The sequence below is a fragment of the Coloeus monedula genome (assembly GCF_965178545.1).
Source record: "Coloeus monedula genome assembly, chromosome: 4".
Taxonomy (NCBI): domain Eukaryota; kingdom Metazoa; phylum Chordata; class Aves; order Passeriformes; family Corvidae; genus Coloeus; species Coloeus monedula.
In genome coordinates this window covers 26,171,518-26,304,727 of record NC_138784.1, presented here as the reverse complement: position 1 = coordinate 26,304,727, position 133,210 = coordinate 26,171,518, and the positions used below count along the sequence as shown (strand labels likewise).

The following is a 133,210-nucleotide window of genomic DNA, read 5'->3' as shown; positions in this document are numbered from 1 at the left end:
CCATGGCACTGAGTGCTACGTTCAGTCTTTTCTTAAACACCCCCAGGGACGGAGACTCCACCATCTCCCCGAGCAGCTCCCAATGCCTAATTGCCCTTTCAGTGAGTAAATTCTTCCTAATCTGGGGGCGCTCTGTACTGCCCAGCCCGGAGAGAGGCAGAGCTGCCTCAGGCTCCCGTCGGCGTTACAAAACGTAAACAAAAACCCCAACCCCCCACGCTTTTATGCCAGAGGCTAAATAAGCCCACAAGCCCCGCGCTCTGTGCCAGACCCCCGCCTGTGCCGGGGATGGCGCAGGGCACGGTACGAGGGCTTGCAGTGCCCTGACAGCACACCGCCCCTCAGAGGGGCTGTCGCAGGCGCAGGTGACACTGGCGCGGTCCTTCTCCAGCCCTCTCGGCCCCTGAGCCGTCCCAGAGGTTACGGACCCGCCACGAGTTTTCCTCGAATCTCTGAGGGCTCATCTGTGAGGAAATGCCCCATCCCGGCATTTCCCTTCGGTGCATTTGGACTCCGTCGGGCCGCACACCATTACAGGATAGGAGTGGAAGGGAAATGCAGGCACGTGCATGTTTTTAACGGAAAATCGGGGGGTGTTGATCCAAAACCGGACATTTGCGAGGAGGACTTCCCTTGCCACTCACCCTCAGGGCTGAGCTCTCTGCAGCACATGTAAGAGCCGAAGCAGGTATTTGGGAAGAGGCTAGACTAAACACAGAATCAATACTGCAGCCTTCAAGAGGAGCCTACAGGCAGGAGGAGATTCACAGCCTTGTAAGTTATCCACCAGCTCCCTTACATACTCCCACTCTTCAGTTTCCCTTGTTTGGGCTTTATTTCAAGCAAGATTGTTGTTGTCTCCCCCAGCACAAAAGGGGAAACACAAACCTCTCCAAAAATGCTTAAAGACTGGATTTGCCTTCCTGAAAAGTCTTGAGGCCATAGGCAGTGCACTAAGAGAGGTGGAGGGAGCCTTGCAAGGACAAATAAGCCTCAGGTAAATAATCTGTAGAGCAGAAAGTCCCAGAACTAAAGCTGTGAGGGCTAACAGCATTACTTAAGAGTGGTACCTTAAAAACTATGTTAGTGGTTCTCACAGGTTTTTTGCCTTCTATTGTTTCTAAATTTCCCAAAATATTGCAGTTATAGAAGTTTTGTATTACCTCATTTTTTTTTTTTTCAGATTGACTGTTTCCCTTGTTTGTGAAGCACTTTTTTAACACAGCTGAGAGTAATTTAAACTTTTTTTTTTCTTTTTTTTTTTCTTTTTTTGGTCTCCTTAGAATTAAAAGTTGATGGAAATAAGTCTATATAAGGTTTTCAGACCATCTGGAGGCCCACAGTTCAATAAGGAATTAGTGCTGGATTTATAAAGACACTGAGGTACACTGAGGTGCACATAAACACCTAAATGCCTTTCAAGTCAGGCCCTTACTAAACAACAAGTTTGGAGCAAAGAAAATGTTTCAAATAAGAGTTTTGTGACATTTGTTCCTATCTACAGACTAGATCCTACCACGCAGTTCAACTGAAATTGTGCTGACAAACAAAATTTTTGTTTGTTTTTAATTTTTTTTTGGTGCAGCTTAGCCTCTGATCTGGCTACCTGTCTATCTACCCTTGAAAAGGGTTCAGGGAAGCATACCTGAACTGTGCGAAACTTAAACTCTTAGGTAAATGCTACCAAACCAGCATGTAGCTTCTGAGTATTAATTATAGATATAAGTGATTAACTGATATTTTAGTAAAGACATAGGTCTGCCTTGCACACTTCCTACCCAGTAGAATATCTTAGTTCTTTAGACATTAGAAAGTCATATTCTGTTGGCTTTCCATATTAGAGATTTAAATGCAAGCTGAAGTATAGGGAAAATAAGTAGAAAAAGAATGGCATTTGTGGGATTTTTCTCAAAAAGAAGGCATCAAAAATAAGAGAAGGAGGAAAAAAAAGAAGTCAGGAAAATAGAGGTATGATAAATCAAATATATTTATAAACAATGACAAAAAAACCTTAAATATCTGTTAAGTTTTCTGAAATCACTGCAGTTTCTTAAATGAACCTTAGTTCATGCACACAACCCATGACAGATAACATTACTGGAAAGCAATAATAGAACACAAAGCATACTAAGAAGCAAATACATAAACCTATACAAATAAAACCAGGAGGTTATTATACCGTTAAAAGTAAAATACACCTATTTATCCAACAACTTCTCCTCTTTGCTTCAGTTTCCCCATTCTGACAGCAAGGATAGTAATATTTATCACTTGAAAATATTACCTAGAAGAATTGATTAGCTCATCATTGTCAGTAATTACAGTAGTCATTATGTACTTCAAGATAACTGGATGAAAGTACCATAAGTCCAGTTAAAATGAGAATCTGCTCGGGAAAGCAATGAGAGAGGAATGCAGAGCCTTGAACTTTTATCGTGGGATCTTGTTTGGCCTTAGCTGGTAAGTTACTGAAATTTGTAAGCATGCCCAGCTGCTTTGAGGGCTACAAAGAACAAGATAAGATCCCTTTGTACTGCAAAGGTCAACGTGATGCCCGGAGCTCAGCAGCCCAGCTTCAGTGAGATGAGCGGGCAGAAGAATAATCATATCCCTCGGCCCGGAGGGAGCCGGGACTGTGGCCTTCCCCTTCCAGCTGCTGGATGGAGAAGCGGTGTAAGATCTCAGTCACCCAGCCAGCCTCCCCCCCCCCCCCCCCCGCCTCTAATGCTGCTCAGGAAATCACTTATACCAAATAAAACTTCCCTTCTCCCCTTCAGCAGGATTTGCCCCACAGCCCTGTGGCCCTTTGAGTGTCTCCAAAAGATGTGGACTTGTGGAATGGGAAGCAGGACCCAGGGACAGGACACTCCCATTCTCTCAGTCCTATTTCTGCTTGTAGTTCCAGCTCTATTATCTTTTTCCCTGAGCTTTCCAGGGCTGCTGTTCATGTCTGGCAGGTAACTTCCCCTGTTCCCCAGCTACCTCCTGCCATCACAGTACTCTGCTCACGCCGCAGCTGGGGAGGGGAGGAGGAATGACCCCCTTCTCCGTACCAGCGAGGAGATCTATGCATGGAGGGTCCTTCCTGGCATAGGTCAGAGGGATGAGGAAATAATTTAAGGCTGCAATTTTTTGCAAGTAATGCCAGGGTGCAGCTATATTTCTGGAAAGCAAGAGCCAGCTGTGCCGGAGCAGAGAACATCGCTCAGCGCAGCGTCAACATTAAAACCCAGCAGCGTTTTGATATGAGACAAATTTTATTAAAACCATAAGAAGCAACCATCCAATAGTTGATTCTTTCTTGCTTTTAGCATATACATAAAAGAAAGGGCTGGCGTTCTGACAGAAAGCAAAATGCTTTCAGTCCTCAGCCTCAGAAACACAGGCTTCCTTGGTCACACAGTTTTCAATAGCTGCAAACACAGAGTTATGTTGCTAAATGCTAAGGGCTCAGCTGTTTACCAGAAGAATGTTTCCTCCCTGGAACACATGGTTTTGCTTAAAAGAAGTTCTCCCAAACCCCCCACTTTATTTAATTAGCAAATGCAACATTATAGTTCTAACAAACATGCCATGCGGTATTCCCTTACGAGAGCAAAATAAGAAAAGAAGACAAAAATTGACCTCTCAATTTAAGAGAGGGGCAGAAGTACACTCTGCCTAGGAAACATTGCAGCTTTGAGGTCTGGTGATCGAGAGCCAATCTCGTGCTTGAAACGTATATATTTTTGTGTGTCATTTCCATGTCCTGGTTCATGCTGAAAGCACAAATGTGGAATTGGAGCTAGAGGCTTGTGTGCTCTCCCACCTTTTACCAAGGGCTGGTCAAATCTCTGCCTCTCACTTCCCAGGCTTAGCTCTCTCCTCTGTAAGAGGGAGGTGATCCTACTCCCCCTTACAGAAAGCACGTTCAAATCATTAAATAAAAATGTAGTACTCTTGTAGCTTCTAAATGAAGTTACACTGAAATTAATGCATTTACATCAGCATTTGATTTATCCCAGAGTATTACCAGGATGCAAGCAAGAGCTTCTAGAGTGAAAGTATTATATTTTTAATTAAGGGCCCTTGAACTTGCCACGTGTTTTGAGCTTGTGGAGAGTGAAATGATGGCAAATTTCTGAACAACTCAGCTCAGCAAAATATTTACGATTATCTGCTAAAAATGATCGTTGTGAGACAGAGCTTAAGCTAACATGGGAAATCTGTGCTGAAAGAATTACAGATATTGTTGCCACCCAAAGGAAGCATACTGTTCACATTCCTCTTATTTCTTTTGACTCTTGTATCCAATGGAAAAGTTTTTGATAAGCTTTATTGCACTGTAGAGGGTATAAACAATGCACTTTGAAATCTGCTGAGCTTAAACCCGAAACTTATCTTTTCATTTGTTTCCTGAATTGTCCCACAGTCACAAATCCACACCACACATGTGTTTATAAAGAACAGAATACATTTATTACTGTCATGCAATCCCTTCCTTTCTTGTTGTTTTTTTTTCTCAGTATTTCTTAATTTATTATTTTTTACTTGCCACGGCGTTCTTCTATATGCTGAACTGCAATGTATTGTTTGATGTCTCCACTCAAAATGCAAAGAGAGGGAAAAAGTTTGGGGTTTTTTCTGCTTTAATAGATTCTATGTTTCAAGATTGAAAGTGATTCGTTCAAGGGGGTCAAGCAGGAATTTACTATGTGGCAGGGAAATTTAGTGAATCAAGAGGTTTTCAGTACAGAGGGTATTGGCCTTCTGACGGAACTAATGGGACCCTGTTGTTCACAGGATAATACACTTAGTAAACACAATCTGAGCTGGTTTTACAGCTGCCATGGAAGAAAAAAATTCCACAGGAAATATAGGTCTGGTTGTTTTTTTTTTTCTTTTTCTGTTTCTGCTTTTCTCCAAAAAGATCTTGTACTTTCTTGGCTTTTTGGCATGAGTTCTTTCCTTCTACACTCAAATAGAAGTCAATAATTAACCACAAACACCAAAATACAATTGATTCTAGTGCAACCACTCTGTGTAAAACAATAGGGTTAATCCTCAGTTCCCTACCTTCCTAATTTATATGAATTTATCACTTCTCTTCCCAGAAGTTTGCCTGTGAACCCTCACATTTCATTGCCTGTCAGTTTTTTTTCTTTTGGTCTCTTGTAGCAAGGGATGCTGACATCAGGCAACAGCAGACATTCTGTTCTCATTCCCTGCCTGTCCCGTAGGTGAGGCCTGGGAGCCTTGGAGAAAGGAGCATCAGCCCCTGATGGTGCAACACTACTAAAAGGCAGCAAGGGAGCAGCCAGAATGCAGAAGCTGTGGCAGCCCCCCAGCAACACACTTTTTCTCCTCGTGCTCCTGCATTGCCTCAAGCTATGGAAAGATCATTTTAGCAGAGCAGACCTGCTTTATGGGCTGATCTGTGATACTTATTCCAACCTCCTTTGCCATCTCAGATGCCTTCCCTTTGATCACAGGACAGACATGGAAAGGGGTGCCAGAGCATGCTCCAGATTCAGTGCATGGAGGTGGTCACAAACCACATCAGTGGGGTGTCAGGGAAAGGCCAGTCGCCCAGTCCAGCACGGGCACCATGATAAAGTTGCAACCACCTGGGAGTAAACTAAAACCTTTTGAGATGGCTGGAATGGTTCATTAAAAAACTTTCATACACCAGCAGGCCCCAAAGAGAAAGGAAAGTCATGGTTGACATATGATATTTAGTCAGCAAGGACTTGTTTATCATTCTTTAGAAGTGAAGAAACATTTTAAGTAGCTTTCAGGGGAAGGTAGAGAGCTTTTCTAGAGGTCAGAAAAGTAACAATTTCAAGGTTGATGTCACTCCTCTGTCCTCAGTGTTTCTGTGACCACAACTTTGTTGCTAATTAAGAATCGGCTTCAAGAAAGCAAAACACAAAGTATGAGGTACATAATCAGCATCACAAAAGGACAGAAACATTGGTTCTTTCACCATGTGGTAAATAAGTATTTTGTGCAGATGTTTGGGCCCCGTGTGAAGGGGCATGGTGCTGCCAGGCCAAGCACCAAGCCCAGGAGAAGCTTCTCTGGATGACCAGGACCCTGGGGTCCCCCAGACAGAGAAAATTCCTTTGTCTCAGCAGGAGGAAAAAGAGTTGTAACATCAACCACAAAAAAAATCCCATTTGCTGCTGCTGCCGCCCTGCATTGTGAGTGTTGGCTCCACGTTTGGGAACAGACAGAAGGGACTTTGCCTGGCCATGCTGGATGTGCTCCTAGCATGCCTGCTGCCTGCCTCCCCCAGGACGTCCTGGGGGTGATGTCCCAACCAGCTGCTCTGGCAAAAAGGACTGCTGGACAAGGGGAGATGCAAAACTTAGAACACCAGCGTGAGAAGCGTAGTGAAAAGTCTGGCATCTGGATGTGTCAGTCGTCTTGGCAGCTATGCAGAGTTTTTTCTTGTTTGCTCTGCTAGATGTAGGCATCTGAATTCCTGCTGAAAAGAAACAGGGGTGTTTGAAGCCTCTTGCGATTTTGCAATTTGCTGGTTCATATGTCTTCCTATCTGTGGCACTTACAGATATATGTATATCTAAATGTATATGTATATTTATATACCTCAGAGGTATTGGAATGAAATGTGTTTTGTTTTGAATATTCAAGCCATCCCAGCATAGATAGCTCCTGCAAGAAAATTCTTTAAGAATTATTTTCACCACAGTGAGCATCTTTCACAGAGGAGTCCATCAGCTTCCAGAAGGTGAGACATGTGAAAGATTTCCTGTTCCCATGCAAAGGAACCAAGCCAAGGACTAACAACAGTGGTCTGACTCTACAATACGAAGGGTGAGCGCGTCTGCGCTTGCACAGAAGTATCCCACATCAGTGCAGAATGGGCCTGTGGATTCCTCCATCCCTCCTGGGTATTTCAATTAAAAGCCGGGAAGGAAGTCCAAGAAAATGCCTAAAATGGCTTGAGTCCTTCCTCATGATCTGGAAATGGAAGTCTGCGGTGACTAACTCCAGCCCAGCCACCAAACCCCTCCCTCCCCGACTCTGCATTGCTCTGTTCATTCCCAGCTCCTCTCCTGCGTTTGCAAACAGTCAGCAGTGGAAACAGTGAAGCAGCCTGGCTTCGAATGCCAGCACCACACGAGTGGTATGTGACTGCAGCAGGGACTGTCACCAGCCCATCCTGGCCCCTAACCTAGGAAGAAGTGATTAAAATCTGACCGGGGTAAGGCTTGATTATAAACAGAGGAATGACTTTAAAAGAGGCTGCTGCCACACCTGCAAACAAAGCCCGATTAAATCCTTCCATTGACTTAAACTGGCTTCAGAAAAGGCCTCTAACAGCTTCTCCAGTTTAAACAAAAATTAAAATGCTTGTTTATCATTTTTAAGCCAGTTCAGATGATGTCTGCTGACTTTCTCACATAGCTAACAGCAATATCCGTAAAGAACAAAATTAGCTAACTGAGTGGTCAGGAAGGCTGCATCCCTTACCCACTCAGAGCTGGTAATATGAGCTTTTTTTTTTTTTCCCGCCCTCTCATTCTGTTTGGTTATGCATTTGACCTGAATTTGAAAGCATCAATCCTGAAAGAAGAGTTGCCTGGGCACGGGGAGCAGTGGGAGCTTATGCTCTCATGGTGGGTTACTCCATGGGCACCAGCCCAGTTCCTTCTCTGTTCACTCACATCGTGTGACAAGCGTGAAATCTCAGCTCTTCTGGTCAAATTTTAACCATCTAGGTGCAAATACCCAGTGATTTTGTGTGATTTCAGCTGTTCATTTCCTTCCACCACCCATCCACCTCACATAAAAGTCCATTGAGACTTGTTTTTTGTGTGGTGCCTATCCCACAGGAGTGTGTGATCTCTCCTGGTATCCAAGAACTATGACAATGCAAAAAATAAAGAACAGAAGGGGATGCTTGTCAGCCCAGTACTCTATTATTCAAAATCTTACGGTTCAAAATCTCGCCTTCTCTTTCAGTTTAATTCAGTAACAACTTTTTCCTGAAGGACTTTTAGGAGTCAGAGCTTTCTGGGCTCATGAGTGAAGCCTAAGGGAGGATAAATCATCCAGTGTGGGGCCCAGGATGCCCTGTCCACTCCTCTTTGGTTGTGCACCATGGAGAAAGACATCCTTGAAATGTTTGACTGCTTCTGAGATGAAGCCCTCCATGCCCTTCATTCAGCAATGCAACAAGATTTTTGGGAGACCAAACATGGCTGCAGATGAGTTTATTCACAAGGTGTATGAGGTGTTGGCTGGAGAGATGCAGAGCTGAGCTGCTAGCATATGCCCTGCCCGAATTTACTCCTGCCCTCAGGTTTGTGACCTCGGTGACTATTTAATAGTGTAAACCTACCTTGTATATTCCCTGCAGAGGTGATTAAAAAGGATGAATACATGAAGGAACACCTGAGCAAGGATATCACTAGATTAATTCATTATTTCTACTAAGCTAATTAAAGGCAGATCAATTAAATGATCACACTGAGATCATGATTAAGATCAAATCAATAAATCAGTAGATTCAAATGGTTGATCAACAGGTTGTATATCTATCAAAGTGACTTGTGAGGTTGCCACTGAAGGAATTACTTAGATTTTAATCTTGTCTAGGAAGATTTCAAGGAGGAGGCAGAGTCTTTTCAGGCTAAAACCCCAGCGAGCTTTCCAGCAGATGCAGTGACCCCCTGGGTGAAGGACATAGGCCTTTGAAAGATATAAGGATGTTGAAGGAGGTATCTCCCCTGCTTCGAAGGGGGATGTCCAGTCTTTGGATTTTTTGCCAAGCTGTATGACCCAGGTCATATGGTAATCTTGTGTACACTGTGTTTGGGGATGTAATGTGACAGGCATCACCACAGTAACTTTCCTTTAACACATCTTTCTTAAACCTTGATTTTACTTTTAAATGTATTAACATTTATTGTCTGTATATGCCCTGTTTCACAAGTGGCCCTGTTTTTCTCTACTGCCAAAGCAGAAGGGATGGTTAGGTAAGCCTCGCTACTTCAGAATAATCTTGTTTTCAGCTCCAAAGACTGCCACCTTAACTAATTTACTAGTTAATTTTAGTAGTCCTCCAAGGGTATTTTTCACACAAGCACACCTGGTCACCCATTCATACCAATGAAAAAACAAGAAGAGATGGAATTGATTCATTAAAACAAAGGTAAAAACAAGCAATGTAATTTCATCATTCCTTGGAGGGTTTAATTCATGTCCATATTTCTTCATTACGCCAAGCACAGCACTGAAGGCTTCCTCTGGGCACACAGCCTGGAGTCTGATGTGGCCCCAGAGCAGGCTGCAGCCTGCCCAGCCCAGTGAGAGCCTTCGCTCAAGTCTAGCTCATCTTCCTCTGCGTGCATTATCCAGAGCAAGGCAGAGTGGTGATGTTGGTGTTTTTATTTTGGGTAGTGGATGATACAAAAGAACCATGTTTCTTTCATCACCCTCATCATTTGTACAAGTATAACTTCTACTTCAATCAGCCTTGGGCTCACACTGTAGGGCTGTCAGGCTGTCAGGTGGTTTGGAGGGTATCTGTCATCCAGGTTCCTCACAAGCTGTGTCAGGAAGTCCCATCAACAAGTGACCTTTAATTTTGCCTGATCAGTTTTGATCATACCTTCATCTGTAATATAAAATACAGATGTGTAGGAGGAAGCCTTGCCAGTAAGGCTTAAGTTTATCTTGCAGCAGAGGTAAAGGGAGTATAACATGCTGCCGGTGGAAATCTCCCAACTTATAGAAATGTACCTGGTATCCTGCTCAGCACATTTTCTCCTTGGTACAGTTTCCTTGTGCTAGTTCCTCCTACAGTTAAAATATTGTGAATTTCTTAATGGAAAAGAATTGGGATGCTAACTTGGGGGAAATTTTTCCCTTACTCTCATGGCTTTTGACCTAAACCTACAAAACACTTACATTAATCACTATTTGACCATTAAAGTTTTCTCAGTGTTGACTCTACTTTGGGTCTATTCTCATCTCACAATGTCCAGTCCAAGCTAGGGTCAAAATGTATTTGAATTCCCAGCTCATGGAGGCCTCAGGCTTGCTGGTAACATGGTGGAAGGCTTTTCACATTTCTTTGTCACTGATGTGAATTATAGCATGTCTGAAGCAGTACGTGGGCCTTAAAAATAAAAAATTAAAATGTAAAATAAAAGATGCTCTGGTTCTCCTTTTGCAGACACAGCACTAATCAGGGGGCGAGCTCTGCACAGTGCTCTGGTAGAAAGTAATTTCCTGATTTAGGGTGATATGTAGCTAAGGATTTTGACTGATCTCATCTGTATGTATATTCAGTCTTTGTGAGATGCTATTAGTAAGCATAGCTGAAATTTGAATATCTTATTTTGTTTTAGAAAGTGTCTTTTGTATTATTTTTAGGGAGAGTTATCTGTGTTACTTGCAACATGACACAGCTTTGGGTCATCTGCGGACTTAAGCAACCTAATCTTTCTTCTTTCAGGCAAATAATTTACATGAAAGCCATGTACAGGCCTGTGCCAGGACAGATCCTGGCTCACCCTCACTTGGTACAGCCTTTCATTTGGAAAAGAAATCACATTTAAAGACCAGAATAGCACAGGGCTTTGCCACTTGCCCTCTACTAATTTTATCAAGTGTGTTTCTCTGCCTGCTTTAGCAGGACATTGCATGAGACTGGGCCACAGCCTGTCTGGACCCAAGTTGTTGCACCTCTGGAGCTTCTGCTGTTAGTGTGCTTTGGGAGGAAAGCTGGTTGGTGTGGTGTGGTTTGGTCTTGACTAATCCAAGTTGGCTGCTTCTCATCTCATTGTCATCTCCTGGATATTTACAAATAAATTATTTGTTCTAAAGAGTTACAGCTAGGCTGACTGGTCTGTGAGTCCCTTGGCTTCTCTTGTCTTCCCTTTTCTGTTCATAGGAACTCCTTTGGCCTTTTTAAACTTGGGGTGTCCTGGCATATCCATCACAAATTCCCCAAATTAACCACTACTGTGAGTTAGTGCTGGGTGAAATTGCTCCTGCACAATGAAATCATAAACATTGCCTCATCTGTGTGCTCTCTAACCACTGCTTTCTTTCAGGCTTGAATCTCATTCCCTTTCTTGGCTGCCTGTTCAGCAGCAATATATTCACTGTAGACTGATAATAAAAAAGTATTAAGGACTTTGACTTTATTGAAAGTATTTATCAATAGCTTTTGCTATTTATTGGGTAGCAGAGCAACTCTTTTCCTTACTCATCTTGTTTTTACCATACGAAATGAAGTCCTCTGTGAACTGTGCCCCATTCTGTAGTCAGGAGCCTTCAGTGCTCTTTTTTAAATCAGTGCATGACAGGGAAGATTTTTTTGAGCCAAGCTGGTTGATTTCTGGCCTCTGTTGGTTTTTAATTAGTTTATTTATTTGGAGTTCTTCAGGTCTCAGTCTCAAACAGAAATTTGGGCCGCCAAAGACACCGAGATCACCTCCCATCCCCACTGCTTGTGGTAAGACCAGACAACTCAATAGCTGTCCTAAGGCCATGTTTCTGAAGCTCTCTTTCCAAGATTCCAAAATCTCCACATCTGCTCAGTGATTCTTTTGGCAAGGGGGTCAGCAGGAAGGACTCTGTCTGCATAGCCTCCCACCTGTCTCCCTGAAGGGACATCCTCCCTGTGAAGGACAACTCCCAGCATCCCTTTTGGGATGCTCCTGCTTCTCCTGGGGTAGGGGATGTTGGTGATGCTCCTGAAGGCTGAGGCTCCCCTGCGTCCTTTTGGAAGCCCCGTCGCTATGGCGACTGTGTGCAGCTTTATGATCTGTTTGTTGTCCACCCCTCTCAATCAGAAATGCTTCTGGAGCTTTTATATTTTCAGTGATTTTCATTCAAATCACTAGTGGGTGGTTTTGAATTTAAAGGGGAAGTGACACACCGTGAGGAAAAACTTCCAGAAACCTTTGTGGTCTACTGTTGCACTCTTTCACTTTTTTAATGATTAAAAGAGACTTTTTCTCAATTTTATCTAAATTTTGTGTTATTTTCACACTGCTCTGAGCACATCAGAGAGAAAGAGAAAATTTTTCACTTCACCCCCTGTTTTGGATGCAAAACTCACCAAATTGCTCCCCAGGGTGGCTGTGGCACTGAGAGGAGCAGCAGAGCCGCCCACATGCTCCCCTGCCCCGATTCTTGGGGGACCAGCAGGAGCCAGGCAGGATGGACCAGAACCCTTAGGGCCTAAACGCAATTTTGCCCTGGAGCAGACCTGTGGTTAGCCCAGGGACATCTCCTTCTTAGTGCTCCCAACTCATCTAAGGGATGAATGAAAAGGAGGAGCGTGCACATGGTAAATGCACCCACCTTTGCTCACCTGCTTATTCATCACCAAGGAACATTTCAAACCCTGGTGATCACTCCTCCCAGATTACAACCTAAAGCTTTTACGTGCCAGGCCATAGCACTTCTGATTTGATGATTATTTTAACGAAGGATCACAACTTGCATTAGTGTCCTTCTTGGCCCTTCCCTCTCCAGGGCTTCTGCCTCTGTTTGTCAGAAAGAGGTTTTATTCCTTGACTTCTGCATATTCTTCTACCTGCTCTGACCCCTCTGCCACAGCAGTCCTAGGAGGTGAAGATCTGTTTAGCTTTGACAAGTGTTAGTACTTCTGCATTTGATATTAATATTTTAGGGAGTTATTTTCTTTCAAAGGAATTTAAATACCTCTCTTTACCTTTGTTGCATTTCAAAATTTCGCATCTTGTGCTGACATGGAAAGAGCTCTTTGGTTGGGAACTCATGGTTTGCTTTGAAGGTTTGAGATTATCAGTGAGGAAATCTTCTTTCTCAACATGTAGTTTAAAAAGAGCTACCAGGTGACTAAAGAAAAAAATGTATAGATATGAAATCAAGAGATTATTGGAGAGAAAAACTGAATGCTTTCAAATACAGAAAATAAGGACTATGGTTTTAGTTGTGTATTCATGTAGTTTGGTTACTAGTGTTCATTCATTCTGGATAGTCAAAATAAATTATTTTCTTTTTAGATATCCTAATATTTTTACTTACAGAGCATGACAGGATGCTCTTGGATTTGCTACTCTAAAACATAGCAGCATTCCTACATAAATATGCTTAAATGGCACAGGGTACCTCAAGAGCAGGTTTTGATAAACCTTTCACTTTTATGTACAGAACCAAAACATTGGGAATCTGTTTGGTTGAGTCCCTTTGGAAAGTAACTTTCTTTTTCATTTAGCCCTTGGTGTGGCAACAGGAAGAGGCCTAGGGCAAGGAATGGAGGAATGGTTTGCACCCAGCACTCCAGTAGCTGGGGAGCTCACTGGAATGCTCCTGTCCTCCCTGGGTGTGGGGAAAAGCCATGATGGGAGCAGAGGGTTGCAGGAGCTCATGCTCCCAAGTAGCTTTTTCTGAAGGATGCACTGGGGACAAAAAAGGGGTCTGTGGTGTTCACCATTTTTGGTCACAGCCAACACTTTGCAGGCAGCTTCCCTCCACGCTGCTGAGTTGCTGGCATCGCAGCCTGCTCCAAGCCCACCATATGCTTCAAGTGCAAATTGTGATCCTCTAGGGTAATACTTGATGGAGAGCTGGTGGCTGCCAAGGGAAGACTTTTCCCTATTTATACCAACAGATACCCACAGATCAGTATGGTCCTCCTCATACTGGATATGTGGATAACCCCCACCTGCAAATGGGAACATGGAAAAATGTCAGTCTTCTTGCCTTGCCACACATTTGAAACCAAGGCTAAGTACTGCCCTTCAGAGAGAAAACTTAAATGCTGAGATGGTGCAGAAACACTCAGACAGAGAGAAAACATTTTCTTAAGTGTTACAAATGTGGAAAAACTGTCTGAATGCCCAGGATAACTGTGAATGGTCTGAGGCGCTTCGGCTGATCACCTCCTGTACATCAGTGCTTGCACCCCAATGTGCATCAGCAAGTCAAAGGGGGATGGTGGGTGCTTTGAAAACTTGCAAGCACAGTCCAGTGTTTGGCCCAAGGTTTGCAGGGAGCAATGTGTGGAATTTGCCCTGGCTGAACAAGGTGGTGATGAAAAGTTGCCTCCCTGTTCTGGTAGCAGTGTGTTGACTTTCAGGAGGCTGCTCCTACAAGTGACCAGCACGCTCCATTTGGCCCAGGCATTATTAATAAGCCAGTCCAAGAGTTCAGGCTGGCTGTATGTGTCAGTGACAAAGTTATTAGCATCAGAGGAAATCCCAGCTTTTGTTAGGAAGAATGTAAACAACTGCTGTTCACAAAAGAGATGCTTCATTCAGCATCCAGGAAAGAAAAGAAAAAACTGGGGAAAAAACCCTTCCTAAGCTGTTGCTGCATGGCTGGCCTCCTCAGTGTTGTCCTGCTCCTGAGCAAAGGGCCTGAAGGCTGTTTAGGGACAAACAACAAGGAAAAAGCCAAAGTTTTTATACAGAAATCCACATGGAAAATGTCTGCTTACAAGCTTAGGTGTCACCTCACCCCAAAGCCAGCCCCTGCTCCCTTTTACTTGAACTTGGAACATCATTTCCATATGTTTATATATACTTATAGCAAAAGTTTTAAGTGGATGCAGCATTTTTTGAGCTCCCAAAGATTTGGGCTACCTGAAGTGCTATAAGTATGAAAAGTGTTGAACTCTTTGCAGTCCAGGGTCCCATACTGGAATTATCTCTCTGCTTAGGATCTCATGGCAGAGCTCGGTACATCAGCTCAGTATCCATCTTATATTTTGCTATAAAGAAAAGGAGGCTGAAAAAACCCTATTTTACTGTATTTTCATCTTAGGGAGTTGAAAAAATAGCAATTGAATTCAGGACAAAACAATCAATTATCACATCACTGAGAGCTTTTATTTCTTCTGAATAACCTGTCTCCATCTATAAAACCAACCAACTTTGCTGAAGGACCCAGTCTCAAACTGTTTCAGCTCAATCGCAAACCACCCTTTAATTGGACTGAGTCACAAGCTTACCCTGCAGCAGCCCCTCAAACAGCTGTTTTCTGGAGCTACAAGTAGGTCCCAGAGTGGTGTGAGCAGGATATCCAGGAGTGGATGGTTGATGGCTCTGAGTGGGACAGGCTCTGCAGCTGATACTAATCCCAGTTATCATGGCACAACGGGACAAAGAAGAGCCCTGGGCGTCCAGAAGGTGCTGTGCGGAGCAGAGGAGGACACATCTCCCATCCACACTGTTTGGCAGCACCTCTGCCAAGCAGGAAGTCATTTTCCGAACACTGCCAGTGGAGACCCGACAATGAGCATGTTCAGCCCCTTACTACCCCAAGAGGTGTGTTGTTTTGGGGTCCTTTATGCAATCAGGACAAAGCAGAGATGAGCTGGGATTCCGAGTTCCTCAGAAACACCCCATGGACATCTTAAACCCCAGGACCGGACAGCAGCCAGCAATGTGGGCAGCATATGAAGAGATTGCAGAGCTCACAGGGATTTTCAGCTCCCTCTCAAGCTCACCCCTATCCTGAAATCATGGTTTCTGTGCTTCTCGGAGTGAGGCTGACCCTACAGCCCCTTTTACTTCAGCTGGGAGTTTACTGCTGTTAGGGTTGTTGAATCCCTCTGCCGCTCCAGAGAACAAAGTATCCAAGAACAGCAGATCCTGCTCTCAGGAAATTGCACAGATTCAGGGCAACCCAGAGCTGGTTGAGAGATCTAAAAATTCCAAGCTAGAGGTTCCCTCTCCTGTTTTGCTGGTGCTGTCTAGTAAGTCCATGGTGATGTCCCACCATGCCAGACAGGCTCCAGCCTTCGTGCTGGAGATGAAGGGAGAGCAGAGTGCTTCTGACTATCTGTGTTGCTGCTGCTGCTACTGCTGCTGCTGGTGGATAAAACGTTGTGAGGAGATGGGAAAGGCCATGGGGAAGGTGGTGGGAGGGCTCTGGTGGTGGCACCTGCCTGAGGTTGCAGCAGCTCCAGGGTGATTCATCCTGAACCGGGAGTAATCGGCTGCTGAAATGCCGAGCCCTGAAACTGTTTCATCATATTTAGCATTTCCCGCTATATAACACGCAACTTTGCAAAGGGCTTTCTGCTTGGTGTGTGGCTGCAGCAAAGCCCTTAGTCACCTCCTGGTCCCAGCAGCCAAGCGTCAGTCCTGGGGAAGGGAGCAGGCAAAACAGATCTCGCAAGAACAGGCAAATTACTTTCGCTTTCTCAAGGGAAAAGCCTCAAACAAGCAAACAAAAAAAGAAGATAGTAAGAGGAAGTGAATACTTTAAACCAGCAGTATCTGAAGTGAGCTCCTTTATTATAGAAAAGCCAGAACAATCTATTGGCATGGTATGGCAGTTGAAAGTGCCTGAGTGATGGCTAGGAAATCTTTCTGTGCAAGAAGGTGCACACACTGTTGGCAAAGCAAGTGATCAGAATTTTGCTAACTGCTTGATGCAGTTTTATCTGACAAGGCTTCTCACTCAGAGCTGAGAAAATAAGTGTCCCCTCAGCAAGGCTCTGTGGGCCAGGGGACTGACACATCCAGGCTCCAACATGCTCTGAGAAGAAGATAATCCTATAGAAAAGGTCTACTGAGAGCATTCAGCATCATGAGTTTTAAGATGTTTGGTTGCATAAAATATTGGTGGATCCATTTTCCAAAACAGGCATTTTGATCACGGGCACCTGGAGAGCTTTATCAGAGTGTTTTGCTCCCTGCACTGCCACCTCAGTCACTGAACTGGAAAAATTCACCCCCAGAAACAAACAGGTAGAGATGGCAGTGATTGTAGCACTCCTGATGGGAGGCATGAAGCAGGTGTTCTCAAAGATTGTCAGGTCCTTCTATCCTGTAACCAGCCCCACAAAGGAGGCTGCAGCAGGAGCACCCCAAGCAAAATATGGCACAATTGCGGGGCTCACTGCTCTGTGCCGGCAGCCAGATGCATTCTGCAATCTTCTGTAGCTTCCAAATCGCCTCTAAAGGTGATCCAAAATCCCCCCTGCTGGCAATTCAGGGGTGAGGAGTCTCCCATCCTCAGTATGATGTCAAATGTCCCCTATCTTTGGTAGGATGTACTCGAGCTGTGGGACTCCTCCACCTCTGGCAGTAAGAGAGACCCCTGCCAAATCTTTCACCCCCGCAGCCAGATTTATAGGCCAGTGAAAGGCCACCCCAGCCATAAACCAGGGAGAAACCCTTGTAGAAATAACCCTTCTCATTAAGTCCTGGTTGAGATGCACAATGCAGTGCATCTGGTGCTTGAGCTACAGCTCCAGCATCTCCACAGACTTCAGCCAACATCTTCTAGGTGATGTTTTCAAATTTCCTCTCAGTATGATGAAAGACTGAAAGTTTAATTTATTAAAGAAATCATCTTAGCTCTGGAAGCTGAGATTTCATCACCTTGCCCAGGAGCTGGGACTTTGGCACAGATGGATAGTGTCTATCTGTTAATCCAGACCCAGAGAGAAGAAAGGAAGAAAAAGCTTGTTGTTTCATAGCAAACGAAAGAGAGAAATCATTTTGGAGGCCTGCTCATACCTGAGACTCAAAAAGCACTGATGCATTGAGGCCTTAAAGTGTATTTTTGCAGAGGTCAAGTGCATGTCCCCAGCATGGAATGAGCAGAATAAAAATTGGCATTGAATTCTGTGTGACTGAAACCTTGATTCAGAGTCACTGCAAGTGAAAACCCCAGAGAACATGAAATGCTGTTAGAGTTGTACTACAAGGCTTTGGATTTTTTTTCTCTACCCCTCTGGTGCCTGATGTTCCTGCAATTAATTTAGTCTATGTTTCTAACAGTGAGTGTGCAGAAGGAGGAGGAACAAATTGATTTTTGGTTTTCCTTGTATCAAAACAGTATGGCTTGCTAAAGGAAGAGCTTACATTTCAGCCCCAACATATATCTCACTTGCATTGTGGATAATCCTTGAAAGATACCCCAAAGAGTACATTTTGGGGAGGAAAAAAGATGTGCGCACAGGGGCGTGCAGGAGGACCTGTGCACTGCTGCTCACAGAAGACCAGGTGAGGACCGGGGCCATGTGCAGGGATGTTGGATGCTGGAACCAGCAGCGCTGCCCGGAGGCTACCCAGCGGGATGGGAAATGGCTTGAACAGCCAAGGATGAGGACATGAAGTCACTGACAAATTACTTGTGATCTTGCTGTGACTCACTACAGAAACTTCCCTACCTCAGCTCCTCTTCTTGAGACATCTTTACTGGTGACTGATTCGTGGCAGTCTGTTTTTTTTATACCCAACTTAGAAAGCCACCCAAACACACAAGCACTGAGTAATTACCATACATGTCTAGCACCTAAATAAATAAAAGTGCTTGCCCTGCGCTTTTCTGATCCAAAGCGCTGTAGACTCTGAGTAATCACTTCTAAACCTGTGTTACAGATGTTTGTGTTGCTTTCCCGGGCCTGCCAACAAGAAAGCTGAGGTGGAGGATGAGCCCGATGTCCTGGAAAAGCTGCAGAGTAAGACTGAGAGAGAGCGGGTGTGGCAGAGCTTTTCAGCTCCTCTTGCTGCACACAGCCTTTTCACAAAGGCAGAGCTGGGCCTCGTCCGTATTTCTCTTCCTGCTGCCTTTCTGAACACCATTCTGCACGCAAATGTGCCCATGGACTAAATACCTTGAAGCTCATACTTTCCAGGAGATGTACATTACCTTGTCTTCTTCAAGCTTCTGTATGGCTTATGCTGCAGCTGATCCCAAAGCACAAGTGAGGGGAAAAACAATGGTGGAAATTCAAGGAAAGAAGGAAGCCAGAGCAGCTCTGTCAGCTTTTATGTCTCCTCCTAAAGTCAGCGTGAACATACACGGACTGGAGGAAGCAAATGTAGCCATGTCTCTCGCTCACAGCAGTTTGGGATGGGGGTAAGAGGACCTATCACCCCAAACCCAAACCATTTTCCTGGATGAGCTGTTGGAGATCTTTGGTGCCGTTTCCTATAGCCACCTCCTGGCTCAGTAGAGCTGGTGGCACAGGGTCTCCTCCAGCAGTGCCTGCAAACGTATGGGAAGCAGGTGGAGGCATGGCTGGGGAAATGGGGAGGTGCACAGCAGGGTGGATGGACCAAGTGTCCAGAACAGAGAGAGAAAATTGAAATCCCACTGAGGGAACCATTCCTTCTCTTGGAAGGCACTTTGAAGGGCTGTTTTAAAAGATTTCTCCAGTGGACTGAGGAGGAAGAAGACATGCTCGAGGTACAAGCATATGTTGCTTTCAGGTATGTTCATGGGGCATTTAGGGACAGCTTGATCTACTTAAGATGCAAAAGATAGTCCAAGGTAGACTGAAAATTTGGAACAAAACTGAAGGACATTGTGCTGTTACAACCAGATAAACAGTCTGTTCCTCTTTCAAAGTTAAGCAGATTTTACTATAGTTATTTCTAGGCTATATCCTCCTGGTTTGTACTTCAGATGAAGTGCTGTCTCCAGAGAATGAAACCTCTCCATATCCACACGGCTCAGGGAAGCTGCTCAGGTCCAGCTGGGGAATGAAACCTGTCCCTGGAAAGAAGTTATCCATAGTCAGTGAAAATACTTGTCAAAATCATACAGAGAGCCTTTTAATTAAAAAAAAAAGTAAAACAAAGCAAACCAGAATCCAACCTGATTATGTTAGTCTTATGATGAGGAATTCAGCCTACTCTTACTCTACCTGCAGCTCTCCTTTTTCAATGGCTGGGAATGGAAATACATATTCAATGCTTGCCCTGGTTCCAGAACTGTATTCAGTCTAAAATGTAAAATCACTTTGGTTAAATGCTCTGTCCTTCTTCAGTCTCCAGCCTTTAAACTTTCACTCATCAGTGTAGTGCCAGTGTTCAGACCCTGGCTTTCATCTGGAGGCAGGGGTGTCAGTGTTTCATCCTCAGGGTGTCAGATGTTTGCAGTCAGATGTTGGACAAAACTCTGCTTTTCAGGGAGACTCTCACAAGCTGTTGGAGTTTTCTGAGCCTATTTTGTCCAAGTAAAAATATTTTAGATCCATAATAAGGAGTTTATTCCAGGTCTTTTTCTATTTTGTATGCAATATTTTAGTTATGGCTCTACTCTTGCCAGTACCATGGGCTGCTATTTTGTTGTTCCTGTGAATGAAGTAAATAGCTCTGCATTCCAGCTCATGATAATAACACAGCTATATTCCTAGTTAGTCTTGGCCAAGACAAGCTATTAAAATGAGTTTTGTTTTGTCATGTTTCATGTTCTGAATCAACTTCAGGAGGTGTGGATCTGATGGAAAGGCACTGAACAGGCAGGAAAAACACAAAGACGAACCTCTCACAGCCAGGATCTACTGGGACAAAAGCAATAATGTTCCTTGTCTCCTAATGCTGTGCAAAGGTGTGTGTGAAAAAAGGTTCACTTTTTAATGTGTTCGAAATACAGCCCCCTTTTTCTTTGCCACTTGTAACTCACGGTGAAATGCCTGTGCTGACCGTCCTCTGGCTTCTGCTGCAGGGAAGTGGGCAGTGGAAAATGCAGCACAGGGCTTTGTCAAGTGCTTCCCCGTTACTGGAGTAGTTTTGCTCAGTGGCTGTTCTGATAGAGTGAAAAAAGGGTTATTTCATATGACTTGAACTGTGCAGCCTGATACAATCATTAGGAAGCTTTGACTGTGTTATGAATAACTTGTGATGCTAGCACAGCTTTGTGCAGGCACCTCTGTGAAGCTCCTACCTTGGCAGCCACTGTCAACAGGCTCCCCTAACGTGGAGGCAGTCCGTGATGGCAGTCACTGGTGGGGATGGTGGGCTGAAGAGACCATCCTCGTGCTCACTGCGTGACGCTGCCGCCTTCTGCTTTGCTGTGCATGAGGAAGGCTCGAGCCCTTTCCTCTCCCCACGCTCATCACGCCATGTGCTCCTTGGCACAGGCTCATGGCTTTATTTGTGTAGGGTTGCATCCATGCCTGGATCCCATAGGACCTTGGTACAGATCCAACATCACTCATTGCCTGGGAAAACCTTTTTTTGAAAGGGACCAGAAAATTTCAGGGCAGTCAGGAGAGGAGCCTTCTCCTCAGCAAAATAACCCTCTGAGCAGCTGACAATTAGCTGCTGGAACAGCTCATGATTTCAGGTAGTGTTTGAAAGCCAGAGATTTATAATCCAGAGTCAATAAGCTCTATGGCAAATCAAATCTGTGATGAAAAAAACCCCTGTAATAAAAAGATTCAACACAGGAAGTCTGATAAATTGTTAATTTTACTTAGGATAATTACGGTATTTACATCTAGGTAGCACTGACAGTTCAAGGCTTTGATATACTCTAATGTGATTTATGGGCAGCAGAGAGGAGCTGGGTTGAGCTCATCATCCTCACCTCAGGCACATCTGCTTTGTGTGTGAAGCTCTCATGAGCACGTGCTGCCACAATAGATAGGACTGGCCACAGGTGCCTCCTGTCAGAAGCACCATCTGCATGGGCTGCTGCTCAGAGATGACCAGGGATTATTAAACACTAACGAATATACTACCGTTATAGACAGCTCAAAGAGCTTGACAATGCACTCAAGGGAAAGAGCCCAAACTGGTATTCTGATCTCAGAAGAGAAGCGGGAAAGGAGAAAGTAAATGAGCCTGCCTCATCTTCCAGGAGCTGCTTTTAGTGCTTCAGTAGATGGTTGATCAACAGTGGCCTTAAATCCAGGGCCACTGTCATCACCTGTAGCTCCATTCTGCCAATGCAACCTACAGCATAGGTGAGGAAACAGCCACAAGTAATGGCCAGGGTTCTAACAGTGATTTGTGGCATAAATGCTGCAGCTGCTTGTGATTTTGAGGATTTCTTGTGTCCCTCTCCTATGGATGCCATCCTGCCCCTTGGAGGTCTCCAGGTATAAGCAGGATGAGCCATGTCAGTGAGGTGGTGGAGGCAGTCACAGCCCAGGGCAGAAATATTGCGTGAGCACAATGGTTGCAGAAACAGTAAAAACAATTTTTGAGAGAGATGTGATATGTAATATGGGAGCAGAAGGAACATCTCTGTGTGCCGGTCTCAGATTTTAAAGATGGGTAGTGCCTGGACCAAAAAGAGACTGTGGTTTGGGTTTATCATCAGCTGACTACTGTCTGAAACGAAGCTGAATCTCATGGGTGACATCAGGGGACATGGGAACAAGGTATGGGAAATAGGTAAAAATCCCCTGAACCAAATCTAGCATGGACCTTTCTGCTTTCTGAGTTTTACCGTCCTGGGCGGTGTGTCCAATAGACTCATTGGGATTCATGTTTACCTGAAACATCTCAAGAAGATTCCACATGGATAAAATGAAATCTGTCCTAAAATGGCTCAAAAAGGAAGGGGTATCTCATTTTGCCTCCTACCTGGGAGCAACACTTCTTTGCCATCTTACTGCCCCACTGGAAAGGCACCAAGGGACACCAAAATATCCACTGTGAGGACAAGTTCGTGTTGCTTCTCAGACAAGCCCCTTTAGGGAGTCTTGGAAGGTTTCTGTAGAAACCAGAGGCTCAGGACAATCCTCACAGAGCTATTGTCTTTCTTTGTAGACTTTCATCTCTGAACATTACATAGATCCATGATTTAGGAGTATTTAAATGTTTGGTCTCCACTTAGCTAAGCAGGGACATGGATGGCCACTCACTTTGCGTAGAGCAGCAGGATGTGAGAGCCTTGGCACCTGGAGCCATCTCTCATTCCCAAAACTGAACGTGAGTAAAAGGGTGTTGTGACAAGCATAATGACTTGCACACTGAAACCATGCAAAAACTGAACTCATGTTTTACAGAAAAGGCTGCAGCTCTGGGATGAATTTTGGCAAACACACGCCCTTCAAAAATCCACAAAACTGACATTTGGTGAAGGGTGGGAGGGGGAGGAGTGCACAAAACATCCAAGCCCATGTTTTTCATTAAAAAATCATAATGTTTCATGTCTAAAATATCAAAATTAATCATTTCAATGCATCCAATACAACTGCCATGAAGAGACTGCTCCAACGGCACACCACTTCTCTCTGTGAGTGGACAGGAGATGAATGCCCTTTTTGATCTGCATTGAAAATGGTGTCTTCTAGGACATGGGAAAGGAAGCGGGATGAAAAGGATATTAAGTAGGCTGCATCTCGAGAGGAGAAAACCCCCTTTAATCCCCTTCCCAACTCATAAGCATCCATTTGAGATCCAGCACAGGAAGATGAAGAGGACAGGAGGGTAAGAACAGCACAACCAGAAAAAAGGATGTGTTCTCAAGGGCACCATCAGAACACTGGCACTTCACATTCCAATCTTGAGTTTTGATACCTACCATGCTGGTACCTCTGGTTCCTTTCCAGAGGAAACTGCTCTGCTGTGTTCCTGGTTTAGGTGTTGGAGCAGTGAGGTCAGGACTCACCTTTCATGCAAGAACCAAGAAATCAGGTGACTGAGCCATATTCACAATCATATGTACAGAAAAGGCAGCAAACAGGCAAACTCCAGGCTGCTGCAGTGGAGTGGGTAAATTCATCAGGGAAGCAGGCAGTGGTGCATCCCCGCACTCAGATCTGGCCTCTCCAAAATCAGTTGGTGCTAATTTCCAACAGATTTTCAAATCAAAACACAAATGCCTTTTTTTTTTTCTACAGCCAGGACCATTACTGGGTATGGCAGGATGCAAAGACCTGGCGAGCTACCCCTTCTGTGTCCAATGGAGAGAGGCTGGAAAGCTGCTAAAAAAGGGAAAGAACAGGCCAATGTGCTGTTGTTGTGAAGGAGTCAAGTAGCAGAGAGACAAAACAGAACTTCCAGCACCTTGTAGCTTGACTTCTGGGACTGAATGCAACATCAGCCCAGGTGAGCCCAAAATCATCCCACTAAACCCCTCCCTCAGGCTGCGGAGGAAGGGCACCACTGGTACCTTGGATCTCCATGGGAACCATATCAGAGAGAAGGGAGATGAAAGAGGAGAGCAGAGAATGGACCAGAGTGAGCAGTGGGGAATGGGGAGAGGGTGGTAGTGGGGTGAGTGGCATGTGGAAACCGTCCATGCGCCAAGGTGCCCTGCAAGGAGCAATAACAGGCTTACTGCAAAGCCTGATGCACTGGGGAGGAAAACTAAGCAATGTGTGGAGCCTGTGGTGGGAGAATGGTGTTTCCTCACAGCAGATTAAACTGGCAGTGATATTGGCAGAGGGAGCTTGTGAAAAAAAGCAAAAGCAGGCAAGAAGAGTTCGCTCTTCCCATAGGTCTTGTGGGACAACATAGTGAGCAAAGCAGGGAGACTAAGGATGCTTCTCTACACCCATCCTCCTCTTCCCCTCCAGCCCCCAGAGGAACCTACATTAGGAAAATACCCTCAGCAGTGTCACCTCCTCCTCTTTTTCTTCAGCCATGGCTTGGGGGTCTCCAGGCAGTGATGGCTGTCACCTAGGCTGGGATGAGCAACCTGGGGTGCCAGTGCCCACTTAGCCCACCCAAAGCCTCCTCTTACACGGCTGAGGGGTTCATCCCTTTGTTGGATGGCAAAGCAGCTGCCACAGGGCAGAAGCTTGGGAGTTCATGATGGTCCAGGAAAGGGCTGGAAGCATGCTGGCCAAGCAACACTTCACAGGCATCAGCTCTGCACCTTGCAAGTGACTCTCTGCTGTCCCATGACAGCACTACATTCCTGCTGCCCAAGTACCATGTGGGATCATTCCCACACTGACAAAGGGAAGAGCTTGTGTCCTTCACCAAGGGTAGGCCCCATTCTTCAGAACATCTCCTTGCCTGCCTGACAATGGGAGCAAGCACAGAGACTTAGTCTTGGTCTCTGCCTCTGCCCATCTCTGAGTTATCTTCCCCCACATTCTTGGCTGCTCCTTTTTAGTTCAAGGAATGAAACTCATGGCAGAGTCAGTCAGGGAAGTGGTGTTACTGCCAGTCTCTGCTCTGATGCCTTTGGAGGAGGCACTTTTCCAGATACAGTGCAGATCTTTCCAAGTGTGTGCTCCCTTCCTGGAAGCTCAGCTCTCTGCCTGCACAGGCTTTGCTGCAGCTCACACACCACCAGTGCTACTTTGGCTCATCTTCACATCAGCTCTGCTGATGTGGTCCCAGACCACTTGGGGATGCCATTAGCTTCTTTATTAGGAGATAGTGGGAGAGGGATGACAGCTGCAGGCCCCCTTCTTGCCTGCACACAGACAACTCCACACTCAAAGGTGTATTTTTCTCATGTGTGGCTGGGGTTTCACCATCCCACCTGACCACACAGAATTGGGAGCAGCTCCTGGGGCTCCCCTGCAAGGGGTATTTGCTCAGGGCTACCCAAAGCAATTGCAAAGCTTCCTCATCCCAGCCCAAACAGCTGCTTCTCCACAGATACTCCCTCCCCATCTGACTGAGGCAGGAGGACACGATCATGAAGTTCACTCCATAGTGTATCACTACAAGCCTGGCAAACTGGTTGAGGCTTCAGCCATTTTTCTCAGACATCAGCCATTTTTCAACCAGCAGATTCCTGCCAGCCTGGCATTTTTCTAATGTATGGTCTGTAGTGATTTTGACAGGAAAATTCGCATCTGTCCCCTCCTACTTTCATGCAGCCCAATATGCCGTGTCATCTTGGTGTCACATTGTCCTGATTCCGGCACTTTAATGCAAGACCACTGAGGGATTTGGTGCATGAGGCACAGCTGATGCCATGCAGCACCTGGAGCTCATTGTCTCCTTTGCAAAAGGCAGAGAAGGAAGTTACTGTCAGGTCATTTTGGCTGCTCTCTGCCATGGCCTGCTCAGTGATGCAGCCTGCTTCGGCTGACAGGCTTGTAGAAAGAATCAGAAATGTCAAAATTACCTTCTGTTCCACAGCAGGTCTACCAGTGATTTGTTTTTCTCTAAGGCGGGCAGCTGCAGGATACACTGCTCTCTGCAGTTTTAACTGTCATTCTCTCCTGATTTTATTTTCAAATCCACAGTTCAAATGCATTCTCCATTTATAGGATGGGCAAGTGGCACCGACATGGTCTTTTCTCCCCTGTGCACCTATCTTCCCCACAGGATACTTAGAAATGTGCTCTATTCCTCCTTCCTCCCCAAGAAGCTCTCTGTATTCTGCAAAAAGGGGAAGCTGTAGTCAAAAATGATTGTTGCTTCAGGAAAAAAGGCAGCAGAAATAAATGGGCTTTCTCCCACATCTAGCAGAGGTGGAGAGCTGAACAGTAAAAGTTAGGACACAGAGACACCAGCCTGAGCAAGCAAGCATTCCCTGGGGAAATGGGGCACTTTGTGCCCTTGGATAAAAGAGATCTCCTGTACCTTCACTTGGTGCTGCCTGTGCCATACATCTTCTCTCTGAGCTCACTCGCTGAAGCTTTCCCTTGTCTTCCCAAACACAATCCTAAATGCACTACAGAAAACAGGGCTGCCGGCAGCCTTGTGCCACAGCAACAGGCCGTCACCTTTGCTGCAGGGCCACTGCAACTGGCAGCAGCTGAAAAAGGATTTTCTTTCCTGGGCCTGTAAGCAATTGGTGCTTTGCACTCTGTATTTTTCCATTTGGGAAAACCAGGTTTGGGACAGACACTACAAAAGCAATCTGAAATCAAATTTAACAGAGTTTTATGCACTGCAGCAGCGCAGTTTCAAAGGGTGTTTAGGGGAGAGTGCCTGTAGCCAGCCATTTGGAGGGATACATTATAAAAAAAGGCAATAAAAAATACCAACTCCCCTTGTCTTTCTGCAGGCACAGCCTCAAGCAAATGCACACAAAGCCACAAAGGAGAGGAAAATGTGTCTGTCCCCAGCTAAAAAAAATATGCTCAGGACAATATGCACAGTCAAAAGGGGGATGAATCAGAACAACATAGCTGGACCCAAAACAAAGTTCTCAAGGATATAAATTGGTGAGCATCTGGCTCCCAGGTCCTGAAAAACCAACCACTGCAAGCAAAATGGACAATCAAAACCAGGGACATCTGACATTTCACTTATCTGGACAGGACGCTAAATAGGAGTTCAAATTTCAGAGAATGGCATTTAACCTGGATACCCTGTTGCCTGGATGAATACTTCGACCACTGTTGAGATCATCTTCCCCCTACTCTTCTATTCCATTCCGGCCTCCATCACCAAAACTACCTGGCAAATTCAGGATGAGCTTTCTACCAAGAAACATGGTAAATAAACTGTCTAGCTATAAATTCTCCTAGTCCTACTTGTTCCTATTCTCTTCTTAAGGGTGGAAAACAGTGAACCAGAACATTTCAGAGCAATGACACCAACTGATAAAATAATCCTGACATTTGCTTGCTGCAGATTAGAGAAAGCCCCAGCAATTACTGAAAATCCTGCAAGTTTTGGTTCTGTCAATGGCCATCTTTATCCCCTATCACTACAGTACACTAATGTTTAACATAAGCTATCATATCTCCCATCCTCAGTAACTAGCAAAAGAAATGACATCCAAAGATGGCATCATGAACAGCCAAGGACAGAAATCTACCATGTCTACCATCACTGACATAAAGAGGCAGCCTTTTGTAGCAGAAAGAATTTCTTGGACTGTTTCAGTTCCCAGCATCTGCTGAGGCTGTTGACATAGAGGGCAAAATTTGATGCAGTGAGCAGGATACCAGGCCATTTGGCAGAGGTGACACCAAACAGAACATTACGTAGTTTTCAAAGGCTGGTTAGACTTGAACTGGGAAAAATACCACTAGAAAGTCAACCAAGAATTGGTTTGCTTATATACTGCTTACTTTTAGCCTTCCAGCCAATCTAGCACATGAATTTCCCGAGTTTACTTTCATTCAACACATGAAAGTGCTTTATGAACACTGACAAAAAGTGACATCCTGGTTATGTTCCCCAGAGCTAAACAGCTGGAACTGGGAAGTTAGTGAAAACTTCCTCTGCAGGGGAGCTGGTCTAGTCAAACTCAAGAGCAGAAGTGAGAGAATAGTTTCTAATGATGACACAACCCCTAATTGTATAGATCATCATTTCAACTCAGCTGTAATAAAGCATGTCCACACAAAAAGCTATTTGCATAAACTACTCTTAGCCAGGCCAAGTCCTGCACCCACTGCACTACACAATGGAGCCTAATACCGACCTCAGTGAGCCAAAGGTGTGGTTCTCAGTTGTGTGGGAGTAGGACCAAACTCACAGTCAAAAGCCTGGCACAGCAAAAAAGAAGCACTGCCAAACTAAAGAATTAAGCTTAGCTTAAGTCCCTGGTCTGCAGATAATTCTCCTCCCTCATGCTCTGACTGCCCGCTCCTGAACACAAGACAAAAAACTTTGACTGGAAGCTCCAGCAAGACTTTATTCAATGGCATACAATAGCAAGAAATTAGCATGAAAGAAGAATTGTATACATTACTGACTTTCCAAGTCACTAAAACAAACCCATAGTGACAAGAGCAACTGAGTTCGATGACATAACAAGAAGCGTGTGACCATCTCTCTAGTGTCCATACCTGCAAATAGATAATATGTTAATGTTTTTTTAAAAATTACAATTCATAGTAGTGCTGGTTTGGGTGGATTTATTTTCATTCTACCACAGCATAATTAAGATGTAAATGGGATGAAGGTGAAATGTTGTTAAGGAAATCTTAGGATGTTCTCCACATTTCACTTCCCCTAAAACATCTACCCAGACACCAGTCAGAGGAGACTGACAATCCACAGCACCATGTGCAAGAGATCTCAGTACCAGTTATCTTTTGCCCTGAATCCCACTTCAAATATATCTGGCATGTAACAAAGCTTGTCACAGCCACGGAAGTAACACTGAGCATGCATCAGGAGATATTAATTCATGTCTCCGTTTCTCATCATGCTGCCCGTGCAATATGAAGTGATTAGCCAGGCAACATGGACTCAATTTTCATTGTGTGTTCAGGAAAACGATGGTATTTCATTTGTCACGTCAGTGATGATTTGCACACCTGACTCTGTACCAGAGCGCAAAGACAGTCCTCAACAGTTATAATACCTATTTTGCTTTGTTTCAGTCTGGATTCTGACTGGAACGAATTTATTTTTTCAAAAAGTTCAGAAAAGATTAACAGATAGATGGTGCAGAATGAAGTAAGTGATAGGCAAACTTCCTAACTACTCTCAATGTACAATTACCTCTCAAAATACGATTACCCCTCAGAAACCCATTCTTGGATCTCCTACTGCTATTCTTAACATGAGACCTTTAAAAAACGTTAAACAAAACAAACAATACAGAAATTATGAAAAAAATGGGCCAAAGCCACAGGAATGGCTTTCCAGATGCTAGGAAATCAGCTGTATTAATCTCTGAGGCTATCAGAGTTATAAAACAAATCATCAAGGTAACAGAGGGACCCAATACAACGTCTGGCACCTCAGCAGAAACACTCTGGAACCCAAGCAGCTGAATTCAGGTAATTCTCTAAACTCAAATTGCTCATGCAGTGGCACAGTATTCACCTGAGACTCCACTTCTAGCTAATTCCATTTCTCTCCTGCTCTCTATTCTTTAGAGAGAATGTCAATAGAAATCACTACTTTTCAACAGCTCTCACATACCCCATACAGCTGTTTGGACTTCCTTCAGAGCTCACTTAGAACCAGGTGCCTAAGGAAAAGTCCATATACAACAAGGTGGAAGAAAAAACCTCTTTGAACAGTAACTATACCCTCAGACACACCAATCTGACATTGATCATTTATATTTACAGGACAATTGGACTTTTCATCTTGAAATCTGTGCAGGATACGTACTTTTGGAACTCCCATTCCCTGTTGTCCAGCGGACATACTTGGCGAGTTTTGAGCCAGCGAGAGATGCAGTGGAAGTGGAAAGCGTGCTGGAAGACAAAGTTCAGATCACATAATTTCAGAATTATGAATGCATCTCAATGTGAAAACTACCATTGAAAACATCACAGTAAGAAGAGAGTAGCAAGAGTTTACAGGCAAAGGTGGGGACAACGGATCAGTCAATTAGCTGGCAACCACCAAGGAATTGATTCACATTTTCAGAGAGGAGGAAACATTAGTGAAATGGCAGCAGGGAGCCTGTTCCACAGTGCATGCAGTGGCAACTGACTGACTTCTGATGAAGGAGAGAGTGCAGAGTTTAGCAGCTGGCAGAGCAGATGCTGATAAGAAGCATAATCAAAAAGAAAAGAGAGGATTTCAGAGTGAGTAGCAGGGATGATATGAATGTACACATGCTGAAGGAAGCTTTCTGTCAGTTTGCAGGAGATACCAGCGCCTGAATAAAAAGGAATTTGCAAAATTAGAAAGAAAAAAAAAAATCTCTTTTATGTGTTTAATAAGGACACCCTTTTCCTTACCCCATACAGCTACTTAAAACCAAGGTTCCCCTTGGTTCCACACACAACATAATTTTGACACTTGAATATCCTGACATGGTTAAAAATTTTGCTCTTGTCCTCTGCGAACAGAATTGCAACATTTAGTCCTGTTCCAGCATTAACACTTTGTAACTCAATCCCACAGCACAGTGAAGATGGGATTGAGGATCAGAATGTTATTCCACTATGGAAGCATTTATCTTCCAACTCAGGCCCAGGCTAGCTAAGAGGTATTCGAGTTTGGAGTTCATGTGCTAGTGGGACCAACTGATTTGACCTTTCCCCAAAACTGAAAGCAAATCACCTGGGTACCCCAGCTTGACTCTTTGAATTAGCCTGCACAAAGACAAATCAAGCAGACTGACATCTAAGTGATCCTATTACCACAGGGAAAGAAAAAGGTATAACTCCTAGGCAAACCATGATCAGGAAAAACATGCTCAGAAGGAAAGATCTATTATTCCTTAAAAAAATAATTAAGGCTCATCTTCTTCCCTTTGCTTCTGTGCCTAATTACATCTCTCCATCTTTCACTTCCTTTTATTTTCTTCTCTCTCTCCTTTCTACACTCTAGTAAACATAAGGAATTTAAAGTTCTTATTTCTGGTGGGTTATGTAAAAAATACTACAGAACTCATTCTGTCCCAAGTCTTCAAAAAAGGAGGATCCCCCCACACGAGCTCCACAATAAAACAGTTTTCCTTACATTGCAGACGCCCCATGCAACTGTGCACTCCTCAGAGGTAGCCGATGCTTGGTTTGCTTGACATTCTATGCCTAGGAAAATAAAGATTGAACAAATATACACAGGAGTTGAAGATGTACATGCAACACTAACTGGTAGATTTCTTCATAACAGCAAGTGGAGGCATGGGAGGAAGAGCTCTTTTGTGGTATTTAACACACCAGAAAGTATCAAGAGCTATGGTTTAATGTGTACTGTTTTTCCAAAAGCATCAAATCAAAATATACTTAATCCTGATTTCCTCCTTTCTCTACCTTTTTGGTATTCCAAAGTTCCAGAGGGCAGGAGTACATAGCTCATCTGCTGGCAACATGTGTCTGCTTCCCAAATTTCAAGGCTAAATATTTTCATTTTTTCCTCTTGTGTTCAAAGAGACAATCAGTTGACAGTACATTTACTTAAACTTGTTAACCAGGTTTTTCTCAATATAAATTCCTATATGTTCTTGTCACACATTGTATACTTTATTTGCAAATTAATTTGCTCATGTAATGCTGGAGTTTGCCTGTCTTTTATAGTCTTGTGATAGGTAAGTACATCCCAAAAGTCCACAATAGGAAATACAGTATGGTTTGGACTTTTTACACCGTGGAGCTGAGTACTCAGGAGAATTCCCCACGCCCCCACTCCAACTATTTATGAGTTTGGGTTATGTTTTGGGCTTTTGTGTCAGATAGCGTGGATGAAGGAGATGAAAAAGAGTGAAGAAAGAAGGAAGAACAACACTGAGAAAATAAATCCTGCAAGCTGGTTCTCCATTCTAAAGCCTGAACAATTCACTTCTGCTCCAGCTCAAGAAGAAACTTCAGAACAAAAAAAGATATTTCCAACTCTGCCACTGTCAGCAGCACAAACCTATGAGACTAACATTTTACTCCTTGCTAAAGGATGCTTTCTGTAAGAGTCAAGCCCAAATAATTTAAAAAGACCTGCTGATACGTGATCAGCTTCGAACTCAACACATGAGCTTGCTGCTTTCTTGTTTTGCAGATTTTTTTTTCCTAGCAAAGAAGATGTCTGAATGAACTCAAATTCTCTGTTCACTTTTTGTGTGCTTGAATATGCTTAGAGAAAAGGAGTTTGATTCATCACTTAAAGATTCAAAAACTTTCAAATCACACAGGTTTGGCTGAAAAATGTAATCTCTATTTGTTCTGTCCTATTCATCCCTTTCGCCATTTTTCAGGTGTGGAGGTGCACAAAATAAAAGGCCCATTTTTTCTGAGATGCAAGAGACATCAGTTAACCTTGGTCACGAGGAACTACTCAAAACAAGACTGATGTCTAAAGAAACTCAGTAGCAACAGCTGTTCTGCAAGATCTGAGTGAACCCATATTTATCATACGGTTTACATCAAAGATATGATATACCACAGCAGAAAGTCCAAAGCTCAGTCCCTTGCCTGCCCATAGAAGAAAACAGAATCCAGTACTTCTGAAAGGTCTGATGTCTTAATTCCTGAATCTCTCAATACATACAGAAATAAAACAAAATCCGATGAAGAATATGGAAGATGCTCAAGACCCTTGAAAAACTTAAATTACTTTGGATACTTGTATAAAATTCTACACCTGAGATTATTGCAACAATTTTACTGTTACTACGGTATAGACTCATGGGGCATAAGATATTAGCTTTTATATATCTGGCCAGAGTCTGTACAGCAACAGATAATGGTGAGAAGATGAGTAGAAGGAAAAGACGAGGAAATTCTTCAGAAGGGAGAAAAGTCAAAGAGTAAGCAAAGTTTAACTCAGACAGCTTCTATGACAGCAAGGAAAATACTCCAGCATACAATATACTTATCTTGTTTCTTCTCTTTTCCTTCTGGAAGCAAAATACTGGGCATATTAGATGTGAAGTCCATCTAGCCCATTTTATGTCATTTTGTATTTTTTTTTTTTTTCTCCTCTCTAAGAGGCCCTAACCTGAGAGCTGCATGAACACAATTCTTAATTTTTCAGGATTTAAAGGACTCTGTATTTTGCCTGGGAGTGAGAGGGAAGAAAGATGGTTTAGGCAAGGAAAAGAAGCAGCACTGACATTCATTTCAGTGTTACTCAAACTTTCACTGACAGTCCCAAAAGTTTAAGAGGACAGACTAACTTTTGTGGTAGTGGTTGAGGAGGAGTTCTCTGGTGGTGATGTAAAGCCCTTTCAACAAGACACCCAGATTTAGCTCCCTCATCAAATGCACTGGAGATTATTGCTAGCACTGCTACCTTTGGCTGCAAAAAAAGAGCCTCCCAAAAGCTGAAACACTTTTTGGTCTCGTATTTGCTTCATTTTAGAAAAGGACAATATATCAACAAATGAAAAATAAATAATAAATAAAACACACGGACAAGCTCCATCCTAGAATGAAAGCTGATGATTCTGGCTCTTGAAAGAAAGAGAACCTATTTACCATCTGCTGACCCAAAAGAAGCAGTAAGAGTCAGTAACAGGTACTGGAGGAATACTGAATCACTCTTCTGTTGCCTTGCTTTTGACAGAGTATCTGCAGGTGAGGGCAGAAAGATACAGCTAAAACCTGAAATACCTGTAAATAATTGTGAAAGATGCAATGAAAGCATTTCAACTCAAGGATGCAGAAATGCATCTTATATAATGGCAGCTTCTGAATCTTGGCATCGTAAGAACCAGCCCACTTCCTATACATTTTCTATTGCAGAAATCTCCTGTATATTTACACATCAAGAAATAAATCCAAACCCATTCCATCTAATAAACATCCTGAGATTCTTCTTTGGATTCTGTGCAACATATCTGTCTTTGTGAAGCTGGATTCATGTACTTGGCACGTTATCGTCAAAGCAAAGGAACAGTATTTTGATGGCACATTTTACACAGTTCAAACCTATATTGGTCATCTTACTACAATAATACATTACACATTTTAAACCAGAAGATAATCCAGTATACTAAACACACTGCTAACACTCCCCAATTTACCATGTTGCAGTGACAGCACCAGAGAGCAAGCCCTTGAAGAAAGACTAAAGTAAAATCTAAACAGAACCTGGGTCTTTCCAGAGAAGAACGAAACCTAAACACTGAAAGTCTACTTATTCCTTCTGTACACTGAAAACAAACCAAACTGAGGGCAGGGGGATCCTTTGAACCACATTATTGCTGAGTTATAAGGCACATGCATGGGGAGAACTGCATGACACCTTACCATTGATGCCTGACTTTACAACATTAACAAACTTTCATTACCATGACTGCATTACTTATCACTCTTCTAATGTTTTCCCATCCAAGGTTTCTGTTTGTTGCTAGGAGTGGGAGACATTTGTATCCTGCATTTTATCAAATTGAATCTTGTGTTGTTCTTCCCTGCACATTCTATTAATTTTTTCTCAATTTGTCATCACTTCACATCTTATGTTTGAAAATCTAATTAAAGGGTTGTTTAACAACATTAATGATCTGTAACAAGGAAGTAAGCAAATCCAGAGCCAACACTGATCTCGGAATACCAATTTAGATATCCCTTCTACTCTGTATGCTGTCAATTTTAGTCTGTCATTTGCAGTCCAGGCTCCTCGTAACATTGCTCATACAAATTAATAATATGTTATGCTTGAGCAACTCAAAAATGAAAAAAAACCTTACCTATGCCATTTTCCTTTACTGTTTTTCCTAATCTACCTATATACTCTCAATCCCCACCCACATATGGCTAGGGCTTCTTAAAATATTTTTTTTTAAGAATTGACAAACAAAGTTTACTACTGAAAAATAGCATCTGTCCATTCTCCTTCCAGCTCCTCCACACCTCTCCTTCATCCCTATTTGCTATTTATAAAAAAAAATTGCAAATATATGAGACTGTATTTGGTCTGTCATGGAAGGTACAATTAATTTTGAGGCAGATTGATAGAATAAAACACACCAGCGTCTCCTATCTTAAAATACATCCCTCTTATTGTGAATAATTATCTTGAATTACAGGATTTTATATATTTATTCTATACATTTGGAAATTCTATAAATGTAACTTACATTCTAATAAATCTTTGAAATTCCATTTGCCTGTCAGCAACATGCTTTCCTCTCTAATACAGCATAAACCTGAGAAACTAAGTAGTAGTCCAGGGTCCACCTTCTTTTGAAACTCCTTTCCAAGATGGTACAGGTTAGAGACACTTAGAAAGGAAATCTTCAATTAAAGGACATCAACTTATTTCATAATCCCTGTTTTTTTAGTGTTATCACTCCCTGTCTAATAACCAAGAATAAACTGAAGCATGGCTAGGCAGTAGCTGGCTCAAAATACAAATATATCTGTCCAAAAGAAGTGAACCTGCTTAATCCATTTTCAGACCAGTGTGTTACAGTGTGTTTTCTCTGTATTAGAAAAAAGAAAAAAAACCACCCAAACAAAGCTTCTGAAAGTAATTTTGTAATTATTATTAAATATGAAGTAAAATCAGATGCATCCTTCAGTAGCTATTAAGTCTCATTTTTCTGAAGTGTTTTATTTTCATACAGTCTTATTGACAGGAAGTTGCCAATAGTGTTGGTTCCAAGGGCGACCACATAAAAACAAGTCCAACAAAACTGTTCCAGTGGGATCAGATGAGGCCATCCCCAGGCACTGTCGTTGGACCTGGGCTTGCTTTGGGGGGTTCCACCAGCCTCACATTTTAGAAATAGAGGCAAATTTCTATCTGGGGTATATTAAAAGGTCTTCTGTCCCCCATGATTGAAACAAGATGGACAGCTATGATGCCAACAGTACTTTGTCATTTTTGAGGAGAAAATGAGTTTGTACTCATTACCAATACTCTAAGGGACTGAAATCAGTGACTTCATGTATACACTCCTATTTCATTATAGAAATGAACCATCAAGATTATACAGCAAAAAAAAAAAAAAATTGAAATCAAACCAATACTAACAACGTATCGCTTTTTATTTTGGCATTTGATTACTCTCCTTTGTAAGTGAACAAATAATTCTCTAGGTGTTTACAAAATTCCCCCTCCTATAACACGTACTAAGTTAGTTAGGTAAGGTAGGTCTTATAGAATGAGGAGTCAAATTAATTTGCTGGTCCATGCCTTTCCTTGCCAGACACAGACACAGAGAGTGTTACAAGACTTCATCTTAATGAGTGTCATCAAGAAGTTGATACTCATAGCAACCTCCCCAACTCTGAAATATAATACCTCTTTGTAAGCAGAGCCTGTCAACACTGAATAATTTCAGTTCCCTTTATTATTACTCCTTTTCCTCTTTGTTGCAGTCAAAATACACTCAGCAGCATCATGTCTGTTGATATGGCATCAAGTAATCCTACTCTTTACAAGAAAAGAGTGAGGGAAAAGCAGTATGGTGACAGAGGTCACAAAAATAGATTATGAGACTTCAGCATTACATAGCAAAATAATCAGTTACTAACTGAAAGCTTTGCTGAATTATATCCTCAGCTGGGGTAATTTCAGCTGTTCATCACATACAAGTCCAAACTGTCAACTGTGTCCCCCCATTTACTTACATAGATCCATAATGTGGTTTCTGCAAATGGCACAGTTATCAACCACAATGTCCCATGCCCACAGAGCTACGGCATTCCACTAGAGAGAGGGGGAAAAAGAAAAACATAGTTTTGATTCAATTTACAGTGGACAGAAACCCTCGTTATTCTTCAAGAGCCCATGTACTTTTTGAAATAGAAAAGCTGGGATATTTAAAAAAACCCAAATCTTAGAAGTCCAGAGTAATTCTTCATCATGAGTTCAGGTTACTAGGAAGCAGTGGTACATTCCTCTCACAAACCTCCCAGACCCAATGTCTCCTTCCCACTTCAAAAACAAGGTAACTCCCACAGTCTCCCCCCCCACCTCTTTTTTTTGTGAAACAGATGCAAACACCTGGATTTCTATTCAAGATCCAAAAGCAAGGATGCAGCTCATGCCAAATCCTCAATTCTGAAGGAAAGGACAGTCCCTTGGAGAAATACTAATTCAGATGCCATTTTTGTTAAGAGGAATTCCCGTTATTTGCAGCAGTTCTTCTAGTAATCACCCTTCAGAGCAGTTGGGGTCAAGAACTAAATCTCTAATGCTACTCTCCACTGACTCCTGAATAATCTTCCCTACAAAAGGTTAATAAGCAACAACCTATCAGCAAGGCTGGATATAAAAATTTCAAAGTACTACCAAATTAACCTTTCAAAGACTTCCTTTATACATATAAAAAAGTAATAGCACTATCCCATGCTACTTCAGGGGAAGGGTTTGAGGACTTTAGGGCAAGCTATGCAGAAAAACATGATACCTTTTTATTCCTCCTGACAAAACCCATAATCAGGTCTTTTGTAAACTCATTAAATAAATGGGGCTGCCTTCAACATACAAAGCAATCCAAAATATTGTACTGGTAATTGGGATAATCTTCATTTACTACTTAAGTAGTATAGATTTTTTTCCCCTTACATTTTTTCAGTATATAATTGTACTGACTGTACTATAGTAAATCTTCCCTTCAGTAAATCTTCTCTACTGTGTTCCATTTCCATCTCAGTGTTTTCATTGCTTCCCCTCAGTTTGGGACTCTGAAGGAGGAATGCAGACTTCCAAGTATTGATGAGCAGTATTCGACTTTGATAAGCTCTTAAATTTTTCATTAGTACCTATATAAAAAGTATTCACAATACTACTAGATCTTTTAGGACATGCACCAGTAGTGATCTAATTTTTTTTCCCCCATCTTCCAACTTCAAGTCTAGCTGGCCTTCTGGCTAAGGTACTCATCTCTCATGGACTTCATCCATACTTCAAGGCAGCTGCAATAAAAGTTCTCAGCACCCTTACCTCTCCCACACGCTCCAGTACTTAATTTCTTACCCCATCATGGTCTACACTGATGACCCACAGACCTGTACTGAGCCACACATGCAACAAAGGTCTTGGTACTTTGCTGGGGAGGAGGAATGCCACTGACACATAAACAGTGCCACTTCTTATACCTCTCATTACATCTGTCCCTGTTTCCAAAGGACAAGCAATTATGTCTCCCAAACACTTCCTTCTGCACAGATCCAGGGGTTTCCATCATCACTGATGGCAGCTGCATTTCAAACAAACTCATCTACAAGCAGGAATCCCTGGAAATGTTTACTGATATCCAGTCTAGGGGTCGCTTTTCCTCAAATTATACCTTAGTACAAGACCACACAATCTCTCCCTGATTGTCTACATCCTCGTGAAGAGCCTTGGACCAACACCACGACCCAGCGGACAAATTGGTGGCACTGGATAGGAGAGCGATATTATGGCTGCTCTGAGTGAGGAGGCAAAGCCAGGGTGGCATGAGAACATTTGCTGACTAACATGTTGTTATGGCTCGATTTAAATATGAATGAGAAAAAAAGTCGGCCAGAGACATTTGTAGAAAGCATTTTACGCAGCACATGGGGCAGCCCGGGCGGCTGGGCCACAACGGCCGGGGGTGATGGGGAGGCGGAAGCACTCCAGCGCTGCTTCCCGGCCCGAGCTGCCCAGAGGATCTGGGTACGGAGTAGCCGAGGCCCGTCGGGGCCGCAGCGCCCGAGGGGAGCGAGCGGCACAGCTCCGACCGCGGCATCCCCCGGCCAGCACGGCCCCGTCGGGACCCCCTGCTCCCGCCCCCGCCAGCCGCGCCCGCTGATTGGCCAGTTCGCGCTGCACGTGCAGCAGCCCGCCTCACCCATTGGCCCGGGCGCACGCCAGGACTCCCCGCAGGCCTAGCCCCGCCCCTCCCACCGCCCCGGTGCGGAACCGGGTACCCGGCTCCGTGAGAGCAGAGGGAAGTCGCCCCCTCCTTCGTCCCGCTCCCCGCCGTCAGGCCGACCCCAGCCCTCCCCGTGCCTCCGGGAGCAGCCGGAGGAGCGCGCCGGCGGAACCTCACTTTCTTCACTTCGAAGCGCTTCTTGCCGGCGCCGCTGTTGGTTCCGCTGGGGGTGTCCACATCCATTGCGGCCGCCATTTTGGGTGCGTGAGTCGGCCCGTGCCGCTCCGCGCGCGTGCGCGGTGGGGCGGGGGGACGGAGGAGCGGGAGGGGGTGGGAGGGGTCATCTCATGGCCCCGCCCCTCTCCCGCCGCGCCCCTCGCCGGCAGGTGGGGGGGGGGGGGGGGGCTGAGTGCGCGGTCACGTGAGGGTGGCCACGTGAGCGCGCGCCTGAGGGCGGCAGCCAGGGCGGGGCCGCGAAGTTACCTCATCGCTCCGCCACCAGTGTTCGGGTTCTCGGTGTAGCACCTCACTAAGATCCCTTGGCACTCGCCTCCCTGCCCTCATCATATGAGGGGCTTTAGCCGTCAATAAACGTCTAGCTTGTTTTCGCCCATCGTAATCGATGCAGAATGAGGTGAGGCCGGCGGTGTTGCTGCTGTAGCCCTTTTGTTCTCCCTCAGTCCAGGTTTTTTTAAAAGGAACATGGAATTGCGGGAGACAGGACGCGCAGCGTCCAGGTTACGCTTACGGCGTGCAATTTGTGCATACAGTAGTTACAGTCAGCATGGATTTAAAGGTGCTGCCAGAGCTGCCCAAGCCTTGCCTGTTCTCTTGGAAGGATGGAGGCAACAGGCACGGGAGCTGGTTCTGAGAGCTTCCTCCATCAGTACCTTTCCGAGAAGGTCAGTGGTAGTATTGCCCATGTTATGGAAACTGAGGGCAGTACGCTCCCCAGCAGGACAACTGCAGATCTTGAAATTTCACCCAGCTTTGCAGGTGCCTGGAGATGTGATCTCTCTGCAGAGTCACCCCTTCTAAATCCGTTTATACACTGTGCTGCTCCACGGATGTGGGAAAGGGGAGGTTGTCAAAGCACTAAAAGGCCATTTTCTTGCATAGATACAGGGGAGCAATATCTGTACTCTACCTCTCATAAGTACTTGGGCCCAAGAGCACTGTTCTGGTCTGTCTCCATTGTACCCATCTTGCTGTGTGCATACAGCTTTTTCCTGAGACCCAGTGCTTTCTGGGGTGGGGTGTCTGGCAGTCTCCAAATAAACTTAAGCCTAAAGTAGGGACCTGCAGTAAGAACGAGATGATGCTATTATTGGATGTGTTGGGATAATTTTAATATTTGGATTGGGATTCATATTTGAAAGACATGTAATGCTTGTGCCTTGACTTATGCACAAACCTAAATATTGGCAGGGTCAGGCTGAGCCTGAAAGTTGCACAGACAATAAAGGTAAGTTTGAAGAAGAAAAATGCCCTCCCTCATGTAAACACTCTTTTAACACCTCTCATTACCTATATGGAAAGCTTCCATTTCACTGAATGGAAACAAATTCAGGTTTCCATCCTGTTGCTCTGTATTCAGGACTATTGCAAAGGAGTATTTTGAAAATGGGAGGTGGGTGCTTGAGAAAATGTATTTTTCACCTTCAAAAAAATAGCTCTTTTCAAAGCAGAATTTGCAAGATTTCTTATTAATAGATACATCATTTCTAACCCTAGTGTGTATGTGATGTAATGTGTATGTCAATGTCCCCAGTAGGACATTCCTCAGTAAGAAGCCAGGACATTGAACAAATGTGTAGACTAGGGCATATACATTCCAGAGAAATGTTAACATTCATTTTCACTTTAAGTGACTGCTGCAATATAAAATGATACTTTCCCCTCCTCAGCTGTTGTCACCGGGGGAAGTGGTTGCCAGTGGGTAAAAGCCATGCAGCCAGCAATCATGTGGTCTGGATTTATCTTTCAGTATCTGGCAGCAAAAATAATGTAGCAACACAGATCTCGAGTTAAGTCTTGCTAAAAAGGTGGTGGTGTTCTTAGGAAAACAAAAAAAGATAGCAAACATGGTGCAGGACAGAACATATATCTGCATGTTTAATTAATTAATATTTACTTATCTGTGTATGCAGTTACATTTTACCAACAAGTGCATTAAGAGATCTCCAGTACACTTTGCAAAGTGAAATTAGTGACAGTATAGTCCTGCACTTCATAAAAAGGGCTAAGCTACCTTCTTTTCTATACATAAAATAGTGTTTTCTGTTGATTTTAGTGCTATCTCCAATCTCTTTCCTCCTAGGAAAAGTGCATCTCCTCAGACCTGTTTTGCCCTCTTAAGGCTGTATATTATAGAGGGTTGTCAGAAGCTGCTGCAGGAAGAAAGGCTGCAGCTCTGAAAGGCATCAGTGTCAAAAGAAGTATAACACTGTGGTCCAAATTACCAGGGATGCTTTGAAGAATGGATCATTTTTCAAATCTCTGGGACACGCAGGGGAAGAAGAGAAGGCTGCCAAATTGAAAAGGCAGGGAGACAGACAGACTAGGTGGCATGTGACAACTGCTGTGAATATGGTTAGTCCCAATTAAAATGAGAAACTCTCTCTCCCAATTGTCAAAGATTGTTCCAAAAGGCAAGGTACCAACAACCTTTCAAAACCAGTGTCTTGGATTTTGGTCACTGCCCTTCTCCTTTATGTTCATTCTGTTGGCAGATCGTTTATTTTTCTGCAGTCACCAACATTATCCTATGTGGGATTTATCCCTCAAATGCTTCCCTCCTCCATACGTGCACTCTTTGAATGCCTGTGCCTGACTGGACTGCTGTGGAACTGCTCCTGGAGGGGTGGCTGCTTGCAGCCCTGGCTCTACACCTGCATGGGGACTGGGCAGAAGGCCTGGTGGTGTTCATACTGACATAACTTGTCCCTCCGGAGCAGAGGGATCCACATGGCAGTGGGAGGATCCTCCAGAACTGAGTTAGAAGGAAAATGCAGACAGGAAAGGTGGATATCCTCCAGAACTGAGTTAGAAGTAAAATGCAGACAGGAAAGGTGGATTTGCTTAGTCCTCACTGCCTGAGCTGTTTGCAGCACCAGAGAAGATGAACAGTTACCATGACTAATCCTCCAGTTTGATGGGGTCTTTCTGGGGCACTGGGGTCACTTAGGAAAGAAACTGTTCTGAAAGAGAATTGCAGCACTTTCAAACACTCTTCAGAGCAAGTCATGAGAGTAAGAATGGGCCTTCCAAGACTGCCAGGAGCAAAGAGGGGGAAAAAAGGGGAGGTGGCCCTTTTCTAAGTGCTTACAAACCTCAAGTTTTCTCTTGCCTTTCTCTGCTTCACCCTCTCGGTGCTGCCTGCTTAAGGTGTGGTTTCAATGGTGCCCTAAGCAGCGTCAAGCAGGAATTACCTGGTATATGGGACTAGTTGCTAGTCAGTGGTTGCCATTCAAGGAGTAAAAGTCAGGTGCACATTATTACTTTTTAAAGAACTGTAGGGCTGACTGGCTGGCTGCCCTCCAGTTGCTGATGCTAGTAAAACCATTTGAGTTGGCTAAATTGGGATTTCTAGCACCCTTTGCTTTTGGATGCACAAGCCTACAGACAGCATTCACAAATCACTGTTGGGGCAAAACTGAATCTACGGTTATTCTGTGTTGCCACAAAACACAACCTCTCACCAAGGCTCTGTACCAGTCTCTGTAGCATCTCCAGCTGATTCAGTGTGCTTGGCATAGGGAAATTGAATTCAGAGCCAGAGGGGTAGACTAAGCAATATATCCCATAGATTTTTGAACCAGACTGTGCTTGCTTTCTGTGGAAACCCAAACTCCCCGCCTCTGTGTATGTCTTCCAGATGATGGTCACATTAAACCCCATATAGTACCCCTGTCTTTGTAATCCATTACTAAAACCTCAGGAGAGAATGGGAGCCTCCAAACTGGCTAAAAAGAACAAATGAGGTTCTGAGAGAGGAGCAGGTTGTAGCATTTAAAGGGATGGTGCCTAATTGTCACTCTTCCTTTCTCCTGGCATTTTACCTTAAGTTGCTTGATAGCTAAAATAACACACAACCATTGTGTCAGCCTGCAGGACAGTGGGTGCTTGCAAAACCCACGGTACATACTAACTCTGCCCAATCTCCTGCAGGGAGTCTTTCCCCCCACATGAATAAACAAGCAATTGGGGCTGTGGCTGTAGACTCAGCGAATGACATCGTCCCCACAGTGGGCATCTCGGGCCCCACATCACGCCTGACAATCAGCTGCAGCTGATACAGAGAAACATGGTGAGGACAGAGGGATCCCAATGTGTTACCGTGAGGATGTTGGGCTGATTCCATTCTGCTTCAAGAAAGGGCTTGTAGCTATCCCTCCTGTGCATGAGCACCCCTGTACTCCCCATCCTAATCCTTGCTGAGGAGCTCCATTTCGGAAAGAATCCAACACCACCCCCACCTCCTTCCTGCCACCTCTTTGCAGTTCTGGGTGTCAATCTGCATACGCTGATCGTATCTGGCTGTGCTGCCACCTCCCGAGAGAAAGCAGCATCCCGGCTTCTGCTCAGAGGAAAGGAAACGTTCCACAGCCAGGCTCCCAGCCTGCACGGAGGGCCCCGGGGAAGCCAGGACTCTCCACACCGCCTGCAGCCGGCGGAGGCAAGACGTGGGCCCGAGAGTCGCCACACCTCCAGGTCAGCTGCAGTCTGAGCACCTCAGTTACTAACAAGGTTGAAGAAGCAGGAGGGTGAGACTGCCCATAGCAACTGAGAAAAAAAAAGGCATACACAGGGAAGAGTGATGGCTTGGAAGAGAGGAAGAATCTTTAACCTGAGCTGGGATCCCAATGAGATGTGAGAGACAGGCTAGGATTGTAATTGGAAGAGAGGACAAGCCTTTCAGAGGGTAACTAACAGGAAAGCAGTAGCAAAGGAGTGACGATTTGTTAACCTGAATAACCCAGAAGAACTGCATGATGTGACAAGAGGCTATGGGATAGTCCAAGTGCAGGAGATGCACCATTTGAGTATCAGGTCACAGTCTGGATCAATTTCATTGCTCAAACAAGAGTTTTCAAAGTGCCTTTTATCTGTTTAAGGAGGATACAAAAAAGAAAAAAGGACAATGTTATGATAACTCAATAGAAGTAGTTATATTCATTTACTACTGCATGTAAGCAACACTGGAAGATCTGCCAGGCTAATTAGCAGTAGCCAGAAAAAACCACAAGAGTAACCAAGGTAGTAACACAAGCTTGCCTGCATGTAAATCAATAAACTCCTACTGATTTGGGAAATCCATGAACCTTCAGAAACATGAGGGGAGGCAGTTCCAGACTGCTGCGTGGGAGACACTAAAACACTGTTTACAGATATTCTTATCTACAGTTTTTCCCTGACAGTCTTGAATGTGGGAGAGAGTCATACAGAGGGAATAAGCACTAAAATCAGACCAAAAAAAATTCAGAAAAGAGAGGTCTGGAAGCTACCTCCACTGAGTCAAAGATTTTGATGATTTTTGAAAAGGTGACAACCACTGAGCTGTAGCTTTGCATTTGACTTACATATTAATTCTTTATTCTTTTCCCAAGAAATATAGTATGCCAAAATTCCTCCAAAGATCTCTTGATGGAATCAAGTTCCTAACTGCAGGTTCTGCTCAATAAGACACAATTCATTAGCCTTTGCCATCCTTCTTTGTCACAATAGGAAAGATGCTGCTGTTGGTTAAAGCATCTTGTTGTAGTCCCTGGTAGTCATAGCAAAGGCACCATTTGACAATTGAAAACTGTAAAGATCCAAGTTTTTCTGTCACTTTTTTGGTGGGGTTTGTTATTACTCTTGGTTTTATTTGGTTTTAGGCAGGGGGATGTTGAAGGGAGTTCAGATGTGATTTCAGGGAAAAAAAATTGAGCTGATTTTATACCATTTCTTCTTAGAAAGACACAAAGGAATGGGAAAAAAATAGCTGGCCTAATGACATGGCAATTTCTTATACAAAAACTATATGGATATTACAAAAAAGCCAAGAGTGAGGGAGCCATCAATCCTCTGCCTCCCATACCAGCAGGAACAAAAAGTTGTGGTACCTAACTCAGACAGTCTTCAGAAGGCAGGATTTAAAGTATTTCTGGCATTTAACCACTTTCTGTTATGAATGCCTAGATAAAGACAATATACTGAGGTTAGCCTTGCTTTGGACTTCACTGTAAAGTTCATTACAGCATCTAGGTCAGCAAATCCCACAAGAGATGGTCTCTCTGCCAGTTCTATACTGAACATACCTTGAATGTATCTTGCTGTGTTAAACACCATTTCCTTTAATTTCCAAACTCAGCACAACTGGATCTCCAGAACATCAGTGGAAAGAAGGACAATTTGCGACAGCGAGCTTTCACTGATCAGAACAGAGAAGCTCCCCAATTCTGACCGCTGCAGGAAATGCAGAAAATAGGAGCAAGCAGAGAAGCAAGTGTGAGTGCAGAGCCTACTGCTTTGGTAATTTTTACTTTTGGTAATTTTTGCTTTTGGTAATTTACCACTGTAAAGTGACATTGTCCCTTCTTCTCTCCCCTCCAGTCATGGTGGGGGTTTTGTGGTGTTTTTCTTTCTCCTTCTGCTCACCACATTCATAATTTTATTACTCAACCCAGTTTAAGGATTCACTGACCTGTGCAAGGAGAAACAGGAAAGACCCATATCTAGCACTAGGAACACACTCCCACTCACCTGCAGTCAACAAGACTTTAAAAAATAACAGAATAGAACAAGATGCAACAGCTTTGGGGAGGTTTCAGCAATACACATAGAAAGTTCTATGCGTTTACTCCACTTGGTACCAAGGATTTAATTCCTTTACCTCAACATATAGAAATACTCATGAGTTTCCATGGAAGAGCCTTATGTTCGAGTTCATTCACATCCCACAACCTTTTGTGAGTCTGCAACCATTCAAGATAATCACTTGCACAGGTTTGAATAGGAATATTTTAAGTAATTTTGAGGAACCAGGAAAGCTGGAAAGAGGCCAGAAATCTACCAGTACCACACACATCCAAACCATCAGCCATCACCACCAGACCCTTTTGAATCCCTGGAGGAGAAAAAACAAAGGCCCAATCTCTTACGTCCCTTTGTTCATAGGAGAACCTACCTTTGCATTTAGATAATTCTCTCCTGCTGGGGTTTGGACTGGCAAAGAGAGCTCCCAAATGTCCATCAAACAGCAATCTTCAGTTAGATAGGGGTGCGAAACTGAGGAAGAGCCCTTAAAACTCTTCTTTCATACAGCAAAACTGTCAAAATAATTAAAACCTTTTGGAGAGTACAAGGAAAACTGTTCACTTACTTTCCTCAGTTCTAGGACAGGGGAAAATGGAGCAGATGACAATTTATCTGGATAAGAATGCGTAGGAGAGGTTGAGATAGCCTCCAAAAGTTCAGGAGTGCAACTTGCATTCCCATGTTATTGGATTAATAATTAAAGTAGTTGCTTATACTAAACCAGTTTTCCCTCAATTTACTGGGCTATTTCCTTCTATTTATTTCTTTCACCCCTGTTTTCTCTCACAGCCTGTTTTATTGTATGATTCTATGATTGTCAGTGTTTTTAAACTCAGTCATTAAAACCCAGGTTTACAGGTTTGCTGAAATGTAGAAATTATCGGGTAATCTTTCCCTTCTACAAATACCCATTTTATTCCATCTTATTTGCATTACCAATCAATATGGAGTGAAGTTCATTTTGCATCTCCCATTTCTTTGCTCTGAGAACAAAATCTTTGAAATCTCCCTGTAGACTTAAGGGCTGTTAAGATCAAGGGGCTTCTCTGCAGTCCTGCAAAGGTCTTCAGTGATGTTTTAGGAGAGAGGAGTAATCTACACCACGAAAACACCAAGCTCCTGCAAAGGTAAACTGAAGGTTGAGAACCTTGGATATCCTAATCCCTAGCAAACATGAACTAGAGGGGATTTCCTTTAAACTCACTTTGGATCTTTTAAACCCGTGAGATATGGGGGAGGCTTCCTCCTGCCAGAATCTGGCACTTCTGCCTTGTTCATTACAGTTACAGCTGCCAAGAGAAAAGAGTAAAAAACAGCCATTATTTGACAGTGAACGGGTTTACAAACACAGCTTTTGGCTGAACCTTGGATGTTTGTTTGGAAGCTTTTTACTGTGCTTTATAGTCATTCCTCCTTTCCTGACAGGGATGAACAGCTTTCACTCCATTAACTGTATCTCCCTTGGGTTCTCTGTTCAAGTTAGAAAGAAAGTTCTTGAAGAACTTGGAGGGCACATTTGGGACTCGTGTACAACACAACAGTGGTTTGTTTGCAGTGGCTTAATTTAAATTGGATTTCACATCAATTCGTTGAACAGCTGAGGAACCCTGTGTGGACACACTTATCTGCCTTAAGAGTTGTCTAAAATCAGTTCCTAATCAATTTAAGCTCCACTGATCAGATTTAAATGTATACTTAAAAGGTCAACACAACCTTTTGAATTGATTTAATGAAATGATATTGAAAGTAATGCTTGAGTAAACTGGTGCAACTCTGTAAAAGCTGTCTGAATTAGCGTAATATGGATTGTCAAAAAATGGAGAAACATCTCTCCCCCTTGAAGTTTGCAAATTCAATCTCTTGATTGAATGCTAGCAAGATAGAGGCTGATGGATCTCTCCCCTGATGGAGCCTCATATTGATTTTATCATTAGATATACAAAACAAATGCCTAATTCAGTAATAGGCACGTTTTATGCCTTCCTTTAATGGTGTTGATCTAAACACTACATATATACACTTTAGCTCAAAATCACATATATTCCTTCTTCAATAGGAAATTTCAAAATTCAGGAATGTTTTTGAAATCATGATCTTTAAAAGATTAGAATCTAGGAAGATAGGACCTATGAAAAAATTTAGAGAAATAACAGCATGAAAGAATCACTTATGTCAGGAGCCTATTTCACTCTTTAACAGGTGCAGATATCCATCATAAATTAAGCCTCATTTGTGCTGAGTGGTTGAATTGCTGAGGAATCAGTTTATTGGTATGTGAAATATTTACTATGTATAGCTGGACAGATACCCAGGAATTCTGATGAAGCCCATTAATGCATAAGAGAGAACATCCTTTCCTTGTAAGACTTGAGAAATCATAAGCTTTGCTCCTCTCAGTATCTTATACAGACCTTTTAAAAACTATCCGACTTGTCCATAGAAATGTATCTAGAATAACTATTAAGAAGGTCTTTTTTGGTAGAGAATGTTCTTTCTCTTCAGGAGAGCTGCTGTTATAGACGTTAATATCCAAAATAAAACCCGCTTTTATTTAAATTACATTTTTTTGCCCCCTGTGTAGAAATTGCCTTTTTCTTATAGAAAGGCGAGAAACCACATGTTACTTTGAACAATTTCAGATGCCCAAAAGAGAAGAGTGATAGTGGGATTACTTCAAAAAATGCATTAACTTAGAAGTCAATAACTAACATTTGGCTGGGAATTATTTGCATGTGTTCTTTGAATAAGGAGCGCCATTTACTGTGGATTTCTATATCTGTGGAACAACGAAAATAATGGTACAAAGATAGAAGACACTTCTATTTGCTACCTAAAAGTTTTGGGTTCCCACCTGTAATATGAGATCTGGGTTTGCTATCTAGAGTGATTGATCTTCACGACAAATACAAGCAAGTTAAGCTCTTAGAGTGTTACAATATGCAAGGAAAAAAAACATCAACAGCAGGTTTACACAGACAAGAAATGTTTCAAACAAGTGTAGGCCACGTTCATTGTAGCTGGGGAGCCACATAAAAAACCCAACCAAAATTAAGACAGCAGTAAGAGCCGGTATGAACTGTGCTATATTAAAAAGCTAATACTGAGAGCCATGAAAGCTCAAGAGTTTACACAAGCAACCTATAAAATGCTAATGTAACTAACACCAGGGAACTCTGCAGAAACCATCCCTCTGCAAATTCAAAAGTATATTAAAAAAAATCAAATTATTTCCAGGACAAGAAATAATACGTGTATACAAATTCGCAAAGTTAAATTTTTTAGTCTCTTCATAATGTACAGGCATATGCCACCAAGATACACATATAATTTCCAAGAATATGTTTCTCTGAGATGGAAGTGAGTCCTCTGTCCCACCTGATAAAAACTGCCTCTAAGTTCAGGGAGTCTGAACATGAGTAGTACAAATGTCATTCCATCCTCTAAACCTTGTGGCTATGCAGTGGTCTGCTCACACATCTGAAGGACTGCTATAGAATGGCTGTGAACAATATGATTTTTTAACAGATTGTTGTCGCAGTATTTTGCATGCTTTGTTCATATTACATGGAAAAGAGTAGGTGTGCAAGGCAGAGTATGTATCTGTGTGCTGGCTTTGAATTTACATTGGGGACATTTCAACTTCTGAATGGTCAGAGAAAGAGTGTATAAAAAAAGGCAACAATTTTTTTTCTTTTTTTTTTAATTTACCATGAGGCACAGAAAACAGATGGAAAGCTGTCAAGGGTCAAATCTTCCCTTTTTTCCCAAGAAGATACAAACTGGCCATGTAACAAAGGGATGAAGCGTTTCTCCATGAACACTGCACGCATTAGGCTAAACCCATCGCACTAGTTAATTTTAACTAAAGTTGCAGAATAAATGAAGAAAGCATACTTTTATTGTAACCTTGAGCATTTTAATTAAAAAGGGAATTGTGGCTTCTGCCATGAGCACTAGCACATTCATAGAGACGTGCAAGAAAGACCTTGCATTCTCACAAAATGGACATTTCCTTCTGCCTCACAGGCAAAAGCTCATAGGGAGCCTGTTGCCCCATTACACCCAACCACCACAGCCACAGCCACTCTCACATGGAGAGTGATCCTTCCAGTAAAGGGGCAGCTGGGAGAAATTTTTTCTGTTATTTGAATGCATCATTAATACTTAATGTTTCAAATACTTGTTAGAGTATGACAGAGAACATCAGTCACTTCCATCAAGACTGGAATTCATGGGAGCAAAAGTCCTTTACGACAACTAAAACATTGCTGGGATAACACTGGGAACACTTGTTCCTATTTCCACAGGCTCAGCAATACTTCAGCTGGCCTTTTTATGAAGACGAGCTGAGGGTATGATACGTAATAGCAGCCTGTACAGAAATCCCACTTCCAGTCAGAGACTGGACCATGCCAGTTCAAGACTAGTCTAATCTCTACTTGGGAGATTTTACACCTGGGAGCAGTGAAAAGAATGCTTTAAAAATATTATATATTAAACAGCTACAAAATTCATTGCAATTCATATTGTTAACTTTTGTTAATCAGTTCATCTTCTGCATAAAAAAAGCTAGAAATAAAGAATTGACTTCTTCCTTGCCCAGATTTTTATAATAAAAAACGTTTTTAATCTTCTGGTTTATGTAACTATTTCAAAGTTGGTGGAAGAGGATATGATATCTGCAACAAGTATAATTTCAAGAATGCTTCTATTATGCCATAAAATAATACTCTATTGAAAAAATAATACACTTAATAAAGAAGCTAAGGCAAATTGTTGTTCCTTGACGCTGGTGACCTCTGAAACTTCCTGAAACAGATTAAATATTATCATCAGTCCAGCCACCTCCAGATAAAATGAAATAATGATTTGTGTGCAAGCAGGTTACAAGAGACTGAATGGAAGAGCCCAAAAAGAGAGCAAAATAATTACATGACTGGCTTGAGAAGACAGAGGAAATAATGAATTCATAACAAGCAATAGAGATTATCCATCACTGTGTGCTCAGTTTGCAATTGCTCTGTGATTTAGGCACTTCTCTTGAACTAATTACTGAAGAAAGGAATGCTAAGGGTGTCTCTGCTTCCCCCTGTTTGAATTGAAAAGGGAAGTGTGCAGAGAAGCACATGGTGTGTGTACATAGGCTCACAACCCTTCTCCTCCACGTGTGGAATAATGTTTCACTGAGACATCCTCCTGGTCATTGTCTGGGGTTGGGACAAGCTGCCTGCATCAGACCTTCCCTAAAATTTTTTCCAGGGCAAATCCAGGTTATGGATCCTGTAAAATGTCTCCCCTCTTTTTAACTACACTCAGTGGCAGTTGTATCTTCCAGCACACAATCTGAAGCAAGCTTTCCAATGGAAATGTTCTGAAAATACCAGGTGACAGGATGAAAACATCTCTGCCACAGTATATTTCTGATCTGTTAAATACATTGTACCTGGATCAATGCAAGTATACCAAGTGGATGGGAAAACGTTGGAGGTACACAAAATTTGTATTGTGCCTGTTAGATTTCAAATGTAAAGCAAGAGCAACAAACAGACAATGAGGATTTTAAGGAAAGACCTTTGCTATTGAGGTGGTTAAAGTTATCAAATGTAACAGAACACAGACAAGAATGGGCCTTTCCTGAAACACCAGATCCTGAATGCAGAATGTCACCCAAAAGGCAACACCGATTCACAGGATTACTTGGTTCTCTCCTTTATACTTATTCTTCAGGTTTGGATTTTTCTTTCACTTTGTGTTGGCATGAGTAGTCTGCGATCAAAGCCAGATGATTCACGGAATAAAGGGAAGACTTGGATAATGTCTGTACAATGCTGGTGTCCTGTACAGTTGCTTATTTTAAGCGAACAAACATGATGGCAAAAAGAAGGGCAGGCAGGGCAGGTCCCAGTGTAATATGGATCCAGGTCCAGAGGAGTCATTTTGCAGCCCCTTTTGTATCATTACATTTAATTTTTTAAACTCACCAAGATTATGTTAAGTACTAGGGGAAAAAAGAATAAAAAGGAAATGGTACTATTTTCCAGAAGACTTGATTTTCTTTTTTGTATTTGTACACATCCAAGGTCTTTTCTACCAGAGGAGAGTCATGCAACACATCTGTCTCTTCATTGCTCATTTTCTTTCTTTCCTCTCTGGTTCTTTGTCCTTCTTGCTAAACTGTGAATGGCCCTGTTGTGCAGCAATGGGGACTCTGAGAAATGCGAATGAATTTCACAATTGTAGACATTTTTACAGAAGTACAATCACAGTTCCACTGTCAAGGCTATACTGAACCCAGAGCAGGTTTATTAAACATGTAAAGCTGCTCCTTATCCTCTCTGTAATGCCTGTTTGGGGGTAAGGGGTGGGAAAAAAAAGCGCATGGATTTTTGATGATGGGGTGGTTAACAGCTGGAGCAGATGACTGAAAGAAGCCATTTTCCACCTTATCCTTCTCCTCCACCAGCCTTCTGATCAAGGCTTGATATCTTACTGAGGGATCTGTTGCTGTCACACACAAACTACCAGGCTCAGCACTGAATTGAGGAGGTGAATGGCTGTAATAGGAAGGGGCTCCAACTACTTGATCAAAGGGGTCCTTCCTCCTACCCTTTCCTTCAGTGACTCTATTAACAGAATACAGGCAATATTGTAGAGGATTTTAACTCAGTCTTCTATTAGCTTGTGAATCATTAAAAATGGACTCCTTCAGAAATGTGGCATTTGGTGCAATTCTTGTCTCAAACGAGCTTAGAGAAACAGTTTATCAGTCTTCTAATTTATTATTAGAGTTCACTAAAATTTCAAAGAGTTGCACACTAGAGGAAAATAGCTTTTATATCTAATTGCTGAGATTAATTTAGTTATCGGTTTATTAGGAATTTAAGTTTGTTCTACAGTCCTTCTTTCCATTAATTGCTCCACTTCTTCAATTTTATATCTCTAAAAACCTAAGTTAGAATGATACATTTGGGTTCAAAACTCACATAGTTTACAGTTTTAAGCTTCAAGAGTAATAATCGCATCTTTCAGATAGCACATTCTCACCTTTTTTTGCAAAGGCATTCCTCAGGTGAGAATCAGAGGATGCTGTCTCCTGAAAAAAACTCATACTGCAGGGAAATTATATTATAAAAGTGAAAAAAACCCTGAAGATGGAGGCAAAGTTAAGGCCACATGGCAGTGACTTACAGTAAAATACGTTACAGAGATAATGCAATTATTCAAACCCCCAAAATAATAAACCCTGGAACTCCTAGGGTAAAATTATATGTAACAAGAAATCCAAACACAACACAAAGAAGTGAAGAGTCAAATATCTAAGCAATCTTAATTACGGTTGGAGAAAACATCTTTTAAATCTCTAAGTAGCTAGAAGTCACAATGTTTGTTTGCCTAATATGTGATGTTTGTGTATAGATATTAATGCACTTGTGCTTTTGAAGATAAATGATACCTTTCCCCTTCATGGTCTGTAACTGAAAGCTCATGAGAAACCTCTCTCTGTTCTGCAGGAAAGAGCAAAAAAAACCAACAAACCCTTAAAAATTTCTTAATCATCTCCAAGTCCACAAATGTAGAACTATCTCAGTACAAACTGCATGGTTTTGCCTGGTTACAGTCACCACAGTAACACCCATGTAGCTGTTAAATGGCTCATCTTCTGGAAAAAAGAAGAGGGTAAAGCATAAATTAGAAAGCAATATACATACCAGATACTGCAATGCATCAGAGAAGCCTCAGCGGCACCATATGGAATCTGACAACTGGTCAGTGCAACAAGCACTCCAGAGGCTACAGCTTTTGGCTCCAGACTGGTACCTCTGCAAGCCCTGAAGGGGAAGAGTTAGAAGGACAGTTGGAGATTAGGGCCTCTGTGACAGGAGCAGCTGCATGGGGATGTGAGGACTGGAGATTCCTGAGCTGTCAGTAGGGCCGTGCCTCTCTGTCCTGCTGAGGACAGGAAGACATGAGCAACTGGGCTAATGGACCAAGGGCATGGTGTACAAAGAGCCAGCCACACCTGGCTCCACAGCAAAACTCTCCTAATCCCTCATGCCATATCAAACCTTGTCTATCCAAGAAACAATGTTAAAATTGTTAAGCAGATCCTGATGACACATTAGGACAACAGCACAGAAATGCCAACACAAACTTCACAGAGGCCACCCAATAGAAATGGTGATTCTGCCAAGGGGTGGTAAGGAAGGATGTTCATAGGTGGTGTGAGGAACACCAGGTTTTGTAGCCTGGAACAAGGCCTGCAGAGGAAGCTTGAACCCAACCCCCTGCTGTGGCATTAACAGCTGTGCTTTCTCAGAATGACTCTAATAATTTGCTGTGTGTTCATGACGGAGATGTAGTACTATTAATTACAGAGGCGCTGCTTGTAGCTCCTCTAGGCAAAACAGATGTTGTATGTTACACTCTCTGTGCACATTAGACTGAAAGAGCAAAGTATATTATCCCCAAACTTAAAGCACTACCTGAGTAAAATATTCACATGATAAGAAACTACCTGACATCTGCTAACTATTTCCTGGTACAAGAGTCAGACCACATAATCTTAACTTGGATCAGTAGCCAATCCTATTTTGCATTAATATCCCAAAGGCACACAGGGGCAGAGGCCTTGCTCTGCTGGGAATAAAAAGAAGCTGAGCCTCTCTCCCTCTCACACAATGTTGTTCATACTGGCCTGGTTTACTCACAAAAAGATGCAGTGAGCTGTTTCCCTGGAAAGAACTGCATTTCTAAAAGTTTTCGCTGGAACAAAACAACTTCCAGTTGAACCACAGGCTGAGAGTTCTCAGCCTGTGCTGCCATGACATTTCTGCCTGAATTATGAAAAACTCAGATTCCTTTAAAAAGCCACATGCTCTTTATGGTCTTGGGAGAAAAAAAAACCAATACGGAGCTTTAACCACTGTCAGTTCTGCCCCACCACAGCATGTCTGAGACCAGCATTTGCAAAAAGCTCCCAAAGACTGCAGATTGCTCTTGCAGTGCTACCTTTTTCCCTAGCATCCCCATGGAAGGAACATACTGAAGCCTATAGTAGACATTCTCACTTTAGGGTCTAGAACCAACTTCCTTATTAACTTTTTCTTTGTTCAAAAATCTCATTGTCAGGCTTACCCAGACAGGAATTTTTTTTTCCTTTGCCATTGTTAATGGATAACTCTGTCATGGTTGTTAAAAAGGCATACTTGGTATGAATCAGCAAGTGAAGGTAACGCGCACATGGAAGAGCTGGAAATTCTTCCTTGTTCCTTTCTGCCTGTCTTCTGAAAAGCCTGGTTTTGGTTAGCCAGATACTGGGTGGTGCTTCAGAGAAACAAGCAGGTAGGCTGAGGCATAAGCTGTCCCAGGAATACAGGGGTTCATTGCTCCACCTGCTGCTAGGGAAGAAGGCTCAGAGTTGCCAGGCAGTAAAGGCAGCAAGACAAACTGAGAAGGAGAAAGGAGCTGAAAGTGAGTGTCATTGAGCCCACGGTGCCTCACTGTCCATTTCAATTATAAATTCTGCTTTAAAGTGTAATTTATTGTTATATCTCTTAAATACAGTGAATTTTATAGACCCTCTCCTAGAGCCAGCACTGTGACAGTGTCCAAAGGATGATTTTTAAACAAGTGGAGGCTGTGCACACATGTAGGGAGCATATTTAACAGATGTGCTGTAATGATGTCAGAATTATAAACTTAAGTGCACTTTAGATCTGCATACTTATAAAGAGATGCCTGTACAGGCTTCTGGACAACTCAGCTTAAAAGAAATCTAAACCCATCAATTTATGTCAGTGCAGAGTTTTGTTATCCAATTACATAAAGTATTAAATATCATAATTAAAACATTTTTGTCATTTAGTCATTTAGCTCATACAGATTTTTTTTTCTAAGTTTAACCCTAACTCTTTTCACCTTATGCTAATTCTCCTGGGAGTAATTACTCAATTTCCACAGCAGTAATTTTGATAGCATAAGAGCCTAGCTCTCTCCATCATAATGAAGACTTTGCCTAGAAACATACATTTTTCCCTTTGCATTATTTAAAATATGACACATAATCAATGCCTGAAACTGCATAAAACTTTCTCATATGATAATTCTATTGATTTTTAAAAGAAATAATTAAACTAACTGTTAAGACCAAGTTCATGAATATAATCTGACTCTTTTCTTCTCCCTACTGAGTAGGACAAATCAATCAGGGTTATGAAACAGCATAACCAGTTTTCTGGAGCTATTGCACCATTCTGACAACATACTAAATTGCCAGTTTATGCCCTGTTGTTCTCTCCTTGCTCTCCCATCCCCCTGCACACATCCCCGCAGCTCCAAATCACAACCTTATCCTGATTCTTTTCTTATTGCATTGTACAGTCCCAAAAACCTCCATCTCCATTCTCTTTACTGTGCTACCTCAGTTTGCTACTCCCTACACTGTGTTCCTTTGCAAAATAATGAATGCAATTTTAGGAAAGACATACTGTATTTTTCCACATAGAGGTAGAATGCCAAATTGTATTAAATGTCAAATTTCATTCCACTTCGATGACAGAAGCAAATCTGCAAATTGGTACCTCTGCAAATTGCTCAGACTCTATTTAACAACAGGACTTTAGTAGTTCTCTGCAAGGCAAAGCAGTCCCTTGGTAAAAGGCGAAATGGGAAAGCCAAAAGCCTCTCAGGGTTCCTCTGGAAGCAAAGCAGCTTCTCCATAGGGATGACTGGCTCTCGTTTTCTCTCATACTCTGATGCCCTTAAGACCAGAGCCATATGAAATAAAATCTCTCCCCATGTGAACTTGTGTATACCTCAATTTCCCACCAATGCCCTCACCAAGCAGCTGTCGACTTGTGCCACCGCTGAGAGCTGCTCTTGCACCCAAGTGGCTGGAGCAAGGAATCTCTTCTGTGGCAGAGGCAGTCTGGCAGGATGGAATCGGCGACAGGGGAGAAACACCACAGGTATGTGCTGTGCCTGCAGCCAGAGAACCCAGCTCTTTATAGAGTTTCTTGATGAAGGTCGTGTAAAATGTTTTAAGGATTTGGTTGTTTACAAGGGACACAGCAGCATGTGCGTAGGTCACAGATTATTCATTTCTGCAACAAGTGAGAAAAAGCCTTCAAAAATTTAGGTTCACAGGATGCAGATTTAATACCTTCTGCAAAATGCACCCTTTACATGGAACAAGAGATTCAAAGCAGCAGCAGTTTATGCTGAAAAAATGGCTGAACACAGTGGAAGAATTACAGAATATACATGGCCTACATCAAGACACACTCAGCAGCCCTAGCAGATCCATTACTTTCCACTCAGCAGAGTCACAAACACTTCTTTACTAACAGAAGCATTCATTCGCAGCATTCCTAAGATCTATTGGTGTTTACAACTTGCAGGATTTTCCTGAGAGGAGCAGGAATTAGTGTGTGCCTACATTTGACACTGCTATTTCAAGCCCAAGACAGGTGACACACAATTTATAAATCTCCCTGAAAAATAATGCTGTTTTTGGAGGTGCATATATCTATTCAACAGCATGCAACTTGATGGCCTGAGAAATTACTTTCTACAAATTGTTTTATTTTAAAAAACAATTTTTTATATATGCATTTTAAAGGCTTATTTACAGTAAGTATAATTATTAACTCTGTTAGATGCATGGGCAGATGTGCAGATCAGCCTACACATTTATCTCTCAGATTAATGTTATTTTAAGCTGCTTACATAGTTCCAAAATCCCCAAGATTCAGCCCAGTTGGTATGGCTCTAACAGGTGTAACTGGAACAAATGCATTACAGATCAGAACAACATCAAAAGTATTCAACAGGTCTGTGTTCATACTTAGGAAGCCTCCGTCCCAACATTTTAGGCTGTAGCTACCACTGCAACACAGGAGTATTTAACAAGTGCTGCCATAAGAGATTAGCAGATTCTCTTATATAGGTGAAAATTGATACACTAAACCCTGTAAAAGCATTTATTTTTGTCATGTTTAGAAAATAAAATTATGGCCTATCTTTGCTGCCTTTTAGGTGCCAAAATTCAAACCCCAGTGCATGCACCCAGCTCACATTAAATGCAATGAGAGATGCGAGACACTGCCCACTTGGTCTTCAAAAAGTGAAATGCAACACAGAAAAAACAAAAAGAAAAAAAAAAAAAAGGAAGGAAAAAAAAGGGAAAAAAAAGTCTGCACTTTTCCTAGAGATTACACAGCAACAGAGCCAGAGGTCAAACTCCAGAACCCTGACCACCTTGCCCACATGCTTCTGGCTACATTCACTGTGAGGAATTAGGCCAAACTGGGGAAGAGGCAGTGATGTTCATAAGAAAGTAAAATGGATTAGGAAGCAGTGACAGAGTGGGTCAAAAACAGACAATCTAGGAAGAGAAGAGAAAGAAAATTTAGAATAACAGATGAAGAACACTGAAAGCTACCATAAGAAAGGAAATAAGGTGATGCAACAGCAAGTGTAATTAACAGGAGATGCTCTGATGAGAGTCATTTTTCAGACATGTTAAATAGCTGATTGTCAAAATATTTTCAGTAAATACACAGATGCTGTGCTTGCCTCTAGTAGGTGTATTTACTACAGCGTACAATGGCCTGGATGGTAGGCTGATGTTCAGGGTAGAAAACTCTTCTCTTTACTCCTCATCCAGCCTAGCCCAAATCACATTTGCAGCTGCCTCAAAAATATTACCAGAGCACTTGGCAAAACCCAAAAGTCAGCTCTTATCATGCCCTCAGAGTTCAGAAAAGAAGAATTACTTTAAATTCCAATTAATTCCATATAAAAGCCATGTAAAGACTTGACACTCGCCATAGGGCAGACTCTTCAAAAACACTGCTGAAGTTGCTGGCACTTACAGCACACAGCAAACATAAGCCAGAAAGCTGCTGTGACTGTCCCAGAACTGGACACCTCACATCTGGGTGACAACCAACAGCTCACCATTGGAATCCAGCACAATCAACATGGCCCTGCTTCCTAGGGTAGAGAGGGACTCAGAGCAGGAAAAAGGAATGGACCTTTGGGACAAAAGGAAGCAAATGTGGAAGACAGCACGAATAAGTATGTCTAACCTTCTGAGCCCTGTTTGTCCTTTTTTAAATTACCCAACACTCCAACAAGCTGAAAGACCAGACAAGGTGTCTTTCCCTGCTGCAGGCCTATTTTGCATATGCCTGAACAAGGCCTATACATATCCTTATCCTTAAAATACTAAAAGAATTCTCCACTGGCTTCAGATACAACCATCTCTCCACCAAACGCATCTTCCTCATTACCAAACCCTCTCCTTACATGGTTCTATAAAAATTTAAGCTGACACTTTCTTATCCCAAATCAGCATTTACCAAAGCTTCATTTTTAAAATCTGACTCTTGTGAAACTGCTACTAAGGGGGAAAAAATGGGGCCTTGGTCTCAGCTGTTGTACCTATGCATCTGGTGGCACTGACAAAATTCAACCCCCCCAGGGGCCCCAGGACACATGGATCCACACAGCAGAGGGATGAATCCACTCCCATGTCATACAACAGTTCAACATCAGCACCGATCAGAAGAAAAATGCACACAGAAAAGGTTGCTTTGTCTTTTTTTCACCCCTCAGTACCCAAGCCTTTTGCATTCCCCTGCCCAGCCCCAATCTTGGAAACAGCCATCAACTGTCCATGTATTCCATCACTTGACAACTACAGCCGTCTACAGGGATCTGCATCCCTGCAGGGCTGTGTCTCCCAGGGAGAATGAAAGAGGCAGAGGAGAGGCAGAGAAGGTGCATCATGAGCTGCGGCCACAGATCTGCTCAATGTGGTAGATATCCTTGGGACAGTCAGCAGACAAGACAAGAGGTGCATCCTCTGTTATCACAACATCATCCTCAATGCGCACACCAATGCCACGAAACCTCTCTGGAGCACTCGCATCATCTTCAGGGATATAAATGCCTGAAAGAAGAAAGGGAATTAAAACACATAACACTCTCCAGAACACTACCTTTCCCTTACTGCACCGCCAGGAGAGCAGGGTTGGATTTTCAGCAACATAATGTGAGCTTGATCCTGAGAATTTTTAATATGGCAAGTTACTCTTTCCCCTCACTCATGGCTGTTGGTGGGCAAAGAAAGAAAAGTGTCCCTCTGTGCCTACAGATAATAGCACATTAATAAAAACTTCCATAGTTACACCAGGCCTTTTCACAGTTCTTGCTCTCAGTATTGCATTCACAATGATGATTTTAACAATGTTCTGAATAGAGAGAAGAGGCAAGCATTAAATATAAGTTTCCAGCTGACAGCTCCAAATCTAGTGACAAGCAGAAGGGAAGATTCATCACAGTATGCCTAATTTGCAAAGCTAAGTTGTGAATCCCTGTAATTGCAGACTGTAATGCTTGAGGCACACTACCAGTGACTGGTGGCAGGAATACAAAACCCAGCACAAGTGAATCAACCCTGCTCTTCTGCACTGCAGTTCACCTGTGCTGCACAGTCTGAGCTCTACTACTTCTGCTTCCTGAGTTTATTCCCACTATGTGCTACCTTGGCTGTGTTTGGGAAGGAAATAGGGTTTCTAATACTGTAATGACTTTGGGATGGGAATAACTTAAGGCTTTCCAATACTGCTCTAATTTCCAGTTTCACCAGAAAGGGCCTGCATGCTTTGGTCTGCAGGACCAACTAACTACTGAAAGGCAATGCTGCTGCCCTCAGTGTTGCATGTTTTTGTCCACTGCTTTTACCTGGTTCAATGGTTATCACCATGCCTGGCTGGAACGGGAGCGATCGGGATATATCTGGGGTATCGTGAACATCCATGCCCAAGTAATGGCCCACATGATGAGGGCAGTACTTCCGAACAGCCTAAGAAAAGACAGAACAAGTGTCACGGAGGGAGTTAAACACAGCCCAACTTGTTGCAATACAAAATATAGGAAAAAGACAGAATGGTTATGTGCTTAACTAGCAGTCTTACTGCCATGACTAGGTCACAAGGGGCTGCCTTCCTTGTACTAGAACTGGATGGCCCTTAAAACCCACCAGCACCAGGTGCCTGTTATGAGCACATTGCAGACTGCCTTTCCCCCTCACTGAAAATAACAGCCCAAACCCATCACCATCTCAGCATGTCAGGCAAGATGTCAATTTGCAACTCGCTGAGCTTTGCTGCCCCAACCCTTTCCATCCCTTAAACATCCAAGCCCTGCATGACTCTCATCAGCAGACCCTCAGAACTGGCAGCAGTGGATACAGCTGCTCCGGGCTGTGAAAGTGGTCTCCTATGCACAGCAGAGCAAATGCTGTGCCGATTTCACTCAGTAGCTACAGAATGATTTTAATCCATCTCTACAAGGCACTGACACCGCCTCCCCCCGCACCATCCTAATCTCCCTCCCTCCAGAGCAGGAATCAGCGAGAACTCCTCCCTGCCCCACGCTCCTCATTCCCAAGGGACTGAGCTGCAGGCGCTGCTCCCGTCTGGCTGTGCTGCCACCTGCCGGGAGAATCCGGCACGACACCCTCCGTCCCCCGGCGGCAGCCATGGCACCGGCACCGCACTCAACTAAATCCGGCAGGAACCTGTCCGGCTGCCAAAAGCCGTAGTGCCGTCACCTGGTTCCGCCATCTTTGCAGTATTGGCATCTGCAGTCATGCAGCTTTGCAGTGAGAGTGACCGGATAGACTTCTCTTAACTGCAAACCAATCCTATTTATCTGCAGGTTCAGCTCTACGGCAGACCAGTTTCCCAGTCTTGTTCACCAGGTAGCTCTGTGAATCCCAGTACTGACACAAAATGGTGCAGAAGAGGCAGCAGGTGGAATGACTGAGAATAGGCTGCACCTTTTGGCGGCACTGCAGATTTATATGATGTTAAACAGATCACAAAACTACGAATAACTGCCTGCAGCCAACTGTGGACCCAGAATGTTGTGCTAGTGCCCATGTCCCTATAGTTCCCTTCAGACTGTGCTCTAAAGCTGTTTCTGCACTGGCAAGTAGTGCAGAGCAATGGGAATTGATCTGCAGAGTGAAACAGCAAGAGCCAAGGAACAAATATTCACACTATGTGCATATAAGACTGGGGGTTACTTCAGACCAAATTGTGCACCAAATGGTTGAATTACATCTTGGAGTTTAGCCCTGTCTCAGAGAAATTAATTCCTGTGCTGAGACCAGCCCACAACATGAATTAAAGCAGCGTGTGTCAATAATTAGAAGAGACATTCTGAAAGCATATTCTTGACCCAAACTAAAGCCCTAACACTACCCAAGGATAAAACAATCAGGATTAATAGGAGTAAACTAGAGTAATTAGGGGTAAACTAGAGTAAAAAACCTTGAAGTACCTTGAAGAAATGGCTGTCAGTGATGCTGCTCTCCAGGACACCCAAGTCTTTCAGTTTCTGTCCAATAAGGCTCAGCATGAGACTGTAGATATTTTCCAGACTCATGCCAGGGGAGCAGAGGCTCAAGCAGGACTTCTGGATATCCAGGACAGCTTGATATAGTTCTGCTTGGGGTTTGGTGAACCTGAAGACCATTGAAAAAAGGAGTATCTCACAACTAAATCTGTTTCCAGGAGAAAAGAGGTTGTGTCCCCAGAACCTATTCTGGGGACAGGTTCAGTTCAAGGACGGAGCAGGGGAAAATCAGAAAGCAAAGCAACTGTCTCCTTGTATGAAAGGCTAGACAAAGGATCACTGCAACATGCCCTTCAATGCACTGTGTATGGTTTCTCAGTTGAGAACCTAACCCCAAAGCAAAGCAAGGTGAAGCTACTGCAGGAAAAAGAATGCACTTGAGCCAAAACATACAGGAATCAAACAAAAACACAGCGACATCACACCAGCAAATTCGAAACTGGCAGAGCTATGTACCCATCAACTGAAACTCCTGGTTTTTTACACACAACTGGAGTCAGCCACAGCTGAATGTACAAAAGCCCTCTCTGCACTTTAAGCATGCTGTAATAGCTGAAAATAGCAATAATCACACATATTCATGTAGTAATTAATGAGGCAGTGGGGAATACAGCTGAACGATTACTTTATATAATTTGATTACTCTGAAGCACCACAGAATGGGACATGGTAAAACTATGATTAAACACACACTCAATCCATCAATTACTTAAGAACTTATCAAAATTCTTCAAAAAAACTTATTGCAGCATACCTTCCATTGACAGGCCAGGTACGTGTGATGTCACTCACATAGCAGGAAAATTCACATCCACCATCTAGCAAGACCAGTTCGCCATCCTGGAGAATAACAGGAAAGAATGCTCTGTGGGTCAGTCCAGCTATTAATTGATTTTTCTGTCTGAGAGCAGGAAAGGAGATTATACTTCTGTTTTACAGCACAGCTGCAGAAATGTGAATTCCTTTTGCAGAGTAATATCCCAGGTACTACTGTTTATAAATAGGCTATTCCAGTTGGACTGTTTCTCCGCAAGCTCATCTCTAACTGTTACGCTTCTCTAGTGTTTGAACTTCTAAGATGAAGATTTTGGAGATAAAAAAAGGCATTCGCCTTGAACTATTCTGCTCTCTGAGACACGAGTCCAATTCACCCCTGGATGGCTTACTCCAGCAAATTATGCCTACAACTCCTTTCACTAGAAGTTCCCAGCTATAGTGACTGAAACAGAGGGGGTTTGCAACAAAACCATAGGATTTCTGAGCTCCCCACAGGATCACTAACATTTACCCGTGTCATAGGACATGAGGACCCAGCAAAATCACTGTGTATCACAAAATCTGACAGTGTATCACTGCTGTAAATGCTGTGTTGAATAGCTCGTACCGCCTTCCCCGTTCTCTTCTCGGACTTTCTTGACTGCTCTAACATATCTTTCTGCATCTATCTGGTAATGAAGAAAAAACTTTGGAGATGTGAATCTCCAATTCACTTCAGCAAAACTGTTCCATATCAATTAAATCACTGACTACACATCCCCCAAAAGTCACACAGAAGAAACACAAAGGGCCAGGAACAAAACCACTGTTTTGCTTTCCCTCCTTAAAGGGACTAACAACAAATAGAGAAGGAAGATGTTCAAAAAGTTTGGATTAAATTCTCTACAAATTTACACTGCATGTAGAGATTCATTCCACAGATCCATGACTGTGCCAGCAGACATGATGTGGAATGACAAGCCATAATTGCAGCATGTCAAGGGAAAGAATAAAGCAGCAGAATTTCACTGCTAACGCTACTTCCAGTGCTAGCTGCTATGATTGGGTACAGTTACGTGACACAAACAGATACACAGCAGATAAACCAGCAGTGAGCAGATCTCACTATCCCACTGAATAGACAGGCCATTAACTATCCATTTAAATTGTACTTTTTAACTTTTTCAGAATAGCTGGTTCAATTCTTTAAGGCAAATATGAAATTACAATACCTGTCATATTCCAAGCAATTAAACAAGCTAAGTAACAATTTATTGACTAAGGGAATTCAGCCTGTGGTTTGATTGTCCAGTAAATGCCTTATGCTGTGCTTGTCCTCTTTTTTTAAAGCGAAGCCCTCTAAGTAAAAGACTGAATGAAACATTCAGATATCACCCAAAGTAGACACTTTGTTAGCCTATTTGGAAACAAGATCTGTAGGAAGCAGCACACAAAGGAAGAGTTAAGTTTATGGGTTTAACCTCCTACTTAATCATTTTGGAAAAAACAAGTGACAGTCATTTAACTGAACAACTTTAACAGAAGCAACTGGAGTTACATCAGCATGCCTGACCTTGGATGACAGAACAACAAAGGAGGCTTCTTTCTGCCAAAAGCAGCCTGTCATATCTTTTGTACATTTGTCTCTGCAGATCATTTCAAGGTCTGCTAGCATGCCAGCTTCAAGAAAAGACAATGCTAGTGGGAAAGTTTCATCCTGTGTTAAGACAGAGGAAAAATATTCTCCTCTGAAAAGTAAATAGTGAGCAGAGCAGTGAGGGAATACTGCCCCTGAAAATACTTATCTGAATTTAAAGGCCTATTGTCAGGAAAGCTGGAGAGGGTTCAATTCAATGAGAATCTTCAAAATAAGACAAAACATGTTACTCTTCCACCTCTTGACATTTAACACTGATCCTTTCCCTATTTGTTCCCCTTTCCTGCTTTGCTGGGCTACATGGAACCAAAATGCTTTTCAGCTTCACCAGAGCAGGAATGCACTTTGCCCCTTTTGTTGCAAAGCAAGGCCAAGCAATGCAACTGACAGCAGAAGATCCACCCTGCCCGGGCCTTTGCTCTGCCTGCAACAGTGGCTCCTCTTTTCTGTGAGGCCCCCAGCACCACAAGCTGCTGTGAGAGCAGACATGTTCACTAAATTATCTGCAACCTTGTTTGCAAGTCCTTGCACTGTTCAGAAAATACCGCAGCAAGCACCGAGAGGAAAGAAAGACAAGCCGAATCTGCCACTGACAATAAAATTAACCAGGGCAGGATTCTTTTCCCTTGCTCACATAAAAAATATTTATTTAAGTGGTTTGATCTGCTCAGTCAAAACAAACAGCAGCTAGGGAACATGTATTTGTGTCACAGCACTGCATTTCAAGTTACTGGACAGCACACAGGTTACCTTGATGAGCTGATTATTCTTCACATAGTGCAAAGTGTTTGATCTGTTGCCACCAGCAACAACAGGGGGATATGCCAAGATGTCAGCACCACGAGCCCGGCACTCGAATTCAAACTAGAGTAACAACTCAGAGAAGAGGAAACCATTAGTGCTGATTCAGGTGATTAACTGCCCTAGAACCATAATAATTCATGTCCTACAACAGTTTTCTTTATTTGTACAGCACAAAGTGAAACTGGAAAGTGAGTTGACTAAATGAAAGCAATCTTGAATGTTCCAAGAACTCTGGAAAAAAAAGAATACAGAACAATCCACTTTTTCAAAGTTTTTCAAGCCTGTACTGGGGCTCAGGGAAGCTCTTTCTGGTATGAGCTGTTCAGTACTGTCTCAAATGCTCACTACGTTGTCATACATCCAGGTGAGGATTTGTTCTTATATAAAGTAATACTCGTATTTGCCATATGACTTCATGAATTTTCAAAGATCCTATATGTCAGCATGACAGTAGTCATGGTTTGTTGCTATCTTTTAAAATTGCAAAGTATCACCATATTTACAGCAGTACCTATTTTCATGACTGTTGGACTAAGAAGGTTTGAAAGCATGCGCTACCTTGATGTCTGAGGGGATAGAAGAAAAAGGCACCATAAGCCTCAAGATCTTTACCTGTCTTGAATGATGAAGCTGATGAAAGCATGAAAATTAATAAACTTACATCTATAAAGACCCTCAATATATTAATAGCATGTCTTTTCTATGATTACCAAAATCACATGGGCCAGAACAACCCAGGATGCCTACATAGAGCAAAGGTTTTATGATCCTGGTCCAGATTGAAAAACTGATCTGTAAAATACACTTTAATTAAAGTAGTTTTTACAACTCCGTGCCATGTCAGCACAGGCCCATTCATGTCATAACAGAGGGTCAAATCCTGCTGATGTTTCTTGAACAGGCATTCTCACTGCAATTCCTTACAAAGTTCCTTACCAAATGTGCAGGCCAATTAGTCCTTATTTTTTAACTGAGAGGCATCTAAACTGCTTCAAGATGGCTGTGGTAATCTGATGTAGTAATAGACTAGAGGCAAGAGAAGCAGGCTTTACAAACAGGTGTTATAACTACTTAAATTTTGTACAACAGACCTGTATTATAGGATCATGTAATAACTTTATCTCTGATTGTTTAGCAGGTTTTGCATTTCAACATAGTACAAAAAGATATCAACAGATAGAAACTTAGATAACTGCTACACTCCTTAAATAAAGGTACAGGAAGTACAGCTGAAGAATTCCTCACACTGACTCTTCTGTGTGTGCAAGGAACCACAAGAGTTGGGTGAAGAAATGTGCTACAGTGGGAGACACATGATAAAGAGATCTGACATTTGTGGTTTCCTGGAAGGATAACCAACATCCAGCCCTTCTATCTCACTTCCAGCTACAAAACACTCACCTTTGCATACAGAAAGGCTTCATCCACAGGGGATTTACTGGCAAACATTGTCTCTGTGAAAGCCTATGAAAAAGAAGGGACATCCAGTTAGCAAGAGAGCCTGAACTCGAGGGAAGTGCCTTTTTTCCACCTGTTATCTTTTGAGGAAGGCCCAAAATCAGCTGGCCCAGAACCAGAGGATTTCACCAACTTCTTTGGTGAAAGTGCTGTCAAGACGAGAACCAGTTAAGCTCTATTCCCTATGAAACTGTATTTAGGGGATGATTAGCTTTTGGAAAAAAAAAAAAAAATTAGATGATTGAGGCTGATTCCATAGTTTGGCATTTTAGAAGTTGTCTCACCTACAGATTCTCTCAGGTACAATAGGATTGCCTTATGCAGCTTTTCCTTCAGAGAAGGACAACCTGTGCCTCTCTTTTCTACTTGGATATCTATTTTAATAATATTTACAAAAACATAATTGTATTTAAGGTATCTGTCAGATTTGTTTAAAAGTGATCAATGAATTCAAAAGGTATTTCAGGGAGAAGGGGGAATGCAGACATATACATCGGAAACATCTTCAAAAAATCCTGTTACTTCAAAATAAACAGAGTAGATGGGAAAGAAAATTATTTTGGAAAGCCGAGAGGAAGCTGGGAAGACAGTGAAAAGGCTAGCCCTGAACAGATACTGCTTCTAAACAAAGCCTAACAGCTGCTGGCTTGTCTTCAGTGGAGTCACGCTAATTGAGAGAATCTGGTATTCAAAGCAGTCTTCCCATTTCTCCTTGTCCTGTGGAGGGAGCCAAGCCCAGCCAGTGGTGAGACAGAGCAGTTCAGTAACACATTAGACCAAAGCTCTCCTTCCAACCCATGTCACCTCATCAATGGAATGCACTGGTTCATTTGGAGAGCACACAACCCCATTACCTCTGCTGTCACCCGGCCAGCTATCTTCATTCTCTCAATCTCCGCAGGGGATTTGATCAGCCGAAGGTTTTGCACGAGATGTCGAATGCCCTGGATGCGGTTTTTGCTCCGAGCTTTTACCTCAGCCAGGGGCTGCATGTAGTCAGAGTGCAGCTCTGTATGCACTGGTTTTCTCAAGTCATACCAAATCATGTTTGACTCACCTGGAATACAAAACAAAAGCTGACACAGACAAAAATAAATACAGAAATGTCCTCCCCATACTAAACTAACTTACTCCTCCTAAACGAGATCTGTTGCTGTATTTGAGAAAAATAATTTTCTCTGAGTCTACATTGACAGACTATAAAGACACTTTCACTGTCACAGAACACAAGCAATCTCTTCTAAGTTTGGAAGATTACCAATTCATAGCATGTAGATTTGACAAATCCCCACTTCTGGGCAAATAATGGGGTTTACAACAATCACTGAATATATGCATCTGGCTCAAATCCATTCAGAGTTCACGTGTCAAAGTTACACTTGTGTAAGCTAAATAGCCATCACATCACAGCTGCACCTTCTGAATTGCCCTCCCATTCAGCCTGTCCACACTGACGATGGAAGGCAATTTACCTTTTCGCATGGCATCAGGATCATTATCAACAATACCTCAGAACACTTGGGGGAACAACTGTTTATTTCAGTCATTCAAAGATGAGCTTACTGAGAACAAACACATTTTACCCACAGTGGAAATTTATTCACAACATCAGTTAGCACCAACATTCTCCTCATGGGAACATTTTAAATGCAAATGAGTAGAAAAGCCATAGTGAGTCACTGCTGATGTCCACACAGGCCCTCCTTCTTTGGTGACAGCAACCATTAGCAGGTGCTTACAAAAAGTGTCTAAGAAACTGGGCATTTATTAAAGAGTATTTCCTTTAGCTGCTTTACTGTTTTTCATGGACCTCTTCCCCACAGAATTACAAACTTCTGATTCCGTTTTGATATTCCAAATCTTCCATGAATGATCTACAACTTAAAATGTGCCAAACATTGCCATGTGATAACTTTAGCGTTCCCTTTGTTTTTAAATTAAGAAAACCAGCAATTAATCATTCACAGTCATCCTCTCTGTGCTTTCCCCAACTATACACATCTCATACCCTGCCTTGTTTTCTCATTTTCAGGCTGAGTGGGTTTGTTCAGCATGTATCTCACACACATTTCATGCTTTTTTTGATCATCCTTTGCCCTGTGACTTACCTATTTTCAAGACATCCTTTTTTGAAACAAAGTAACTAGATTCCAAGATGGTATTTAATACTCAAGAATTCTCTCTCTAGTTGTGTGACCCCTCCAGGGTCACACTTGTCCTTATCATATTGTGACGAGCCTTCTTCAGCTTCATTTTATAATGCCTTTAAGTTCCCCCTGGGTTATAAGTACTGAGGCTACATGGTGATGTTAGATGCAGAAGAGTATTTCTAAAGGACAGCAGTGTTTGTATTTCAAGGGCAAGTCATCATCTAGCTAAATGTGAGTGGACTAACAAACTCCCTGTGTGGATTATTTTCCAAGTCTATTATGAATAAAAAGCCTTCAAGTTTCCTATACCTCATCTGGTTCTGGCACTGTCAGCAAACAGATATGACTAAAACAGTAACTCAGTCTTTCCTATCCTGTTCCTTAATATTTCATAGATGTGCAGCTGGCATTCACATGGATACACAAGAAAGTCAGAAATCTTCAAAACTACCTATCCATTGGTGGTCCTCAACAAGCTAACATGAACTTCCAAGTGCCTTTGTCACAGCCATACTCCCTGCCCCTCCCCAAGTTCATTTTAGTCTTGAAGTGACGTTACAGACCACCTCCCAAACCTGTACCATTCAGACTCTGCAGACCACACCTCATCTCATTGCCCCTCTATTTTTTGTTACCTTTCAGCTTGGCCACCAAGTGCCTGAACTCCTCAATGGTGTAAGCTTCATCTACTCCTGTGAGAGCAATTGCCCCATCTGGGCCTGATCTGGGCCCGTCCCACAGCTCTCGATTTGGATCTCTCCGGGGCACAAAAAGTATGGATTTGTGAGATGGCAGCGCTTTGCCTGGAATGCTCTGCAGCACCAGGATGCTGTCAGGCTCCTGAAATCCACAGAGGTACAGGAAATTCGTGTCCTGGTGGAAAATATAGGGGATGTCATTGCTCATGTAGTATGTGGGGTTGGACAGCAGAATCACTGTGTGGTCCAAACCATCCAAGCCTTGGGCTTCCTTCTGGATCAACACCATCAGTTTGTGTCGGCGAAGAGCATATTCCACCTGTGACAATCCTGGGGTTACCTCTCCTGTGAATACAAAACAAATCAGATGGAGAAATTCAAGGCACTCAGGGTATTTTACTAGTCACATGCCTGATTTCTGCCTACTCTGTGATGCCTTACATGTGCATGGCTTCCTTGTAATCCCCCACAAGCCTTTCCCTTGCTCCCCTTCAGTTTCCATCCCTACAGCACATCCCCACTCAGTCTGCTTCTCCATCATGCAAAGACAGAAATTGGTTTTAACCAGTTGGATGCTGTGTTACATATTTCTGTGCAAAGGCAGAAATCACAAAACCTGGTAGATTTAGACAAACAGCCAAATGTTTGCAGAGAACATGTTAAAAAAAAGGGGAAAGGGCAAGGCAAACTGAACTTTGACTGCTAAAAACAGCATCTGGACATTGAACAGAAGTTTGCCTCCTGAGGTTGAGCATTAATTTCCTCAGATAAAGCTAGAATGTCTGCTCAAATACTCACTAAGTCAACTCATAAAGTGACTGTTTCTAAACCACTAGGGGCAGACTGAGTGTCAGAGATTCTGGGAGATCAGGCAGAAGGACAGAAGTTGCAGAGTCTAACCAGTCACAAGATTCCAGGCAGAAACAAACCATGGACTGCATGCTGCTGTCAGACTCCTGTTAAGGGAAGGGATCTTCTCCAGGGCATATGTGGCTTTTCTCAATATTTAACAATTCAGATTTTTCCACAGTTAAATACTATAATTCTAATAACACTAACTAAACAAATGATCTCTTAGATGAAAGTACTCTTTCAACTGCTCCAGTCCCAAAAGACACGAAGTACAGTAATCAAGATACTCACCAAAACAAGACTGAAGTTGAAACAACAACCAACAACAGCTGAAGTATGTATTTTTAAAATTGTGAGACCCCCTAATTATGATCTAAATTAATACAAGAGATTTAATCAGTTCTTTGGCTAACACCCTACTTTAACATAGATTGCATTTTGATAGTGTTTGTTAACTTTCCACTTTCATAATCTTTTCTTCCTCTTTCATGTATTACACAGTGACGATTCTAGAACAAAAATTGACATTCAACTTGTATTGCAAGTGGATTCTTGCACGAGTGCAGTGGGAGGGGGAAGTTCTATCCAGAATGTTTTTCCTTGACAAAGGGGTTTAAGAAAATTTTATATGTTGTATTTGCATTAAATTTTACACCTTTTAAATTATATCCTCAATACCTATTAGGTGTAAAAGTCTTTAAAAAGAGCCAAACAGACCCAACAAACCCACCACATTTATTTCACCCTGCAAATGTACAAATGACAGAGAACACAGAAACTGTTTTAATGCAATCTGGCCTCACAATTCTGCAATATTATACTGCAAATTTCCCATATTCCACCGCATTCCAGTCAGCTTTCTAACTGCCACAGTCCAGTGAATTTCAGAAGCTGCAATGGGGTGGAACATGGGGATACCAGCTGTCTTTCAGCTGTGAGGCCTGGAAATTTTCTTTGCATTAAAGGCATTTGCTTTTTAAAACAATAATTGCAATAAACAATGTCATACTATTTTAAGGAAAACACCTCTCCTTTATTAAATGGGAAAATACTATGGAGAGCTAGAATTCACTTCCAGTGTTCCAGCTGCACTTTAAGGAGTCAGCCTCATTTATTAGTGCCCTAAGCAACCTGATCTAATGCTGAAGTTAGCCCAGCTTTGAGCACAGGGGGAACCTGTTAACTGTGAGGTTCCTTCTGACCCGAGTTATTCTACAATTAAATACAGAACTGTGTGTAGATAGATAGATAGATAGATACACACACACTCATCTGTTCTCCCTTTATACCCACCTATGGAAGAACACAGAATGTTTTCCTGGACATATTCTTGAATATATTTTTGCTGCAATTCTTTTTGTTTGTTTTTTAGATTTAATTGTGGTCATTTTATGCCTACATGCTCATTTTCATGAATCTCAAAAAAATGCACAACCTCAGCTTCTCTTTTATCACTACTGTCTAACTTCATAGTCACAAGGTTCCTTTTCTCCTTTTCCTCATATTGAATACTCTTCTGAACAGGGCAAATTCTGTAGACAAGTAGTGTCCATCTATCAATGTCCCTCCCCATTCACCTTTGCTGAACTGCACCTTTACTTTGTGACTCACAAGACATGGAATATGAACCATTCTGACAGGTCAGCTTGCATGGAAGACTCCCTCTTAATAATAAACGTTTTTATTTGCAGGACAACAAGCCCCCAAAACGCCACTGCCACAAAAATTCTGCACCACCCAAGTAAACAACCCTGAGAACATTATGAGAAGAAAGTAAGAAGCTATGAAAGCCATCACATGTGAAGCCTATTTTTGGAATCAGTATCATCTCAGACAAGGAAATTAGCTACTAAATATAATTACGGGCTAATGAAGGTAATCATAAACAGCTGAAACCACAGACAGTTGTCAGCAAATCAATACACTCAGAAAAACAGAGACAAGAAAATGTCAATGACTGGCTCACGCAGTGCCCTGACCTCACCTGGTTTGAGCAGATGTGGGTGTGTGAAGGGGCTGGGCTGGCCCAAGTACCGGTTTGGAATCTTCTTCTGCTGGGCAGGCTGGATGGAAAATCTTCGGAGAGCACATGACTTGCAAACTAGAGGAAAAGAAACGCACCATGTCAAGGTAAAAAAACCCCAAAGTTTTCCAGTTAGGAAATTGCAGAACTGTAGTCCACTCATCAGACTTTTAGCAGCATTCCTTCACTTAATGACATAAATATCCCTCCTTAACTTCTCCATTTGCTGTGTATCACAATAGTTTATGAAACAATGTGCACACAACTCGACCAAATATTCATAGAACAGACAGAAAGAAACAAACATATGCTAAACCTGACAAAGCAGCAAGAAAACCCAGGAAGCTCTATTGGTTTGCACATCCCAATTCATACAACTGGTGTTCAAGAGGCACTCGGTGCTCTCCCTCCCTTGCTTCCCTCAAACATCACAGGGCTCCAAGCACCACACTTGTATATTGTCTCTTCTTGATTATGTCTTCAAAAAATTTCACCCATCTGGAACAATTATACAGTTTTCAAAGCTTTTCCAGTTCTGTTTTTTACTAATAATGCTCCAAAGAAACCATCAAATAACACAGGTTTATGCAGGAGTGTGATTTTCTTTTCCTGTATGGAAGATACCCAAGAGTTCCTGTTTATGCATCGACCTTCCATGGCAGTAGCACTAGCTGAACTAGTTACGTATCCCACTTCCAAGCCCACACACAACCACAGCAGGTGAGTTTTAAAGACAGCTACAAGCATGCTTCTGTGAGCTGGGGGTGGGCATGATAAGACAAAAATCTAAAATTAAAAATGAATTGTCAGAAACTTTAGAATTCTCAGTCACAGCATTTTGCAACTGAAGAACTGCTTGTGCCTGAATACAAATCATCAAGATGTAGAAGGAGAGGGTAGTCAGACGGTAAACATCTATCTGATGATTTGGAAATTGGTTGCTGTTTATATTACCGTGTACCTACCACAAAACCAGTATGTGCTGCTACAGCACGGCACAGGATTCTTAGAACAAATGCTATTAACTCTTCACTAGCATAAGCAAGGATAACACAAGCAAAACATCTGCTTTTCTGGTAGCTGAGATTCTGAGGCTTACAGCAAAACATACAGACTGTGAATTTGCTGTGGGAGCCAGTATAACTAGCCTCTAATTGCAGATCATTTATGCATGACAACTAATAGTCGTAACATGAAGCGTTCACTATGTGATGCTTGGACCCAGGCAGTGAAATGTAGCTACAGCTCTTTGTGCAGTCTAGTTTAAAATTGGTGTTTCCACTGTTTTTCTCCACATACACAGCAGACAAGCAGGGCAGCTCGCAACGAGACGGCACAACGGGCATTAAATAAAAGCAACGCCTTGAAAGCAGGGAGGAGCATTCTACACCGTTGCTTTATTTTTCAAGTCAGTGCCTGTTCTTTCCTAGGATTCAGCCCTGAGTGCCACCGCGCCGCCGGGAAGAGCGCTTTCCCGCGGCCCGAGAGGCGAAAGCGGGACTGTAAGCAGCCATAGCCGGGTGTCGCGACCGGAGCCGCGGGCGCTGAGGGGGAGGAGGGGTGTCTGACCTGCGGCGCCGCGCCAGCCCCTGGCCGCCAGGACGAGCCCCTGCCGCGGGAGGCGCGACATGGCCGGGCCACACGGCGCATGGCGGGGCCTCTCTGCGCCGCGGCGCCGCGCGCTGACACCATCGCCGCGCGCGGCCCGCCGCCAATGAGAGGCGCCGCGGCGGCTTAGGAGCCCCCGGAGCCGCCTGCCTCGGCCGCGACGGGGAACCCGGCCCACGGCGGGAGCAAGCGACAACAGCAACAGGGGAGCGGCGCCGCACGGGCCGGAACGCGGCTGCCAGGCCGCGGCTGCCGCTTCCAGAACGTTCACACCGCCACGCCGCGGAGGGCCGGGCCCACCACTGCCCTGGGCGGGGTCGAGGACTCGGAAAAGGCTGGGCGGGGCGGGCTAGAAGGTTCCACAGCGCTGCGCGGCACTTGTAGGCGCGCCCACTGCTTCCGTGGGCGGGACAATGCTTGGTGTGGGCGGAGTCAATTGCGGTGGGCGGCACCAGACCCTGGGGCGGGCGGGGCGGGCTGGAAGGTTCCGCGGCGGGTGGGCGGGGGAACGAGCGCGTCTGGGCTGTCGCCGTGCCGCCATGGACTCGCGCAAGCTGAGTGAGCTGCGGGCCTTCGTCCGGCTGTGCAAGCAGAACCCGGGCCTGCTGCACACCCCGGAGCTCGCCTTCCTCCGCGAGTGGGTGGAGAGGTCGGTCCCGGGCCGTGGAAGGAGGCGGCCGTGAAGGGGCGAGGGGGGAAGGGTGTTGTGGCGCGGGACGCGGCGAGGGGAGGGGGGCGTGTCTCCTCAGCGCTTGCCGGCCCGCGGGCGCGCCGCGTGGCGGAGCGGGGAGCGCGCAGTGTCGCCCCCGCGGGTCGGGTCCGGTCCGGTCCGCGCTGCGGCCTTCCCGCCCTCTCCTCCTCTTCCCGCCGGGCTCACTCCCGGCGCGTTAAAAAGACTCGTTAATTTTTTGTTTTGTTTCGTTAACGCTGGCTATTCCCATTGCAAAAAGCCTGCCCCCCGGCCTTCTCAGTGGCTCAGCTTTCCAGCCTGGAAAGCCCCAGAGTAATACTTACTGAGCTAATTCTCGCATTACGCAGCAGAGTTGGCTAGCCTGTCTTAAAAAGGAGCCGAGTTTGTGGGGAGGTGAGTGGCGTTGATTTACATCCTGGTACCCCAAAGCACAAAATACCTGGCAGCTATAGTTCCTGTCCAAAACGTGTTTTGCTCTTTGAAGTTTAGTGTCTCAAAAGTAGTCGAATTCTCCGCTCCCCGTGAGCCATTTAGGTACCTGCTGTTTACGCTGCACGTACTCTGTGTGAGCCGGGCCTGTCGTAACAGCTGCTTCTCAGTTAAAAATCCTCTTTGGGTTCCACCCTGGGCGCCCAGAAGCACGAGGCTGGAAGGGTTGCGATTGTTTGCTGCTGGCAGAGAACCCACAGAACCCCTGTGTTCAGCTCCGGTACCTCTGCTTGGCTTTTATGGCTGCTACACTGAGGAACTCTTAAGAAGTGAAGGACATACCTTCAGGTGCACATTTTATGCAAATGGGATTTAAAAGATTTTTATTTAGTGGCAAAGTGGGAATTGTTTTAGAAAATTTGCGTTAATCTGAATCAGCAGGGTTTTGTGTGTATAGGTGTATATATATGCCCACGTATATGAAGAACTAAATACCGGCATTTCACAATATGTCCTGTAATGAAAATGGCTACAATGAAGTGTTTATTCGTGTTCTTTTACAGTGATATTTAAGGTTTTTTATGCATCTGAATAATACTGTGATTGTAAAACCGCTTGTATTTAACTGAACTTGGCTTTGCAGTACTGACAGTGGATGTACCTCTGTCTAGGAAGGAGATCGATGTCTGTCTCACCCTACTGCAGGTCTTTATTCCTTTTGCTACTGCATAAAATACCTCAGTGCCTCACCCTGGGTTTCTTCCAGTACTTCTGTTGTGTAAATATGAAGGTGTGGACAGACTGCTTTAAGAGGGAGAGGAAGAACACTGACTTCTTTTGGTCAAAGAAAGTGTTAGGGAATGGAGAGATGACCATCTGACTTTCTCCCTGTTAATGGGGAGGGCTTTAATTTCCAGATAAGTTTTAGAATTTGTATTTGGTGCTTGTCTTATAAATACAGAAGTTACATTTAGAGCCATGGAATGTTTTTTACATGTAAAATCTTCACTGGATGTCTTTATCTCAAAAGTGAAAAAATACTTCAGAGCAGAACATCCTACAGCTCTCTCAAGTTTTCTGGTTTTCTTCACGTATTTGAGTTCTATATTTGCCTAAATAATACACTTGGCTGGTGGTAGTGGTACCCAAATTACTTTCCATGCAAAACTGTCTGAAATTCTGCTGGGTCTCCCTCTGCCTTTACGTAATAGTGTTGTTTGCAGTAGAACTATTAAGTGCATTTATAGGGCCTGATCATTCTTTGGAAACTGCTTCAAACAGCATGACTTGCCTTCAGGTGGAAATAAACTTGGAAGCTCTTACATCTCTGTCTGGCTTACCTGTCTTAATCTGAAAGATACAGGTTTGTTTACCTAGCTAGTGTTATGAATGATTAGAATAATGACTAAATGATACTAAAATCCATCATTAAATTTTTCAACTAAAATTCTGCTAATCTATTTGATTTTTTCCCCCTAAACCTAGGGATTCTAATTTAAATTATGCTAACTACTCATGAAGCCAGAATGGGATGCTTTATTTCTGACTAGCTGTTAATATTGCATCAGTAACCTTAAGTCTTACCTGTTTTCATGCACTTGTTTTCTAACCCTTGTTCTGCCTGTATTTCCATATAGGTTCTCTTTGTAGAGAAAGCATACGGTAGTGCGTGAGTGTGTTTGGGAAGTGTTTTGACAGTTGTTTTATCAAGCCCATTTTTTCATAATTGCATAAAAATACAAATGTTTTGCTTGAATTATTAAGAAATGAGTCATTAAAGGAAACACGTTTCAAAACCCTGCAATTGAACAAAGAAACAATAGCAGTCCTTAAAAATAAAACACAGAATCCCTAATTGATGAATAAGGCTTTTTGCATTTTTTTGTTGTTTTGTTCAAATAGGTTTTTACCCTTTTGAATTCACGGTAATCCAATTTCTCTCTAAATATAATTTTGCTGTCAATAATAAAAGTGGTTGCAGAAATCACATTTGCAGTTCTTCCAACAAGTCATGAACGTGACACTTCTCATGGCTGTGATGAGTGGAAATGTGCAGTCACTGTTGCAATGGAGTCCTGACAACCTCCAGTTGTTGCTGGCATTGCACTCTGTGTGTGTCTTGTGTGTGTCTGTTGTTTTTCTACAGCTCAGTACCCCCCTTTTCCTATGAGAGTGTCTCGTGTTTCCATATACTGCTGAGGTTTAATACATTGCAAACTTTGCATATATCCCTGCTGTGTATTTAATCGTTGTAATTAAATACTGGCTTAAGAGATTTTAGAGTAACTTTCTTTTTATTCTGGGATTATAACTGTAGTTTAAATAGAGATTACCAGGATAGCAAAAATATTTTCAAGTACTGTGAGTGAAACTGTTTAGCCTTGGCAATACATGAAATAGTATATTATAAAATATGCATGTATATTAGTAAACATTTCTCAGACTGATCTAAACTTGGATAGTTTTTGGACGGATATGAAGAGAACAGAGGAGGCTGACTAAGTTGTTTCAGTCTTGAGGTGATTTAAGGTGTCAGACTTCAAACCAGCTAATACCATGGATATTAGCTATTAGCACTGCTAAAATGCTTTGTAATTTGTAGTTTTCTTTGTGCAAAAGAAAAGTTCCATGTGGATGCTAAAAGGCAGGAGCAGAGGAATTTTCCAGCTGCAGAAGCATTTGTGAAGTTTTTCCTTTCTCATGCTGTAGCTGAGAAACAGAGAAATCCAGCTTCTCACAGCTTCTCTGTGAAAGCTTTCGTTCTCATGACAACTGGATGGACAACAGTAAATCGTTTCTACACCTGTAAGTTGTTTTGAGAACTGTGAAAATTATTTTCCTTCTTTAAGAATAGTATTTGGAAATGGGTGTCTTACTACTCAGCCTATCACCTTGAGAGGTGGTGGGTCAATAGGCCAATCATGTAATTTCTCTTTTGCGATCCATGCTATAAAAGATGGGGTTTTGGCATCAAAGGAGGCTTAGCTCTGCTTTGGCCATATCATCTGACCTGGACTTACGTTGTGATTTTGCCATCTTTCTGGGGATAACAGCGACAGTTCCAGGACTTCACTGGATGGTCCCTGTAGTCCTCTCCTTGGTTTTTAGGGACTAATAGAGAGTTATGTGTTTTATTGCTGGCCTACGAGGGCAAAAATTTAGGAGGGACAGTTAGTTCATGCTCTGTGTTTTCTGCCTAGCTGGATAATGATTTCTCAGACTGCAGTTGTTTAGTCCTTGCAGTATAACTTTGATTAAGTAATGTCAGCATCCCGGGAGCTTCAGAACATGCTGGGGTTTGTCACTTGTTGGATTTTTCTTTTGTTGGTTGGTTGGTTTGTTGGTTTTGGCTTTTTTTGACAGTTTTTCCTTGTAAATAAGAAGTAGTTTAGTGCTGTTTCTTGCCTTTTGCTGCAGGGCCCTGTGCCAGGATGTGTCAATCCTGTCAACTCCTTTTCACTCTTCTACCCTTTGCCCCCCAGTTCATCCCTATCACTGTCCTATCCCTCCTCATTTAGGTTCGTTTTCAGCATGACTCTGAGATGGTGCTGCTGACAGGAGGGAGAAAAGAGGGGAGAATGGACTGCAGTAGCTTGACTTAAGAAGCTATAACTTCTCATCCTTGGGATGCAGTTTTATGTTGCACTAATTCCTGAAAGCAGATAGTCCTACATCCTTCCAGTTCCTCCTGCCCACCCCTGTTTGCCCACCTCCTTCTCCTCTCCCCTGCATCCCATCTTGAGTAGGGCCCCAAGGAGTTGGTTGTTAAGTTCATAGAATCATTTTTACTGAAAACCATCAGTAGGTGGAAATTTGGGGCAGGGGATGCCTGGGAATGGTATTCCTTGTGGCATGCTGTCATAGGTGTGATTAGATGTTCCATCTAACAGCTGGAGAATTCAGCCTCTTATTCCTGGCTGCTAACCAAAGTCGATAGCATGTGGAAGTTTATTCTGTATTGACAGAATGCTGTCTCTACAAAGACTGCTCCTTAATTGTAATGAAGGAAAAACAGGAATATTGCAGTATGTAAGAGAAATGATTTTTTTTTTCCTAGGCAGCAGGTTTATTTTAATTGCATAGGCCTTTTAGGCTGTTCTCTTTCATTGTTTGATCTCTGTTCAAAAAATAATTTTAGTAGTATCTATAATCATAATATCTAGTTTTGTTTCAAACATAAGTTACATTTAAAGGAGAAAATCCATTTGAGCCAAGAGGCAGTTTTTCCTTGTGAGAAAGGGTGGGTGGGTGAAGGGTGATGCAAGTGAGTACAAGTCTCAATGGAGTTGTACAACAGACAGTGTGCATTGCACTATACTGAGAAAAGTGTGGGGGATGTGTACTCTGCTGCTTTGACAGTGAAATGGATCATCATGTTTTGTGTTACAACAAAAAGGCGAGATTATCAGGATTTGAATCAATAAAACACATGTCACTATTTTGATAATATTACTGTTTTGTTTTGTTTTTTCTCTGTTTGCTGAAAAAGTATGGGAGGCACAATACCACCTGCTCCAGCCAATGCCTCCACAGAGGAGACAAGTAAGGTGAGATATGAAAAATTTATCATGGAAAATTGATGCTGACAAAATTACTGAGCAGCAGAAGGGGGAAAATTGCTGTCAGTTTTCACTCAAATGACGGGGCTGAATGTGGGAGTTCAGTCTGAAGCCTGCCCATTGTCTGTTGCAGATGACTTCTTACAGATGGCTTCCTAGTTCATTTCAAGTGTTATCATGCTCCATTTCCCTAATCCTGAATGCCTGATGTTCTCTGCAATGCAAATGCCATACAGAGGCTTGATTTCTTTTTTTTTTGTTTTCTCTTGTCTGTTTATAAACCACTTCTCTAGTCATTAGTGGATTAAATTATAATCTTTTCATGAGAAGAAATATTAATGAGCATGATAAGTAATGAAGTGATCAGTTGAACTATGAAATTTTTAAGGCAGTATTGCGGAAGATGTTGTTGGTTTTTGTTATTTATTTTAAGGGAGAAAATAAATTTGCTGTGTAGATACTTATATCAGGATTTTTTCAAGTTTGAAATTCTTTTGAAAAAAAGATGGTTTTTAATTTATTTAACAAGACAGTGGGTGCTGGAATTACTGGCTAGTTAGAGCTCTATGGAGGGATTGTGTCTAAGTACTGAATATAGTGTGTGACACTAAGTATGAAGACAAGCAGCTTGTATCTGTGTTAATAGACAGGATGTGCTAAGTTATGGGATTTGGATGAAATTTAGTTAGAAGTTGATAAGAAAGCATTTGAAACTTTTGAAAAAATATTCTAAGTATGTATGGCAACAATCTCAGGCCTTGGCAAATGAAAACAATATTTAAATCACTGTCATCAGCTTATTGTTGCCTGCTAAAAGGCCTTAGCTAAATAGTATTAGATTGAGAGAATTTTTGATCCAGAGAATGTGTGAGGGAAGGCAGGAAGATTGGAAGAGTTGGTTAGTAATCACTGCAAAACTGGGTCTGAATTGGGTGTTATTTGGATTTTTTGGTCTTGGTTATTGAATTACAAAATTGGAAGGACCAGCTTTACCAATAATAGAAGTTCATGAGTCCAGATTTGAGCTCTCAAATATTTGCATACATGATAGACCTAATCTGAGAGGAGGGAAAAGGAGATTAGTATCTTAAAAATAAAATGGTTCAGCTGTATAGCGATCTGACTTTTCTAATACATTGTTGTTCATGAGAGTGGAAATAGAGCATCAGTCAGAAATAATGTGTACTTACAAGTATGTGTCTCTCTCAGGGCAAAGCAGAGGAACATCCAGAGGAGCCGGTTAAATCACCTGAACCAGAAAGTGAAGAGAGTGACTTAGGTGGGGAAAATAGTGACTTTACTGCATTTTCCAACATGAAAATGATTCTGAAAATCCTGTCTCTATAGATGGAGCTTAGTCTTGCTTTTTGTTTTTCCCCCAGAAATTGATAATGAGGGAGTGATTGAACCAGACAACGATGACCCTCAAGAAATGGGAGATGAAAATGTGGAGGTAAGCAAAATCTTTTCAGTGTGTCAGTAGGAAAGATAGAAAGAGTGTTTGAGTGTAATCAGGGATAGTAGCTGAGGGAGGATAAGTACTCTATTATCTGTGTAGCCAGCTTTTGTTTTGGCTCTTTTTTTTCTAAACAGAAAACTTACTGGCTTAAAATCACAGTCTTTTCTTATTTAAGGTTAGAGTCAATCAAAAAGTTTAATGTGGAAGGTCAAGTCAGAAAACGCCAAAGAAGTTTATCAAAACACCCATGCAAACTAGATATGTAGAATTCTACAATTATTCAACTTAGATTTCAGGTGTTTTATAGCTAAAAATAATGTTGACTAATGTCTTCAAGCTGAAAGCAAAGGTTTTGTGGGTTTTTTTGAACTATGATTTCAATGCAAATTAAAATGGAGGTTCTGGAATTGGAAAACCGGAACTTTCTCTTTTGGCACAGTCTTAGCGTGGTAATTCTGGCCTGGACTCTACAGCTTTTGGGGCTTGTGTGTGTTTTTCATTTAATTTTTTTAGGTAACTGAAGAGATGGCGGATCAAGCTAACGAAAAGAAGATTGAAGCGATAAATGCTCTCAGTGAAGGTGATAAATTGTTTTTTAGTACTTACTCAAGGACATTAGGTTTGGTTCTCCTATTAAAAAAAGAAGATAGATATCTTGGACCAATCTGAATGGTTTCAAGAAAGAGGAAACATCTTGTTGGATACCCAAAACTATCTAGAACATGAAAGTTCTTCAAGTACTGTTTTTCCAATGTAGCCATAGTCAGGGAAAGGTGGGAGGGGGAAATGAGGTACTGCAGCATCTTAATTACACATTAATCATTATAGTAGTTTCCTCCATGTTATGATTAGTGTCTCTAGTGGTTTGTCTTAATGCAGTGAAAAGGTGTATAATAAAGATGTGGCATTCTATTTGATTGCATTCAAAGTTAAATACACAAATTTCACTGGGGAAAGTGTCTCTTCTCAAGCATTAATTTTGGAGTTTGTACTTCAGTAACATAGTGAGAGGGAGAAATTGGTTTTTCTTTGTTGATAATGTTCTATCTAAGAAGTGTCTAGGCACCTAACACTGTGTAAGACAGGTTTGGGAATTTGGATGTAATTTCATTACATAATGATTGAAACTTCACTGGTACCTATATTTAGGGGATCTTCAGAAGGCTGTTGACTTGTTCACGGATGCTATCAAGCTCAATCCTTGTTTGGCCATCTTGTATGCCAAGAGGGCAAGGTGAGTCATAAACTAGTGATTTATGTTTCTGCCTGTTGTGTTATTTTCCTTAAAGAGTCTGAATATAAGGCAACTTGAGGATCTATGTAAACTTAAACCACAGGAGGGAAAGGGTAGTGTTCATTTCATGCAGGTTTTTTTTATTGTTTGAGTCATCAGATTTGCTGAAGCAGCCATATAAAGAATCTTGACAATACAGTAAGTAACAGAATAGTGTTCCAAAATGCATCATGGTAACATTAAGGATACTTTCCTGTCTGACTTTCCAGGGGTGCCCTCGCAGTCACACTCACACTGAGCTGGGACTGAAACCCCTTTGCAGCTACACACCCCATACTCACACAGTCAGACCAGGTTTCCTTACTGTCTTGACCCTGCTTTTCCCACAGCAGTCTCAGATACCTGGATCCTTAAAATAATTTAATCATGGTGCAATAACAAACTAACAGCTCAAGCTGGTGCCTCTGAGGAGGGACCCCAAACAAAGGAAGCCCTGGGCTTTTATACCCTCACAGTCTGTGCTTGTGAAAGTCTGGGGTCATGGGCTTCTGCTGTGTCACAGAGTGTTCAGTCACCTGGCTGGGCCACAGGTCCCTGTGCAAAGGCTGGCACCAGTTCTTGCCTGGGGCTCTCAGCACGAGAGTTCAGTCTTCAGCTGACACTGCAGCTGCACATGGAGCTACCTGCACTGAAAGTATTCCTCAACAATACTGCTTTTAGTGTGTGGAGATAGAATAATGCTGGATTAGAAACACTTGTAAAATCTGAAGTTTATTGTGGGATTCATATGATGATTGAAATGATACTCTGTTTAGATGCAAACTTAATTAAGAATCCTGTGAATTCTGTCCCTGTTGTACCTGCTAAATGAATTTGTTAGTAGACCAACCCTACTGCCTGTAGACTGTTCTGTTCAACAGTCTTATGTTTGAACAGGACACATCTGTATCTCAGCCCATTCTCTACCCACCTTACTGCTAATAACATCTACCAGACTGCAGATGATGCATTGGGAACTTCCTAAATTCATAATGCACAAACATCTTTATCTTCCTGATTCTTCAGGAAAGCTGGACAAGTATGTGTTGCAGAAGCAGATTTTTTTTCCATTCTTACACAAAAGACCACTAACCATGGACGATTTGATAATTTAGTGGATCTTTCCCATAGCAAGGTATTATTCAAAGAAAACTTCAACTTTCATGAGATTAATTACTGTCCTTTAACTGTTCCATTGTAATACATCTTAACTGGTACTTGCCTTGCTGGTTTTTTCCTTTCCATATCAAAATTTTTGCATGTAACACCACTTGTGTACCTTAATACACTGTTGCTGTTGCCATCATAATGGTATTTTTAAAATCTCTTACAGTGCCATATCTTCTCAGGACTGGTATAGCAGTGAAAAATAAGAATGTTAGGAGAAGTTTAAAAGTTCCCTCAATTAGGTCTGTTGTAGAAAGAAATGAATAATATATTAGGATATTGTAAAACTTGCCATGCTGATCAAGTGCTATGAGTAATCCATGGTTTTGCTTCTGGAGGGGGGGCTGTGTGTTTGAGAGACTAGTGGCTTTGTGGAGCCAGCAACATTGGAATGGCTCTCATTGGTGAGGTGTAGCTTTGGGACACTTCCCTGACACCCTGTCCACCTGTTTGTTCCTAGAAGAAAGTGTGTGACTCTGTACTTGCTTTATAACAAATCTTAATAATGAAGTTACTTACAGGAAGTGTTGATAAATTGTTTTCAAGTAGATGTAAAAGGGAGATGTAGAATTAGATGTAGATGTAGAAGTTCCGACGTGGAATGTGTTGAATATTGAATACTTTTGTCAATTCAGGAATGTTTTTTAGTGTTTCCTTCAGAGATTTTAAATTTTAATTACTTGAACCTCCTAAAGTACCGCTCTATCAGTTAGTCTGATATGCTTGTGTGTTGTAAAATTTTCAGTTTTTTACATTGAACTGACAAGGATTGGGGCTTCTTTCTGAGTTTGTGTTTGTTTTGCTGCTTTTGTTTTTGATGACTCATCTATATCCTTTTCCTCATGACTCTAGCTGTTGATCTTTGTAGCCTGCTGTCATGGGTTAGCATAACTCCTCATGCTTTCTTTGTGTTACTGTGTTAAAGACTGTGCAATATAGCATGCAGAATATTATTGTTGTTTTGTTCAAATTGCTAGTTGCCACTGGCTATAGACCCCAAGCACCATAGGGCTGAACTGTCCTTTGCATTTCTGTGTCTTCTCCTTCTGCACTGGTTATTCTTGCTGGCAGGACTTGAGTCTGAACAATGAATGCTTTCAGTTCTTGCTAATGATTCACCTACAATGCCGGGAGAGTGAGACTAAATTTTAGCAACTTTGTTATCGCTATAAAATCGTTTTGAACTGAGCTCTTCAAATACATTATCTCACTAGTTTGCCTGTTAGTCACCCAAAATTATTTCCTGCTTAAGTTAGTAACTTGGTATTTCAATATGTATGATAAATGTTCTTGTTCCCACAGTGTTTTTGTGAAACTCCAGAAGCCAAATGCTGCCATTAGAGATTGTGACAGAGCCATCAAGATTAATCCTGACTCTGCACAGACCTACAAATGGAGGGGAAAAGCACACAGGTAATGAACTGCACTTGATAGTATCTTTACTTGGGGGAAACAGTTTTGTTCATACATTCTCTGTCTTGTTCCTGAGAGCAGTAGCCATGAGCCAAGAAGCCATTGTGCTGTGTATGTGGCTTAGAGAATAGAAAAGATGGTGATTTATTGATGGCAGTTTATGAGTAGTCCTCCTGGTACACTCATCCCCTGTTTCCCCCCCACCCCCCCCATCTTCTAATGGCTTACTGCTTTTCTGAATAACATTTTCTAATCATTTGGTAAAGATTATGAGATCTAGGACTGTGTGGTTTATTTGTTTGGAGGTCTTTTGTTTTCACTTAGTTCGTTGGGGTTTTTTTTACTGACCTATAATTCTTGAACATTTCTCTGCTGTTCTTATTCCTTAGATCCTGGAGCTCTTCTACATAGTAAATTTAAATGCCATTTGTTGCAATTGAGAAATGTTATTAAGCAAATAGTGTAATTATTTAAAATGGTGTTAGGCATCCCCCCAACTATAGTTCAACTTTTTTTTTTTTGAAATAGCAATAAATCAGAGAAAAAAGATGACAATTCTTATGGCCTGTATAAAAGTGGAAAAAGCAAATGCTAATCTTAGTGTGCTTCATGTGTTTAGCTAGGGTACCTTCTCCCTGTTAGATCATTCTTTATAGCAGACAATGACATGATCTCATGGAGAGTTTTTTACTCGTCGTTACTTCAAGCAAAATTTACTGTAAGGATATCAGGCAAGCAAGCAAGCGTCCTCTAGTGGTATTGTAGTGTGCAACTTAGTGAAAACACCACGATTATTAAACTTCTGTATGTCCTTGTAGCTCTAGGTAAAAATTCTGAGTGATGCATGGTTAAATACTTTGAAGAACTGTTAAGTGTTCAGTTTTTCCTTCTGAATGTTGGTGTCTTCCCAATTCCAGACTTCTTGGCCACTGGGAGGAGGCTGCTCATGATCTTGCATTAGCTTGCAAACTGGATTATGATGAAGATGCAAGTGCCATGCTGAAGGAGGTGCAGCCAAGAGTAAGTGGGGAGGAATGTTAAAGGTCTTCCCTGTATTTGTCTGAGTGACATAGCTGCCTTCATGTTCTTCAATAGGCGTTGTCTGGAAGAAATGTGTTCATGTGTCTTCCAACACTTCAGACTGCAGTTATAAATACTTCTGTCTTCAGTAACAGCTGTTTATGGCAGTGTGTAGGGAAATTGAGTGTGTGGGGCTGGGCATGTAACCAAAATATGAAGTATGTTCCTTTCTAAAATTTTAAGAGAAGAATCTGAAGCAGTTGAAGTTTGCCAGGTATTTTAGAATCTTGACTAAAAACCTTCAGAAAAGCAAGAGATAACTGAGAATGGATTTTTTTTTCCCAAGATATTTCTGAGTTGATCAAAGCTTTGTCCTTAAGCATATTTTCTAAAGGAAGGATTTTGCTTTGGTTTGTACTTTCATTAGTCAGCCCCATGAGGGCAGTCTCAGCTCTGCCCAACTGGTTTTCAGCTGTTCTCCCATGGCTGACCCCAGCAATCTTCTAAGGAGGAACTTCTGTGTAACCAGTGTAACACTATTGATAGCAGGCTTCCTTTTTCATGTGTTTTTGCCTGTTACTTTGAAGTGGTTGACACACCACAGATGGCAGCTGTTGTATTGTATTGAGTTTACATAGGAAGTTTGGGGAAAGGTGGAGACTGCAGGGCTGGCCTCTTGTAAGGAGAGACCTGAGGCTGTCCCTGTCAGAGAGGGAGTCAATTCCAGCTGGTGCCGAAGTTGAGTGAGTCAGTGATGCCGGTGGTGCTTCCATGATAACATATTTAAGAAAGGGTTAAAAAATGCAGCATAACAGCTGTGAGAGGGAGGGCAGTAAAGAAGAAAAAATATGGGAGAAGCAACCCTGCAGAGACACCAAGATCAGTGAAGAAGGAACTGGGAGGAGGTGTGCTAGGCATGGGAGCAGAGATTCCCCTGCAGCCAATAGAGAGGGTCATTGTAAAGCAGATTGTCCTTCTCAAGCCTATGGAGGTTCACAGTGGAGCAGATCCACCCTGCAGCCCATAGAGGATCCCATGCCAGAGGAAGTGGGTGCACCTTGAAGAAAGCTGCAGCTCATGGAGAGTCCACTGGAGCAGGCTGCTGGCAGAAACTGCAGCTGGTGGAGAGAAGCCTACACTGAAGCTGGTTTTGTGTCAGGAGCTGCAGCTCATGGGAGACCCATGGTGGAACAGTCTGTTTAAGCACTGAACCTTGTGGGGACAACCACACTGGAGCAGTTTGTGAAGAACTGTATCCTGTGGGGCAGACACGCTGGGGCAGGAAAAAGGTGTGAAAAGGGAGGAGCGGCAGAAGTACAGTGAACTGATGACAGCCCCCACCCCACTGTGCTGTTCAGGATGGGGGGAGGAAGTGGAAGAATGGGAAATGAAGCAGTAAAGCTGAACTTCGGGAAGAAGGTGGCTTTAGTTTTGTCTTTGTTTCTCATCATGCTGCTCCATTTTTAATGGGCAATAAATTAAATGAATATTCTCCATGTTGAGTCTGTTTTGCCCATGATGGTCATGGGTGAGTGATCTTGTCTTTATCTCAAGCCAAGAGTTTCTCCATCTTATTTTCTCTTCCTCTCCTGTTGAGGAGGGGGGAGTGAGGGAGCAGCTTAGTGAGCATCTGGCAGCCAGTCAAGCTTAAACCCCCCACATGCATAAACATTCCTGTGTCTAACAACTTCAGCTTTTCTACCATGTCTTTGCTGTCTCCAGCAAAATGACAATGGAAACCATTTTACAGCCTTTTAGTCTTCTGTTTATGAGACTATTGATCTGTGGTTAATGTAGGTCTCAACTGGTTTTCATAAGAAATATACTTAATGCTTGGCTGAGAGGGAACCTTTTCTTTCCCACAGAAACAGTAGAGTATCTGTGATACATGGATGTGTGGCTGCATGGGAAATTGTGTATGTAGCTCTAGGAAAAACATAGCATCTTTTCATGGGTGATTTTCAAAATCTTAAGTAAGTGAAAAGGATGCATTAATCTAATTTATTCACTTCAAGCTTTACTAGAATTTTTTACTTTGTAGCACTTTGAGCTAAAAGTCTAAGTCAAATTCTAAAAACATTTAGTTAATTTTGAGAAATACTTAGAAATAATGAAAATCTAAACTTTGGAAACTCTTTATGCTTCATTAAAAAGAAAACAGAACACTTACCTCTTTCTTAACGAGCCATTAAATGGCAGTGACATCAGGATCTGATAGCATGTACTGCATTCGCTCTGTATCATTCCTGCTGCCTCCAGTGTACTTTCTCTGGCTGATGCACTTAGGAATGATGTAGTATGAAATGAGTATCTCCTAGCTAAAATAAGTTGTATCAAAGCTCTGCTACTTATAAAGTAATATTTTCCTTTAAAGAGTATTCTAAAAGAATACAAGAGTATCCGTTGTGGTAATAGTATCTTTGTTCTTGCACCCTGATTTTGGTATGTGTTTTTTAGTTACAGGAATGGTACAGAGTAACCATCATACACTATCTCTGAAATCATGAACCATTTTGGCAGTGATTTGTAAGGATACGTTCTGTTTTGAGGAAAGTGGTGCTGCAGTTAGTTCTGTCCTTATAATGAGCCCTGAGTGAGGAGCCTTGGGAAGATTGTTAATTCCTCTTTCGCTGGGGCTGTAGATTTAATACACTTGAGGAAAAAATTACTAAGAGGAAGCAAACGTCCTCCTCACCAGCCCTTTCTTGGTTTGATTGAGGAATTCATTGGTCTGCCTGTTGGTCTGTACATGCTGTAGAGGCATCTGAAACAGCGGTAACACTATCTAAAAAGTGTGTGTGTATGCAGTGGGAATTCTTATTGTGCCCTTTTCCAGGGCAATTGCTGGTTTTAGCCCCAGAGAAATCGATATTTTAGCATAAAAAATATGAAGGGACATGGAATAATAACCTGTTCAAGTTCTAACGATGTTGCAAGTCCCAAAACTACTGCAAAAAACTATGCTAGAGTGCATGTTCTGGTGAATCCAGTCAGGGTTGAGTAGACATGAATGACTGATTGCCATGGGAAAGAAGTAGCAAATGGCTCCTAAAACAAAGAGCCTTTTAGGGTGTGAAATTTAAGAACTGGTAGAACCAGCTGGTTATGCTTACATGTGTTTTGTATTGAAATACATTGTGTGATATGCTAGACATGTACAGAAGCTCCTGGTATTCCATTGTGACAGGCACAGAAAATTGCAGAACATCGACGAAAATATGAGCGTAAGCGTGAAGAAAAGGAAATCAAGGAAAGAATGGAAAGAGTGAAGAAGGCACGGGAGGAGCATGAGAAAGCACAAAGGGTGAGTATTTAGGCTTTCATGTCTCTTAATTATTTGGAGAATGTCATCATTATTTTGGTTAAAATGAATTACAGAGGAAAAAATGTTTTAAATTTTAGAGAGTTGGTTTCTGTCTTGCTTACTTGACTGGTAATGAAATCTGGAGAAGAGGGCATTTGAGTTCGTCTGGTTTTATTGCTTGTGACAAAAACAGTCTCTGGAATCTCTATTAATCCTGTATTTCAAGAAGTCAGTTATTGTATGACTGTTCCAGAATAGTTTTCACTTAAAGTACTTATGTATCCCAGAGTGGGAGGTTTTAAATTCAGAATTATACTTTGCTTCTCTTCCTCAATTCCTGGCACAGTTTGCTTTTCTTGCTTGCTTTTTTTTGTGCTTTAATTATATATTTTAATTTGTGGGGGGTGGGAGTTCTAAAAATACAGTTGGGAAGCTAAAAGAAATAGTACAGTTCGTACTCAGTAGAAACATACTCTGCATAACTAACCTGCAATCACGTACAAAATTAAGAATAGACAGAGCAATTTCTTGTCAGTGGTTTTGAACCACAGTAGAGTGCTTTGTTTATTGTGGTAGCATATCTGCCTGAAACAGTCTCAGCTGTTTTTTTTCTCCTAAACCTAGCTGAGCAGTAGAAAACAGGCTGCATTTCCATTGTTTTTTGTGGAATGACGTGCTTTCATCTGCAGGAGGAAGAAGCAAGGCGACAGGCAGGAGGAGCTCAGTTTGGTGGCTTCCCAGGTATTTTATTTTTAAGCACCAATACTTGAGGTAGAGGTGGCTGTTGTTTCCATATGGAGTGTTATAAGTGCTGCTTTTATAGCATTTGTTCTCAAGATACAGAGAAAGATCTTACTTCAAGAAAGATCTTGAAGTTTAGAACTTGTGTACAAATAACTCTTGGAGCACTAGTGGTAAGAAGGTTGGGTTTCTTTCTCTTGAGGATTGATGCTGTGTAGCAAGTAGAGGCAAGACAGAAATGAATAACTGGAGGATAACAGAATGAAAGAATTTAGGTCTGGGAAAACAAAAGAAGCATAATTTGCTTGATAATGTGTTGAAAAATGAGTATAAAAGTGTTTTCTAAATTACCAAGGTTGTCTTGAATCCATTTTGCTTAAGAACAGTAGTTTTCAAGTTGAAAATTTGGATTGAACATGAGGGAAGTCTGTGCTGGTTGCAAGCTGTTATTAAACAGAATAGTTTTTTAAAGGAGGTAGTGCAGATTACCTTGTAGAAAAGTTATCCTTCACAGCATCACAAAAATCAGGCTTTCCATGTTAGACAGTGAACTGGGGAGAAAAAAAAGTACTAATGCTCTTAAGATTGAGCTGTAGTTGAGAGATGAGATAGGCTGTGTGCATGCTCCAATTGCATCAGCAGCCAGATAGAGACCATATGTGTCATGCTCAGCACAGCTGGGGAAGCTACTGAATAAAGATTCCGTAAGAGAACCTCAAGAATTTTGCTTCAGGGTTATTTTTCTTGGTGTTTTGTTGGGTTTTTTCCCATTGGTGGTACAATTTTTCAAAACCTAAAGTTCCTGCCAAATGTGGAATGTGTCTGGGACATAATACTACTGAGCTGCTTCTGCCCTAAGTTGTTCACCCCAGGCATTCAAGCTCCTTATGCTCCTGAGTTTGAGACCTACCTCATTTAAGTTAACTAGAAAAAGAACTGTACTCATTACAAGCCTCCTATTCAATTGGGTTAAAAACGTGGATGAAAGAAGATGTAGGTCTTCACAGCAAGAGAAGGTGAAGACCCTACTTTCCATTGAGTGGACCAGCTGTAGCCCTATAGAAGGACATGGCTTTAGAGATGTGGCAAGGGCAGTATGTCTTAGTCTCAGTGAGCACAATTATTGTATAGGTGAGTTAAACGTTCTTCATCATGCATTTTTCTTGTGTTGGATTTTCAGGTGGCTTTCCTGGGGCTGGAGGTATGCCAGGAATGGCAGGTATGCCAGGTCTCAATGAGATTCTCAGTGATCCCGAAGTTCTGGCAGCCATGCAGGTGAGTATTTGTTAAAGTCTGAGCTACGTGTTCTGAAAGAGAAACTGCCTAAGAACCTAAGGGGAGGAAGGAAGATGTGACCTTTTGGATAGCGATGGGGTGCTTGCTTATTTCTGTTGTAAAATTCTTTCCTGATGTGTGTGACACCAGATTGTCTGGATTCAATGTTAGCTGTTTTGCAAACTAGTGGAAGCTTAATTAAAAATCACACACACACCCTGCCCCCTGTCTGTGATAGGCAAAACTGTGTGCCATATGCAGTTGTCATATCTTTTGAAAAACTCTCTCAAGTGGTTGTTTTCCACACATTATAATTCACTTGCTCGTTTTTTGAATGCACACACTTTGTAGAGGGATAATTATGCACAAACAAAAAATTGTTAATATTTTTCTAACACAATATATTATAATAATATTGTGATGAGAATTACCTTTCTCTTAGGAGATTAAATGTTTGAGGTTTTGCCACAGACAAAGTATTATTAGAATAGTTCTTCACTGGACATTTTCTGAATTCATATGCAGAAAGCTTACTTCCCCAGTGGACTTGATTAATTGCTCAATGTCATGACTACTTCGACTCAAGAAAAGTATATCAACAGATTAAATGGAACATATCTGGCAACATCAGTTTTAAGGGCTGGTGGGCTAGAAAAAGTCAGAGCTGTGTAGTCACATTTGCATTCTAATAATCAAGTATAAAACTGTCTTGTTTCTTTTTTCTGGATTGCTGTGGTTAAAGTAGAGTTACATATTGTCCTCAGCTCATTGAAATAAAGGCATCTCAGGGGAACCTTATTCAGTATGCCCTGGAATCACAAAAAAACATCACTTACCATGCAAAGGTTTGTGGGTTCATTCTCTTTATGGTTGCTGATGTTGGAAAACACACCTTTACTTGGACTGCCACAGTCAGCAATGTTGGCTTGCATGCAAACCATGCAGAAAGGGCCCTTGTGTTGTAGCTGTCTTCCTTACCTGGCTACTTCCTGCTGTAACACTGGAGTTTGTGATGAGAGGTTGCTGAAAACAGTGTTGAGGTACAGCTAAATATTAAGTGCTTGTCATATGCCTTTAAGAAAAACTCCACTGCATGCTCATTACATATGCCCCAACATAGGGTAGGACTCAGTTGCAAGAATGTGTGTTGACAGTGTTTTCTGATAATGCAGGCAGGCTTTAACATGTACAGCCTGTTAGCAAACCTTGAGTCTCTTACTGTCCTCTTTGTACCAACTTGGTATCTAGATATGATTTATTAGAACTTGATCTATGTCTACACTGCCACCTTTTCCTAAAATGTCCAATTCTGCGTTCTGGTCTTTTCCGAAGTGGCCATATAAGCTCTAATTTTAAAAGACAGTAGTTTCTACTGCTTGGCATCTGCTCAGTGCAGCTGTGGAATATGTTGATGGATAATGTTAGCTGGCAGCTATTATGTCTGTTATCTGAGGTGACAAAAAAGTCTGAACATACTGAATCACACAAGTTGCTCCAAAATGGCTTTTTAACTGATAGTCTGTAGAGACTTTTCATAGTGAAGAGTTAGTGCCAAAATGGGAATATTCTAAGAGTGAAGGCCACCACCTCAGTCTCCTTGGACTTGCTATGATCTCATCATTTTGGAGACTATTCTCCATGAGTTAACACTGAAATGTGCCTGACTCTTTTAACATCTCAGTAAACCTGACAACTGTGTGTGCCTGAAGACAAGCCAGATTAAACTAGTTATGCTGTTAACTTCATCTTGTTATCCATAGAAGCAACCAAAGAACCAGATATGGATGCCTGTGGACATGTTTAGGGAAGTTACTGCTTGGCATAAATCTTACCTGCTCTAGGTGACCCTGCCTGAGCAGGGGGGTTGGCCTAGATGACCTCCAGAGGTCCCTTTCAACCCTAACAATTCTGTGATTTTGTGATCTCTGCAAATCACTATAAAAATTCTTTCTTGAGGGAGATTTCTGGTTCCATTACCTGAAGATTTATTTCTTCAGGATTTTTTTTTATTATTATTTTTACTCAAAGCAGCAAAACTTCTGTTGCATTTCTTTTCACAGCTTCTTAATGAAAGCAAGGTGTGACTTTTTGCAGTGACTTCTAATGTATGTTATTTTAGCTCATTTGCCCCTAAGCTTTCTAGCCTCCAGAAGAATTGACTGAAATTTTAGTGTGTTTTATTTTACTATTTTGCCTATCTGGAGGGCTGTCCAGTACTTTGTATCTTGCGTATATAACAGCTTTCTCTAGACACACGACATTTGCATTTTGGAGTCAAGTAGAAGTGTTTTTTATAAGGAGTGATGTGTAAGGTAAACCTATGGACTCTTAATTTGACATGTAGCCGTATGTTAGACACAGACTTCCAACAAAATGTGTTAAGTTAGAAAAAAAAAATAGTGATAACTTTTTTCTTGGAAGTACTATTTTTCCTTCTGCAGCTAAAGACTAGAGCATTAGAAAACTGAATGTCTCCCTTGTACCATTAATGGAATGGCTACCATTCCACCATATGTACTGAACATTTCCCTAGAGAAGTGTTGATATCCTCAGTCTTAACACTTTATTTTGATAATATTGCTCATCAATGTGAAACCTTGGATGTTACAAACACTCTGTAAGGTTGAGAGCTTCCAGGGAGTCACAGAGGAACAGAATCATTTACTTGCTCTGAAATGATAGGAAAGTGGAACACATAGCATAAAACTGGATATTTAACATTAATTTAGGTGTGCTTTGACACAAACTAGTGACTAAGCTTACTCAGCTTTTTGTTCCAGATTCATATATAAGTGAAACCACACACTCAACAACATGACATAATCTTTATACTCATATGCCCGATTTTGAAATCAATTCAAGAAGTCTGAGGTTGTGAAAGTCTTCCTTTTTTGTTTGCATGGGAATCCTGTAAAGTGAAGAGAATGTATCTAGGTCTCTCTTTTCTGAACTTCAGCATTCTGTTTTCCATATACTTTTGGGGATTATCTTTTGTGAGGGAGACAACACAAATCCTCCCATAATACTGGACTCTTGGTTCCCAACGTATAAAATATGACTGAGGTGTGTGGGTGCTTTCAGTGGAGTCCACACCTTCCAAATGCAGTTTAGAATCAGAGTTGTTAAACAGCTTTGGACTGAGTCCCATGCTAGAATAGATACAGGATGGTGTTATTGTAGCACAGACAGCTCTGGGCACACTTCTTGGGTTTTGATGGTTTCCAAAAAACATGCCTGCTGTAGCAGTGGGTTAGAAGTCTAGGGAGCAGTGTATCTTTTGGTGAAAATACCTAAATGTCCTAGAAAAAACAGCAGATGAAATTACAGCTAACATCTGGGACTTGTATTGAACATAATAAACTGCTTGCACTTCTGTTGAATTAAAAGAAATTGGAATTTTTGTAGATATTGCTTATACTGAAAACATTTCTCCAGGGTGAGATGTAAAGTCGATACATACAGATTCCTTATATTCAAAACATACACATGTAAAACGAATAAAACCAGTTCAAGTTCAGTGGAAGCCAAAGGTGTACTAGAAGTATGGGAAAAAGGTATTAATGCTTCTCATACTAAATAGAGAAGATGGAGTTGTTATTTTTTTGGGCACTGACTTAATGGAATATGTGTATGTATTTATCAACTGCAACACAGTAGTGTGATGAAAGATAACAAGGTTCTCTTCCATGTGTGATTTCTCAGTGAAGGTGAGGAATGACTGGGAATTAGATGCATTTTTAAAAGCCAAACATTACCACATTGTCTGCTCACAACCCAACAGTTTCAGGCTTTTGCTGCTGGAATGAAAAAATGACAAAAGGATGAGAATTAGCTGTTGCTCAGAGTAGAGTTATCCTATCATGCATGCTACACACATCAAAATCCTGCCTCCTTCAAAATGCATTTGAAAGATGCCTGAACAGAAATAATATAGTAGGTGTGGCTGTGTTTGGTAGTTCCTGTTCTGGAAAAACACAACTCTTACCCTATCCCCCCTTGTCACACACTGAACTATTACTGTAACAAGTTCAGTAATGACTCTGGTGCCTTAACAACATACACTGTATTACTGGGTTGTCTTTAGAGACTTCTTGCCAGAAGTCTAATGTAGTCTTTTTATGTAAAAGCAAGATTAGATTCATGTGGAACCACATAATCACTTTTGTAGAATTGTTGTACAAATGCCCTAATTTCTTTTTGCTTTTTGTCCTGCAGGATCCAGAAGTTATGGTTGCATTCCAAGATGTTGCCCAGAACCCAGCAAATATGTCCAAGTACCAGAGCAATCCCAAGGTCATGAATCTCATCAGTAAATTGTCTGCCAAATTTGGCGGTAAACCATAAAATCCCTGGTTCTTAAAAATCATATCTGAATGGGAAGGATTGGATTTGGCTAACCAGTGTTGCAATAAAACAAACCATTTTACCTCTGATCTTCCTAAGAAGAGAAATGGGGTGTTCTAAGGAGAACTGCTCTCTAGCCCCAAGTATTGACTTTATTCAATTATTGGTTTATAGAACTCAAATTATATTCAGATGACCTAGTTTCAACCATCCCTTCTTGTCCAAGAGTTGCAACCTTTTATTATAACTTTAATTGTAAGTATTACAGACAGTTTTCTCTGAATGAATACGCTTACAACAAATTGTAGTATTCTAGGAGTGCAAGATAAAAACATGCTATTTTTTAAATTGCTCTCACTGAGCAAAGGGGAAAGAACTTTAACAGTTGAAGTCTGTCATAATCCCCTTAAGACAGAAAAACAGCAAAGGTGGGACAAGTCTGAAGAACTAACTGGATAAAGGAATTGTCTACAAATACAGATTTACTTTTTTTTAATGGGTGACTGACTTTGTAGAGCTATTATCAGAATAATCAGGCTAGCTAGTTACACACTGGAACTTCTGGCAGTACTGCAAATACTATATAATTTCAATCACCACAACTGTGCAGCAAAGGTACAGTTCTATCCTTTGCACAAGCTGGCATGAAGTACATATTGCAGAGGCCACAGATGTTTTGTTACTTGTTCAGTTCTTGTCCAGCACCTTTACATAACATTTTATTTATCGGTCTGGGTCTGGGAGAGCAGCTTACTGTCTGTGCTTGTGCTCTTGTCCTTTCCCAGTTGGCAGGCCCTCTGCTCATTGTGCTCATCCTTCCTTGGGGCCATGCTTACCAGGTTGCATCTATTTGGAAACTTTAGGGAAGGAATCTTGTTCCCATCACTACCTCTGTCCCACTGAATCCAAGCCATCCAGAACATGTATATGCAGAGTTATAGGTCGGTGAAGGGGAGAATAGCCAACAAAATTGCAGCTCTGGGTTCTGAATTGGTTTAAGTCCTTACATGCTCGCTGATTAAAATTTCTTGGTCAAAGTCCTGCTGTCTCTGTAGAGGTGATGACTCTTTCTTCACCACATTCTGTAGTCTTCCATCTTTTCTTGTAGCCTCTTGTTTAAAAAAAAAAAAAAAAATCTGTTGTGGTTTCATACCTCCATGGTTTTGAGGCTTGTGATACGGAGGAGAAGATGAAGTAATTGGAACAGACAAAACATTCTTCTAACACATGCATTTATCAGCATGGGTATCCTTGAAGCAGTGTCTGTGCTGATGATGTTCTGCTGATGATGTTCAGTGGATTTGGCTACCAATAAAGACAGTTGCTTCTGTTTGTCTTGGCTAAAACGTCTTCATGTGGGAAAAAATTACCATAGTTACCTGTTCACCACTTGAGTTTCAAGGTTTGTGTTACTCTTTTGTAATTCTGTATCTTAAGCCATAACTGATGTTACCATTTTTAAACAAATCTGGTTTGATGTAGGAACTCAACAGCAGTTACAAAAAAGTAAATTTCCAAATGCTTTTTCTCCTACTAATGACCCCACGCAGTGAAATGTGAATCTTTTTGCTTAAGAAATACAGTTCTGAATACTTCTCTTAGCCTTTAAAAATAAAGTATGGTTTTGGAAAACACAGCCTCTTGGGTTTGTGTAACTTTCTGATAAAAACTATTTTGCTTAAATTAAATGTGGAAGTGCTTTAATTAAACTGTACATATAACTTGTGTTTTAAATTGGAACTAAATGCCCAAGGGCTTGTCTTCATGACCAAATGAACTCAAATTACAGCTGTGTGTTGCTGTGTGCATGGCTTTTGGTCATAGTCTTGATCTCCCATTCCTGGGCAGAGATATTTGAAGTAGGTCACCCCCAAAATAGGCTGAATCTTGACTTCTGCATTCAGGCTAGTGCATATGTGTTGTGCACAAATCAGAGTATCTTGAATATAGGTTTATTCCCTACAGTTTCCTGTTATTCCATCTGGGCTGTTTGTATCTGTCTAGCCATGAGTAGTCAAAAGTAGGAAGTTACTCCTACCTAATAGAAATGGTCATATCTGTGTCCTGCCTGCTTGCTTACACATCAGTTACCCTTATTGAGAGTTGATTCAATGAAAACATGCTCCCTCATTTTGATGTTGGTGTTAGCAGTTTAGCTATATTATTTAGAATTCTTGTTCTTTGGGAATACACATCCTATGACTCCTTTGGTGTGTGAGTTTTTTTGGTTTTAGTGTCGCTCAGCAAGTAAATTGATGAGCTGTCTGGACCTCATCTCAGCTCCCTGAGTTAGTGTGTGGACATCTAAGCAGCTAAACTGGTTTGAACAGAAGTACAAGTGCAGAAAGCTAACTGCACAAGAGAAGAGCAAAAATGGGAAGTTCCAAATGTGGGATGTAAGTAGCTAAATGGGGAAGTTGTTCTTTTCATTGGTTGCTCCTGTATTTACTGGCAGCTGCTTCAGGCTATTTGTTCTGTTGCAGCACAGAGTAGGGGGTTGTTCTTGTAAGTGCAGTGGCAATAATCAGCTCTGCTGGCAGTTTGACTCTGAAAGCTGCAAGAGCGTATTGATGTTAACTAGGACAGAGTGCTGCCAGTCCTGCCCCTAGCTCAGGTGTGCCTTTCTGCCTTGTGCACAAGTCCTGTACCATGCTCTTTGGCTGATCCCATGCCACAGATTCAATGCAGTGACACAGCTGCAGCTGACTGGTAGCGGAGGCTCATAGCCTTGTTCCTGTGTGAGTCCCAGTGACTTCACTGTCCTCTGTGGTTCAGCTGCTGCCCCAAGGGAAAGTAAGTGTCCCCTCAGTTGCCACTTCTAGGCTGTTCTAGTTCACAGGGAGTCCGTTTGCATAGTAATGTGGAGAATGCAAAGCTTGGTGCCTTTACCAGAATTTTTTGGAAATATTCTCTCCCTTCATTGTTGGGCTATGAATAAATGGTATTTGTTGAAGTGGCTTGGTTTGTCTTTGTGGGATGGCAGTGATTGGATGAGTAGGAGGCAGACTCTCAAAGTTGGATGAAGGCAAGTGGGACAAGCCTAGGTAGAACAGTGACAGGCCAGAGGAGAATGGGTCAATGAGTATTAAAAAGCCATGTAAAGGTAAAACCATGTCACAGAAACAGCTTTTGGCAAGTACTATATGTAGTTTAAAATATTTGTCTTTAAATGCCACCTCGTTTTTCTTGTGTGTTACTTTCAGGGCTTTTGCATAAAGCTCATACAAGCCACACTCTTGCATATGCCTGTACATCCCTCTTCTGTGGGATAGAAGAGCAAATAAGGTTGTTATGGGAGCTCGTGGCACCTGCTGTCCAAGCAGAATCCTTCACCCATATGGCTGGGGGATTCTGGACCTAGCCAGGGGGAGCTGGAGCCAGGTGAGCTTTGGCATATACCTTTCTATGGATCATGGCGTGCTGCTGACTGGAAGTGTTTGGAGCCCCTTTTAAATCCCACAGGGCACGTAGGGATGCTGCAGTGCTTTCAGGGCTATAGAGCAAGTGGATTGTTGAACTGATGGTAGAGGCTGGAGGGTTCTTTCCTTTCGTTTGCTGCAGGGCACTCTGACACTGGCGGTTATTGGTACTGACGTGGAGTGGTAACCTGGAGCTGGAGGGTGGTTCATTAGGAAAACAGTAGCAGTATTTTCTTCTGATGCCTGGAGAAAGGTGTCTCCTGAACTGTACTCAGAGCTCTGCAGGTGGGCCTCAACCTTGCTTCACACATGATGGAGTGAAGGCAGCATTGTAGGAAAGTAATTCTGGATTACCAAAGAGCTGAAGTGGAGTAAAAAATGGTGGTGTCCAATCAAATGGAGACACCTCCATGTTCAGTACCACAAGACAAATCATAGGAGGTCAGTAGTGTGATAAAAGAAAATGCACATACAGAGGAGGCAAGAACAGTTTTAATGTGACAAATGAAGCAAATCAGGTGGTTGCTGGTGACTCTGTACTGTGGAGCAGGAAAAAAAATTCAAGTGACCGGGCTACAAGTCATTGATCACCTTGTGAATCAGAGCTTGGGTAAGTGATACTCACTTGATGTGATCCTCACAAACAGGAGCTTCATGTAAGACAAACCTTTCCTTGTCCCTACTGACTGGAGGTCCTGAGGTCGCATGGAATGTAAATACCAAGGACTCTCCTGTAAATCTGAATCTTGATGACTAACCAAATCCAGATGTTAATTTGTAATCTTGCTAACAAAGTGTTATTACTGTATATGTCTGCTGTACAAACACACTTTTGAAAGATGTATTCTAGATGGATGATCTCAGACAAGCTTGAGATCTTATCAATAAATAAATGTATTTGCAGAATGTGTTATGTCTCTTTTTGTTAAGTGGGTTACAACTTTGGCACCTTCATTGTTGTGCTGGATTTTTTTTAATGTATAAACATTTATTTCAGAGGCTACAAGGAACATGAGTTTCTACTATATGTAAAGAAATTAAACGTGAAGGATTACAGGGTTTAGGTTAGCAGTTTATCTTGGAATTTCTTCCTGCAGTACAGCAGCTGCAGCGGTCCAGATGGTAAGCATCATTTGTATAGAACAAAGGTATTCAGAAAAACAAGGTACTTATTACTCAAGTGCAAAGTAAGTAACAAGGAGGTGAGGTTTAAAGCAGGTAATAGTAAATTGAATTCCATTATTGAAACATTTCGTTTTCTAACATTCTCACTGGTGGGTTGGAGTTACTAGAAATGAGTTGAACTTGCATTTTGCATTTCAGAAGGAAAAATATAACTAATATCATGTAAGAACCAGTGCAGTGTTCAATAAAATTAACTTTTAAAATAGGCTGAAGGTACAAGTTGTTGGGAAATCATCAGAATTAGATGGAAAAATATCAAAGTACTATATTGAGAATGAGGCATCTGAGCTGCAGCCAACTGCACTGCCTCTCATTAGAGAAAATTCATTCTGACATTCAGCCACTAGCATCTAGTTCTTATTTGGAAAAGAAAACCACCTGTTATTCAGATTTTTATTTCAGATTTTAAAAAATAGGTCTAAAACATGGCTTATTGCTAAGAGTTTATAAGTAAAAATTAACACAGCTATTCTACAATATGATTTGCCCTCACACTTTCTTGTGTGTTATCCTACAGTGAGGAAAAGTTCTTGAAAAAGAATAGATTTTTCAGAAGCCATTTTGTAATCTGGCACATTTTTTCTCTCTTGTGTGAAAACTTTTCAGACCAGAAAAAGCAAGATTCTGAACTGGAATTAAGTACTAGCCTTTACCAAAAAAAACCCCCAAAACCCAAAAACAAAAAAACCCCACAAAAAACCCCAGACAAACAAACCAACCCCACCAAATCAAACAAACAAACAAAAAAAAAAACTCAAAAAACCCCCTCATCGCCCCAAACCAACAACAACAACCAAACAACACCAGAAAAATGTGCATTTAGAACAGAACAGTTGCTAGACATTTATCAAGTGCCTAAGAGAAAAGCAACAACATCAAGGCAACAAAATTTGTGTTTGACTTAGTCTATATAAAACTAAAGGTGGCTGAGGGACTCTTGGTCTAGTTAGGCTGTTGAGCAAGTACCATGATGGGAGATTAAATGTAATAATGGCAAATGCAAGTAATTTAAAATAGAAAGAATTTCAACTTTTCTGATGTCCCTGGACCTAGATGAAGTGCATAGGGAACACTCTGCATCCTTCCATGGGCTCAGTCAAAATCTGGTCAGGCAAAGTTCACACACGTGTGCTTTTTAATATGTTTGTGATTACAATGCTTGCTTCTGGAAGAGGCTGGTTTTACCTTGGCCTTAATACTTAAGCCTGCTCTTGACAAGCTGGTGTGATCAAATTGCTCTATTTAATGAATTCAAATTGTCAGCACATGCAATCTTTGTTAATTTCCAGTTGCTTTTATCTGTGATGTACTGGGAGTATGATCCAGTTTATCCACCTTCTCTGAAAGATAAAGTTTTGCAGCAGATTCAGAAAGTTGTTTTGAAAGTAGTAATTAAGTTCTGTCTTAACATGTTTGCACTCTCTAATGAATTGAACTTCTAAGCAAAAATAAAGGAGATAAGCATTTCTGATTTTTTTAAAATTAATGTTAGAATAAGGAGAGTACTAGGGTAGAAATAGTTTAAGTTCAGAGTTTATTCTTTACTTGCAAAGGCAGGACACAGTGCAGAGGCAGTAAATTTGGCCTCTGGAGTCACCAGCAGTATCCTCATTCCTTGTCATGAATCAGAAACAAAGTTTGGGTCAGCCAAAGAAAAACCACGAAGAATAAATTTTCTCAAGATTGATCACTTCCTTGGACAGGAACCTACAGAATTACGCAAGCAAGAAATTACGAAGATGCAGTTCATGCACAGAGAATATGTTTGTACTTGTAGTTGCTTAACTTAGTTCACTTCTTCCAGGCTTTCCAGTAGAATTGACAGTTTTGAGGAAAAGTAGGTAACTTGGGCCTTCTGTCCTTCCTTAAACCCCACTTGTGCATATTATGTGTTTGCCTGGAAACCTGGTGAATTTGCAGCACTTCTATGAAGACCTTCGGGCCATGCCTTCGTGAAACCTTTTATGTAGGTAGGTTTAGGTAGGTTTTTAGGTAATTTCCTTATTTTTTTTCCTATGTAGAATACAAGGCAAATCTTGTTTAACTTAATCTGTAGTGTGCCCTTGTATTTCTTGGACAGCTTCACTAGGTCTGTATGTTCCAACAATAAAGTAAGTTGCTTTAAGAATATTGCAGTTGTTGCATTACCTGTTAATACTCTTTTGCAGTATGTACAGGGCATAGTGTTATATTAAAAATATTGCTAAATGTAGTAGAAATAGCATAGAGTTATTTAGGTGCACATTTATGATGGAATTCCAGTCTGTGGTATAAACTGACTCTTTGGTGAAAGCTTCCCTTCACACAAGAGGGACAAAACCACAAAGAACAGCAGTAATGGGAGTCTGTGTCCTGTTTGAGGTATTTATTCTGAAAGCTCATGAACCTGATTGTGCAATCACTTTGCACAGTTGTTCCCTGGATTTGTAAAGCTGCTCCTGCCTGCTTTAGTGACAGGAGATAGCCAGTGACCTGTGTACACCTTAATTCTAAATTAAGGTCTGAGTCTTTTGCATGCAGGAGTGTGTCACAGGTGTGTTATTAAAAGTACATCAATGTGGGTGTAACTAAAAAGGTTTTATTAATGATTAAACAATGATCAAAGATAATTGACACCTAAATGAAAAGTGAATGATGATAGAATTGTTATTAAGCAATAATTAAAGGGTAATTAAACAGTGATTTAACAATGCTTTAAAATAATTGTTAAAATAATAATTTACACTCTGGTTGAACACTCTACTACTTACTACTAATAATTAAGCTATAGCTAGATTTATAAAAGCTGCTGATAGTATACAATAAATGTCACTTGCCTCATTATAGGTATCAGATATTTGGTAAGGGGATCTTTCAGCCTCGAGCATTAACCTTAAGAGCCATCCCTGCTTGAGAGGGAGATCATTGCTGAGCAGCCTGCTGCTGTACAGGAGAGCTCAATGGGCTCACGGGGCTACAGATGTTTATTTAGAAGGTAAAATGACTGACTCATAGTCAGAGCCCCTTTTGGTGTATGTGCAGGTGTGCATCTGTAGCAGTTTCAGTTCTGTCCACTCCCAGCTCAGGCTGGCACTGTGAGCTCCTGATAAGAGAGGCCTAAATTCCTTTGCTCCTGGATAAGATACAGCTTAGGACGATTCTTGGTGTTTGCACTGCGGGGATGATTTCAGTCAGGCCTCCTTTTTGGTGGTGCCTGGACCAAAGTACTGTCACTCAGAAGGGGTGCATCCATTACAGGGCATTTTCCATTATAAAAATAAAAAGGGACTATCAGTGGTATCAGCACTGTATAAAAGAATTGTGTCTCTTAGGTTGCTGGTATCAGCATCTGAAGTCTGAGTACTGGGGTGTGCTGGAGCACTGCACTGGAGAAATGTTTTTCTCCAAACGAAGCGTTTGCGTTAGGCAGAGTCGCCTGTGTTCTTTATACCTGCCCTTCCTCAGAGAAGATAATGGGATTTTCCTCACAGAAGGGTAGAGAAGGGTCTGTTAATAGCTACCTGATGAAGGAACATCTTCTCAAAAAGGAATGGCTTACCCAAGTGTGTGATAGAAACTCTTGGGAAGAGTGTAATAATCCAACTACCCTGTCCTTGTTTAAGTAATGGATGGTATGGTGATTCCTACCACAGGTATAAGCACTAGGAGCTCTTGCAGCTCAAACAAGAGGCACCTGGGAGTTGTGGCTGAAGAACTAAGACTTGCAATTATGAAGAAAAAGTTACTAAGTTATTCTTTCAGAGAGAAGGAAAGATGGTGGAGTAACAATAGGAACCAAAGAGCCCAGGAGTAATATGATACAAAGCTAAAGAGAACACTCATTCCTATCTTTACTTACAGTTTTTTCTCAAGTATAGGTGAAACTAATAAAAGGGGAGTGATTATTAACACAGGCAAAACCTTGAAGCTATCTGGAAACCAGTATATGGCATGAGAATGGGAAAAAAACCAACAGGATGTGAACAGACACATCACAAGAACAAGTGCTGTTATGAATTGTGGCATGTCCAAACTCATTTGATTTCCTCAGCTCCTTCATACTTGTGGAACCTCTCCAACATAACAGTTCAAGAGGAGGCTATAGGATTATTTATTTTTTCCCAAACTGTGTGTTTGATAGCCTTGTCTCTGTGTGCCCTAACTGTGGTGAGCCATGAGCTACCTGTGTCTAGTGCTATCTTGCTAGGACTTCTCATTCCATCCTCAGCTACCAAAGGGTGTGACAAGCCAGGAGATGTTCTGTTTGTAGCAGTGTGCTTCGGCTGCAGGCTCTCAACATGATGGCAAAGGAGGAGCAAGGGCTTACAGACTGGGAAAATGAGTAAACAATAAAATTGTTTAGCTTGGAAAAGACTTCTAAGATTGAATCTGACCACAAACCCAGCACTGCCACATCCACCACTCAACCATGTCCCCAAGTGCAATATCTACATGTGTTGTAAATACCTCCAGGGATAGTGACTCAACCACTTCCCTGGACAGCCTGTTCTAGTGCTGGGCAACCCCTTCACTAAAGAAATTTTTCTTAATATCCAATATAAACCTCCCTGGTGCAACTTGAGGCTGTTTCCTCTTTTCCTGTAGCTTGTTATCTGGGAGAAGAGGCCAACCCCCACCTTGCTACAACCTCCTTTAACGGGCAGAGTGCAATAAGGTCCCCCCAAGCTTCCTTTTCTCCAGGCTAAACATCCCCTGATGCTTGAACATGCATCAGGCTCAACTGGTCCACAAGGAATAAAAAATTATTGTCTTGAAAAAGTGTTACTTTGAAGATACCAGACTTTAGGTAGGTAAAAGGGACTGTAGTTACCAAAAAGTAGAATCGGAATGTGAAGTTTAGTATCGCTCCTTCTTTTTAATTAAATGCTTGTGTTAAATGTTTGGGAAAGAGAATCACAGAATCCCAAAATGGGTCATGTTGAAAAGGGACCACAGCGGGTCATCTGGTCCAGCCTCCCTGTTTGAACAGGGTCATCCCAGAGCACATGATGATGCTTCTGCATCCTTTTCAACTCAGACTGCTCTGTGATTCTCAAGTGAAATTGCTTAAAAAAAACCAAACAAAAACCCCACAACAAAACAGCCCCATTGCTATTAAATATGGCACAGGATTGTGTCCAGATGGTTCTTGAACATCTCCAGTGAGGGAGACTCCGCAACCTCCCTTGGCAGCCAGTTCCAGTGTGTGGTCACTGCACAGTAAAAAGTTCTTCCTCATGTTCAGGTGGAACTTCCTGTGCCTCAGTTTCTGCCCGTTGCCTCTTGTTCTATTCCTTACCACGACCGAGAAGAGCCTGGCTGCATCCTCTTACCACCCTCCCTTCAGATGCTGATAGCCATTGATGAGGTCCCCTCTCGGTGGCCTTTCCTCAAAGAGAAGCGAAGCTGCTGGTGAAGACGCAAGGAGCTATTGCAGTTACAGAGGAAGGACCAAGAACGCATTTCCCGGGTACCTAACGCTGTGTTTCTCCGAAAAGCCTCTCAGATGATCCCGGTCGCCTCCGCCTCCCCCGCCGGTTCCCCCCGGCCCCAGGGCCCGCGCGGGGCGGGGCCGCCGGCGCACGTGACAGGGCGGGTGCCATGGCGGGCGCGGGGGCGGCGCGCGGCAGCCCAGAGCTGGCCGGGGCCGCGGGGGCGCCGGGCCGGGCGGAGCAGCAGCCGCAGCCCCCGAGAGCCGCCGCGATGTCGTCCGTCGCCTCCTACGAGAGCCTGGTGCACGCCGTGTCCGGGGCCGTGGTGAGCGCGCGGGACAGCGGTGGGCGGAGGGCCGAGGGCCTGGCGGGGGGCGCGGGCCGCCGGCAGCCTTTGTTCGGCCGGGCCGGGCCGGAGAACCCGCGCGGGGCTTGGTGAGGCTGGAGGCCGGCGCTGGGCCTGAGCAGCCGGAGCCTCCTCTGAGCCAGGGGGAGCTGCAGGGACCTGCCCCTCAGAAAGCCGGCTTGACGCATCTGGAGCTGGGCATCACTTCAGCGGTGACGATCTAAGCCTCCCAGAAGCTCAGGCAGAGGGGCAGCACCTCAGCTGTGTAATCCGAGAGCTGTACCAAGCATCGTCCTCGTGCCACGGCCTCGTAAGTGCTTAGGAGTTTCGAAGGGTGAGGCAGTGCATAGGTGTTAATCAAAATGTACAGCGAGCGCAGGGCAGCCAGAGGAGGTTTGTGTCGGTTACTGAATTTAATTTTTCATGTGATGCTTGTAAATTAAAAAGTCACATTTAATTTATGTAGATTTCGTAGTATGCCCAGCCCTTGAGTTTTTCTTTTCAGAGTGCTAGCTCTAAATGGCAAATCGGCCTTCTGCTTCCAACAGATTAAGAATTTTAGTGCATGTAGCGTGTTGGATTGGGCATACTGTCTCCTACACGTCTCCTATAGGATGAAAGTTGCCAAATGTTATTGAACAGTAAACACTGGAACAGGCTGCCCAGGGAGGTCATGGAGTCTCCCTCTCCGGGGACATTCAAAACCCGCCTGGATGCATTCCTATGTCACCTGCTTCAGGTGACAGTGCTTTGGCAGAGGGGTTGACTGGGTGATCTCCAGATGTGCCTTCCAACCCTGATAATTCAGTGATTCTGTTACAACAGCTGATTCTAAAAAGGGGAAAAAAGACTCTAAGGGATGTTTTGGTTTTATTATAAATAAACACAAGATTTTTTGTCTGCTCTTTAAATAGTTTTAAGTCTGCTTATTTAAACACCAAAGGCAATGGGGATTTTGTTTCCGCTTTCAAAAAGTGGAGCTCTCTCAAATGAGCTCATTATTGAAATAGTACCCATTTTCCTTTTGCTGACTTCTACAGAAGTCAGTGATACTTTCTAGACCTTGCTGTTAGCTTCTCACTTCAAATACAGATCGCTGTAATCAGGTTATGCCCCTGAAAAAAGTTTGTGGCGTGAACCAAGCTTAGAAATCCAGCCATAAACCCAGTACTGTGTTGAGCTGATGCATCAAAAGCACATGTCAGACCACAACGTGATAACTTTTGTTTGTATTCTAATATACTGAAAGTTTGTATACCTTCTAGGCAACCTAGTCAAATTTGAGGTGAAGGAATAGTTTTGTGAATAGTAAAAAAACCTCCAGTGCTTGATTTCCTGTGAACTTTAATTGAATTACATAAGTATTCTTTAACTCTGCATGTAGCTAAAATATAATTTTCCTGTTGTAAAAGCTACAGGGATGAGAATTTTATGGCAGTATTCTAGAGCAGTCAGGCTGCTTTGTTGGCTGAGTAGTGGCTGAAAAATAGTATTTAAATTTTTAAATATGTTTTAAGTTTTTTGTTACTACTATTTTTTATAAAGCCAAGCTTCAGGCTGTGGTCCTGCACACATCTTCTTGGCAGCAGTCACCTCAGGCCATTTGTTCCGGGCACCTCGTGGCTACTGCACAGTTGTTTATCTGGTGCTGTGACTGGTCAGTGAATTGATGGGGCTGAAGAAGTAGCCCAGTGGAAAAAGTAGTTTTTCAGCCAGATCAGTTTCTGTGTCTGCGTCATTGTGTGGTGCCCAGAAAGGTATGCAGCCAGATTGGAGGAGACAGGGGTGCAAATACAGTTGACCAAGAGCCTGGGATTACGCGAGCCAGTCTGTACCTGTCCCTGTGATTATTCAGTGGTAATGTGACTTGGCAAACTACCGAGATCCCGTGCTGACTGGGAGGTGGTGGGAGGGCTGACAGTGAAGCCTCACCCTTCCAGTAGTGCAGGGTAATCCATGGCAGCATCTGTTCCTGCAATCAGTAGTGTAACTTACTTCACCTGCTGGTTTCAAGTGCAATTTAGCAAGGAATCTGAGTCTGTCTCGAGGGCTTCTGTTGTTTGGAAAGGACTGGTCCTGCTCCTCCCTCTTTTCATTTCTTCTAGCTGTGAAATCCTGTCTCCCCCATATGATGCTTCCAGCAGCCTCCTCATCATGTAGTTGAGTTGTTCCATTTGTAAACCCAAGAGAAAAGTAACTTGGCTTTTCTATTTCCCTCAATTTAGCAAAAGAAGGGGAAAGGGTACAAATTGTTTTTTATGTGCAATGACCTGTTAGGTCAGCTTAGTTATCGGATGATGTTCTCTTGAACTATAGTTCCATATAAATTTTAAGCCAGTGTGACAGTCAAACACTGGAACAGGTCCTTAGAGAGGTGGTCAATGCCTCATGCCTGTCAGTGTTTAAGAGGCATCTGGAAAATGCACTTAACAACGTGCTTTAGCTTTTGGTTAGCCCTGAAGCCGGGTGGGGGCAGCAGAACTAGGTGATCACTGCAGGTCCTTTCCAACTGAAATAGACTGTTCTGTGTCTCGTGTCCACAAATCCATTGTGTCCTGTGTGATGCTAGCCAGACTATTTCCTCATTTCCATTTCCTAATTTTGAGTGCAAGTGTGTGTGTGTGTTGCTGCTGTGTGGTGCATTGCATTGAGAGTAGGATTCAGGACAAATCTCACTTTGGGAGGATGGAAGCAGGATGAATTGAGCAGGGGAAAGCTGGAAGTTGTAGTGACTGCAGTCTTGTTCCGTGCGTAGGTGTAGCTGCGTTTTGAGGCTGTCTTCAAACCTGTGGTAACACAGCTCTCATTAGGAGGAGTATTATGGATCTTTCTGGGGCTTTTTTGTGCTGGCACTGACCTTCTAACTGAGATATGCTTTTTATAAATTTTCAGTAGATGGGTTCATTAATCCACTTGCTGTCCAGCTGGGTACATGGTAGGTGCTGAGAATGAGCAGACACAGCACAAGTACATGGGAGAGCAGAACCAACCATTTTGGCAGGAGCCCAAACTAAACGGGTTAAAATAACCTGGTAGTTGTGGCCAAGTCTTTCCTTTCGTCTGCTACCTGGTGTTACGAAAACTGTTTTAGTGAAAAACAAAACTGGAGAAACCTAAGTCTGGTTACGACTTCGACCCAGAGTTGTTTTAGTCTGGAAACACCACCAGAAAAAATAATCCTCTGTTGCTGATTGTAGAGATAGGTCCAAGCAGGAGGACGTGCTCTGGAGCTGGAGTATTTCCAGAGGTCAAAGCTCACTTAAATGTATGGCATAAGACAGCTCTAGAAGAGCTCAAGTCACACTGTGCACTGTACTTTAAACACAGCATTGAGTGACTTGCTGTGTCCCAGACCTTCCCACCATTTAAACTGTTTGCATGGCTGCAAATGGAAGAGGTGCCACAGCTTTAGCAGCCATCTGATGCATGGAAAACAGGTTTACACCAAGCCAGGGCCTTTTTGAGGCTAATGGGAGGTAGAGAAAGTGCAATATGTTTGTTTTCTGATGCCTACTAGATTAACTCTTAGGTTTCAAAAACCTTCTCCTTTGGCAAAAGGCTTTTAATGGTTTTGGTTTTAGCTTGATCTAATGCAAGAGAGACACTGCCCCCACCCCCATTTGTAAGTATGGGAACAAAAAAATGTGTTATGTCTGGAATTTATCCCCTTTTTAAACTTTCTCAGCAGACTGGTTTATGGGTGAGAAGTGAAGTGCTACAAGGAGTCTAGCAGGCACTGTATAAGCAACTGATACACTATATAGCCAGTTTATTTTGTTTTTCAGGGCAGTATGACTGCAATGACTGTATTTTTTCCTTTGGATACAGCTAGGCTTAGACTTCAGGGTAAGTGTCAAAATCTAGTTTCTTTGTACAATGGTGTTTCTGTTCATCCTGGCCTGGGCACTTGTAAGGGTGGTTGTAGGGGGATGTGTTTTACGTGAACAGGAGTCTCAGCTGTCTAACATTAGCAGCATTTTTCCAATTGGAGGTAATTCTTCCCTTTGAAAGTTGGGCAACCTTTTAATTTGCTGAAAAGGCTGTGTGATCTGTGGACAGACATGGCTTTTAAATGATTATCTAAGACCAAACAGAAAAACAAAGATGTGAGATTGCACAGGATTATATTTGTGTGTTGTTTTTGGCTGCTGAGAACACTTCAAAATTCAGGGGTAATATCATGAAAATCAAGTCTAGAATTATTCCTGAGGATGGTTTAAAGGGAAAAATCAGGGTCAGAACTGGGATTAGGAATATGCAATATTTACAAAAATGCATCTGGGTATAAACTGTGTTCTTCTAACACTCTATCTTCTAATCAAAAGTCACAGAATCACCAAACATTTTAGAGCTATGACTAAAGCTCTATTAAGAATTGGAGTGTGATCATCAGCCAGGTCATCAGAAGTATGTAGCTGAGAAATGAACAGCTTTCAGTGCAGGAAGAGACTGTTTTGCTAAGGCTTAGCTGTTTGCAGATGAACTGTAGGGGATTGCTCTGCTGCTGGTGCTAGTCTGGTCTCCAAGGAATAATTTTGAGAGAAATTAGACAGGTCCAATTCTAGCCCTTTACCTAAGGGGAACCTGCCTTCAGTTCATGTCACAGCTATTAGGAACTGGTAATTACAGATACTTTGAAGCACAACTGAACCTGCTAGTCTGGGGAAGAATAAAAAAAGGAAGTAGTCTTACCTAGCAAATGAAAATAAGGAGAAGTAGGGAATTTCTGTCCTTTATGAGGAAGAAGAAACATGAGCTTGCAGGGCATATTCAGAATTGCAAGGATAAGGACTAGAAAAAGAGTGCTAAAAATCTGAATAATCTAAAAGTTTGATTCTTCTGTTTTCCAGTTGATGAGAAGCGGAAGTCAAAGACGACACCGGCAGTCCTTTTGGAAATAATCAAAGAAGAAGGCCTGTGAGTAGATATTAATTTTCTGTTTGTCTTCTTGTGAACAAGCTCTAAAACGAATTTGATTATACTTTTAAAGTGGAACACTTTGCCTCTGTGTGGACAGATTTTTATTCTGAATTGAAATGTCTCCACACAAGTGTGATATGACTTGCATAATCTTACGTGTTCATCTTTAGCTAACTAAGATTAACTTTCTTGAGCGCCTTATGCAATTGATCTGTTCAGTGATGTAACTGTGCCTTCATTAGTGAGGTAGCTGTGCCTCCTCAGAAATGCAAATGTACCTTCATATACCTGATCAACCAGCTTTGTCTGCCTGGATTCTTGGGTGTGTCTATTTCTCATAACCAAGATGAAACTCCCAGACAACTGAGCCACTTTCAAGAGGAGAATTGAGATATGTTTCCCAGTTGGAAGGTTTTTTTCTTCTCCCTAGCATGTAGAAGTAAACAACACATGACACTTTATGCTGGTGGGATTCAATATCTGTCTAAAAGCAGTTAACTTTCAGCAGTGCTGTGCTTTAGTATTTGTCATAGTCTGAGCTGAGCTGGCTGGGAAAAACAGTTGTATGCCTGTCCTTGTTAGCAGTATTTTCCTAACTGAATCCCTGGAACTCCTAAGTAGACTAGAGCTTCCAGGACATTAAAGCTGACAAAAGTTTAACTTGGCTCATAATGCTGTGCCACCTTTGAACTTGGGCAGTTGTACGCATGAGGAGCTCTCTGCCAGCTGATCTCTCTTGTTCACATTACTGCATTACCTCTGTCATGTGAGAGTGGCAAGTAAACTTCAATTTAAAAAAAAAGGAAAGAAAAAAAAGGAAATATAAAGAAGTTAACTGAGGAGGAAAGACTGCAGAAGTGGTCATCCTACTTTTCCTGTGAAACAGAAAAATCAGTAGCTCTGGCAAGAGAGGAACATCGCTTCTTCCAAAGGTATTGGGAAGGCCTGGTAAAGCAATGGTACTAATTTAGAGATGTGTCTGAAGTAACACAGAAAGCCCAAACAACAACTCTGAAATGTGATGTGAGATCATAAACATTTTGTTCACATTAGCTTGTAGTCTTGTCTCATTACCATGCTTTTGTGAGACTGCTTCTCTCGTCTAGATAAAGCAAATAGGTTGAGCTAAAGGACTTAGTGCTGAAGTTTATCGAACAGCTTTGCTTTCTTCCCTGCACTTCCGTTGTTTTCTAGGTGATCTAGGTGAAAGGTGTTCATTAGTGTACACCAAGTTTTTCTCAAAGTTGCAGTGAATCATGGATGCTACTACTGACAATTTAAGTCATTAAAATAAATTCATGGGTTTTGTTTTAGTTTCATGTTTTGTACTGTAAGATGTTCCATTTGAAAATCATCAGAAGTCATTCTTAATAAATCAACTGAGCCCAAACTAACATTCTCAGTTAGAGGACATGATCCCTAGAGGATATTTCTCCTTTTCTTTTCCAGCACAGAAGAGATAGGTAATATAAGAATTGTTTTTATTTAGTTTATGAATAACTTCATAGTCAGGTAATTTGTAATTGTAACTGTATGGTTAGTTAAGCCTGTAACTTCAGAAGCAGTCTTCAGAAGGTGTATTCCCAGCTACATGGGAGGGAGAGGCACTTGATGGATTTGAGACAAAAAAGTAACATTTACATTTTAAGAAAAGTCAGATGTGGTGTTTACCAGCCTTACACCTTTTACAGTCTTATTTGAGATCCTTAAATTCTGTGTACTGCCAGTATTTTAATGAATACTAAAGAGCCTCTGTAACTACTGCTGCTGGGGTGATTTTTTATGCTTTTAACATAATACCAGCTCTCTACCTGTTCTGTGCAACTCCAGTGAAGGTGTGTATAATTATCTTTTTTTGGATGTGTTGTAGAATGTGTTGGGAATGTAGAACAAGCTATTGAGGTGTCCCTGTTTTACAGGATCATCAGGCCTGTCAGAGAGGGGAGCTTTGTTAGTCAGCTGTTACGAAATCATTCCTAAATCAAGATAGCTTTAGATGATATTCAGTTTTTTATCTGTGATTAATCTAGTTAAATTTAACTAGGTAACGTCTTTTTCTCACTTACCTGACTGATTTGCCCTAGATTTTACCATAAGGCATTTGTTGGAAGTTCTTCCCACCTGTGTATCTTGTGTCCCAGGCTACATCCTTTGGAAGACTCTCCTAGGTGGAGAATATGAATTTCAGTAACTAGTCTTAAATGTTTAAATTTTGTGTGAGAATCCAGATACTTTTTTTCCTTACTCAGGAGTTAAGTATGGGTTTTTTTACCCTTGCTGATAAAGACATACCTAGTTAGCACTTTATGTAATATAGAGCACTGTATCTCACATAAAATCAGCCCAATCACATAAATACTATGCTGATTCTTACTGTGACTTTTTGCTCTCCATTAGGTTGGCACCATATCGAGGGTGGTTTCCTGTTATCTCCAGCCTTTGCTGCTCCAATTTTGTTTATTTTTATACATTTAATAGTCTTAAAGCCCTCTGGGTCAAAGGTCAGCATTCAACCACTGGAAAAGACTTGGTTCTTGGGGTTGTTGCAGGTAATACTTAAAAATCTCCATTTTGTCAAGAATGTATTTCTGGTATATGCTATCTAATGATTTTCTTTATGAAGTCCTTTGGATGTCACACTGAGTGCTCACACGTCCCATTGTATGCAGACCTGCTTCTTTCTGATTGCTCTTCTGTGTCCTCCCTACCTCCTAAAGAGATGCATAGACCATTCCTGTTGTGAATTCTGGCACAGAGCACAGTGCTCTTGTGGCTTAGGATGATATTTGTTTCTCGTGTGGTGCTTACCAGGTATTTAAGCATCATCAGTAAGGTGCTGAAGACAAGTGGCAGGGAGAGGTGGTAGTTGGGTTTTTTTCAGAGGAAAAGATATATGCCATTTTTGAAGTCATTTCAGTTGCTGTAAGTAAGAAATTTAATGTAACCATTTGGGTGTCAGTTTTTAGACTTAGTTTTAGGTTGTCACCTGACAGTGACAGGAAGTTCCTAGATATATGCAGGTCCAATGGGACCATATGTTCTTTTTTATTCCATCCTCTTATGTGGATGCTACAGTGCCTTCTTTGAAGGGATCATAACATTAGTGACTTTTCTAGCAAATCCAATGTGCAAAGTTACCACTGTGGGCCTTATGTTTGCCAGTAATATTCTTCAGGGACTATTGCTCATGCGAATGAAACAAGCTGATTAAAAAAAAACGAAACAAAACAAACCCTGTAAAAAAAGACCTCTGGGTTTGGGTTTTTTTGGGGGGTGGGAGGGTGGTTGGTAGTTTCTTGTACTTTCAGTGTAGGTATAATGACTGGCTGAATAGCTGGTGGAAGTAAGGAAGGAAATTCTTAAGTTGGTTATATGTCTGTGGTAAAATTCCATGTAAGTATATTTTGGAACACAGGCTGCAGGAATAAGGTACAAATTATCATTTACTTTTCCTATATGTTGTGTTGATTTTTTTTTCCTTCTTCCTACCAGAAATTTCAGTAGCCATGTGAATCGAGGGGGAAGGGGGATAAGAAAACATTTGAAACCTTCTGTTTCTGTAATCTTGCTGTGTTTTGCGTTAGGAGTAGTGAATGTACTTGTGACCACCCCTCTCTGGGTAGTGAACACACGCCTGAAGCTGCAGGGAGCAAAATTCAGAAATGAAGACATTGTACCAACCAATTACAGAGGCATAATAGGTAAGCACCTGTTGTTGTCTTCAACCAAAGAGAAGTGAATGAAATAAAATATATCAAGGACTTTGAAGACTTTTGTTCATGTAACTGATTTCATCCTGTAATCTCTGCCCTACCCTGTCACTTTGCACTTGTTGAGTCTTACAGGGAGCTGGACGTGGCTATTTATGATGGTAATTAGGAGTGTGCACTCCTGTAACTAAAATACCTTTTGCAAGGGCAGATATGTTATCATACAGATAATGGAGCAGTAGTGAGCCCCATGAAGTGGCAGCTGGGAGTCTGAGTTGGGACAGACAGTCTGAAAATTAAACTTCACTCACCTTTATCTCTTAATCACTCACATGTTCAGGCTGTCTTCCTTTTAAAACCAACCAACCAAATAAATATTACTGTAATTTTGAGGAAGGTTTGGAAGACCTTAATGTGGATGCCACACTTGGGAAAAAAAAACAGGGGGTTGCCTGTGCAGATGATGAGTTTTATTTATGTTAATGGTGATGCGAACAAGAACCTCTTTTGTCACTGCCTTTCTGTTAACTTCTGGATTAAAATGGGAGATAAAAATGCTTGCATAAAAGACTGCAGTGGATTTTTATACACTTTGTGTATTAGGCTTTAAGAGTAACTTCTCATATCTTTTATATTCAGAGTTTTGTACTCAAAACATTAATGGTTTTTTTCCCCCACCTTTTGTCTCAGATGCCTTTCATCAGATAATACGAGATGAAGGAGTCTTAGCTCTGTGGAATGGTACTTTCCCCTCCTTGCTGCTGGTCTTCAATCCTGCCATACAATTCATGTTTTATGAAGGCTTTAAACGAAAGCTTTTGAAAAAGCAGCTGCAAGTGAGTATGTTTTGAGGCCAGATGATGAACATGCTCTGTTATGAGACAGGTTCTTTGATATGCATCACTTGAACAAATTCAGATTGTAGGTTTGGTTTTGGTTCTTGTCTTTTTGAGTGGTTTTTTGAATTAGTGTGTTTAAAAAGGGTCCAGCATCATGAAATGAAGTGGGAATCTTTCATCTTCCTAGGGAAGAGATTCCTGTAATGAATTCTACCTGTAAAAATAAAACTGCTGTCCACGTTTGTTTGCATATGTTCACAGGTCTTGATTTAAAGTAGAGATTTCAATTCTAATATATCTTCTATAAGTATTTACATACTGTTTTGAAGTCTGCTTTTATCCCTTTTTGCAGTAAATAATAACTTTTTTTTCTTGAAGATCTCAATTTTTCAATATAATTTTACCAAGGATGGACACTAGAATTAAACATAGCATTACAACCATGCCTTCCTGATTCTCTAAATAGAAGTATAATCACTTTTCTGTCCCTGCTTTATAGTCCTCTTCTTTTTCCTTATTCTTTTTTGTCTATATCACATATAGCATCTCAGCTGAACTCATGTTCCTTTTATGTTCCAGCAAACTGAAAAACGTTCGTGTTACATTTTCAGATAATGTCATAACATATCTTTAAGATGTGGTGCTTTGCTGTTAATTTGTGATTTTAGAATGTTAGGTCATACGAGTATGTTACCAAGCCATCTAGTTTTTCCTCAAGACACAGTGAGATTATTTTTACATGAGATTTTGCATCATCAGTGAGGCGTGGATTTTTTGCTGTCTTTAATTAATAGTGCAGCTGCAGCTCTCCTTTTGTGCTTTATGGATCTACTCAGTTACATTATGCACAATACATTTTTTGAAGGATGAGCTTAGCTTCCATCTGCATTGTTATTTTCCTGTTGGTTAATAACATATTTATTTATATATTTATTTCCTGTGGGTTTTTTTAATTGCTTAGTTCCACCTTAAATTGGGGCATTTTTTTGTCCGTGATCAGTGAAGAGGAGAAATACTTTTTTTTTCACCTAGCAATGGTAATTCTTATTTTGGACAACGTTTTTCTTCCTATTTGGTCCTTTCCTGATTCTCTTAACTATATCAGGTTGACCTTTTGTAAGATGTGCATGCGTGAGCATATTTTTAATTGCAATCAATATATTTTAGAATTTATTTTGAGCATGTTTTGATCTGGGCACCTACTTATGTTCAGTGATTAACACTGTTAGACTGAGATGCACTGTAATCAGTATAGGCTGTAAGAATGTATTTGGTGCATCCTGGAGCAGAGTGAGCTTTGGTGCTGAGGATGGGCTTCAGCAGGGGTTCTTAACTAATAGGGAATGAGATTTTTAGCCTATAGCATTGAGACTAAAATTCTACTTGGGAGCATAGTGATTATGTCTCAGGAATACAGAGTGATGTTCAAGGAATCTTTCACTGTCACCTTTTCACAAGTACCATGTGACTTTTTAGTTTCACTGTTGCAAAAACTGAAATGCTTTTTGATTGATGGTATGTTAAAGTATCTTATCTTTTGCCCACTCTTGGTGCTTTAAAGTGGTCTGGTTGTATGACCTTTTATCAACCATGTTTTAGTAGTCTAGTTATACTGAGAAATGCAAAAACAGGTAGAAGTTACAAATAAACTTAAGTTGTGGAAAAGTAAGTTAATTGAACTATAACCAACTCTTTAAAATTATAAGACCCTGAGATTTCCTGAAATCTTTATGCCAAAGATCCTTAGATAATCTGGTAGCAGGTACCAGTACAGAATCCCCAAATAAAAATGGGTAATTGGCTGTTTTGGTAATATGTGGAAGTAAATCTATTCTTTATCTCTTGAACAGCTCACATCTTTGGATGCTTTTGTCATTGGTGCAATAGCCAAAGCAGTTGCCACCACCCTCACTTACCCTCTGCAGACAGTACAGTCAATTCTGCGGGTAAGTAATAATTTCATTTCAGGGTAACTCTGCCTCTGACTTGGTCTGTATCATGGAAGCCTTGTTCACATGGCTTGTTTTTGTTTGTGTTAATGGACCCATTGTTTTGGGAGGCATTTTTCCCAATGCATGTCACTGATTAGAATGTCTCTCCTCTTTGGTTTTGATTGAACTTGGTGTACTGATGGACATTTGTTTCAAGTAGCTGGTAGGATTGCCAGCATATCGTATTAGTACAGTGCTTCACGGAAGCTGATGCATTGTGCTGCTTTTAGACACGACAAAAATGTACATTTACTTCTTGGAATATAAAGGGAAAATGTGTCAAGTGGGAAATTAAAATTAAATCTTCTAAAACCAGTCTGTTTCCAGATGACCTATAGTAATAAAAAAAAAGTTCTATTCGTAGGCTTTGTTGGTCAGATGATGGTCTGACCTTGTCAGTGTCCAAAATGTGATTCATCAGGGGAAGCTGAGCTCCCTCATAAATAATATCTTTAACCACTTGCCTGGCTGTGTAGGCTAATTGTAGTGGTAATGGAAACACTTGCATTTATTCTTACTTGCAATTCGTATATGTGCTAGATAATAATGCTGCCTTCAGTGTGTACCAATAATGTTGAAATATTGACACAAGACAAAACTGGGGGGTAGGATGGAAGGAGGAGACCTGGCCATGCATAAGCATATTCTACTTCAATTTCTGTGCCTTAAACCCTGTTTTTGTAACAGTTAAATATTAATAAGTGTTTCCACATGAAATATATTTTCCTAAGTAAGGAGAAGCCTTAACTTGCCTGTATGGTAAAGCCATTGTGTACGTTCTAAAACTTGGACAAATCTGGAGAATGAGTTGAATTGCTGAAAGCAAGCCTTCCATGCTGAGGGTATCACTTTTCAGACTTCTCTAATAAGGGAATTTTCTTGTTAATTGTTCATCTGGAAAAAGTAATTTTCAAGCAAGTTTTGCAATTATTTTTCACACTCTAATTAGAGTGGAATAAATGTATCTTGATTTTTCGTAGCCTGTAACAAGATAGTTAGGTTGCTATATTTCAAAGCAAGAGGACTTGAATATATGTACTGTGTAATTTTGTCAGCAGTCATCTTTTCTGAAGTTTTCATAATTTTGGATCAGCTGAGCTAGTATTTTCTTTCAATGCCTTACCCTGTTTTAACAGCCTGGACACATCTCAGTAGCTAAACTAATAACACAGACTTCTGTTACTGGAGTGGCAGATACAGAGAAACATTTAAGCAGAAATAGCTCTGTTTGGATAAGTTGCAACATCAGTCTGGTTTTAATTTGTGATGCAGTTTCTCCTGGTGTGAAGGACAACTGGAAGGAAAGTTGGAGTGCTCTGTTTTAGCCTGAGCACTGCACAGCAGTGCAGGTTTCATGGGGCTGCATCCACAGAGCAGCTTCAGCCCTTGTTCCTTTCCATGGTTCCGAGAGAAGTGGTTACAGTCTTGTGGCTTCATGTTTTCTTTCTCCTTTTAGCTTTTTGAACAAAATTCTTCTGACTCTGGATGACAGTGAAAAAAAAAAAAAAAAAAAAAATTGCCAGTCCATCCTCTCCCTGTGATGATGGGGACCACAAGAACCTTGTGTCTAGTTCTGCAGTCACTAGGGGTGACTTCTGTCCCTTTGCTCTATGAAAGAACAGCGAACAGCCAGGACCCCTGATCACATCTGTCGAGGATAGCAGAAATGTGTGTCTGTGACATCTGTGCTGTCCAGTTCAGACTTGCTTTACTTTGTGATGTGTTTTCTAATCTAAAGCTGACATTGTTCTAGTTGATGTTTTTGTCACTCACACTAAGTGATGTTAAAAAAAAGGGTTATGCATAAAGACTCAGTATTTTCAGAACTGATATTCTGCATTTTAAAAAAAAAATATATATATAGTTGCAGGGTTTTTTGGAAACAATTTTAGCAGATTTACACAGATACTAATATAAGCTCAAAATAATTCATATAAACTTACACATCATAACTAAGTTCTGTCATCAAAGCAGTACAGGACTTTTTTTTTTTTGACCTTAAACCTTTAGAAACTTACTCTTTTTTGAAAGTTACTAGGGTTCTTTGTAATAAAGTCTCTACACCTGCACCTCCAACTCTGGCACAGCTCTCTTCTTGCTGTCATATAATGAACAGTTATCCTGTGTAATTGACAGTCTTGTCATTTGGTATGTCTCTCCTTTTCAGTTATTAAAACTGTGTAACACTGGTGTTACTCATTATACAGTGAAACTGTTCTTTAGCCTATGTGTCAGTAAAGTGCAGATAAATTAAATTTGCCTCTGGAGGTACAGCAATACAATTAATGTTCTCAGTGATCCCAGATGAAAAAGTTCTGTTTAAAACTAAGGTCTCTTTTCTCTGTCACAGTCCCTTTGGGAAATCTTCTTCAGTAAACACTGAAGTGTTAACATCCTAGTGAAAAATTAATGGTTTTTTTCTCTCTTAATGAACCTATGTTTGTTGTACAAAAATTGTCAGTGGTGGAGAAGAGAGGAGAATGAAGCACCTAATTGTGGTGTAGTGTGGAAGCCTATGAGTAATCTGGGCAGTGACTGACACTGTAACTTGGAACCTAGTTAGCAATTTTTTGGGGAGTGTGTCTGAGTCTGACAATAATTCTTAACATTGATTTATCAATATCAAATGGTTAGTTGTTGATAAGAAGATTGTGGATTTTGAGTGCATATTTACCTAATGATGGGAGATTTCCACTAGCATTCTGCTGCTGCTGTTTCCATCCAAATTATTAAGACACATAGTAAAGGAACCTGTATCATCCTAGCATTTTCTTAAAATTTTTGAACTGCCTAAATCAGCTGGCATACTTTACCTACTGTCAATGGTAATTTCTTACCCCTAAGAAGTAGCAGTTGCCCGAGCATGTTCTGGGAAAAAACTCACCCAACATGCGGTTGCTCAAGTTCACCTTTCTTAGCACAGAAGCTAAATACAGGCTTCAAAAGCTATTAGGCTGTGCTGTTACAGATAAAAGTGTGCCAACTCTTGTATATTAATAATTCATAGTTACAGCTTGCTGACAGTACTATTGACCTGTATCAGATAAAAGTATCAATGAATGCTAGAAAAGGAGTTGCTGAAATTGCTAGTTTAACTCTTGAGGCATAAAACTACAGCAGCAGCTATCATGCCTACTGAGAACCAGCTTGGGGATAAGCAAGTGCAGTGAATAAAAGAAATATCATTTAGGCCAGGTAGGTGGATCAAACGATTTTTAGTTCTTCCACAGCAGTTCACACATAAGTGTTTGCTCCAAGACCATTGCTGAGCAGATAAATTTTGTGTTCAACTATGCAATCTCAATGCAGTAATGATTTGCAGATGTGTGAGGGTCTGAATCTTTGCGAAGTGAAAGCTGAGAAAGCTAGAAAGAACTTGTTTTGAGTGTCATATCCCTATTAAGACTCTGCAAATTATGCTTTTGAGATCTTGAAAACTGCTTCTTCCAGAGCAAATGAAAGAGAGGTAATATGGCCTTTGTTAGAATCCATCTTAAAACCAAAACAAATTACAGTAGTATGTACAGTTTTAATGCTTGCAAGCGTGAGCTTTGGCCTCAGTTCTCTGCTGATGGCAATATAACGTGGAAAATGTTTAAAGAGGTTTAGGGTAGGCTCTCCAGATTTCATGCATGTATGGTGTTCTCTGCCAAGCACAGTGGGGAAATAGTACAGCAAAATACTCTTCCTTTTTTTCAGTTTGGACGCCACAGATTGAACCCAGAGAACCGAACACTGGGCAGTCTTAGAAATGTTCTTTACCTTCTTCAACAGAGAGTGAGGTGAGCTTTCTCATTTTATTTCTGCTCCCATGATATAGAAGACTTGAGTATTACTAATATTTGGAAAATGTTGCTGGATCTGGATTTTGTTTCCTTTTGCCTCCCTTAAACTTGACATTTGAGTCAACCTGGTTTTTGTAATATATTGTAGAGTAAGCTCACAAACCCAAATTCCCCTGAATGCCTGTACAGTAAGTGGCATCAAGGATACAGATGGATAATAAATAATTTGATTCACCTCTCAACTTGAAAAGTAGCAGGTTTCTTGCGCAAAAGACCTTAAATTTCTGCAGAATTTTTTCTTTAAAATATTATTAAACATAGCTGGCTCGAGATCAAGAGTGGGTTTAAGATTCCTACAGTTGTCATTAAATTGTGATATTGATTCTTCTTTGTAGTGATTTACTTACAGAAAGCTATTCATACTTGTTTTCTTGTTTGTTTTTTTCTCCATAGGCGTTTTGGATTAGTGGGACTTTACAAAGGCCTTGAAGCAAAGCTCTTGCAGACAGTCCTTACTGCTGCACTTATGTTTCTGGTGTATGAGAAACTGACTGCTGCAACCTTCACAGTCATGGGATTAAAGCACTCACGCAGACATTGAAAAGGAACCTATGCCAAAGAGTCTGGAAAACACATTCCGTTTGTGAGACCTGGCTGGGTAACAAAGGGTCCTCACTTTCTCTGCTTCTCTTTTTAGCCACCTTTATCTCCAGTATTTGGAGAAATCTGGAATATGCTCTATAGGACCTGTTGCCACAAATTCAGGGATAGCCCATTCCCTATTGTTCTGTGGACTCACTGTGTTAAGAAACAAACTAGAGACCTTTTTAAGCACTTGACATGAAATTTAAACTATTACGTGATTTGGTTGTTTGGTTGATATTCTTGGCAAGAATGATTATTTCTCACTATGCTTTCTTGTTTGCCCTCAAATTGTCCTCAACTATTCTTGTCTTTACCTTCTGTCAGCAGCTGGTGGGGCTGGTTTTGTGTTATTTTCCTTGACCTGTGTTTGTCACTTTGTATTTGGTTCATTAAAATAATTCATAAAGAATAACATTTTTGGCATGGTTTTTCTTTACCTTCAGGTATGTTTGTGGCACAGGATCTGAACTGCTGGAATGGATATTACAAGTGAGTGGGCAATCTTGTCTTCTTGAATCCAGCTATTTTGAATCTTGAAAATTTTGAATGCAGATACTGACTAGATAGGAAGAACATAACCTCTTGCTTTTTCAAGCTGAGTCCCTCAAGCTGACTCAAGAAAATGGGCTTGTTACACAGAAATACATGAAGTATTTTGTGTATCACATATTCTTCCTTGTGAGAATATGTGAGTTCACACCATGTTCTTATGCAGACAGGGAGCACTGCCCCATGCTTCAGAAGTGCTGTGCCCACTCAAAAATGTGATTTGTTTATTTTTCCACTGATATTCCCAGACTGTAAAGCCTAAAAGTCGTAACTGTTGTCCCAGTTAATGTACATGTGTGTTCATTCTGCATAGTTCTGGTCAGTATTCCTAGACCCTAAAATCCCAGTTAAATCCTGCTCTGTCCGTTGTTAAATTGGCAGTAGGATTTGTTCTGACGAACCATCTTCTGTTTGAAGTATTGAAAGATTTCGTGGCAGTTTAACACCGAGAATGTCTGGGAGAAGACTTAAGTGCTGCAGGAAATACATTACTAAGTTGCAGAATGGCATCTGTTTCTGGAGTCTCAGTTGAGTCAATTTTAAGTATGAAATTGTAAAACAATTCTGCAGATAATGTCTTTTGAGCAAGAATAAAAGCCTTTACACCAATTGCTTCTTTTAAGAGTATTGAGAGTATCTATACAAGAAGAATGCCCTTAATCCAGTGCTGGTTGACTTTCAGTCCAAGTAGGATTTCTATAGACAAGTAAGAATGAAAAAATGCAATGAGCTGTAGTTATACTTTGATAAAGAATGAAAATGTAAGACTGGAGACCTCACCACTGGAAAAGAATGAATCACAATTCTGAAAATTTCAGTGAAAATACTTTTTTTACTGAAATGAGGTGCCCTGTGGAAAGCTATTTTTTTGTCTTTTGGGTGTTTTTAATAAGAAATTTGGAATCGGTAATATGGCTCTTGATAAACTATTTCACCTGAAAATTCCTGCTGTCAGAATCATTGTGGGTAACTAAAGTGGTTCTCGTGCCAGTCTGGCTGAAATCTGCGTGGCTGCCAGGAGCTGGAGTTCAGTGCCTCGGACTTTTCTGGTCTGTGGCATGAGGGAGCAATTCCTACAGAAATATTTTTCTGGTTGCTCTACCTATAAGAAGAAAGGAAATGCTTGCTAGCATTTACTAGCCAGAAAATGTCTACCTGCCAGTGTGGATTCAAAGGGATAAAGTATTTCCTTTTTGCAAAAAAAGCTGAATACAGAAGCCCCGTGTAAAGGAATGCTGGCCTTGACTGTGTCTGCGTTACCATTAAACCTGGAACAGATGTTTTTGCCCTAAATGCTCTACTTGGCTCTGCTGACCAATTTTAATAAAACAGTTTCATAAAGGAATGAAAGCAAAAGCTACTGAAGCTGGGAGCATCTCCAGTCTCCTTTTAATGGTAGACCTGTGGCATTTAAAATTTTTTTTTCTTCTGCATTCTCCAGTATTGATTTAGACATTAAACTGAAATAACTGAAAAACTACTTAACCTTGTGTGACTGAGCCAAAATGCAGATGGTTGAGGAATTATTTAGTCATTTGTTCAATTGGCAGGCAAATGTTCGTGTTGTAGCTGGTACCCCTACCTGAGTTTTCTCAGATGTAGTTTGAACAGATGATGACATTTCTGTTAAAATTATTTAGGCATTGGTGAGTATTTTTGGGATTAAAAAGTCCATAACTTATCAAAGCAAACTAAGAAAGACTATTTTTAATCTTGGTACTGAAGTTGTAATTCATCCTTGGTGGAAAATACTGTCCAGAAATAAAACCTAAATACAATAATCTTACTCTGTTTTAAAATATATCTACATAAATTGTTATTTCCTGCTGTCCCCGTCACAAGCAAATGGCAGCTTCAGGGGATGGTGTAAAGACATGAGCCAGCTAATCAGGCTCTGTAGATTGGTCATTTCACTGGAGAAAAATAGTTGTAGGAGGGCTAATGACACAGTTCCTGTCAAACAGCACAAAACATACAAGTGTTCTTTTAGACACAAGTGGCTCCTAATGGACATGGTTATGGCAGTTGAAGCTGGAAATGGAACATGGAGGCAGAGTATGAGGTGGTGTGGCAGAAGCAGCTCTAGGCACAAGTACCTGCAGTGACAGCCTGGGTTGCCAGTGCACTGCATTTCTGCTGTGCAGTCAGTAGTAACTGTGTGTGCCATCCAAAAATTGTGTAAATTCACTTCTAGAGAACTTAACGGAAAATATTTTCATTCTCATGTGAAAAACAGATCTTCTCCCTGTATTTTTAATACTATTTTCAAGAGAAGAGAGAAAGGAAAGATGATTACAAAAGACAGCAACAGAGAGGATCGTCTGTCTTAGCCAAGTTCCATCATGGATAATTCTGTCCTTGGCTCAATTTAGGAGATTTAAATTTAATCCTGTGCTGTTCTTTCTCTTTCCACCCCACACTTTGACTGAAAGTAGGAAGCCCCTGTGGCATCTTAGGGATTGCAAAGCAAGTGGCTTTTCAGGAATCTGTGATGTTTGGGATGAATTCTGCTCCAATTTGTATTCCAAACGATGTTTCTTGCGATTATGGGTTGCTTGCCTGTATAGTGGGGCAGTATTTAACACATTTTAGCTCATTGGTTAATGTTATTCATGTATATATATACATCTCATATATACATATATACATATATATATATATATATCTTGTGGATATATATATCTTAAAACAGAAATGCTGTTCAGTAAGCCTCAGTTAGGAGGATGACAAGTGATAGGGTATAACATGTTCTTTTTGTCTTAGTAATGTTGAATTGCTGAGTGCTGCTAAATAACAGTATTTGCTGCCAGAGCTGGCTGTACTTTGCTGGAAGAGTCTCTCCATGAAACGATTTTCTGGCTGCACTGAAGAAAGTTATTAAAACCTGAGAGCTGGAGCATACCCCTTGTGGGAGGAAAAACAGGATTTACCTCCGGTCTGACCAAGAAGAATAGAGTCTGCTGCACTGCAAAGCTTCTTGTCCAGATTAATCCTTCCTTACACGTCTTACTGCTCACCTGCTGAGGAAGGAAAAGGGGGAGTACTGACCCTGCTTCTTGCTGGACTTTTGTAGTAAAGGCAGGTAAACACAGTCCATTTAGAGGAAAAAACAGGTGAGCTTTCACAACTGGGATATTCCTTGCACAGTTGTCTGTTGAAAAAGGTATTCACTGCCATCGATGGAATTATTTTTACACCACATATCAAAAACATTTCTCAGCTGATGAGCACGGGGTAGGGAGAGCACAGGGCTGTGGGAGAGAGGGAGCTATATGGGAGGCCCATAGTGTTTATGCCCATTGTTGGGGTTTATGTCTTCTTCTTTTTTTTTTTTTTAATCAATATGATTTAAATTAAAGAAGAATGAGGATGGATGTGATGAGGAAGATGGGTACTAAACCAGTTGTTTTTATGTAATTGTTTAATCACCTAATCTAAAAAGCTGAATTCTGTGTCTGCAAAGGGTATTTTGTGAGCATTATAAACCTCCCTCTGCCTCTTGCAGTCTTTCACAGCAGAAACAGAGAGGTTTTAGGGCATGGTCTGATGGTCCATGTGGGCTAAAGATCCCTCTTCAAAGCAAGTTTTCCTGGTACAGAGAGGGGCTGGGTCCATCTCTTGCACAAATAAAGCTGTGTATGACTGCATGGTCTGTACAGGGCTGTTGATGCTGACCTAGTGTAAAACTTCACTAGTGTGTAGCATCATATATAATTTACATAATATTCACAGCTCACAGGTTTTGATAGCACTAGATAAAAAAGGATAGCTTTAGGATTCAATGAACAACAGCAAAAGAGCTTTTCTGAGCTAGCGCTGCACCATGCAATACACTGCCTGCTACAGAGTTATGTTAACTTCTTTATTTTTCCTTTGCTTTGTTTTTAAGAGAAATGGACTCCAGAACTTTCTGGAAAATAGTAACTAAAAAGAGATCTCTCCACCTTTGTATTTGGCTGACAACATTTTTCTCTGCTGTTTGTAGCAATGTAGCGAATCTGTCAGAGCAGCCTGGAGCACAGCACAGCCACTTAAAGGTAAGGGGCAGAAGCTTCTGCAAAGATGGATTTGTTTCTGTCCTCTGCAGTCAGAAAAGTGCCAGTGCAGTTACTGCAGCTGGAGGAAAGGGAAGAGCAAGAATTTGGTGGTGGTCCAAATTAGAAAGCCCAGCAAGACAAGACTCCCCATAGCTTGCAGCAATGGAAATGTGAAGTTATAACAAGGCCAGAATCTATCTGTGGGAGATTCTCCAGCACATGGACAGATCCTGGCGTAGCACTTGCACAGTGGAGCCCGGCTCACGGGGGTGCTATCGCAGCAGCAATCAACTACACGGTTCACATCTTCATCTCAGCTGTACCAGTGGTGAGAGGCTTCATTTCTACAATCCCTGGCTGAAAACTTGGGTGTATATTCTTTTGGAGATAGAATGGTCTGGATAGTCGGGGTGGGGTTCTTGCAGAATACCCCATTACTCAGCACTTTTCATTTGCTGTGTCACTTCCTATGACTTTTCAAACCAGCTGAAGAAAATAATGTGTGTCTAAGTTGCTGGTGTTTTCATTGGGATTTACTGCCACAATTGCTTAAGCCATTTAGAGAGTCTCCCAACTGTGGCAATATGCTAGATTGTGAGACAGTCACTGATGACACTGGGAATAGCACCTCAGAGAAGCAGATTTTAACCACAGGAAAATACTCTTCACAATGTTGTATTTGTAGCTTTATCTCTAATTCCAAACACCAGATTGATTCACACGTGCTGGGCTCAGGGATATGTATGCAGAAGGGGCCTGGGATCAGCCCGGGTTTATCCATACCTTTTTCTGACTTCAGCCACTGCTCAGTTCACACTGGGGGAGTTGCAATTGTTAGTGCCTGTTATCCAGCTGTCGTCACAGTGCACGTTGGTCTTATTCTTAGTAACAGCTAATCTCTTCTGTACGCTTACATCCACATATGGAGGATGAGGCTGGGGTTTTTTCCCGATAGGATTTATTTCGAATTAGAGACAAATGCTGGCCAGGCTTTGGCTGGCTTTGCTGTGGATTCCTTGCTGAAAATTGTCAGTTTACAATTCTTGGCTTGGCCTTTCTGGCCTTCATCTGTGATGGGGAGAAGATTTCAGCATGTCTGGCTGAATTCAATGATAGGGCCTCCCCTAATTGTTTCATTGTCTCAGCTGAGTGATGTCACATCAAGGCCCAGAGTTGCTGTTTTGAGCAAAAAAAATTTCCTTTGTCCTGTTGTTTTGGGAAGTTCATTGTTCTTTTAATGTCCTTGAGGAGTCATGGTGACTTGTTGATGCAAAGGTTTTATGAAGCGCTGTCTTTCAGGAATGCTTGATGTGAGAAAACTAATTTGATGGATTTTTCTCATTATCTTTCCTCGTGCACATGTCCGTGGAGTCCCAAGCCTCAGAGTCACCTGCTGCATACAAAACAAATGTCTTCATTTCTTTTGAATTATTCCTCCTAGGCTTGCTTTGTGGCCATGAATCAAGAATACTTTGGCACACAGTTTTCTAGTTTTGAAATTCCCAGGATTACAGAAGGCAATGTATGAGGGTTTTGTCACATGACAAATTTTTTCACATGACAAATTTTTATCTTACTCTTTTCATAATATTTTGAAAGATACAAGTTGGAGATTTCATATGATGCTTTCAAAACTCTCAAAGTATTTATCAAGAATAAAGCAGAGTGTTCCAAGAAAGCTGAAATACTGTGTTTAGTGAATACATTTAGTGTTTTGAAGATGAAATGGGAAAAATTTCTCTTTTCCTCATAAGCCGGGAAGAGGACAAAGAAATGGAGAAAGAACTAATAAGATTTATTTCTTTGTTGCTTTTCTCTGGAACAAATACATATAAGTTTTTTCTAAACTTTACTTTACTTTAGTTTTTTCTAAAGCTGAAGGAGAAACATTCATGGAAGCCCTTTTGTAACAGAGGGGCAGACTGACCTCACCTTTGAGGAGGTGTGTTTTATTTGACTGGCCTTTTAGAAACGCAGTTTGACTCTGGAAGCCTTGTAGGTCCTGTGTGCAAGATATTAACTGCTCCTATAGTGTGTCACAAGCTTTCATATTATTTAAACCTATAAACATATGCATATCTGTATACATAAAAGCTGTAATAATTTGTGAAACTCAGCACCCTGAAAATCAGCAACTTATCTCATTCCCCTTCTCCATGATAAGTCTGTTTGATTCCTGCGGAGTTAGAAGGGGCTCAACCCGAGGAGCCGGAGGGCAGTGCCGGTTATTATTTGTATTTTTGGTGTGTTCTGTTTTCGGTGGGCTTTGGTGTGTGTCCAGCGAAGAAGGCGGTCAGACGCCAGGAGGTGGCAGCCAAGCCCTGCTGCCCTGCCTCGCTCTCCCTCGCCGCCAGGAGCCCAAGCAGGGACTTTCTGTGAGCCAAAAGAAATCAAATTACAATCGGGAGATTTGGAACTTTAGCATGGAGGGAGGGCACACGAGAAGCTGGGAAGGAGGAGAGGGTCAGTGCCATTCTGTGTAGAAAAGTTGTATTTCCTTTGTGGGTGCTTGCCTTTGGCCTATGCTGGGTGCATCCAATGCTGCTTCTACACATTGGCAAGGTTAATTTTTTCCCTTGGTGTCATTGTTGCATTACAGTGAATTAAAACCTTAGGTGAACCTCAAGCCTTTGTTACAATACAGGCAAAAGTTTTGTTTGTTGCCATGTTAGAACATTAATGATTTGAATGTGCTGCTTATTGCCTTGAATGCTGCTGGGGAAAAAAACCCCTCTAGTTTGAAAAACATGTCGAATCAAAGTGAGGGCCTGTTTGGTGGGAAGAAAAAGAAATAGCCAAGTGGTGTGCTCCAGTGCAAGACATTTCAGAGGGGAGAGTGAAACCCATGGAGTTACATGAAATGGAAAAATTAAGTTGCAAGAAGGAAGAATTTGTAATGTAATTGTGGCAAAAGATTGTCTGAATTCAGGCCACTCCAGGGATGTGGTGGGATGGTATTCCCATATTGCTGCCACCAACACCAAAACCTGCCATCATCATATTTATTTCATAGATTTGACATGATTCTGTGAGACAAAGTGAATTACTTAGGCTTGCAGAAGTAGATGTTGCTCTGTGTGATTGTTTGCATCTTGCCCGTGTTTCTTACTAGCACTTGGCTTAAAGATATCACTAAATAATTTCACGGTGCCGCCAAATTCCATTATTTCAGTCTCTGCTTTCTGGTTTGTGCAACTGAGTCCCTGCCAATGACCTGAGCCTTGAGCATTCCTTCCTCTGCCCAGCTACGACTTCACCACAGGTCTCCTCCTGCCTATATATACTCCTCTTTTTTTCCTGAGGAGTTACTTTCCAGTTGCATAGAAGGTCAAAGGTGAATGACAGAATGGGGCCCCATCCCTGTGAAAAACATACTTTTTCAGTTGTGAAAGCCTGTGTGATTTGTAGAGGGGCTGGAGTCACTGACTTCCTCAGTTTGATGTGACAAAGACGTCAAAGCACTGTGTTAAGAGAACTGTCTCTTTGCAACAAGAGCTACCCCAGGCAGCTACCTCTCCAGTTGCTTTCAGAGAGGAATTCAGGTTAGTTTCCACAGGGCAGTGATAAAATATTCTATACTGTTCCGGTTTGGCCAAATTTGGCTCAGTTCAGAGGCATAGAAAGGCCAATAATTAATTTCTGGGCATAGGCAGCGATATGGGATACACATCATAAGGTCACCCGAAGACATATACACAGGAAAAAATGGGGAGGAAAAGTCAAAAGTCGTCTGTTAAGTGAACAACACAATGACCTTGAACTGCTTTATTCTGTCCTGACAGATTGTAATGCTCTGTCATTTTCTCTTAATGGAAAGAAGTGTGTGGTTCTGGAAGGCAAAGGAAGGGAAAAATGATGTAGCCGACGAAGGACACACTTGTCAAAAGGCTCCTTTGCAGCACTGCTCTACAAACATAATTAATGTTAAAACAGCATTAATGAATCTTGACTGTCCCTTCCTAGCTGCTGGAGCAGCTAATGTGATGTATGATATGACACCTGAGCATGAAGCTCGGCTTTCCAATGCCACACAAAATGACATCCAGCCGCCCTTGGCAGGGGATGGCAGCAGCGACGCCGCGGCAGAGCCTCCCCAGACTCTGCTCAGCCAGCTGTCCTCAAGAGCAGAGGCACTGGCTCCAGAGGGACAGCTGTGGCACACCAGAGAAAGTTCTCCTATGGGGGGGATCTCTTCCTGGTTACCTCTCCTTCCCGACCATCTCTCAGCACAGGTGGGATGAATTGCTCTCTACAGTTTCCTGGCTGCAGCCCTCTGCTGAGGGACCCTGGAGCCCCTTGGCCACTCTCTAAGCAGAAGTGAAGCTGTGGCCTGCAGCCTGAGGATGATGGGTTCCGTTAACTGGGACCATTGACTGGTGGCTGTGTGCAAGCTGGGCCATGTGATTTAGTGGGTGCAGGCATTGTCCAGCCTCCACCTGTCTCTACAAAATGTAGCATAGGGCATACAGTGCAGTTTGCTCCATGTGAAGAGACCCTGAGTAGCTCCTCTAGAAGGTCTGGGGGCCACCAACCTCAGCAGTGTGGGCTGGAAAAGTAAGGGGGCTCAATGCTGACTTCTGAAGTGGTCACTGCTTGACACAGCACCATCATCTTGCAGAGATGTGGCCAAATCAAGTTCAGAGCAGGTTATAAGCCAAACAAGGTCTGTCTCGGAGAGCTTGCAGATCAGGTTTGCTTTCAGCACCCTGTCTACCCTGGTAGTCCCTACTGACAATACAATTACCTGAAAGGAGGTTGTATACAGGTGGGCATCAGTCTCTTCTCCCAGGTAGCAACTGACAAGAGGAAATGGCCTCAAGTTGCACCAGGGCATGTTTAGATTTGATACTGGAAAAATTTCTTCACTGAAAGAATGTTCAGGTATTGGAACAGACTTCCCAGGGAAATGTTGAAATCACTAACCCTGGAAGAGTTCAAAAACTATGTACATGTGGTGCTTAGGGGCATTGTTTATTGGTGGCCTTGGCAGTGCTGGGTTAATGGTTGGACTTTTCCAACCTAAACAATTCTATGATTCCATAAGATCAAGGAGGGATTACGGCTTGATGCTCACATACAATGCATTGCTCCAGTCTAGACACAGTTGCAGAGTATCCCCTCATTCACTAAGCACACCGTGAGAGATGTGAACCCAACACACCTCCTATTTCTTCTAACCACAGGCGAAGGTGCTTAGAAAATCACCAGGAGAGGCTTTGAATAACCCAGAACAGAAGTTTAACATCTTTCTTCTCACGGCTGCAATGCAACTTGTGGCTGGAGAAGTATGCTGAGACCTCTCAGCTGGTGGGGGATGTTTTTGGAGACCTCCTCAACCTCAACACTCTGCCCAGAGATGTCATAAGCACAGGAATTCCCCCTCTGACTTCTGCCTTGATTAGCCAGGCTGAGTTGTTTGATGCAATCAGCTGTTCCTGGACAGGAAGCTACGCTGTACCAGCACTGTTGCCGCTGATAATGATTTATTCCTGCCCTGTCTTGCAAGGAGTCTGGTAAGAGAAGCCAAAAAACGTGGGAATATGAAAGCTACCTTCCTCCTGGTCTCCTCCTGATTGTCCTTTGTGTGGTGCTGCATCTCATGGCGTGTTTGTATTTTCTGTCTGTCATTGCAGTGATCACTACTATGAAATACAGGTAAAACATGTAAGAAATGCAAGTATGGTTTAAACTCACGATCGTTTTCAGTAGAGGAATCCTGGAAAGGTGAGTTTGGCACATTAGTAATGCAGAAGATATTAGAGATCTTCCTCCTAGCTCTTCTACTGAGAAAGGATCTGGCAGGAATGAGGACTGTCTCTATCAAGCCATTATTTTATAGTTCTCTCTGGTGTTGATCATTTAAAGAGATGCAAGCAGAAAAGGAAAGAAGGGCTTCCTTTCCTTTTTCTATCTTCACTGTACAAGTGCCTTCTTGTCATGGTAATAGGTGGGAACCTTACACTTTAAATACTTTGGAAGGGAAAGCAGTTGTGAAGTTCCTGGTTTACTTTCCCATGTGTCACTTTGCTGGGATTGATACTAGGCAGAAAAAGGGAGAAAACACAGATAGTAGGAAAGCAAGTTCATTCTCAATGGCTGGAGTTACGTGTGCAAAATAGGGGTGTAATTTTTCTCTCTGCTTTGGATGTGAGGTTGGGATGAAGGGGAGTCAACTGGATGAACTAATTCTCTTCAGGAGAGAATTAGTAGTTTTACAGAAAATGAGTAGTCTTTTCCTTTGTCCTTTTCCATAGTAGATTCATAAAAAAAACCCCCAAAACTTGGGAGCTAAAATATTTGGGCATTTTGCCTGTGGTTGTCCTTATCTGGACTGTCACAGCACTCAAGGGAGCTGCATCATTTAGATGGATCTTTTATAAGTCAAGTGGGATGGATCAAGGGGCGGCTTTGGCCCAGGAGAGCTCAGCAAAAGCAGTGCTCCCTACTGCTTTTCCCAAGGCAAGAGCATATTCCCAAGGATAGCAAAGGGAAGACCCCACTGTGTGCAGCCAGGGAACAAGTTCAGGCTTCTGAGCACTCACACAAGCAGCTAACGGACAGTTTTCATTTGCCACCACCCTGCACTTGCTATTGATGTTTCATGTCTGATATTGAATGCATTTCCCTTCCTCCCAGGCTAAGCTGGGGCAGGTGACCTGGGCAGTCTGTGGTACAAGGGAGCAGGTTGCCTGCAGGTGGGAGTTGAGTGGCTCCCTGACCTGAAGGGAGGGGG

General features: G+C 41.9%; 4 protein-coding genes across 5 annotated transcripts; 2 read left to right on the top strand and 2 right to left on the bottom strand.

Annotated features, from left to right (window-relative positions):
* Positions 1 to 28,211: 28,211 nt before the first annotated feature.
* Positions 28,212 to 39,031, bottom strand: RBX1 (ring-box 1). The gene is made up of 5 exons (XM_082279987.1): positions 38,905 to 39,031; positions 36,512 to 36,590; positions 30,963 to 31,033; positions 29,658 to 29,743; positions 28,212 to 28,375 (listed from the first exon to the last, which is right to left on the bottom strand). The coding sequence occupies exons 1-5, from the start codon at positions 38,980 to 38,982 to the stop codon at positions 28,363 to 28,365; spliced, it is 327 nt and encodes a 108-aa protein (XP_082136113.1). The 5' UTR covers positions 38,983 to 39,031; the 3' UTR covers positions 28,212 to 28,362.
* A 17,629-nt stretch (positions 39,032 to 56,660) lies between these two features.
* Positions 56,661 to 74,370, bottom strand: XPNPEP3 (X-prolyl aminopeptidase 3). Its single transcript, XM_082280019.1, has 10 exons — positions 73,927 to 74,370; positions 72,319 to 72,435; positions 69,420 to 69,827; positions 67,489 to 67,691; positions 66,578 to 66,640; positions 65,123 to 65,236; positions 62,714 to 62,799; positions 61,885 to 62,068; positions 60,280 to 60,400; positions 56,661 to 59,485 (listed from the first exon to the last, which is right to left on the bottom strand). Exons 1-10 carry the CDS (start codon positions 73,985 to 73,987, stop codon positions 59,319 to 59,321), a joined length of 1,524 nt encoding a protein of 507 aa, XP_082136145.1. The 5' UTR covers positions 73,988 to 74,370; the 3' UTR covers positions 56,661 to 59,318.
* A 99-nt stretch (positions 74,371 to 74,469) lies between these two features.
* ST13 (ST13 Hsp70 interacting protein) lies at positions 74,470 to 97,276 on the top strand. Its single transcript, XM_082280671.1, has 12 exons — positions 74,470 to 74,614; positions 79,575 to 79,632; positions 80,854 to 80,923; positions 81,027 to 81,097; positions 81,617 to 81,683; positions 82,253 to 82,337; positions 84,846 to 84,956; positions 85,874 to 85,976; positions 89,164 to 89,280; positions 89,970 to 90,021; positions 91,202 to 91,296; positions 95,512 to 97,276. Exons 1-12 carry the CDS (start codon positions 74,505 to 74,507, stop codon positions 95,638 to 95,640), a joined length of 1,068 nt encoding a protein of 355 aa, XP_082136797.1. The 5' UTR covers positions 74,470 to 74,504; the 3' UTR covers positions 95,641 to 97,276.
* An 8,647-nt stretch (positions 97,277 to 105,923) lies between these two features.
* SLC25A17 (solute carrier family 25 member 17) lies at positions 105,924 to 122,168 on the top strand. 2 transcript variants are annotated; one of them, XM_082280441.1, is made up of 9 exons: positions 105,924 to 105,980; positions 109,787 to 109,847; positions 110,852 to 110,918; positions 113,319 to 113,470; positions 114,506 to 114,622; positions 115,322 to 115,467; positions 117,321 to 117,416; positions 121,161 to 121,243; positions 121,700 to 122,168. In XM_082280441.1, exons 1-9 carry the CDS (start codon positions 105,927 to 105,929, stop codon positions 121,845 to 121,847), a joined length of 924 nt encoding a protein of 307 aa, XP_082136567.1. In that variant the 5' UTR covers positions 105,924 to 105,926; the 3' UTR covers positions 121,848 to 122,168. The 2 variants fall into 2 exon arrangements, with proteins under 2 accessions (XP_082136567.1, XP_082136566.1); XM_082280440.1 differs by lacking the exon at positions 105,924 to 105,980 and adding an exon at positions 106,278 to 106,311.
* Positions 122,169 to 133,210: the final 11,042 nt, after the last annotated feature.

Excerpts from the sequence above, each read along its gene's own strand:
- RBX1 (XM_082279987.1), bottom strand. The coding sequence starts at position 38,982 with ATGGCGGCCGCAATGGATGTGGACACCCCCAGCGGAACCAACAGCGGC. Across the intron at positions 36,591-38,904 it reads AGCGCTTCGAAGTGAAGAAA|TGGAATGCCGTAGCTCTGTG; the intron begins GTGAGGTTCCGC and ends CCCTCTCTCTAG. Across the intron at positions 31,034-36,511 it reads AAACCACATTATGGATCTAT|GCATAGAATGTCAAGCAAAC; the intron begins GTAAGTAAATGG and ends TTATTTTCCTAG.
- XPNPEP3 (XM_082280019.1), bottom strand. The coding sequence starts at position 73,987 with ATGTCGCGCCTCCCGCGGCAGGGGCTCGTCCTGGCGGCCAGGGGCTGG. Across the intron at positions 72,436-73,926 it reads GGGCTGGCGCGGCGCCGCAG|TTTGCAAGTCATGTGCTCTC; the intron begins GTCAGACACCCC and ends CTTTTCCTCTAG. Across the intron at positions 69,828-72,318 it reads CCCACATCTGCTCAAACCAG|GAGAGGTAACCCCAGGATTG; the intron begins GTGAGGTCAGGG and ends TTGTATTCACAG.
- ST13 (XM_082280671.1), top strand. The coding sequence starts at position 74,505 with ATGGACTCGCGCAAGCTGAGTGAGCTGCGGGCCTTCGTCCGGCTGTGC. Across the intron at positions 79,633-80,853 it reads CCACAGAGGAGACAAGTAAG|GGCAAAGCAGAGGAACATCC; the intron begins GTGAGATATGAA and ends TGTCTCTCTCAG. Across the intron at positions 80,924-81,026 it reads AAGTGAAGAGAGTGACTTAG|AAATTGATAATGAGGGAGTG; the intron begins GTGGGGAAAATA and ends TTTTTCCCCCAG.
- SLC25A17 (XM_082280441.1), top strand. The coding sequence starts at position 105,927 with ATGTCGTCCGTCGCCTCCTACGAGAGCCTGGTGCACGCCGTGTCCGGG. Across the intron at positions 115,468-117,320 it reads TTTTGAAAAAGCAGCTGCAA|CTCACATCTTTGGATGCTTT; the intron begins GTGAGTATGTTT and ends TCTCTTGAACAG. Across the intron at positions 121,244-121,699 it reads CTTCTTCAACAGAGAGTGAG|GCGTTTTGGATTAGTGGGAC; the intron begins GTGAGCTTTCTC and ends TTTTCTCCATAG.